We start from the raw sequence: 142,016 nt of genomic DNA, 5'->3' as shown, positions 1-142,016 counted from the left end.
TTTTTTGAATTTTTTCTCTTTTAACTTTCTACTTTGCCTTTGATTTCTCGAATTGTTTTTTTTTAATTCCACCACCACAAATCATAGTGACAACATTTCATCATTGCACTACTTAATCACTACTAAATCATGACAAATAATCAAAATATGAAAATTAGAAGTTCTATCAAACTAAAATTTTAAATCATCATCTTCATCTTAAATCTTCTTTATCTATTAGCATCATCATTTTCGATCTTTAAGTTTTAGGAAAGAGAAACTACTTCGTTAAGTTTAAAAAAGAAGAAGATAGAATCTAATAATATCACATTTTAAAATACAAAATCTGAGCAAGAATGGTGATTTTTAATTTGTGGCCTGTTGAAAAAGCTTCTTAAAAGGCTAGATGGAAAGATGAGTCTAATTTATTAATTAAAAAAAATCAAATTAAAAATGCTACATGGTATTTTAACACTGGTTTGGGGCAGTAATATACAACTCCTTACGCGCCCAGTTTTCGTGAGAACACAATTACAGTAAAAATGGCTAAAAAGGATGTATTTATCGCGAATATAAATAATTTCGTAAGGTAATAGGACCCCGCAAACTTTAGATGTCTACTTCAAAAAATGATATAAATTTAATGAGGTAATTAATTATGTATTTTCTCTAATTTAAACTCTAAGTTCGGATAATTTACATGCCCATGCATGTAGCGATTCAACACAACCCAATAGACTTGGTTTAAATATTGTATTTGTGTTTAAAACGTCACAAAATTACATAATATTGTTAGATAATTTATCTATAACAAACTATTTTCTTAAAGTTCAGAAGTCATAAACTAAAAATCTTAACTTTTGCCCTCTCATTAGACTCATATTTTATATAGGGTTTAAGTTTTGTCGCATTAACCTAGAAAATATGAACACATCAGAAACGATAATTTACTTGGTACCTTGAAAATATTTACATAATTAGTGTATGTTTTATATATATATATATATATATATATATATATATATAAAGAAGCTTCTTACTGTTAAAGATAGACTTGTTTAAATTTTGAAATTTGAAAAATGCCACGTAAAATAGGACGGAGGAAGTATAATCTTTTTTCATGCATGTCTCCTGTAAGGCTATAACTGTCATTTTAATCTGTAGCCACATCATTCAATGCTCATCGTGTCTCATCCTTTATAACTTTTACGTAGATTTGATTATTATTATTTTTGGTAGAAAAAGGAGGTAATATATTATATATTAATATGCATCATTACAGGTCAGTGGCAGCATGCTGCTATTGTTACTCCTACTAGGAGAAGGGGTGGAACTATATAGTAAGTACTATAATAATCCGATTTATTTGATTGATTATTCAAACAATAGCCACTGACATATTTACTAAAAAAAATATATAATATGGAAACTATAATGTATAATTAAACATTAGCTAGGAAATGTATCATTGGTTGTACAAATCATTATTATAATTAAAAATATAGACTTTTGTCACATTGTTATCCATAATTTCTAGCTAGGCGCGCAACAGATAGTAAAGTTTCAAGAACCAATTAATGGATCATACTTGGTTAGATAATTATCGTATTATTAAATTGATCACCTAACAATGCTAAGATTATAAAGATGTGATGGACGAAAATGTCAAGGATTTAAAATGTGTTATATAGTATTATCTTCCAGCAAAAAATTAAAGAAGTTTCGATGAGTCCACTTTCACCTTATAGGCGAATTCATAATTTAAACTTATGATAATTAACCTTAAAATTTTTTAGCATTGAATCTGTTATATATTCTAAAGTTGTATGTTCATATATATCTATGAAAACTCAGACCTAACAATTTAACATGAGGCCTTAGCATATATTATATTGAACAAACTAAATATAAAAATTATTTTGACTATGATATAATGTTAACTAGAAAATCTAACTCTAACTCAGATGAGTATCGTCGAAAAATGGAAATAAGATAAAAACAAATTTTCTCGACCAATGTGGAATTAGTGACCCCTCTAAAGAGAAGTTTCAAAGTTAGAGACGAAAACTTTTGAGAAGGAAGTGACTCAATTGAATCTTTTTAAAATACTATAGTATTTCTAGGGAGAGGACAGGATAACGACTCAAAAAGCTAGGGTGAAATTATCCAAAAAAGAAAAATGAAAAAGGACCTTTACAACATGTTAATGAAGGTTGCTGGTAATTGAAAGAAGTATCCATCATAAAACGTCGATCGTGGTGGAATGATTGAGTTTGAGTTCCTGAGAAGTTTTGAGTTCGAGTTCTTGAGAACGGAAAAAAATCTACTTAGAAGTGTCATGCACCCTCAAAAATTTTAAAATGCGTGAATTCAGATTTATCAAATCTCAATATAAGTAGAAATATCGTGAAAAGAAAAAAAGTATCCACCAAAAAGAGTCATGCCCATTTTGGTATATCTGAGATATGCATGGTGACCCATGATGCTTTGTTAATAACACGCTAAAAGTAGTTAGTGCTTATTTTTAACGAACATTATCTTGTTTGGTGGTGAGCTAAGGAAGACTGATTGTGACCATTTTTGCCTTTTGAATTTATGTTGTTTAATAATAATTTGTAATAATCAAATAGCCATCAATGAGTTTAACTAATTTTCACGTCCATTTCTCTCCCCACCCCTTACCCTTATAAAGGCCGATGAAAGAAACATTATATGTTACTTCCCTCAGTCCCTATTTACTTGTCTATTTTTTAGTTAACACACTTATTAAGAAAATAATTAATGACATAATGAGTTTACCATTTTATCCCTGTTAATTATGGAGTGGATGAAAAGTTCGACATTTTTCAAAGTAATTAGTCATTTAATTGAGGGTATAATAGGTAAAAAAAAATTGTCCTTTCTTGATTTGTTAAAATGGACAAGTAATTAGGGACAATTATAAAAGAAAAAGTGGACAAGTAATTAGGGACAAGAGGAAATAATATTTTTTTATAGGAAATTACCAGCAAAAGAAATGATATAGTTGGTAAGTGACATTTAAATGATTAACTTATCTATATAATAATTATTTGAGAACATGCATATATAAAAATTAAAACTTGAATCGAAAGTGTTTAATTTATCGACAATGTATCTATGTATGTTTTTTTGTTGCAAAATTATCGTGGCACACTTATCCACCCTTTCGAGTTCTTCCATTCAAATTTCAATTAATACTAAAGATAGTAAAGCAAAAGCATTATTAATTTACTAATTATTTATTAAAGAAAAGAGACGGCAGGTGATTAGTCAATTGCATTAGGTTAAAAAGGCAAAACTGGTCCTAATTGCAATTGTATTCCTAGTGACAAAGGATATACTTCAATTTTTCGGCTTTTATAAATAGTGACGCATAATGAATTTCAATACTATTTGGTTTGCTTACATGTACGTAGTTGTTAATGTTAATGAGTATAAATTACATACATCGTCAGTTTAAAGAATTTAATTACGCATAATTGCAACTTTCAAGTGGCTCAAGTGATATATACTAAGTATTTTTTAAAAACAATAAATATAATTAATTGTATATCGATGAAAATATGATATATATATATTACTTGCTAGGCTACTACAAACGTAAATATAATAATGATATAAAACTTTCTTATATTGACGATAGATATAATTTATACTCATTCTTGTAAATTAACTATAGTTTACACTATAACTTTATCGAGAGTCTAATATAATTCTTCATAATGTTTCACAATGAAAAAATTGAAAGTCACTTGACGGTAAGGAGAGGAGGTCACATATAAAGTTTTTTCTTAATTCATTTGTTTCGAACTTCGTGTTCAAGAACTCCCTTCCATCTATCTCCTTCGTTATGAACAAAAAAAATGGAATGAAATTTCAGTTATATACTATTCTTACTACGAATCCTTGTTGATGATTTCGAACTTCGTTCACGAAGGAACTAGACTTTTGATAGGCTAGACCTTTTTTATGAGTCATTTTATCTTGAAAGAAAAATGAATTTTGCTCCCCTGAGCGCTATCATGGTTCAATATAAGGAAAAAGGATATTGCATCTGACACGAGATGATAAAGAGAGGCTTCATATGTAGATGAACAATAAATTAACAAAGCTTTGTATTTTATAATGTAGATATAACTTCTTGGATCAATGAGAGAAATATATAGTCAAACGTTCCACGCTCTTGAAATGCGCTTCTACATTGATCGATGAACTTGACAATGTAACTTAATTTCATTTTCTTATGTGGTTTTTACTCTATGAATAATGGTTACGACCATCATAAATTAGTTACCTCCCCCCCCCCCCACCCCCCCACCCCACTCCGTCCCTATTTTTGAAGTATGGTCATGACTAAATAGATGTGCCTTTGCTTTATTTAAAGGAATAGAGATCTCTTGAGAGTATTTTATTTGAAAGAATATAGAGATATTGTGGTACATTAAGGGTCAATGCAAGCCAAAAAGAACAAGTGGACTACGTGGGAATACCTACTTTTCTCATCAGCACCACAGACTTTTGTTTTTTCTAGATTTTATTTTATCAAGGTCAAATTACTTTTCAGATTTTCTCCATGTGAAGTGTTTTCTATACCTCTCTACTTGTCATCTTTCAACTTCTTTTTCACAATCTTATCCTAGTTATAATCTAAATTCTACTTTTTCAATTAAAATTTATGATCATGTGCCCAATAATGATAAGGAGAAGGATTCATGATAAGTTATAGACGTCATAAGCTATATTCAGAATTTTGAATTTATGTGTTCTCAATGTTAGAAAAGATAATATATTGATTTCTAAATGACATTCATTCATAATTGAACAAAGCTACTGAGTTTCCATCAATATGTAGCTAGAACTCAAGATTCCGCAACTAACTTTGGTCTAAATAAGAAGCACTTAGACCTTAGTAATGTTTTTTGACTTAACTATATGGTATTTGGTATACTATACTCACTACTCACTAGCTCGATAAAATTGAACTTATACGCGAAAAAAAAAATTTAATCTTATTCACCAAAGTTACGAAAAAGTTTACATGATTAGTGTAACTTGTCATCCATATACTTAGTGAGGATACTGGATACTTATTAGTTATAATATCTACTATAAGCTTTTGTATTTTTTTTTTATATCGTCAATGAGTAAAACTTTAATCTAATTTTTTTAAAAAAATTTATGCACCGATATTGACTTTACACGAAATCATGAACAAGTATTAGGATTTTTATATGAACATGAACACGCAGACAACAAAAAACTTTGTTTTTCCTACATTAAGTTAAAATAATTAAAGTAGTCCTATTCTTATCGTAAAAACAAGTTGTAATTAATTTTGTGGTTGATGACTAACAAGATTGATCTAATTATAAAGTTACATTCACATGTAGATGTGTCCTTAATTAATTTCACCTTAATATCTTTTTTCTTTTCTTCTTTTTCCTAAAGAATTCTCCAGTCTCTAAATGACCAATTTGATCGTGTGGGTCATTCTTGTCAAAGTGCATTCCACAACAGCATTATACTAACGTGGACTTGCCGCCAACCGTCATGTTCCGGTTCAAAATATTTATCGTGATTTTTTCATGGTGTATGTGTGAAAAAATTTATTAATCGGAATTTTCTTCGAAGTTTAAGATAGATTAACTCATGTGCATGTGTTGTTCCCATCAGAAGCAAAATCAGAATTTGAGGTTTATGAATTTGAAATTTTAATTCTTCAACTTTACTAGATTCTAAATTAGTAATTCATATGTACAATGAATTTCTTCCTATAAATTCATAGTTTGAACCAAGGTTACTTGATTCAGTTGAATCCGTAACTAACACACTGGTTCACATATCTCATTTTCCGTATTAAAGATTGTAGATGAGATAATTATGCATTTTAACCTTTAAGTCCCTTAGAATAATAACTGATAAAAACTTATCCACACCCGGCGTGGCGTATAAATTAAACTAATGCAATTTTCATAATAACGTGATTTAATGAAGTAAACACACACTATATATGCAAATGTTGGTGTTTTTCTTTTTTCTAAATTTCTTTCTTTTTAGGTATTTAATTTATTTTACTTTAGATGTTTCCCTGAAATAACATGGATATATAGCGCAATATCTTTGTAATTAATATAACCTAAAGTAACATTTATTATTTTAAAAAGTTGCATATTTGACTTGACCTCTTAAGTAGAGATTGGTAAGGACCCAAAATGACATAAGTACTGACTGATGCATAAGCCCAATGGACATGTTGGACCCATTACTTTTCCTTTCTTCCCAAGGGCCCATTACTTTTCAAAGTATCAAATTAAGAAAATGAATTGTTCATCCTTTATTTATTTATCGGAAAATGGCCTAAAATACACTTGAAGTATTGGAATTGTTCCAAGGTTTAGTGCTTAGACTACTATGAATTAAAGAATTATGAAATATATTACTCAGTCATTCTAATTTATGTGATTTAGTTTGACTAGTCACAAAATTTGTAAAGAAAAAAAAAGAGTATTAAAATTTGAAGTCTAACTTGAGTTATAGATAATTTTTATATCGAGCTAGCTCATATTTAATTTAGTTATTATTAACTGATTAATTAAGGAGATATTCATTAAATTTGGAATTTTAATGTATCGTTTTCACTTAGGCTTTTCGATTAATTTTAAATCATTGGACACCATGGAAGCATGCATTTATTCATTGATTCTGATACGATGTATTATTAATTAAAATTTAATTGATTAATTAAAAACAATCAATTATCAGATCATTGAGAATCCAATTCCATTTGAAAAAAATATTTATAAAAAATTCTTCACCTTTTGTTAGGTGGAAATTGGAACATTAGACAGTATCCTCATTAGAGAGAGGAATCAAATTTAATTATAGTACTCATATAGAAAGTTTTAGTGTTACCAACGAAGTTTGTGGTGAATTCAAGTTGATATTTCTTTTGTTAATAAATTTTTTATCTTTATATGAAACCTTTTAGACGAATCCAAATGTAATCAAACATTAATACAAACTACGAAAATCAAACACTACCGATGGAATATTTTTTTAAAAAAAAAAAATAGATAAGGATTTAACAGGAATTGGTCTCTTGGTCTCCATATAATTGGCCAAACATGGAATCTTGAAATTAAATCTTTTTATTCAGAACTTGTAAAATTTTATAATTATGATTCCCATCTTGTGATGCACTTTTAAGATTTTGTTGTACGGACTCTGTAAATTCATATGATTTGAAGGGGCTGAGGTATATATATAATCTAACAAATATTCATAATTAAAAATCTGATTACGCCTTTGATTAATACAAATTTAATGCTCGAGTTAAAGTTATTAAATTCAGTAAAAACCTATAAGTTTATAGCACTTTTATTGTGGTTCTGCTCTTTGTAAAAGATAATATCACATTAAAGCAGAAATATATTATTTTTTTCACATCAACTTAATTAGTAAACTTTACCCTTCCTAGTTAAGCACATTATCACTACCCTTCTATTTAAGCACATTATCACTACCCTTCTATTTAAGCACAGTATCATTCCAAATCTAATATTTAATTTGTAAAGATCCTTGTACACTTGAATAAAATTTCTTCTATTTTTCCTATGAGTGTTCGATATCTTTTGAGACTTGATTAATCAAAATTTGCATCGATAAATCCAAATTAAGGGAAATGTGTTTCCTACTACGAGAAACTCCATACTCAAAGCTCGAACCTTTGATGATATATACATAAAAATCTCTTCTTTTTTTCCACTCGATGTTTCATGTCCATTTTTAGACCCAACTAACTCTAAATTTGCATAGATAAGTCCCACGTTAAGGGGAATGTATTTTCTACTTCAAGAAATCCATATCCAAAGCTCGAACCTTTAATGGTACATCAAAATCTCTCATGCATAAGAGCAACTAATTATTTTTTTCATCAAAGCCTTTTCAGGACCGTTTAGGTTAAAACAACAAAATCTTGAAAACTTTAGCTTATCTTTGTTTTTTTAAAACTAATAAAAGTTTTGGTTCACATAATGAAAACTTTATGTCAAATGTGATAATGATCTATAAAATTTTGGTTTGTAATTTTTTTTTGGTCTGCTGTCGTTACGTTGCTTTGGTTGCAAAAAGTGAGTAATTAACCAATGTGATTTAGCCTACTATAAAAGTTACAACAGATAACTTTACTTAAAGTTGGAACCATTTACACAAATATCTAATGGTACATTTTCATAAATTCTATAAAAAAAAATCATTGAAAATTATTTTAAAATGGAATAAGAAAGTATATATTATATATAGAGTAGAAGGGACTAGACCAAAAGTAGGCATATCCTTGATTTTTTTTCATTTACATTTCAAATATATAATATAGTCAGTATAGTTTTACCAGCGAGGTCTAATGTATGTTAGGTGATATTAGCATCACACATTTATATATATATATATATATATATATATATTCCATTCCCGTTTAAGTTACATATAAAGAACTTTTACACTACCGGCAGAGGCGGACCAACACCTTTAGGAGAGGGTGCATGTGCATCCACTAACTTCGGAAAATATCATATGTACATATGTATATTTATTTTGAGAAACTAGCAGAAATTAGGATATAGATAATAATGCACTCATGAAAAGTATAGGATTGTCGATTTGTTGATGGTAAAAGCTAGAGAAATCATCCTCAGAGTAGGGATCAAATCCAGATAAAACCCTTTTTCATTATTTTTGTTTTAAGTTTAGCTTAGAGCTCATATTTGAGCTAATTAAGGTAATATTGGTGCACGCGAAGTCTTCAAATCTTAAATTCGCCTCTGAGTCTACTGGGAAACTTTTAATTATTCTAGCAGATAACTTATTTTAATTTATTTTCATGATTATGAATTTTAAATTTTAAGAAAACTTTATAAATATTCTTTCAGTGATCTAAATTCTAAAATTCTAATAATATTCTACTTACTATGTAAATAACTTAAATCCATTCCAATATAATAATATTCCACATTTCCACTCTTTCAGTTCATAGCTTTCCACTCTTTCATTTTCCACTCTTTAACTGCTACAACTGTTTTCTTTCTCATTCTGATCATTCACCTAACCAAAAGCCCTTTACCGTCATGCAGTAGATTGAGTTATTCTTCTCTTAGTCAGAAGTTTTGGTTTTTCGAGTTTTTGATATGAATTTTTTTTGAGAAAGAGTGTTTCTTTCGAATAGATTCTATATGAATCTGAATTAATCGAGCTCCAATACGGATACCATACAAGGAGACAAAACAAAATAAACCAAAAGCCTTTTTCTTTTTCTTTTTCAAAACCCCCCAAAAGAAGCATACCATAGTTGATTACTTGTTTATTTTATGGGAAATTAATTAATATATTGTACTACTACAACTAACTATTAACACGCCCAGCACCAACACCAATCCCCATCACTCTTCTATTTATAGCATTTTATGATCATCTCATAAACTCCCTTTCTCCCTCTCCTTAATTCCTCTACACAAAATATATATATCCACTTAATTTGTTTCTCATCATTCAATATTTTTCTCCAAATATAATGTCCTCAAAATTATCATTTTCTTCTTCCTTCATTCTTTTCATCTTCATTTTCTTCTCCAACAACAACGGTACGTACTACTATACGTTTCATATAATCATCATATTATTGATGGTATCGAAAATAACCTCTCTACCTCTCAGGGTAGAGGTAAGGTTGATCTGCATACATATATTCTATACATCCTTCTTAGATCATCACACTTGTCAAATACACTGAATATGTTATTATTATCATATTTTTATTGACGGTACTAATCGGAATTTTTTTTTTTCCTCAGGAATTGATGGTACTACTTTTAATTTAATAAATAGATGTGACTACAACGTATGGCCCGGAATATTAGCCAATGCAGGTAGTGACAAACTGGATAGTACCGGGTTCATACTTGCCCCGCGTGATTCACGGGTATTCCAACCTCCACAACAATGGTCGGGTCGGATCTGGGGTCGAACCGGTTGTAATTTCGATCCCAACACCGGTCAAGGAAATTGTGCCACCGGCGATTGTAGATCAAACCAAATGGAATGCAATGGTGCCGGAGCAACTCCCCCAGCCACCCTTGCGGAATTCACTATTTTCTCAGGTACATTGAATTATATGATCATTTCATCTAACAACTCTCATGCAAGCACGTAAAAAAAATCATAATAAATGATAGTAAAATTTGAATTATATTTTCAACAGGTGTGCAGCAAGATTTCTACGATATTAGCTTAGTTGACGGATACAATTTACCAATGGCAATCCAAGCGGTTGGCGGGTCGGGTTCATGCGAGACGACGGGTTGTGTGAAGGATTTGAACCGAATGTGCCCAAATGAGTTACGGGTCGGGGACGGGCAAGCATGCAAAAGTGCATGTGAAGCATTTGGTACCCCTGAATATTGTTGCAGCGGCGCGTACGCTTCACCTTCCACCTGTAAGCCGTCTAGCTACTCGGCGATGTTTAAAAACGCGTGCCCAAAATCGTATAGCTACGCATACGATGATCCTACAAGTACTTTTACGTGTACCGGAGCTGATTATACGATAACATTCTGTCCTTCATTAACAAGGTAAAAATAATAATAAATTTTAAAAAAATATTATTTTTATCGTAATATTATTATTCAAATTTTATTCTGCTACTTTATTACTATCTTTTTATTTTTTTCGATCATTGTCGCTGTCCGTTGATTTATTCATAAAGTAATAAAAGTATGTAATAATGACGTGTTATTCTGAATCAAAATTGCTTTTTGTAATTGGAAATACCTTTTCTTTTTCCTAACTAGCTTTAATTAGCTCATTGTAGCACAAGGCTGAGTAGATATTACTGTACTACTTTGAGCATATATCAAGTTGTACTAGTGTAGGACAATATTGTCTTTTATTGTGTCGGAAAGATAATTTAAATCATAGTCAGTATCTATTCATCTTGATCGCTTAGTCAAAAATATTTACAACCTCTAACAAATATACATAATATATACATTTATTATACATCTGCTAACTTTGTTTTTTGAGGTGGACAACTATTTAAGATGGGTGATTAGTGACTTTCGTGGTTGTTAGATGAGTTGTTACTTTTTAATTAAGAAAATTAATAGAATATTAGTGAGAGTATTAAAGAATATAAGAGTAGTATTAGTTGGCAATTACTAATATAGAGAATCTTTTAGTGGCTTCATTTTGTTATCTTATCTTGAACATTTTTGTCTCTTTTTTTTCCCACCTTTTTCTTCCGTAGAACAAATGAAATACTATCTTCTTTTGATTTTATTTTTTTCACAAATGTCCATTTACACTTTATTCTTTTAACTGGATAAACTTGTTAGTATTACATCACATCAAACGACATAATTTTCTTGGAAAGCTCTTTTATAAAGCTTTCGATATCATATATGTATTAACTATCATATTGAGTCGCTAATCTATCGAAAAAAATGTTTTCATCCCCGTAACATACTCTACCTTATTCAGACCCATTTGTAAGATTACATTAACTATGTTATTATTGTTATTTAAGTATAAAAATGTCAAATTAATCTATTATTGCATGTTAACGACGTGAGTTTCATGCAATAAATTGGGATGACATAAATTATTATTATTTATTATACATGTCGTTTTATTTAAAGTAAGATTTAAATCTCATAAGACTTTATATTTGCTTGCAGTCAAAAATCATCGAGAGACTCTTCGCCGTTGAACGGCAACGGAAAAGGATTTTCAATCGGAAATGGCGGGTCCGGGTCGGGTTCTAGTCCGGCGGAGGATCCATTTCCATTTGGCAGTTCATGGTTACCGGATTTTATGACGGGGGACTCATCACGAACAAAATTTTCTTATTTTGACATAAAAATTGCATTTTTAATCTTTTCTTTTCTTCACTTTTTATTAATATTTTAATTTTTCCAATTTAATTTCTACATTTTGATGGTGACTTGAGATATTCACATTTGAAGGAGATCAAGAAAAAAAAAAGGCTGATGATTTTTTTCTTCTTCTTGTAAAGCACATTTTTTTAGGTTTCATATGTATAGAGATTTAATTTGCAATTTCTCAAAGTAGTACTTATTATTTCAGTGTTCACATTTGCTTTTGTACCACTTTTTTTTTTTAAGAGAACATCTAGGAACATTTGTAAGATTCAGAAAAGGATATATCTTTATTGAATTTTACATTCTTAGCTTTCCTAAATTCTTTAATTTGTACTCGCTCTGTTTCATAATAAATGATGTTTTTATTTTAAAATAAGTGGTGTTTCGTGTAATCAATAAGGTATTTTACTAAAAACCTATTAAGAATGACTTCTTTTTCAAAAATTTTATTAAGGATTTATTAGTAATTATATGTATTTTACTTTTTGAGGATGAACAATTACAAATTAAAAATAACACTTATTATGAAACGAGGAAAGTATCGTAAACATTGGGAATTGATTCAGAAAAATGAGAAAAAAGTACTTAGTATTTTGCTTTATTTGAGCATAATAGTTGGTACTTTGGTTGGTTTTTGGTTAAGCTGACCCCAACTACTTTACTGAAATTGTTAGCTTGGTAGTTGTAATGTAAGTGTTACAGTATTTTTTGGCTACAAATTAATATATATAAGATGGAATCTATCATTATAAATAAAATATGAAATTAGCTACAATTTTTTTTGTTAATTTGCCGTTAAAAAACTTTAAAAATCTTAGCTACTAATAGATTTTTCTTATACTCCATTGACCATTATTAATTCATTGTTAAATAAAATTATATATCATGAAATTTTTATTATTTAATTATGAAATTTTATCTTTAGCTAATATTTTATTTTCAAGTAATGCATGTAGGCCCCCAGCAGATATGTTTTTGTCCAATGTAGATCCAAAATGCTAAACAGAACAAATGATTCTTCATATCAAATCTTGAATTATTTACTTATCAAACAAACTATAAAACATTACTATTAATATATCCCTTTTTTTTTTTTTTTTTTTGTATAGCCATTAAGTATATATCGAGAATCAATTGATTTACTAATTTAAATTTGTGTCATGCTAGATATATTAAAAGGAAAAGTACTATGTACCTGGGATTCGTCGTGAATATTTCCATTTCAAAATTTGAATTTATATACAACACATAAAGAAAAAATATATATTGAATTAAGAAGCGATCCACACATGCTCTCACTACTTAGTATTATTTTCTTAATCTCACTCCCGAGCTATCCATTCTATTAATTACATATACATCCAGCTATCCCTTTGTTTGTCTATCTCAATACGAACTCATTGAAATCAAACAATAACTGATATAAAATAAGATAATATATGATTTGTGTTTTTTAATAATAATGAATCTATAGAATTTATACATATATATATATATATTTAAAATGTGATTAGTTGTGATTATGATTTTGTTATTCATGGAAGAAGATGCTATCTAATGACTAATTATAAGTTCCAGCTAACTACTAGTTGGTAATGTATACTAAATACACTTCTACCCATCATTTGAGAGCTTTGGTTTGATCTTGTATGCTTCTTGCTTTGATCATTGCTCATGAGAATACGAGTTATTCAATGTAAAATTAAACAAAACATAAATAAACCGACTTAAATAAATACAATGTTCTAAGAATTAAAGTCTTCAAGTCAACTCCACTTAAATTACTAAAAAGAAAGTTCAAAAAATAAAATAAAAATAAAAAGGTGACACACTAGAAAAATAATTGAATAAAAAGGCAAAGAAAATATAAAAAAGGAAGCAAAAAAAAAAGATCCAAGCGTCCAGCTCTAAATTGATGAGAGATGCACTAAAGAATTAGACTTTTTTCACTTTCGGTGTCATTTTCTTCTTAAATTTATAGCATCACCAATCAAACTTCTTCAATTCCCAGCATCTACTTAAAGCTTTATTACATATAGAAAGAATTATTGATTAAGCTTTAAAATTATTTTGTTAAAATATTAATTTTACCTAAGCAGAAAAAGCAAGATAAACTTTTGGACTAACAACATATGGCTCTTTCTTTTACTTTAACAAAGGGAATTTGTATTGTTTTAGTGTAATAATCCCTTTGTAATTTTACACGTATAATTTATATAACAAAAGAGGAACAATTTGCTAATTAATTAAGAGAGCAGCTTGACAATTTTTTAGACCATATAAGATCCATTTTGAGCAAAATTTATGAGAAAATGTCAAGTTAATACCAAATTAGATACCTCTGTCTAATATTTTATCTTGAGAATTGAACAATATATAATCGATTACAACACCAAAATCTCAATGGTATTGTATATTCAAGTCTTGTCAGAATGTCATTCAAAGAAATAAAGTTTGCAATGCCACACTCTCCATGAAAAACAAAGATATCTTGATTGTCAATCATAACACTCTAATGCACGTCGTTATGACGCTTTGGAACACTATCGATCGCCACCTCTTAAACCCGAATTTTATGGAGTTCGAAAGAATAATCTTCCAAGAGCTATATTTGTATAACATTTATAGTAGGAACAAAACAAAATAGTGGTATAAAAAAGAATATTTGTGTAAATCAGCCTCACAACAGTGGAGAATTCCCTAAGGCCCATTTTCCTTCCCACCACATATATCGGCCCAACCGTACCGTTCATGCCCAGAAGTAGGGTGTATAAAACCGAACTGAAAATCGAATCAAATTGTGAATCGAGTCAAATCAAAAAAAAAATCCGACTAATGATTTGGTTTGGCTTGATTTGGTATTGGAAAAAAAAAAACCCAACGATGCTTGGGTTGGTTTGATTTTAACTAAAAAAAGTCAATCCGAAATCAAACCAACCCGACATTATATATATTTTTTTTAAAATTTATTTTATACATAAAAGTATTTACTTTGATGTAATTTCTAAGCATTACTTATACGTTTTCATAACTTTTATCTTTTAACATATTTTTCAAGTTTTTTGAGACTTAGAATTTTGAATGGTCGAATAAAGGTTATAGTCCATAGATATTACTTATTAGTAACTCTAATAAAGCTCAATTCGAAATCAAATCAATACTTTGCTAACAAAATAAATTAACTCAATACTAAAAATGACAATAATGTTGAATATTTGTTATTTAGAAACATTGGTTTAGACATTTAAAATATATAATCTAATTTTATTTGTTCTTTAATGTTTAATCATATAACTAATACTTATTAGACTTATTTTAGCATGATTTAGTACTTTTGAATTATGATCATTTTCATTATGACTTTGCAATATTTATTTTATATGATGATTTCATTATTATTTTTTATTGAATATTTTAGTGTCATCACTCATCTCATAATTTATGTTATTTTATTAAGAAACATCTTAGATAGTTGTATTTTGATTGGACTAAAGAAATATTTGGAGCACAAGTTAATTATATGTTTGTATGCATACTTTATCAGAAAAATCCAAAAACCTGAAAAAAAATCGAGGTTTATTATTTGGTTTGATTTAAAAATTTGAAAATTCGACACAATGGATTGGTTTGGTATTTGAATAACCCGAACCAACCCGAGGTTGAAAAACCCAAAAAAATCTGAGTTTTATTAATTTGGTTTGGTATATAAATTTAAATTTTTTACTCAAATGGTTTGATTTGATATTTGAAAAACCCGAACCAACCCGGTCATGTACACCCCTACGCAGAAGCAATGAGCTAAACCTGACGCCTCGTCGAATGACAGGACCATCGCATATAAAGCATCGGAAAGTTATGAATATATATTGTTCGATCAACTAGTTTATTAATGTGATTAAAATATACATTGATTATGTATAGTATATGCTATATATTTAGTATAATTAATACTATACACAATTCATACATTTTGTACATATTATAATGTACATATTATAATTTCTGATTCATTTTAATCATAATTTAATTTTTGATTTGACAGTATCAAATAATGGTCAAGCACTAGTTATTTTCCAGTAAAATTTAGAAAGAAAAACAATTGTAATACGTTAAAAGTTGGTTTCCTTAGAAAACTAGAGCTTTTACCAGTTCCAATTAGGAAAAACAAGACCTTCCAGATTTGTTACACGGACCGACAAACTCATACACTAAAACAAGGATAATGCAAGACTGACAAAATTCTTTAAGTTTAAATTGTGAACTAAACTATTCCTACATTCTTCACGTGTTGAGAAACATAGCACAACAACGTGTTGTTTCCGGGAAAAGGGAACATTTCTTGGGATATCTATAGCTCATCCTTGAGTTCAGAGTCTTCGGATGCTGACTCCTCGTCGGCCTTGGTTTCAACCTCAGGTTCTTCAGCTTCGTCTTCTTCTTCCTCAACTGTTGCATCAGGGCTAATGTTTAGACTGCTCTTAACTGAGCTGTAGATGTGGGAGGCAAAATCCTTCGGATCACTAAGATCGAAGCCACTCTCCATTAAAGCTGTTTGGTATATAAGTTTTGCTGTCAGCTTCACACTCTCATCCTGTAAAGCAACAAAATAAATCAGTCAGATATAAACTCCATGAAACTCTTAAGTTAGAATTTGACAAAAGATAGAGCACGGCTGCACGACGTACCTCTGGGTCTGTTACTACTCTCTCCCGAAGTGCCTTGATAATTGGGTGCCTAGGATTGATTTCAAGCACCCTTTTACCACGCATGTATGCCTGCTTGCTTGCATCTGACAGGGTTTGTGAATGCATTATTTTCTCCATATATGCACTCCATCCGTATTTTGATGTTACCACTACACAAGGGGTGTCGGCCAAACGGTTGCTTATCTTGACATCTTCAACGTTGTCACTAGCAAGAGTAGTCTTCCACCACTTAGTTAGCCCCTTGAATGACTCCTTGAGCTCTTTGGTTTTCGAGTCCTTAAGCTTTAATCCCTCTTTAGACACATTCTGGAACTTTTTGTCCTCATAGTCCATAAGATATTGCATGAGGTATTCATCTACGGGATCGGTCAACAATATGACCTACAAAGTGAGAGAAGGCAATTTAGAGAACGAGTTTTTATGGCTAGACTTTATGAATGTATATAAATGAGAATTAAAACATTTATGAATAGTTCTCTAAAATTATGATATCACTAGTAATTTTGGAACACAGCATTGGCACAAAAACAAGGTTATCTCTTCAGCTATACTGAAACAGAATTCATTTTTGATCGTTGAAATTGAAATTGAAGTCATACCTCATAGTCTTTCTTATTAAGCCTTTCAAGGAAGGGAGATTTCTCCAACTGTTCTTTGCTGGCTCCAGTGATGTAGAAGATATCCTTTTGACTTGATTTCATTCTTGAGATGTATTGGTCTAGTGAAGTTAATTTACCATCTGATTTGGTGCTGTAATTGTGCACATTAAACCAACAAATCAATAACTGAAAACAAACCGATCAAGTATAGGACAAGGCAGGAAAAGAAGAGAGCATACGTCTCAAATCGGAGAAGTTTAGCTAAGCGGTTTCTGTTAGTTGCATCTTCTATAATACCAAGCTTTATCGACTTTCCAAATTCATTCCAGAATTTGGCATATTGACCTTTCTTCTCATTTTCCTCACTGGACTCTTCAACATCTGTAATGTCATACATACCCAAGAATGAGAATTTGATACTTCTAGTAAATAAGACAATTTCAAATTTAGGAATATGAATTAGACCTCTCTTCTCCTTGTCATTAGTTTCATCCGGATCCTCTTCGGCAAGTTTGCGGATCATGTCAAGGGCCTTACGGATGAGTTTTTTCTTAATTGTCTTCAAACTGCTGTGCTGCTGAAGCATTTCTCTTGAGACATTGAGGGGTAAGGTGTCAGAATCAACAAGACCCTGGCATAAATGTCACCACAATCAGTGTTAAAACTCAGACATAAGTTTTAATAGAATCAGATATGTAGTAGAAGATCGGGATGGTTTTGTTATAATGCCAGTGAAGTGTTAGATGAACTAAAATTACCATTAGGAAATTCAAGTACTTGGGCAACAATTCATTAAATTCATCTGAGATGAAAACCCGTCTGACATATAACTTCAAATTGGATTGCTTTGTGTTGTAGTAGCTCTCATACAAATCATGAGGGGCTTTAGGAGGGATGAATAGAACAGCCTTGAACTCTACATCACCTTCAGCATTGAAGTGACTCCACGCCATGGGTTTATCTTCACTGAAGTCCTGGTAAAATAACAAATAGATTTTCAGCGAATGGAAAACAATGGTTAAGAAACTTTTAAGTCCCGAACCACATTTGCATTAGAAGGAAATTTATGAACATTTACCTTTGCCAGAGAGTGATAGAACTTATTATATTCTTCATCTGTCACTTCCTTTGGGCTTCGAAGCCATATAGCTTTCATGTCATTTAAAAGCTCCCACTCATATGTGGTTTCCTTCACTGTCTTAGTTTTAGGCTTTTTCTCATCTTCGGCCTTCTCTGCATCTTCTTCTTCTCCCTCTTCCTCAGAAGAACTGCTTTCAGCTGTTCACAACATTGGCAGACATAAGACCACTGACTGAGAAGAAAAAGTGAAAAAGATGGGAAATGAGGGAGCAGATTTTTTTTTCCTCTTTTCCTACTCTTATTATGTTTACTTTGACAGTTTTCACCAGTCCTCACCCCTCTGTTCTTCATACATAAAGAAAAAGAAGGATGGAACAGCTCATTCAACAAGCATGCTGCATTCAGACTCGGATTAACACTGAAACAATCCTTCTTTTATAAATAACACAAACAGTACTTGGCAAGTTAAGATAGGAGAATCATACATGTTTCCTCTTCATCAATTGACTCGTCCTCATCGGCAGGAACTTCCTTCTCAACCTCTTTGCTTGCCCATAAATTTATAGGGAAGTTGATGAATTCAGAATATTTCTTGACCAATTCCTGAAATCATGGCACAATAGATTAAGCCACTTCAAGAGTCGAAACGGGAGTAACCTTAAAGCATAATATAGTATTTCATAAATATGATAAACCCGAAGCTAGCAATAACATAGACCAAATTTCACAGTAAGAAAGCTAAAGTTATTGCCAATTCATTTATAAATGAATCCAATAGAGGGTAATGGCAGCAGAAATCAGGGTTCTTTTTTCCCTGTCTAGAAGGGGCTAACTGTGTCATAACTCCAAGATACAACAGCACAAATAAAAAATTCAAAAACAGAAACATCCCAAAGTATCAGGGTACTTTTGTTCAATTCAAAAAATGAAAATTTACCATCAGCCATAAGTAAAACCATTTACTCATCATGACCCAAGACTTAAGGAGCATGATTGACCCCTTACTATATTGTTAGACTATGTACTTTTGCTAAACTTGACAAAAATGATAAGGTGTAAGTAGTAGCAAAATACAGTTTGGTTGAGTTGTTTAAGAAAAAAAGTTTTAAAACTGTGTGTTCAGATTTCAAAGGAGGACCAATAGAAGAGATGCATTTTAAGTCATGTCAAAGTCGAGATTATTTATTTCAAACTATTACAGCAGTATATAAACTCATGACCTACTATTCCTGATACAAGAGCCATCAGAAAAGATAATAAGGGGATTATTGATGAGTGATGACTCATAAAAGATGAAAACTGTGACATGTACCCATTAGTTAACAATATATGGAGAAATTTTCCTTCAGTATGCATCTCTGTCTACTCACCTTTAGTTTGAGCTCATCCAAATATTCACCTGCTTCATCTCTTAGATGCAGTCTAATTTCAGTTCCACGACCAAGAGGTTCATTCCATGTATCTTCAGAAATGGCAAATGCCCCATCAGCCTTTGATTCCCAGACATATCTGTACACAGATATTAACAGGCAAGTATTACATCACCAGTAACTTTCAATCATAAAGAAAACAAATGCATTCACTCCAAACATACTGTTTATCGTCATTGTGCTTGCTGATGACTTCAACATAGTCAGCCACAAGATACACAGAGTAAAACCCGACACCAAATTGTCCAATCAGGTTAAGGTCACCACTTGTCTGCATCTTCTCGACAAAAGCTGTATAGCAATAATAACTGTAAATAGAAGTCCACAATCTCAAGACAACTACGTGGACATGACGTCAAGAATAAGAAAGTACCTGAAGTTCCAGATTTAGCTATGGTTCCCAAATTCTTTCTTAGATCCTCCTTAGTCATTCCAACACCTCTGTCGCGAATGGAAAGAATTTTCTTTTCTTTATCGAGTTTAATCTGCAATCCATGAAATAGCCACAATTAAAGGAGCTCAAAAAGAAATTCTCAACGCGCAAGGAACAAAGATTGAGTAATTCAATATGATACGAATCACTAACCTGAATCTCAAGCTTAGTGTTATCACCTTCACCAAGAACCTCCTTGTCAGTGAGTGCAAGGAACCTAATCTTGTCCAGTGCCTGAATCATACAGCAAAAAAATTCAGAACAAAAGTTCTACAGATCATGTGGAACAGACAATAAAAACAGAATGCACACTTACATCAGAAGCATTTGAAATCAGCTCCCTCAAAAATATGTCCTTGTTACTGTAGAGAGAGTTGATAAGGATGTCCATAAGCCGAGAGACCTCAGCCTGGAACTCAAACTTCTCCGCACTAGCTCGGAGAGTTTTCCTTGACATAGACTCAGCTTCCCTAAATCACGTAATAACACAGTACTTAATATTGAATGAACAAATGAAACCACAGTAAACAGATGAAATGAATTAAAAGCCGTTCACTAACCTTTTAGCCACATCAGAATCAGTCGATAAACCATTAGGAACAGCACCAAACTTCTCCTCAACCTTTGGTGGATCTACTGGTGCATCAGAATCAGCTTCTGCATTTGCCTGTATCTTTCGACCTATCAAGTACAACCACACATTTCTATGTAAGCAAATCACATAACAAGTATCATGAACCAAATATCAAGCAACACCAGATCAATAAAAGCCTCACAAAATTGTTAAACTGAAACAGCTAAAACTAAGAAATCCAATACAATCTACTCACAGAGTGCTGGATCTAGCAGCATTCATCTAAGCATCTATAATATTCCTTAAGATCTCTACCCTATGTGACTATTCAACACACAAAATCTCAGCAGTTTGATAAAAAAATTCACATCATTCTTAAGGCAAGTCATAATATAAGCATTTTCACAAAAAATTGCAGTCATTTCAGTAGAGTTCTGTAAGATCTCAACGCGATATATCTACTCGCAACATAAAAATAAATCATCCGACACTGGCGAAATATCCGACTAATGGAAAAAGCCCTAATCTTCCAAAATGAAGTTCATACGAGCATAAAATACATCAGAAAGCTTAAATTAAGGAAGATATAAATCCTAACTCACCTTGATCTGGAACAAGAAAAATCAGGCACAACAGAAACAGGACGAACGGGATCGTCCACTTCCTCATTGTCTCCGTTACCGGAATTTCAACTTTAGAGCTCGCCGGCCGAAAATTTTACAAGCAGCGTTCAAAGTAGAGTGTTGATCTGGAGTTATGCTTCATATCCGGAGACTGTTTATATAGTGAGCTTCAGTAGGTGGGCCCCAGGAATGATGTGTCAAGTACCACCACGAGATCTTACGCTCTGATTGGACCAATGTTGCCAGCGTGGATGATCGGACGGGTATGGTGGAGTTTGTGATTACGTGGCGGATTTTAATTGGTTCTTCTTACTTCAGCGGACGTGGATAACTGGAAATTTCCAAAGCTTCAATCGAAGACTCGAACGACGACCCCAAATCTTACGTTTATTATTTTTCGCTTTCACATTGACCTATGTATTCCTAACTTTTATCAGTAAATTTAAATTTGTAGTAGTTTTCGTGGAGTTTGCGTAATGCGGTTTATATTTTTGATGTGATTTACAAGGTATAATACATTAAAAGATTTATCTAGTGTGTATAAAGTGTTCATTCCAAAGTGTTAATTCAAGGGCATAAATTGTTATAGATATTGTGTAGTGGTTATTGATTATCTTAGAGTTTCAAAAAATAAAATAAAATTGTAGCCTTATTGAATTGAATGACAAATGTATTCACTATTTTCATTGTTGACTATTTCAATTAAAGTAAATTCGAGAACGAATTATATAATTAAGAGTAATAAAGTCAGATATTTCACTTGTTAAAATATGTTAATTAATAATTTATTTCTTTGTAATTATACGGATAAATCTAAAAAAAATTTATCCCTATATCTATAAAAGTGGCAACAGATAAATTAAGATTTGCGTAAACAACACAAATCTCACTAGTTTAAGAGTTAATTACCTTCTTTCTCATGAGTTTGCACTACTACAAAGCCTATCATAATTCGCACTTCGAATACACGTATCTAACATGTCCAGATACATATTAATCACATACATATGATTAACTATATCTAAATAAGGAATATAACTAATACATGTGTCTCGAATATATGCTAATTAATCAGATACGTGTAATTAAGTGTATTCAAATAATGAATGTAACTGAAAAACATAAATTAATAAGGATATCACGCATATAACATCTTTGGAGTATATCTATGGCTCCTAAAATAAATATTCGGATAAGGGCCTAAAATACCCCTCAAGTATTTGAATTGGTACAAAATTACCCTTCATCCATTTTTCGGTCTTAAAATACCGTTGCCGTCCACCTTTTGGCTCAAAAATACCCTTATGTCTAATGGATCATGCTCATAAGGTGGATGAAGGGCAATATTGTACCAAATCTCATTGTTTAAGGGCATTTTAGGCCATTTTCTATTAAAATAATTTGAAATTACTTAATATATAAACTCACATGATTGACTTTATTTTGAATTTCATAGTAGATTAAAACTAAAAAAGAGATTAGGCATCTACTCTCTACGCACCCGACACCACTTCTTATCTCTTTAATTTTTTTTCTATTTGGATCTTTTTCACCATTTTAAATTTTATTTTTTTCAATTTATGGCAAACAAGAGAGAAAAAGTAGGAAAATAACGACGCATTCATATAGAAATAATTAGTTCAATAAAAGATGATTTGATTAAGCAAATATGTATGAATATTGCATTTTTTCTTTTGTGTGTACCCAAAATTCAAATTAAAAGAACGGAAAAGGGTCAAAATTGCCCCCGAACTATATGAAATAAATCATTTATACCCTTCGTTACATTTTGGGATAAAAAATGCCCTGCTGTTATCCTAAGAGACCACAAATACTCTCAAGAGTTAAAACCCCAAATTTTTGTTGACGTGGCAAGCCAATTGGGACTAATCCTTCCACCTAAGCGTTGCCAACTAAGATTCACTACAAAAGAACTATACCTTTAGCGGCAACAACAGTCGCCACAAAAGCCCAGAAAATCGTCACTAAAAGTTTTTAACATTAAATTCTAATTTTGTGTTTTTTTCTTTATTGTTTTTTAAAAACCAAATATGATATCGATTAAGTAGGAGTTTGAAGACACTATATGTTATTTTTATGTCATATGTAAATGTATAAAATGTACAATGATGCATTATATATATATATAGTAGGAGATTTGAATCGAGAAGTAATTTTGATTATTTTTCGTAATAATAGTGGATGTTTTTAATATGGATATTGCAAGTTATTTATTTTAGAAAATTAGGTCGCAATCGAAAATTAATTATCATATTTTTTTGTTGAAAAAATAGGTTTTACTAGCGAATGGTTGTTTGAGCCTTAGTCGCCACTAAAAATCACTCATAACCTTTAGTGGCAATATTTTGGGATTTTGTGGCGACTTTGTCGCCACTAAAAGTCAAGTTTTTTTGTAGTGAATCGTAGTTGGCAATGCTCAGGTGGAGGGATTAGTTCCATGTGGCTTGCCACATCACTAAAAAATTGGGGTGTTAACTCTTGAGGATATTTGTGGTCTCCTGGGATAACTGCGGGGGTATTTTTGATCCCAAAATGTAATGGAGGGTATAAGTGGTCTATTTCGCATAGTTCAGGGGCAATTTTGACCCTTTTCCGTTAAAAGAATAAAAATAATTATTTCTCTTATCCCCAGCCTCATCCCACCATAGAAATAAAAAAAAAAGATCAAGACATTTGGATAATTGATAGAAAATTTTATATTAATATAATTTATTTATTTTTTAGATGGACAATCAGGCGGGGTGAGTATGAATTTTAGTTGGATCCTCATTTATGACTTGAGTTTCGTTATAATAAGTTGGGGATTGATTAGAAATAGGTCAATAGGAAGATATCATGAAATTACTTATTTTTTAAATATTATTTTCAAATGTATTAGGTCAAAATATGAATCATATGTGGCTTTATAAAAAAATAAAATTTTTAAAATATGATTTTTATTATCTATTTGAGAAGAGTTTAAATTTGGACCAATCACATTAAGCAAATTAATAGATAAATATTTAATAATTTTACTTTAAGGAAGCTATTAAATTTAAGGGCAAATATGAGCCAAAGGATTAAGATCAAGGGAGGTGGACGACAGGGGTATTTTAAGTCGAAAGGTGGATGGATTGTACTTTTGTACCAATTCAAATACTTAAGGGACATTTTAGACCCTTCTCCGAAAAATGTTTAAAAATTTGAATTTTTGTGTATCTGATCTGTTCATTATATGTATCTAGACTATTCTTTTATTTATATGATGCTTCTTCTATGTATCTGATATATACTTAATCATTAAATGTATTTGATTTGTTTATTATATGAGTGATTGATCTCAATGAATTTTACTCCAAATATGGTATTAATAAATCCTAATTTTAAGGGATGTGTTTATTTGATTGTATCTTTTAAAATACATGGTATAAAATATTAAGAGTGATAATACATGTAATTGCTTAAAAGTAGAGATAAAATTAATACATATTATAATGATGTATATCTAGTTAAATAGTTTTCCTTAAAGTTTTCTTGAACATGAATAACTCTCTTTGGTATTTTACTTGCACTCTTACAGCCAGTCATGCAAGCTAGCAAAGCCAGCACAGAAGCAGCCCCCGGATCCACACAGGGTACTTCAAAGGAGGTTATCTTTAACTTACTGCTCAACAATTCCAAATCGAAATTGGAAATCTTTATTGGACCGTGATGGCCAGCTAAAACTTAACGGGGTTGAAGCATCTTCTAGGAATAGGCTTTTTAGAACTGTACCCCTAAAGCTGCGAATATAGGTCAGTGCTTTCCTTTCTTTTCCCTTCCCCGTTGTCCTTATTGTATTGCCATATTTCTAGTGGGATGAAAACAGCGCTTTCGTAATTCGTACATCACTAGTCCCAATACCGCGTCTTATCTGCTTTTCCCTAGAACTAATGAACCAAACACGCGTATGCAAACTAATTTTCGATAATCACCAAGACATAAGAGAAACGACTACACTTAATTGACATAGCACTAAGGTTTCTTAATAGTTTTATGAAATTTGCATCTAATGAGTTTGATCTTTAAGAAGATTAAAAAAAATCAAATTTAAGTTATTCTCCATAGTATATATGTGCATCAAACAAACAAAATCAAGTTATGTGACCATTTTATTTTAGTAGAGAACTCTTACCATTTAATAGATTATTTGTGTCATGGATTTATATTAGTGAAGACAATAGATAATTACACATAAAAGGTCATTGACTAAGCTTATAAGTTAGTCGAACTCATTTATAACCATTTTTTTGATCTATTTTGATGTTTGTTAACAACCAAATATGCTTATAAATAAAGTCTTTATAAGTCAAAATTAGCCAAAATCATTATCCCTAATATATTTTTTAAATCTCCATAATACTTTTTCTAAAACTTTTTTAATTATAAGGTTAGGGAGTGTCGTATTCAAAAGTTAGAGAGGCTATTCCATGATTCAACAAACTATAAGGGGGAGTTTCGACGTTTAATAAAATTAATAATATATCGATGTCTAGGTTATACGAATTTGTAAAACCCTGCAACTCAAAACACAAATTCTTAAACCCTCACAAAATCAACAATCAGCAGTCATTCTGGTATCAATGGCTACCGATTTCTCGTTTGAACAACCCAGCGATGAAGAAGTTGAATATGAGGAGAATGATGACAGTGAAGAAGAAGAACATGAAGTGGATGAAGATAATGAAGATGCCGACCCCAAACCTCGAACGAATAAGAAGCCGCAATCTCCATGGGACTTCTCTTCTTACTCTGAATCCGTCGCTGATGAACACAGCCACCGTAGAACAACTTCAATTGATTTCAAAATATCAAAAGCTCGTCAACAACTCTCTGCTCCTATAGCTAAACCAATCGAGGAAGATTCCGATTCCGACGATTCAGAACCTCACCGCCAGGTAAAACTGCTTACAGTTGCTCTAATATAAAATTTAGGCTTTTTACTGAATATCAGTGATAGAGAGCTTTAATTTGTTCGAAAAGTTAGAATTTTTATTGTTGAACTTTAATTTGTTCTGATTATGTTATTGGCAATATTAGAAGCTTAGTTGGTTAATTCCTTGGATAATTTCAGGAAGAGTACAGACCCGATGATGAGGATGGTGATGATGATGTAGATACTCATGTTGCTGAAAAGAAGCCATTTTTTGCCTCATCAGAAGGAGTTACATTTCATGCAAATTCGTTTATTGAGCTCCATATCTCAAGGCCGTTGCTTCGGGCTTGTGAAGCATTGGGTTACAGTAAGCCTACCCCAATTCAGGTGTCTCTCCTTGGCAGACTTTGAATGTAATTTATTACCATGAACATTGTCTGCATCTCTACTCTTGTATTAATGTGTAGTACTTCTATGTAGGCGGCCTGCATTCCATTGGCTTTAACCGGTCGAGATATATGTGGTAGTGCTATAACAGGATCTGGAAAGGTACAATCTTGTGATGTTAGATCCAATGTACTTATATTTAGCTAGTTGTCTTAGTTGGTTATGTTTTGATTTATGCTCCTTTTATCCATTTGTCTCTTCAGACAGCTGCTTTTGCCTTACCAACACTGGAGAGACTGTTGTACCGTCCAAAAAATAGGCCTGCAATTAGAGTTCTTATTCTAACTCCAACAAGAGAGTTGGCTGTTCAGTAAGTTTCCTTTTCTCTTCTAAAAAATGTGTGCGAGAGTCATGAATGCTGCTTTTTCTCAACCTTGTTCTGTTCTCATTCATTATATTTTCTGGTGTTTCCACTACCTGTGTGCCAAAGCAGGTCCCTTTTTTGGTGCAACTGAAACTATTAAGATTTTGCACCTGATGCCTGAACTGATTGAATAAGAACTTATTTGGGTTCCAGATTGCGGATACATTTTCTGACAAAATGAAATTCCATCCAGGAATACAGTTAACATTGATTTCTTCAATGATTATATAAGCTTTCTATGTCCAAACTTGTAATTTTATTAGTACAAATTTAGAGATGGATTTGTTTGCCCCTTGAATGAAAATTATATTCTATCCTTGCCTCTAATTTATATACAAGCTACTACCTTTTCTTTTGTATTGTATGTCATTGATTCTTCTCAAACCCTAATAGTTATTGACTTTGCTGTCTTAATTGTGCTATCCAGGGTTCATAGTATGATAGGTAAACTTGCCCAATTTATGCCAGATGTCAGATGTTGTCTGGTTGTTGGTGGTCTGTCAACCAAGGTATGCTTAGCTCTTTCCTGATCCTTCCTAGGGAAAGCTTGAAGGTTGGGTTGAGTTTGTATCTCGGCTACTGCTTCCAACAATTATGGGAATGTCGTGCTCTATTTCAGGTGCAAGAGGCAGCCTTGAGAACAATGCCTGATATTGTCGTGGCCACTCCAGGACGTATGATAGATCATCTACGAAACTCCATGTCAGTTGATTTGGATGATCTTGCAGTATTGATTCTTGATGAGGCCGATCGTCTACTGGAGCTGGGTTTCAGTGCTGAAATTCGTGAGCTGGTATGTCTTCAACATTGTGGTTTCATTTTCTATAGAACAAAGGTAGCTGTGTGACAAGTTTGTGTTGTGTATGCTTATGAAATCATAACTATCTTAATAAATAACATAATTGTACTTGTTTCAAATTTCAATAAACTTCGACTCTAATGCTAAGCTATACCTTCTATTCTGCAAGGAATTTTTTAAGTAGTTTCATTTACTATAAAAACCTTCAAGGTATAGAATATTACCTCATTGACTGTTTAATATATATAGAAAAGGATGTCCAGAAGTTCCTTTCACTTCTGCCAATAATTGTTTTTGTTCTGGTGGGGGGTTTGTAAATAATATGTCTGGGGTTATATACAGGTTAGATTGTGTCCAAAGCGGAGACAGACCATGCTGTTTTCTGCGACAATGACTGAGGAAGTTGATGAGCTCATCAATCTCTCACTGAATAAACCCTTGCGCCTGTCAGCTGATCCATCTACGAAACGGCCTGCAACACTGACTGAAGAGTAAGGCATCAGCAAGTTCTACTTTACAATTAATATTTGTTTCCATTTTTTCTTAAATGTAATCTCAATTGTTAAGTTCTTAAGTATGATAGCTGATGAAACATTGTCTACAGGGTAGTTAGAATACGGCGCATGCGTGAAGGAAATCATGAAGCTGTTCTCCTTGCATTGTGCACCAAGACCTTCACTTCCAAAGTGATTGTTTTCAGGTTTTCAGCTAGCTGTATCTAAAATAGCATTTTCTATTGTGGTATAGTATATCGTGTTGTCCATTTCATGCCCTATAACATAGATTATCTTTCAGGGTATGCCTCTTGATAATTGTAGGACACTGCAACATAATTTCTCTTCTTTGATTGTATCTTCTAGACTTCCACTTGCCTTATCTTTTTGTCCAGAAGGCTAAATTCTGTGGTTATCTTGACAGTGGTACAAAGCTAGCAGCTCATCGGTTGAAAATTATATTTGGTTTACTTGGTTTCAAAGCAGCTGAGCTACATGGAAATCTTACGCAAGCGCAGCGTCTAGATGTATGTTCCATCAAGTGTGTTTTCTGGAATCATAAGAATAATTCTGTGGAGAAGTTTTCTACTAATTTTTATATTTGTAGGCTTTGGAACTTTTCAGAAGACAGGAAGTGGATTTTTTGATTGCAACCGATGTTGCAGCTCGTGTAAGATGATTCTATCCAATTGGTTTTGTATGATTATTCTAAGCATGAAGTTGTATAAAGTATGTACTACGTAGTGCTCCCCTTTTATGTCCTGCTGACATCTGTTTTTTTGCTGTTATTGTCGGAGCAGAAATATAATTGGCTTCTCTTATTTTACTTGACTCTTTTTTTCTTCCTTTTTCAGGGACTTGACATTATTGGTGTTCAAACTGTTATAAATTTTGCGTGCCCACGTGATCTTACTAGGTAAAGTTGGAACTCTTCTTGCAAATGCTGTTTTTACTGACACTTAATGGCTGTGCTTATAATGTTTTGTTTGCCTTATCTTTTGCTGGCTTCATGATTTTTATTTTTATTTTGTTTTTACTGCTTACATGCTTATATTCTTTTTCTTCTTTTGTTTATACTTCTACAAATGTATTCTGATAGTTTGTACAAGTAAACTCTTCACGTACTTCATGCAGTCCTGATTTCCTTTTCCCTTGCAGTTACGTTCATCGAGTGGGTCGGACAGCTAGAGCTGGTAGAGAAGGTTATGCCGTTACCTTTGTCACAGATAATGATAGGTCTCTTCTAAAAGCCATTGTGAGTGTCCGTCTACTCTGTTCAAACATCTTTTAGCTGTGCCTGTTCAATCACTTGATCTGTCCTAGTCTACGAGTCATTTCATTCCGACTGGTGGGGAATTGTATGTTCAAAATCATTGACCAATTAGATGCTTGGTGCGTTTAGTATCTCATATCTGTTTAGTTCTGTCTAAAGCAGCAATGCACTCTTTCTATTTTACTTTTTTGGGAGATAAGTCCATGTTGATCTTTCACTTAATCTCAAGCATGTTAGTTAGGTACTCCTTTATTTGATAAAAAACGATGTACTTTTTCAGTTTAAAATTAAAATAGTTGCATCTCTGACTATACAGTACCTGCATAACCATCTGTATTTTTTTCTATGGAAATGTATTTTAGATCAGTTAAGATAAAACTGCATCTTTGGCACTATTTTACCTATCAATAAGAAATTGTGTTTTTTGAACCATTGGTTGGTTAGATGTATTCATTATGTTTGTTCTATTATCCTTTTCTTTTAGTCTCTGGTTAAAGCAACGTAGTAAGTGTTTAGTTTTATTTTAAGAGTATGTGCTTATTGATCATTCACTTAATCTCAATTGTTTTGGTTATCAGTCAGGCTGGTCTAAAAATAAAATAATCATTTTTCTGTCTATGCAATATCTGGTAGAAGAACCAACTAGATGCACAACCTCCAGATTTTTCTATTGGCTGCTTGATATAAAAAGATGTGCTTCGAGACTTATCCCCCCATCCTCCAAAAAATTAATGTTACAGGTTAAACGAGCTGGTTCAAGGCTAAAGAGTCGAATTGTAGCAGAACAATCTATAACTAAGTGGGCACAAGTGATTGAACAGCTTGAGGATCAAGTGTCTGCAGTTATGCAAGAAGAGAGGTGTTATTTCATCACCTTAACTTTGTACTGAATTTGATAACTGAAATTTATTTACTAACCAACTCAAATTTTGGTTACTTAGGGAAGAGATGGCACTAAGAAAAGCTGAAATGGAAGCAAATAAGGTAATGTATTATAGTAAAGGTTGGGGAACCCAACGATCAACAATTGCTTCATGTTGTAGAAGTCTGAAGATACCCTCCCTCTAAAAGATGAATTCACCCTTTGGGGTGGCCCAATGGTTTGGGCTTGGAACTTCCATGTTGGAGGTCTCAAGTTCGAAAGCTCTTGCCAGTGAAAGCAAGGGGTTTGCCTTCTAGGTCGAGCTCGTCGCACCGGGCTTGCCTAGTGCGGGTTACCTCTCCTATGTGGCTTGCAAGCTATTGCATGGGTTTTACCCTGTGCGCACCCAAAGGGTAGCGGCTGTGGGTTTCCCTTGTCATAAAAAGAAGAAGATGAAATTCATTAAATAAATGTTGCATGGCTTAGTATGACGATGACGTGGTGTTTTGACTTTGCAGGCAGAGAATATGATTGCCCACAGGGATGAGATTTATTCACGTCCTAAAAGAACATGGTTTGTCACAGAAAAGGAGAAAAAGCTAGTTCAAAAGGCAGCAAAGGTGATTTTTCACTTTGTTGGACATCTGGGCTGCATTGACGTTTTATATAATTGCATGAAATCCTGTTCTGTTACTTATGATGCTTGTTCGTTTTGTTAGTCTTGTAGTCTCTTTTTGGTTTTGTCAAAGAACAACTCTTGAGTTAAAATATTTTTGAATTATAATATTTTGAATAAAACTTGTGCTGTAATGCTTGATTAAAATATTAGCTGACATGCAAATGCCATTCCAGGAGAACGCAGCAGCCAAAGAAAATGGTTCTGAGAGCAAGGTAATGAGTGCCGAGCATGCAGAAGACCTGAAGATGAAGGAAAAGAGGAAGCGAGAACGAGAGGTGCTAGTGATCCTGTGTACTTTTTGTAATTTGAATACAGAAATTCCGTTTGATTTTCTATTTATCATTCTCATTGTTGAGCTGATTATTATAGAAAAATCTGCCGAGGAAGAAAAGAAGGAAGTTGGAGGCTGCTCGAGAGCAATTAGAAGATGAAGATGACTTAGATGATGTAAGCATCTCCTCTTCTTCACTTATTTTCAACCTTGTTACATATTTTCTGTTATCTCAAATAAGAGACTATCAGGTCATCATCGTATATAGCAATCTATATTTGATACTTTTCCATTCTGTATATTGCATCCTTTTGTTTGGTTCAACTGATTCTAACAGCAACAATAACAACAGGGCAAAGACAAAACAAAGAAAGAGAAATCTGGAATTTCCCTAGTTGATCTTGCTTATCGTCGTGCAAAAGCAGTCAAGGCTGTGAACAAGGCAGTTGATGCTGGCAAGATTGTTAGGAAGGCTGGAAATAAACCAAAACCGAAAAGCAGAGCATCTGAATCCAAGACAGAGGAAATGCAGGATCTTTTTCAAAATGATATGAGTGAGAGAAAACAAAGAAAATCACTTCATGCCGGTGGAAAGAAAAAGTCCTCATTCAAGAGCAAGTCACGGTACGACTCAAATTTAAAAACTTCTCCCATATCATTGTTTATTAGAAGATAAACTAGTCCTCTATTAGCTTTCGAAAAGTAGTTTAATCTACGTCTGAAGGCAACAATGATGTAGACTCCAGCTCTCTAATCATATATCTGTATCGGGATATTCTTACATCATTTGAATGTGCAGGTACAAGAGGAGGTGAACACTTGCAATACACCATGACAATGAACTGGAAATCAAGTTACTGAAACAAGGTAGACTCATCAAACATGACTACCCCTTCATAACAAAGGTGGATTATGTAAACACTTACTCGAGATCTCACTTGTCAAATTCCCTTGTGGAAGACACAATTTAGTGTGAAGAATTCGCCCCCGACTTGAACTAGGACAAGTAGCTTCTTAGAGTGTTGCTGATATTGAGCTTGTAGCTTTATTTTATGAGTAGGTCCCAGTTCTTAGTTTCAGTTTTGCGGAGTGTATTTATCTCATTTGTAGTTGTTTTGTTTGGACTACTCCATGTATCTGTACATGTATTCGATTTTGACAAATATTTACGATATTGTTGCTAATATCTTCACCAAAATGAATTCTAATTTTCTCCAATTTTGTCGTTTTTCATTAAAAAGATAAGTTTTGAATTAGTGTATTTGCTTGTGAATATTCTTTTGTTCTTTTAACAGACTGTTTTATTAGCACTTCTAATCAGGATTCTGCAATCAGTCAAGTGATTAATGTTTAGAGATTTTGTATTAAACAAGTACTTTGTGTTGTCACCCGTTCTTAAATAAAAACAAAATTTAAACTGCATTGTAATTCAAAAATCATTTTTTGTAATTTCATAGTCATTTAATTCTCGTGATATAATCTCCACATTTCTATAATCCTAATGTTAATATAACTTGTTCGGGATCCTAACGTTGTTTGCGACTTGAAAAGAAAAACCAGCTGGTGTTCAGAATCAACATTGAAGTGTGATTAAATTTGAATCACGCACTACAAAGCCCATTCGACTATGGTGCTGTCAACAAGATTTTCTCCTGGGCCCATTTGGGTGTGGCCCTCCCAACCAGACCTCTATAAATTCATGAATACATTACATCTCTACTATTTACTCATACCTCTTTACTATTTATTCATTAACCCTCTACAAAGGGTTCTGCTTCAGGTACTGACTTTTATTTAATCTATTGATTTAGAATACTATAATTTCCTGAATTTGCAAGTGGAAGACGAAACTAGGGTAGTTTGGAATTGTTTGACTACCTGATTCCTAAGCAAAGGCGGAGCTAGGGTTTTCATCTTAACATCGAAAATATATTTTATGTTTGGTTTGTTCGAGTCATTACTTATTTATATTTTGATTCGTCTTAGTGAAAACCCTAGCTCCACCATTGATTATTGGGGAATTTTTGAATGTGATTGTGTACGTAAATTTGACCTCTGTGTTTATTCTGTATTGAATTGAGAGTTATGATTTCCTCCGAGTCTCGTATTTTAGTTAAATAACTTGTTTCATAATTCAGTATTTTGCTTGAATTGACAGATAAAGTTGAAACTTTTGAGCTTAACAATTAAAATGCTTGTTTTCAGACGATTGCTGGTATGAAACGTCTATGCAAATCGTCAAATAAAAGCGTAGTTGAGTTGTCTGAGGACATCATAATTGAAATATTACATCGTTTGCCTTCAAAATCTCTGGCAAGGTTTATACGTGTGAGTAAGCATTGGCAGAAGTGTATTGCTGATCCATCTTTGGCTTATAGTTGTCGTTCTCAACGATGGAGTCCTCACCCTTACATGATAGGTTTCTTTTGTCAAAGTAGAGTCATCGGCTCTGAAATTCGTTTTTTAGACTTGTCGAGGAAAACATCATCAGAAGTGATTGATGGTAGTTTAGATGAGTTAGTCAATTTCCTTGGCAGGAGATTGTATATTATTGCATCCTCTAATGGTTTCCTTCTTATCGCTGAGAAAAGATCAAATCAGAGGGTTTATTATGTTTATAATCCTGCAACGAGGCAGCATTTTTCCGTCCCTGTAACTGAAACATCCTGTATGAAAGTAGCAGCCATCGGATTTGATTGTAAAGTAGATGACCCTGAAAAAGATGTGATCTCCTTTACTATAGTTCGTTATGAAATATGGTATTTTCTTCGTTCGAGTGTAACAATTGAAAGCTTCTCTTCTGAGACTAATGTGTGGACTACCATCTATCTCACGCTAGATGTACCTATCAAAGTCTGTCTTTCATGTTATAGGAAATTAGCATCAGCTGGGGTAATCGATGGAGTATTCTGTTGGATTGACCACGGAGCACAGATCCTTTTTTATGATAGTGTCAATAGGCACTTCTGGGCTTTGCGAGTGAATGCCTTGGAACCTTGGTATCTTGGAGTATCGGGTGGAGTTCTCTGTTATGCATCGTTGTACGAGGGAAAGATTACTATGTGGTGCCTTGAGAACAATATTCGTAGTCCAGATGCAGTATGGGTCAGGAAATATGATGCAAATTTAATCGATGCATTAAGAAATAATCCTCCATTGGGTTTAGAAGCCGCGGTCATGTGTGTGGATATTCATCCTGCTAATCCACACATCGTTTATCTGAAAATAAATGGCACCATTGTTTCATATGACTTGGAAAAGAATATTATGGAATTTTTGTATGAAATCGGAGATGGAAACTACTTATTCTTTACTTACGAGTGGCATCAATGGCCTCGTCTTCTCTAAGAACTATCAACAACATAGTTTTGCAGGATATTCCAAAAAGTGGAAGTCTGATAGTTTTGCAGCATTTCAATGATTTATTACTTAATTTAACAAGAACTCATACTCTTTCTTATGGAATTGTTAAATAATATTTCCTCCGTTTCAATTTATGTAACATTATTTGACCATCAAGAAGACTGTACAAGTTGCTCTGCCCCAAAAACAGAGCAATTGCATGCAATTTCAGGCACCACGGAGTTGAAGAAAAGATGGAAGACTGATTTAGTTAAACAATTGGAGAGGAGACATTCAACAAACATAGGTACCCAAAGTAGCAATAAAAGGAAGAGGCCAGCCTCCAAAGTGCAGCAGCAGAAGAGCACAACAAATGAGTACAAGAATCCACCAAGTCTGCAAAGATATAATTTTGACTTTGACGACGATATGATCAATCGTGGCTGCTCCAAAGAAAACCTAACCAAGCGCGAGTCGAGGAAGAAAATGTAGGAAGCAACAATGACACAATTAGTGGAAGCAACTCTGCATTGTGTCCGCCAATGGCGCAATACCTTGCTGATGTTGATTTGTATGTATTTCCTTTAACAGTTCCGTTTTGAATCACATTCCAACTCTGTGTATAGTTAATATTTTAGCTGGATATATACTACTAAAATTCACTTGTATTGGTTAAATATGAATTCAAGTTAAGTGATTGATGCTCTATATTGGTTCGCAACAAGTTATGTTAAACAAGTATTTTGTGTTTGTCACCCGTTCTTAAATTTAAAATTCCAAATCGGATTTGTTTGATATATTAATTTATTTATTTTTTTTTAAAAGTCTCATCATTATTTAATTCTCGTGATATAATCTCCATATAATTATAATCCTATTATTAATATAACTTGTTCACGAATCAAAGGACTTAAAAAGAAAAATATCCTTGTCCTTGCTTTGGTTAGTTGATGGACATAAATATTAAACATAAAACAAGCTCTATAATTTTTTTTTTTGATTTCCACAACTGGTGTAAAGAGCCCGCAGTGAAAGGCCAACCGAATTTTCTCCATACCCAACCTCTATAAATTCATTACCTCTTTGCTATTTTATTCAGTTTTTTAGATTGTTAACTTTGACCAGCAATTAACTACAATATGTACATTTCCTGTGTATAGTACTATAAGTTCAATTTTTATCTTCATTCTTGACTACATTAGATATGTTGTTATCGTTGTATTCATGATTGGTTCTGCAACTAGATTTCTACTAGAAGGCTCTTATATAGTAAGATTCACATTATAAAACAAATTTTAACTTCGCAAACTCTTAAAAACATTACATAGGCCATGTTATTAAAAGCAAATACTGACTAATTGCCATCTTGAAATTTATTTCCTAAGGCCACATAACTATACACAATACCCATAATAAGTAATTAAAGGAGTTTTTTAGTTTCTTTTTTTCATGCCCCTTTTTATACAACTTGCCTACAACAACTTCAAAAATATAAAAACAAGCAATACATTTCAAATACATATCTCTACTTGCACAATTTTTTTGTTCCCCATACCCGAATAGACTCATGAGACTTGTGTTCCCAGCATCAAACTCCGCGAGTTTTCAACCAGACACTTGATATCCGCGCAATTTCAAAGGGCAAGGAGAGTAGGAGTAGTAGTAGTAGACTGAGGAAGATTTGTAAGCATGTGAACAACTTCCCTCATAGTAGGCCTAGCACAACTCTCTTCTTCAACACACATTATAGCAATCTTGAACAAATTGATAACACTTGCAAGAGGGTAACTATGTAGCCTCGAGTCAACAACTGCTAAAACTGAGGCTGCATCAGACGGCTGAGATAATTCGGACATTGTTTTATTTACCCATCTGACTATATCTACACCGTCTCCGAATTCACCAACTGGCTTGTGACCTGTGATAAGTTCCAACAGTACAACTCCAAAACTGTATACATCACTCTTTTGGTCAACTTTCAATGTGTATGCATACTCTGTTTCATATCCAAACAAAAATGCACCTCAGAAAAACATTAATTGCACATTCAATGTTTTGGACAAAAGTTTTAAATAGATTTTGTCCTGGAGCATAGCTTTTAAATACCTACTATTTTTAACCCCAGTTCAGTAAATTCTAAAAGTTCATAGGTCTTGGTAATTGGTACTAAAAGTTAGTGAAGTGTATCTTTCATGAAATAGGAAAATATTGACCAATAACACAGGTATATAAAAGGACTTAAGGGTCTATTTTACTCGAATTCTTCAAAAATGATGTTGCACCCGCGTCGAATCCTCCAAAAATGCATTACTTTTTGAGGATCTGACATGTACCCCACTGACATTTTTCAAGAGTTTGAGCAACATAGCTTAAGATTAATTAGTATCATCGTAATTTAATCTATTAGAGCAAGTTAATTAGTATCACATTTTAAGATTATCATTAAATTTTACCAGTAACTACATTATATGCCACCTAATTGTATAAATATGATGACCATATGAGCCAGCAATAAAAGAATACTAATACGGAAATTCATAATTGTATAAATATGATAAATATTGTAACTGTATTAGTTTACCTGGAGCAATGTAACCATATGAGCCAGCAATAGAGGACATGCACTCTGATGCACCAGCATCCTGCAAGAATTTGGCTAGGCCAAAATCAGCAACATGAGCCTCGTAATCAGAATCCAGCAGAATATTATTGGACTTGACATCTCTATGAATAATCGAAGGCGAACAATCATGGTGCAAATAACACAATCCCTTTGCAGCTTCCACAGCAATACGGTACCTCGTCTCCCATTTCAAATGTGCTCCTTTGGCACCATGTAACATTTCACCTAAGCTCCCATTCGACATGTATTCGTACAACAACAAGTTTGTGTCTTTGTTTGAGACATATCCTAGTAATCGAACGATGTTTCTGTGCCTGATCCTTCCTAGTGTTTGGATTTCAGCTGAGAATCCGTGATCATGGTGTCCGGTTCCTCGGCCTACAAGTTTCTTAATTGCAACGTCGATGCCATTTGACATAGACCCTCGGTACACAACGCCAGCTCCACCTTTCCCAATTATGTTCTCCTCTTTTAAACACTCCAAAACATCCTCAGCTCTGAAATCAAGTTTCTGGAATGCTGTTAACTTCCAAAGTTTCGAATTCTTGAACTTTTCCTTCTTGATGAACAACACGGTAACTGCCAACAGCAATGCAACAGTGACTAAGATGATTATTGTAATCACCAATTGGGTAGTTGTGAACTTCCCAGCATGGATTTTGAGCGCGTTTTGTGGTGAATTGGAAGCTGACGGGCAAAAAGTAGCATGAGGCGAACAGAGTTTTGGATTTCCTACAAAATAAGTGTCATTGAAGAACTTTAGTTGTCCGTTGGTCGGTCTCCTTCCAGAAAGATCATTGTAAGAAAGATCCAAAACTGTCAAGCCATTCATCACTCCGACTTCTCCAGGAATGGCGCCACTCAGTTGGTTTCTTGACAAGTTCAGCGCGTTCAAGCTATTTAACTTGGTGATTTCTTTTGGCACTTCACCAACCAGTTGATTTCTGCTCAAGTCAACCAATGTTAGCTCTGAACAAAGCGCAATTGAACTCGGGATTTCACCTGTTAAATTGTTGCCTCTCAAGTTGATGGTCACGAGTTTATTCAAACTCGCAATTTCTTGAGGAATTTCACCGGACAATCTGTTCATATCAAGTGATAGAGTGACTAGATTCTTCAAGTTCCCTAATGACGGAGGAATGTTCCCCGTGATCCAGTTGTTGGAAAGTACAAGTTTAGTGAGATTATTCGCGTTTATCTCCGTTGGCAGCTCACCAGTGAAATAGTTGTTGTCAAGTTCAAGCATATCCAATGCAGGTAACTTGAAAAAACCAGCTGGAATAGTACCATTTAAATAATTCTTCCTAACGCGAATTCGAGTAAGCGATTTGCACTCACCAAGTTGTTCAGGAATTGGACCAAAGAAGTAATTCTCCATTAGAATCAGTGTCTTCAACTTCCCTCCTTTACACAAATCAGGTGGTATCCTTCCAGTAAAATGATTAACAGAAATATCAAGAAACAAAAACCTCCCGTTACGCCCAAGATTTTCGGGTAATTCGAGAGTAAAATTGTTTCCCCAAATTTGCAACACTTCAAGATTTGGAAGGTCACCAATAAACGGGGGAATTGGACCATGCAAGTTGTTTTTAAACAAGTTAATCAATGTCAAATTCTGCAACTTCACAAAACTCTCTGGTATTTCTCCGGTCAGTTGGTTAAAAGACAAATCAAATGACATCAAACTCTCTAAACCAGATAGTTCAGAAGGTATGCGACCTGTAAATCATAAACGAATCCAAGATTTAAATTTTACGAATTCAAGATTCAAAATTTATCAGAATTATGACTTCAAAACTTTATATGCATAATATTTTGCACATATACATATATGTTACACAAGAACCTCTCTATTAACACTCAATACTCTACATCATTTCACTATAAACACAGTTTTTCTCTCTAGACTTTGCACGTCACTCAAGAAACAACTATTACTATTGAGTATTTTAAAACAATTTGATGTTCAGTCTTACGTCTTGGAAAATGATTTGTAACAAATATGTTTCCTATAACAATATTTAACCATGTCAACTAATACATATTCAGACAAACGACGTTATTAGAGAGAGATTTGATTGTATAACTAAACAAATAGTGAGTTCATGAATACCTGTAAGTCTGTTCACTTGTAGAAACAAACTATGCAACTTCTTCAAATTTCCAAGACTTGGAGGAACTTCACCATCAAGATTACAATTTCCAAGATCAAGAAGTTTAAGTGTACTAATATTACCAAACTCAGATGGAATACCCCCTTCATAACTATTATAATAACCCAATCTAAGTTCTTCAAGATTTGGTAACAAAGCCAAACTCTTTGGTATTTTCCCAGTAAGTGAATTTCCCTCTAAACGCAACCACTTTAAACTTACAATATGAGAATAAACTTCTGGTATTTCACCATGAAAATAGTTTCCACCAAGATGTAAAGTTTCCAACTTTTTCAACTTTACAAACTCAATAGGAAGTTCACCAGTGAAATTGTTGTTATAAATGTCAAAAGATTCAAGCTTTATTAACCCCAACAAGATTTCTCTAGGAAAAGGACCAGAAAAATTGTTGTAAGAAAGATTAACATGTTTAATAGAAGAAAGTTGTGACATTTCTAAAGGGAGTGTACCAGTAATATTATCACCAAAAATAATAAGATTTTCAAGATTTTGTAAAAGACCAATTTCAGGTGGAATAGTACCAAATAGAGGAACATTAGTGATGTTTATAGATATAACATGAGAGTTATTGTTACATGTAACACCAGAAAAAGAACAATGGGAAAAAGGGTAATTTGTGTTGTTGTTCCAATCAAGAAGTGCAGAAGTTCCAGGAGCAACCATGGATTCTTTGAGCTTCAAAAGGGTTTCAAGATCAGAGTTTGCATTAATAGTGAAAACCAAAAAGATGAAAATTTGGAGGAAAAGGGATATTTTTTTGGGGAGTGACATTGTTACACTGTTAGTTCAGTCTGGTTTGTACAAATTTTAGGATAGGTTTACGGGTATTTGAAGTGTTGAGTATTTAGTACTGTTGCATTTGGCCAAAGTGGAAGGAGAATCAAAATTAACTTTTTGGCTTTGAATATTTGTGTGTTAGGAAACAAAGTGAAGATACCACAGGGCGTGGTAAATACTCCATCTCTACCAAATAATAATAAGGTAACACTTTTTGTTCCTCCATTTTAATCAGAGCTTTCAAATTTAAATACGATACGGAATCACTTTTATTAGAGAATTTTGTACAATTACTATAACACTTCTCAGCGCTAATTTAGAATTAATCGAGTTTAAATATGGATATTAGATATTAAAAGACCCAAAAAAATATACAATTTTCTTTTATTTTATTAAAAATTATCATTTTTATAATATTTTAAAAGAGTAACTTCAAAAACTCTTTACTAATCAAATGATTTATAATCACCAAAATGAGGAGTTAGATCATAAATTTACAAAATTTTCCTTTCTATCTTATTTAAAATCTATATTAGGTCAAACAGTGTTACATAAATTGAGATTGAAAGAGTATATTTTAATGAACGAATCAACCTTTTCTAGTTTGAGATCAAAACATTATTTATCAAAAGTAACTTCATCCAGAATTCAAATTTAAATTCAAAATCTCTTGTTAAGACTAAAAAGTATTGACTACTTCATCATAATTTTCGATAATTCCATCTCATATTTAATTAGCTTTAAATCATGATATAATTTTATATTTAATTACTATATTACGTGAAGATTCAATCGAACTCAATAACTTACGCTTAAATCTCATATTTATTGGTAAAAAAAGTCATGGTGATATGTATAGATGTAAGTAAAATGATTGTAGCAGCTGACTTTAGAAGCAATGGTTAGATGAGAAACAGAGTAAATTACTGACGGCTTTTGTGAACTTCTTTTGATGATTGACGCTTCTGAGTCTGTCAGCTAAGATTTATACTAGAAAATAACAAAAATAATATCTTTATCTTTGGGTTATTTCAAACTAGTTTATTAAGTATAAATCCTTGTCACTTTGGTCCTCTAAATTTATTAAAATGAGCACTTCCAATAGTAAATTTGAGTAATTTGTGATTTGCATCCTAATGCATGCATGTTTTGGTGACTTACATCTTATCTTCGTTTTTAATGATTTGCACCCTAATTCCTTACATAACCATAAAAAAGAAATGGTCGTAACTCATATTTAGAGTGTGATATTTGTTGTTTATGCAAAAAAAAAATAAATTAATCTATTTATTGTGTCAGTGTAGAATTTTATATGATTTAAAGGAGCTATTTTGTTACAGTATTTTACTTATTATAATTTTATAGCTATGATAATTAGTGTATATCTATTGATTGATGCAACGATTGATGTGCTGATACATTTAGTCATTTTTTATTTTATCTAGTATATAATTTCACTCATGATTATTTTAACAACTGAATTTCTGCACACTATCTTGTGTGTATTATTAGACTCATTTTTGCTTTCAAACCTCCTGTTATGAATTATTAGAGTTTAACGCTCTAACATTCATTATCATATAACATTATCGATTTTATAATTATTTCGTAATTTTTTTCTTTTTTTACTTTGGTATGGTAGGGAGGCCCATTTGTTTTTTTTGGGGGGGTGGGGTAAGGGGGTGGGGGTAATGGGTGGTTCTGGGGGCCATTGGCAAAGTCTGTGTGTGTCCTTGGGTAAGAGACACTCTGTGATTTTGGCATTGCGTAAAAAGTCCACTCTTTTTGTTCTCTTCCTCCGATCCAACCAATCTCAACATCTTTTTCATAACTGTCCCACCATTTTCTGAAATTCAGCATGGTCATTTTAATTGTTTTTGGATTCTCAGTATAAAAAAAAAAAATTGATAGGGAGCGTTATTCATCGAATAAGCTTTTATTTAATCTGAATTTAGATTGATCGTGTTTCAATATGAATATCAATCAATATGTTATTTTTCTTTTTATTAGAACACCAACAATATATTGTTTCATTTGTTCACTTTTATTGTCTCAAATTTTATTTTGATACTCAATTTAAGAAAGTAAATGAGATATTTGCATCTTTTGCTCTTAAATGAAAGATATGTTAAATGTATCAAACTATTATTTAATCTGATGATCTTAAACATGTCACGTAAAAAATTAAAATTAAAAAGTTGCTAAAGAAAACGAGACATTCTCTTCTAAACAGACTAACAAGAAAAATAAGGCAAACAATTTTTTTTAAAAAAAGTAATAAATAGAATGATAATTAAATATATCACCTTTAAATTTTATTAATGTTTTGAAAAATATATTTGAAAATGACTATGGTAAAAAATATAGACAATACTATTAGTTGACTCAAATTGATTAAATGTTATTGTATCTAATTGTGATTGACGGAATAAGAATCATCCAAAAAGAAATTAAAAGGTTGTACGCACTTTGTCTCTCCTTCCTTTCTTAATTTATTTAAATTTAAAGTACAACTTTTTTCTTATCCTTGTCTTTACATTATGAAAATCAAGCTTGAGACCTTGCATCGTACAAATATTTTTTGGAGATTGCACATTTGCACTCATATATCTTTCTTTTTTTTAAATGCAGATATAGAATATTAGGCGGAATCAAAAAAACAAAGCTAATTGTAGTTTACGCTAAAACTAGCACTGACAAGTCATTTCGTATTTAGTTATTTCAGAATTGCTATTCTATCCTTTATATATAATAAAAATAATAAAGTTATGGGATAAATTATTTCGTGATTTTACTTATATCAAATATGAAATAAATTCATTTTTAAATTAATTATGTAATTAGTTATTTCTTATTTCTCGTACCATACCAGTCCTTCCTGATGTTCTTCTCAAACAAAGGTTATCCAAACTTATATCTTTTTCCATTAAATTATTTTTGACAACACTGTTTTCTAGAACTATCAAATCCCAATCCAAATGTTGAAAAGAATTTACTTGCTGGATGACACTCTCACTTATAATATTTTTTTATTTATATTTAAAAAGAGGTTAATTTTGAGTCGTCCTTGTTGCACGAGGCAATATTAATGGGCAGCCAATATTTTTTTATTTTTTTGTTAATGTATATATGCTACAGAATAAAGTTTGTGTTACTACTTTAATACTTTATACTTGATAAAAAAGAAGAAAAAATAAAAATATCAAACAACTCCTAAGTATATTACTATTATATATTAAAGAGAATTTATATGCGGCAGAAATTGTGTCCAAAAAAAAAGTAGAATATATTCCCTATTTTATTTTTTTTATCCGTTGAACGATTTAATCCACTATGAAAGCTAAGGTAGAATAGATTCTNCATTGTTGCCTTAATCTGTGTGCCATTTCTAAAATGGACAACTAAAAAGGGACGGAGGGAGTATTAAAGAGAATTTATATGCGGCAGAAATTGTGTCGAAAAAAAAAAGTAGAATATATTCCCTATTTTATTTTTTATCCCTTGAACGATTTAATCCACTATGAAAGCTAAGGTAGAATAGATTCTTATTCTTTGTGCAAAAGTCTTTAGTGGGTAATTTTACATTTAGGTATTAGAATCTAAGAATAAAATAAATACTTCTTCCATTTTGCAAATCCAAATTGGGTGATGTTCCATTTCTTAGAGTTTAAAGAATATAAATTTACTTTATAATAATTATTTTAATTGGATATTTTATAGAGCTAGCTAATGACTTATCTATTTGGCAAGTATAGTTTTGTTAATTTATGTTGTTACAATGTTCATTAGAAGACACGTTACTGTTTGACCTAACAAATACAATCAAGTAGTGAATTAAATAATCATTTATATTGCGATTATAATATAAAGAATATATAAAGTCAACAAATAAATGTAGGAAAAACGAATATACATAAGGGAAAAAAGAAAGTGAGAGCAAGAGAATACTGTATTAAAAAATGAGCAAAATATAAATAAATCACAATTCACGTACACTTTTATATACCTTTTACCTTTTTGTAATGTATTCTAAATAACTTCTTCAGAAATTAGAAGTAATAGTACTAAATAATATTTTTTATATAGAGCACCAAATAATCATTAAACAACCTATTATTGATTTGATTTTGTAAATTGTTAGATAATCAATTTCATTGGTGAGAAAAAGAGTGTGCGAAAGTTATAAGTGTGTTTTGATTTAACAGTTGCAAATTATGATACCTATGAGTTAGGCATACAATACACGTTCGAACATTGTTGCCACACACAAAAATCTACTCCCTCCGTCCTATTTTATGTGGCACTTTTCGAATTTCGAGATTCAAACAAGTCTATCTTTGACCGTAAATTGTTCATAGATCTTTCAAACATTTTGAATTATTAATTATTTTGACTTATAGTACTTTTTTATGTAGTTTACAGATATATAAATTTCATTTCAAAAAAATTGAAAATTAGATGCGCAAATTCCTAGTCAAACTTAAATTGTTTTACTCTCATAAAATGATAATTGCCACATAAATTGAGACAGAGAAAATAGTATTTAAGTATTGGATAAGAATTAAAAAATGAGTTCATTATTAGTCGAGTTTTAGATTGCACACAACTAACCCTCAAAATTTATAATTATGAGAAAAAGAAGAAAATGGTTTTCAAACGAACTATCATGCAACATCAAGAATAGTTTGACTAGCCATAGCACATGCACTTATTACGAAGATTCTTTGCTAGATTTGTGTTGTGTGGCATGGTTTAGCCAACTACCTATAATAGCTAAAATCGATTTTGGTCATGTACTTAATTATCTCAATTTGAGACTTGAATAAATATTCTTCCCTGCAACAAGTTTCACTTCGATTTGCAATTTGGTTCGGAACGAAATAGTCGATAATGACTAATATGGTCAAGCTAAAAAACTTAGAAAATTATATTTGAACACTGTTAATGAAATTTCTAACATCAACATCGATGACTCTAACTTCAACCAAATAATTGTAGGGAATAGGAATCAAATGGGTCGTGGCATCTGGTTCATATACAACATATTCACTTCATGAACTAATGGCTATAAATTCGTTTTGTCTGTAAGAACAATAAGTACGAATCAAACTTTATCAAATTCAATGTCTCATTCTGATGGCTAATTTTTTATAAATTAAATCGAATCAAAATAGATCGAACAAATTAAAGTAGGTCAGTTTTAAAGGATTTATTGGACTCTGGGAATGAAGATACACTACACATGATGGACTTGACAACTGGGCCTGCACGCATTCCAATGAATGATGAGTAATCCATTAAGCCCATTCGTAGCTGAACTTCAATGCAGTTTTTATTTTTATTTTTTTGGTGTTTGATATAAATATTTTTATATTAAGATATAATTAAATTTAAATTCGTTTATCCTACGAATCTATTTTTTAAAGGTAATATAGTAAAATCATTTTTTTAAAAAAATAATTAAAAAATAAAGAACTTATTCGCCGTATCTGTGTAATAATAGTAGTAAAATCAAAATAATATCCTGTCATGACACCAAACTGTCACGTCTATCTATTTTATTTATATTATTAAATTAGGTGCACTGCCTATCTATATTGTTATTGGCTCTTTACAATTCTACCTACTCTACTTTATTTTATTTTTATTTAGTATAGTTACGAAAATTCGTAATGTGTGCAAGTTTAGTATTTATTTTTTAAGTAATGTTAGTTAAATGATTATTAAATAAATACTTGATAAAAATAAATTATTTCCATCAAGTTTTAAATTATTCGCGACTAACCCTTGAAAATACTTTTAGTGGCCCATGGGCTAGAAGTGAAAAATCCTATTAGCATATGTACTTATTCATGAAATTGTTTACTAAATTTGTGTTGTGTGGTTGAGCCAATTACATAAAATGGCTAAGATTGATTTGGTCACGTATTTAATTATCTCAATTTGAGTGATCAATTGAATAATCTTCATAATATGTATACATCAAATACTAGAGTATATGTATAATATTATATATGATTGTGGTGTTTTATCACGTTGGACCAGCATTGCCTAATACTATAAGAAGTAAAATTTAGTTCATTGGTAAGATATTTAAACTACGATGATTATGCATGCAATCATTTGTCATTGAATATACATCCATGATACAACATAAAGTCCAATAAGGCGATAATCCATAGCTATTTGTTCTCTCTCTCATACATGACATGACATGACATGCATCCGCTCCACATATCGTATCAAAGCACATACAGTCGCGTTGGATACACAGACATAATCGCACTGAAAGATACATACAATATAGTCTTGCCTATAATATATCATCAAAGAAGAAGACTGACTCAAAACTATGTTATTCTTTATACAAATTAAACCCTTCTTATTCAAAAGAAAAGTGAAAGTAGCAAACCTAGCACAACAATAAGACACTAATTAAGGACCAAATTATACCAAAAAGGGGAATCAGAACAGTAGTTTAAACATATTAAAAAGGACTCAAAACCTAAAATAACATCACAAAACTAAGCGTGCATAAATTTATTAGGATAACCATCTGGTCTCAATAATATTTGGGTCCAAAAATAACCTTAATGTTTGTGTTGTAGCTCAAATACATATATCGTTCAGATGTTGGAGGATTCATGGCAAAATTTTGGGACTTCAAATTGATTTTGATCAAGCCCACCCATTGGAGTTAATATCTCAAAAGCTCTAAATATCTAGTTGAGAGTCTTATTACTAATATTTAGAGATCAGATTTTCAAGTTAAATAAAGGTTATCATTCTGTTTTTTCTATAAATTGTGTACTGCTACTGTAATTATTGAGTTTAAAGCATATAATAAATGGGCTCAATCGTTGAGTAGGTGGTTTCTTTCTTTAAAACAATGAGCAAAATATAAATAAATCATAATTCACGTGCACTTCTATATACCTTTTTGTAATGTATTCTAAATAACTTCTCCAGAAACTAGAAGTAATATTACTAAATAATATTTTTTATATAGAGCACCAAATGAGTATTAAACAACTTATTATTGATTTGATTTCATAAATTGTTATTAATCAATTTCATTGGTGAGAGAAAGAGCGAAGGAAAACAAATATTTACTACAAATTTTTGATGAAGCGATGTCACGTGACGATTCTTAGGCCTTAATAGATCCGTCTTTGGTACAATGACTATGACTCAAATTAGATTAGTTGCTCCTTCATAAGGGTGGTAAGAATTTACGTAGCCTATAAGGTTGTCTCGAATGAGTATCTTACAACTCAATATAATCTCTTAACAATAGATTTGTAGATTAAGATCAAGATTCAAGAGGAAGAATTAAGAGGGTTTGTGTATGGCCTAATGGGGTGGCTTGACTACTGCAAGCGCTCCCAAGGAAATAAAAGAGATTAATGAGGATGTTACACATCATATAAAAATTGGGATTGATGAAATAAAGGTTCATATCTAGTGTATCGAAAGAATTAGAAGTAAGTATTAAAAAGATGGTCAGATCAGTTATGTTATATGGGGATGGGTAATCTCCACTCTTTCTACACTCCACTTTTGAGATTATACTGGTATGATATTAATGTTGATGTTGGTAAGTAAGCAAAAAAAGTATAAAGAGGATCTACATGCAACAAATTCTTACAACTTACAAGTGTGCTTAAGAGTTTTGATCTAACAGTCACAACTTACGATACGTATGAGTTAGGTATACATATTACACGTTCAAACATTGTCATTACACACAAAAATCTAGTATTTAAGTAATGGAAAAGAATTAAAAAAAAAAAAACGAGTACATTATTACTTGAGTTTTAAATCGCGCACAACCACCCGTTGAAAATTTCTCAATTATGGAAAAAGAAGACAATGATTTTCAAACGAGCTAGCATGCAACATCAAGAATAGTTTGACTAGCCATGTACCCCATGGGCTAGATGTGCAAAAGCCTATAGCACATGCACTTATTCAGAAGATTCTTTGCTAAATTTGTTTTGTGTGGCATGGTTGAGCCAACTACCTATAATAGCTATAATCGATTTGGTCATATAGTTAATTATCTCAATTTGAGACTTGAATAAATATTCTTCCTCTACAACAAATTTCACTTCGATTTGCAATTTGGGGCGGAACGATAGTCGACAATGACTATATGGTGAGGCTAAAAAACTTAGATAGAAAATTATATTTGAACACTGTTAATGAAATTTCTAACATCAACATCGACGACTCTAACTTCAACCAAATAATTGTAGGGAATAGCAATCAAATGGGTCGTGGCATCTGGTTCATATACAACGTATTCACTTCATGAACCAATGGCTATAAATTCGTTGTATGTAAGAACAATAAGTTCGAATCAAACTTTTCAACTTCAATGTCTCAATCTAATGGCTAAAATTTTATTTTTATTTTAATTATATCGAATCAAAATAGATCGAACAAATTAGAATACTTTCACATATAGCAAACATAGAAATCATATTTGTATGCTATAACTATAGTTTGCATAATTGCGTTCCATATCAAACTTGGCTATTGATATGTATATTTCGCTATACATATACAAAAGAAAACAATTGCATAATCTGTTTCGGTATACATATACAAAACAATCAATTGTATAATATGTGTTTGTATAAAGCGAGAAAGAAAGACAAAAGAAAATTGGGTAAGGGAAGATCGTATTTGTATAATCACAAGTGTATAGGACGAAAATATATGCATTTGTATTTGTATATACAATTTTCTCCCGCTTTATACAAACACAAATGCAATGTATACATTTGTGTTTGTATAAAGTGAGAGAGGCAAGTGAGAGTGGTGAGCAAGATCTGGGAGAGTGGCGAGCGAGATCTGGGAGAGGGGAACGAAAATATATGTATATATATAATTTTCTCTCGCTTTATACAAAGACAAACACATTTTATACATTTGTGTTTGTATAAAAGCGAGAGAGGCGAGGGAGACTGCCCAGCGAGAACGAGAGTGGCGAGCGAAATTCATCAGAGAGAGAGGCGAAATAGCAACAGTTTGCTATGAGGTATAATTAAATCAAACTATGAATTAATAATTTATTATTATATATAATCTTCCCAACAAACTAAGTAGCAGGCCAGCTTTAGAGGATTTATTGGACTCTGGGAGTGGATACACTACACATGATGGACTTGACACCTGGGCCCGCACGTATTCCAATGAATGATGAGTAATCCATTAAGCCCATTCATAGCTGAACTTTCCCGTTCATCTGTCAAAAAAAAAATAATGGACTACTTTTCCAATGCATTAGTTGAGTTTTTATTTTTTTGGTGTTCAATATAAATATCTTTGTTTTAAGATATGATTAAATTTAAATTCATTTGCTCTAAGAATATACTTTTTAAGGTTATATAGTTAAAAGTTTTTTTTTAAAAAATAATTAAAAACTTCTGATTAAGAATAAAAGAATTTCAATTTATTCGCCATATCATTATACTAGTAAAATCAAAATAATATCGTGTCATGACACCAAACTGTTACGTCTATCTATTTATATTTATGTATTATTAAATTAGGTGCACAGCCTATCTATATTGTTATTGGCTCTTTACAATTCTACCTACTCTACTTTATTTTATTTTTATTTAGCATACTTACGGAAATTCGTAAATGTGTACAAGTTTAGTATTTATTTTTTAAGTGATGTTAGTTAAATGATTTTAAATTGTTTAATTAAGTATTAATAAATAGTTGATAAAAATAAATTATTATCCATCAAGTTTTAAATTACTCGCAACTAACCGTCGAAATTTTTTCAAGAGCTATCATATGCAACCAAGAATAATTTTAGTAGCCATGTAGCCCATGGCTTAGAAGTGCAAAAGTCTATTAGCATATGTACTTATTCATGAGATTCTTTACAAGCTAATCACTTAAAATGGCGAAGATCGATTTGGAAACGTAGTTAATTATCTCAATTTGGGATAACAATAAATATTCTTACTCTACGACAATAGTCCTAGTTCTACCCAACGTTGAGTGATCAATTGAACAATCTTTGTAAAACGATTATAATATGTATATATCAAATACTAAGTCTATGTATAATATTATACATGATTGTGGTGCCTAATACTATAAGAAGTAAAATTTAGTTCATTGGTAAAAAAATTATACTACATATTATAATATTCGCAGGATGGTTATGCATACATACAACGTACAATCGTCTGTCATTGAATATACATACATGATACAACATAAAATCGAATAAGACGATGATCCAGAGCTATTTATTCTCTCTTTCAAAGATGGTATGCATGCGCTCCACATATTGTATCTACTAATAACCTTGTTGGTATTGTTACTTTCTTGTAGCTACTACACATATTTATTGTTGGGCTTTCTTGATTGTTATCTTCTTCTTTTACTTGAATTCGATGCAATTGAGTAAAAGATCTTTCTGAAGCAATCTCTCTATCTCCACTAGATAGTGGTAAGGTCTACGTATATATCCTACCCAAAACCCATTTAGCGAAATTTCACTGGTGGTAGCAATTTCAAAAGATAATAAAGTGCTTAGGCAAATTCCCATTATTCTATCCATTGCCTCCCTTGTCAATAACTCTAAGTGACAAATCATTAGGATCGCACATATCAATTGGGCCTGACAATTTAGTTAGAGTTAGAGAATGTAACATTTTGGTTGGGCCACCATCTCCCCCATTAATCCCATCTTCAAAAGTAGCCAAGCCCTTATAATATTAATTAATAGTTACAAAATCAAATTATTTTGATTCCGCTATTTCTCCTGCACCTGTGTGAGTAATATCATCATATACCAGTTTGTTTGCTCATCATCAGGCCTGCTGCCTAGGGCTTGCTTCTTTAATTTCAACAAGATTGTATTGTTGTCCGCTAATGGCTTTCCTATTCGGAAGGTGAGTTGGTTGCAGCCTAATTTTTTGATTTTATAACTTTTGATTTATCCTCAACTTTTTTTTCCCCACAAATTGCTGGTAGGGCTTTGCTGGGAGCATCAACAACACAAATCAGGTATGTTAGCGTCTTGCAAAATTTCATCTTGCGAAGAATTTATTTTGATTTTTGTATTTTTGATTTTTGATTGTGCAGGGGATACTGCCAGAAAGTTTCATCCACTGCCGAACTCGATCGCTCATTTCGTCGTACTTGTAATTTAATCACCCTCTAATTGTTTAATTTCTCTTTTTTGTATTAATTCATTAATAATAACTCAAACTTTGATCTCCCTCCCTTGCAGGTATTATGTTTGGTGCTGGGGCCGTAACGGCTTGTAATATCCTCTATTGCACGTATGTATTTTTCTGAAAATTCAGAAAGATCAATATATTCAGAGTTGGATCTGATTTTGTTTCTTGGCCTGGCAGGTTTCACACTAAACTGAATGAAGTCCGGGAACAGTAAGTTTGCACTACTTTACATCATTGTGTTATTTACTCCATTAACATTTAACACATTTTTTTTCTGCACTTTCTGTTTAAGTCAAAACAGAACCTTTGCTCCCCAACTTTTCCACAAGTTTTACATGGCCGTAATTGTTCCAATGATGACTTTGTTCTTCACAACACACCCCTGTTTCCACATTATTACATGTCTAAAAATAGTTCAAGAATCAATTAGCTGCAGGAGATCTCAAAATTTTTCCACCTTTTAATCATTAAGATTTTGTTTTACAATGTCAATGGATTTAATATCCTATAATCAACACGGTCTCCAGGTACTGTCTTAATGAGGCAAAACAAGAATGACAATGTACCATGGTTTGAGAGCTTAACATATAATCAATGATACCTTCAGTAGCATTCTTTTGATTAAAGGAATACATGTAAGGCCTTAAATTGAAAGGTTGATCACCTGAAAGTAAAGTAATGGTTTGACAGAAGGTCTGTTAGGAGGTAAGTCCTTTGGTTCATCAAAGACTTTCTGAAAGGACTGTAACAAGACTGTTTTCTTCTTAAGAATTTTCTGATGATCCCTATCTTTATACTGGGTACTCATGGCACAAGCAACAGTTATCCCACTAAACTGATGTTTATTAAACAATTTAAGTAGCTTTTCACCTTCAGTAGGGAAAAGTCTGTTCTCCCAAACATGGTGATCGATCAACCTTTCTTCCCTTACGAATGACAGACTGTGTGGTGTAGTAGTCAAGAGTGTGCTCCTCCTGGTGACCAAACAAGGCGATCAACCTTTCTTCCAGATAGATTGTGTGGTCTGATACTCAGTTTTAACTAGAGAAAACACATCTATCTAGTACATACCCAGCACCAAATCGCAACCTCCAACTTGGAACACTCTATTGTCAAAAACAAAATAGCTCCTCTTGCATTTGCTACAGAAAATTTGGACAATAATGTGTACATGATCTGCTCATTAGCAACTGTTACCTTCATCCTAGTATAATAAGGAACTATAGACAGTCTTAGAGCCTTGATCACCTGAGGACTCACAAAGCTGTGAGTTGAACCACTATCAATCAAAGGGCGTCTTCTTTGCATAACCCAGGATAGTGTTACTAACGCTCCCATTCATGACAGAATTTCGTGCTCAGATGAGAGGATCCCGTAACCACATAGATGCATGGGTTCATTAATGTACTGTGGAGTTTCAGAACTTCACCAAACTGATCCACTTCGAATCCCATATTTTTCAAGACCTCGTCAGGATCCTTCTTTTTTTTCTTCAGAAAAAGAAACAGAGACAAAAACACCCTAGATTACTGTTAAAAGGAACATCAAAGACATTTTTTTCTGTCTTAAATCCACATTCATAGCCATAGGGTTCTTTGCTGAGCATGTGTCTATTGAATTGATGGACAATGAAAATTTAGAATGACAACTTTTAGGAGGATTATTTGATGGAGATTTTCTCAAGGGTTCAGTGGGTCCTAAATTTCCTTTGCAAATCTGGTGAGATTTGTGTTGAAAGAACAAGAAAGAATTGTATCTTTCAAAGTGGAGGAGAGAACTGGTGAAATTGTCAGGGTGCGTTTGGTCATGACAATTGTGAAACTTGAAAAAGTAGTTTTTGTTTTCAAAGTGAGAAATGGTATTTGAAAATTGGATTTGGGCCATGAATACAAATTGAAGTTGTTTCTGAATTTTGTGAGTGATTTGAAGTGAAAACAACTTTTTTGTGTTTTCCAAATTCTGGAATTTTATGGCCTAGTATAGTTTCCTATATTCAACTCCGGAAAAAAAGAAAAAAACATTCATGACCAAATGGTTTAGATTCAGTGTAAAGGGACTTGTAGAGAATCTTGTTGTAGTGCGAGGAGTTGTTGGTTTCATTCTCTATGTTAATATGTTATAGTGCCTGGAGTTCTTTGTTGCATATTGACTTATTTTTTGCAGCTTGTTATTGACCAAGGAATCTTTGCAATTATTTTTTTGATGTGCTCAAGAAATGCATTTCAATAGATGTTATGATTTCTTACAAATAGATACTTTTGCCTAGTCCTCCGCTTCAGAGCATATTAAACTTTGATGAAATTACTCTAGTTTCAAGAATTTTAATTCACTCTGCCATTTGTCTCATCAGGGAGCGTGAGCGTGATAAGCAATGGAAGTGGGACACTCGTTATTGAATTGTTTTTAGTAAGTATGTGTGTATTTATCAGTAGCCTTTTGGTTAAGATCCAACTGTAATGTGTACTTATCTATCTATGAAGATGTTAAGTTGATGTTTCTACTTACAAATTTCCTGAAGTTTATTGGAATGTGGAAGGAACTGAATTTCGTTGTCATCACGATATGTTTTAGTCTTGTGGTCATCAGTGGTATTCCTTTTTAAAAATTTATGTTTGAATAAGCATGGCAATATTACTCAGAGGACCATTAATCTCAACTTCTAGACTTATATTTGTTGGAGCAACTATTTCAGCTTTCTGCCCAGTTCCTCTTAGTTCAGCTTCAGTGTCTTGCAGTTTGTGCATCTTGATGTCAATCTTAATATTAACTCCTCTGGATTGTTGGAAATGTTGTGTTTCGTAGGGACGGTGGTGGCACTTATTTTAGAGGGAGGGGGAAGTGCTACCCATAGGCCATAGAGTTAAGTGTTTGGAAACACTTTGAATGAACCTATTTTATGGAGTGAACTCTTGAAGTTATTTTCTTGGGATATTTTTGAAATTTTTAATTAGAGTTTCGTCTTTAATTTTGTATACTCTTTATTTGTGTATAAATATTCGACTAAAAGTATATATTCATATTACATTATTGTCTCATATTTTATGCATAATTTTGTTCTTACATTATTATCTTGGGTGTTTTGAGTTTATAATGAGTTTTATGTTTGTAGAAAATGTGTTGGATGGAATGTGATTCAAAAAGAAGATGATATTTATCCATACTTTAATGATTGGCTCGTGATTAGTGCATACAAACATACACTTTACCTACATACAAATACAATATACACCTATATTTTTCGTTATATACATCATGTATGTATCAGAAACGGATTTATGGTGCATGTATGCACGCTCTGGAATATATACATTCTTTTGTTTTGCCTATATTTCAGTGATGTGGCACTGTTGGTTATTGATGATATGGTTGAACTTGTATTATGTTTTTTAATATACACAATCGCGCTGGATAAGCAAATATTGTAGGATGATTATGCATACATACAACATACAATCATCCGTCATTGAATATACATACATGATTCAACATAAACTCGAATAAGACAACGATCCAGAGCTATTTATTCTCTCTCTCTCTCTCAAAGATGGTATGCATGCACTCCACATATTGTATCAACGGATAAAGTCGCATTGGATACGCATACATAACCCCACTGAAAGATACATACAATATTGGCTTGCCTACAATATACCATCAAAGAAGATGACGACAAATCCAGATCTATGGTATTCTTTATACGTACAATACATAAACCTTCTTATTCCGGTAATAATTAACCCAAGAGAACTAAGGTCCAATAAATGACCCAAAAATATTAAGAAAATTGTGAAATATATCACTCCATGTTGGATAAATCGTGTGTTATTCATTCAAACAAGAAAAGCACGCTGAATAGAATAAAGGACTTGGACTATGAAGTATAATTTGAACCAACAAGACAATAAGTTGCAAAGTACAAGTACATTGCACTTACAAATGGCATCATTAGAGGAAGCTGATAATTCAAGAAACGCACTCAGAGCCTAGAAGAGAAGCAAGATTAAAGGAGAATCGCCTCAAAAGAAAAGTGAAAGTAGCAAACCTAACACAACAATAAGGCACTAACGACCAAATTATACTAAAAAAGGGAATCAGAACAGTATTTTAAACATATTGCAGTCACCAATTCGTTCACTGATACTTGTCCAAAGTTTAAGGTCAGATGTCAAAGCATCAAATGAAGATCACAGAACCACAATGATGAATTTGATATGATGGCACAAGAAATGACAACGACCCCAAGAGAGTTACATAAGCATAAAAAAGACTCAACTTAAAATAACATCACAAAACTAAGCGTGCACAAGTACAACTAGGAAATAACAAATATCAACATTCCTAGGCCATAATCATTTATTCCTCCATGTTGTCCTTTCCGGCATAAGGGCAGCTTTAAGACGCTACTTCCTAGACCTAGAGACAAATATCAAAGTGAATTGAAGTGTCAATACAGGTAATATATACTAAAGTTATATTAAAACAATACAATATCATAGCGCATCATCCAACAACCTTTTGAGGTTTAAGTCAGCACTAGAACTAGATTTAAAAAGATTATCTACTGCCGTTGTTCTTCCCATTAAGAATCCTCCATATTTCTGCTACGCTACTACTATCATTCTGGGCTTTAATAATGTTGCTAACAAAACAGCTCACAAGAAAGAATATTGAAGAAAAAATGGTGTATATGGCATTGCATTATATATACTTACTATATAATTAACTAGCACTCATGTGCTACAACTTCTCCTAATTAGTTCTCTCATTTATAAGTTGGAGACAAGAATCAAGAATATGGGTTTGATGGACAAATTATAAAATGTTAATATTGAAAATTTGCAGCTACATGGGAACTTAAAAATGGGACATTCTTTTTTTGAAACTTCTGAAAATTTTATTTAGACTACTGCAAAAGAAAAAAATAAGAAAAAGCATAGATGGGGTGGGGAGGGGTGGGGTATGGCAGGGCAATTATTAGAGAAATGCTAAATACGGCAGGGTAGGGCGGGTCGAAATCTTAGCAAGTCATGCCTTGCGCCGCCCTAACCCACCCTAGTGCCATCCCTCTATCAGCATTCACTATGTGTTGAGCACTGAATAATATGTATTACCTTCTCAAAAAAAAAAAGATATAACTTACTCTTTAATTTTAAAAGCTTCGTTGCGTAACCTGCAAAATAAATTTAAAAATAAGTTTTACACAAGAGAAATGTCTGGAAAACAATTAGCCTAGTAGGAAAGATGATAGTAAACAAAACAGAAAAATCTTCAAGTTTGAGAATCACCTATACCTATTATTTGCAACACACTCCTTCCAATTTTGAGTATCACTTACCCCGTTTTATATACATTTTTGTGTACATAGTTTCTTCTTAACCTAAATTTTTACAATTTTTGGGCTTTTGAAACAAAATTTATCCGAGGTTGAGTATGCACCAAATCGAAGGAATGGAGAGCAGCCACAATGAGATGGATTACTTCATTTCCCTAGTAAGGAAAACAGAAATAACAGGCTACAAATGGTTCTAATACCCCCTCCCAATTGGGAATTACCCAGGTTTGATGGTCAGGACTCAAGAGCCTAAGGTACGGATTCAAAAATGTGAGAGGTATTTCAATTTATATAAAATTCTTGAGCAACAAAAGGTAGAAACAACAGCTCTCTATTTGAATGGTGTATTAGAGGTTTGGTGTCATTCCTTGATACCGAGTACGGGAGTTGTAGGATGCCTGAATTTAAGAAGGAACTATGCAGTAGATTCAGTGTAGAACCACTAGGGGATGTGGTGGAAGAATTCAATAAACTTTCTCAAACTGGTACTGTGGATTAATTGTTGCGGGAGTTTGAAGACTTAAATTCTCAGATGTTGGTAAGAAATCCAATTCTGAATGAATCACATTTCTTGTCCAGCTTTTGTAGAAGCACTGAAGGAAGAAATCAAGTATGGGGTCAAACTGCTTAAACCTTCTAGCATACAGTTTGTCTCTTGAGGATCATATTCATCAGCTTATTGTTCTGTTTACTACTCTTAGAGGATACTTGGGGCTAACAGATTACCACAAAAAATATGTAGCAAGATATGGTACCATATGCAAACCCTTGGCAAACTTATTGAAGAAGGATTCCTTTAAGTGGAATGAAGAAGCTAATGCAGCCTTTGTTGCTCTCAAAACTGCTATGACCACCATTCCTGTTGAGAGTTGTGATGTATGCCACAAGAACAAGGATGAGAATGTAGCCTAACTAGGGCTACTGCAACCTCTACCAATCCCTAATCAAAATTGGAGTCACATAAGCATGGACTTTACCGAAGGATTGCCAAAATCCAGGTCCAAAGATATGATACTAGTAGTAGTGGACATGCAACTAAAGTATGCTCATTTTGTTGTCCACTCCCACCCTTTTAATGCAGCCACTGTAGATCACAAGTTTTGGAAGAAGATGCATTGCTTACATGCCACTCCTAAGTCAATTGTATTTGATAGAGACAAAAAATTCTTAGCAATTTTTGGCAGTCCTTGTTCAAACTATTGGGTACTCAACTACACTTTAGCACAACCTATTACCCTCAAATTGATGGCCAGGCTGAGAGAGTGAATAGGTGCATTGAGAACTACTTGAGATGCATGACCTCTAACATGCCTACTCATCGGAGACAGTGGCTTCATTGATGGAATATAGAAAATTGTGATAATTGAATTTAGTTGATTTTAATTCCAAAATTGAGGTACGCACCAGTACAAGTAGAAGCACGCAGATACGAGTCCGCCCCCAATGAAAGCTCTAACTGCAAAGACCAGAGAAATAAAATGAGAGAGATAAATTTGAAGCGAGAAATAGAAAAGTAGGTTGATAATTTTACCATCATGACCAACTCTACTAGAGGTTTTTGTGGGAGAGATTTTCTGGCAGTATCCCCTGATACAGAATCAACAATTACATACCTGGAGAAGAAGAAGAAGAAGAAAAATTCAACATACCTTAATTGTGTTGGTGCTCCAAGCAAAGCCCTACCAGCCACTTGTCTTCTACAAAAATCAAACAAGCTTAAGCAAAAATCATACAGTATTATTAATGAAATTATGCTGAAACCAACCAACCAACCAACCCACCGTACGAAACAGAATGCCATTAACTCAACGATCTTCGTCCAAACAAAACAACGAAAACCTAGCATGCAAATCCCTCTCCCAGCCAAATACCAAAAAAGCAGAGTAATACACAACAAATTTTAACCGACCCGATTCCAGGCCTACAAGTTAGTTGGGTTTTGTATACTTGGAAATTTCAAATTAATTTGTTACTTTTTTGTACCAAATCAAAAAAAAATCAAATAACGCCACTTTTAGAGGATTTATTGGACTCTACTATATATATTTAATATATCGGCTATAAAATAAAATAATATTACTTCTATGATATGGTTATATTTAGATAGGTAGCACGCAGTCACAGGAATTTGTTATTTTGTGTTGTGTGGCGTGGCTGAGCCAACGACCTATAACGGGTAATTAAAATCGGTTTCGTCATGTAGTTAATTGCCCAATTCGGACTCCGATAAATATTCTTCCCCTACCATAATTTACCCTTCAATCTAGGGACAGGTAATCAGCTGATTTTTTTTTTGTTAATTTGATGAAGCTGTGGGAGTTTTTATGTATAGTAAGTAGATGTCAAAAAAGTTTTATCAATTTGGCTAATTCATATTTTAACTTGTTGAGGCTCGATTTTGTCAGTGGCGGAGTCAAAATTTTCATTAAGAATTGTCGGTGTTTGTTGTAAAAAATAATTATGAGGTTAGTTGGGCTTGAGAACTCGCGACCTCAAGGAATTTCCACGACCCCTTAACTACTAGAGTAAACCTTCAACTTGTTCTAATAGGTGTCAATACTTGTATATATATTTATTAAATTAAAAATTTAGCTCTATATACGATGTAATTTTTAAGCGAAGGGATGTCGCTTGACACCCCCGGGCAAGGGTGGCTCCCCCCTGGATCTTGTATCCAACCCATATATTTTTTTAAAAATTACTTAAATACACAATTTATTTATCATATTTTATAAAATTTTCTTCCATTTAAAAAATTTATAAAAATTCTTATTTTCTCATTTTCTCGAATACATCACTCTTACGCGATGCATCATAACGAAATGTATCAAGATAGGTATGTTTTGTATCAATAAAGATAATATATTGAGACATAATGATGTATCGAAACGTGGAACGATGTTTTGGTCGGAATTTTTAATGTTATGGAATGATTAGATAAACACAACTTGCTAAATAAAGTAAATAGATTAAAAAATTGGCGGTATAAAATAGAGCAAACACAATTATTTTAAGGAGCCGACCTTTTCTTCATTATTGGTTTATAGTAATTGGATTCATCACCTTTTGAAACCCATAAAAGTATTATAGAACCGACCATTTTCTTGCTTGCCTAATTTTGTTTAATTAACTGTCACATGACCATATATCATTGTGCTTTCTCCCTTTATTTTAAGCTTATAAAATAAAATTGCACATGTGAGCATGATTATAAAATAAACAAGATACTAATCTTTAAAGATTATTAATAATAATAACATATTTAATATAATCACACAAGTTGAATCTGTAAAAGTAAAATATACATAAACTTTTCTCTTATGAAATAAAAAGCTGTTTTCGATACTATCAATATAACAATGCATTGCCACAACATGCTAAAAAGAAAAAATAACAATATCCTTGAAGATCACCTAGGAGAATAAACAAAAGATCAAGATGAAGAAATACGGGGGAAAAGAAAGAAAGATAATAATAATAATAATAATAATAATAATAATAATAATAATAAAAATTTGATAAGGATTATAATAAGGTTTTCCATGTATTGATATGTTATATTCACATTATCTCCATCTATGCTCGCAATTTTTGAAAATATTATCGCATCTATGATAAATATTCTAAAAATACACTATTTTCAAACATTTAACACATATCCATTAATAAATTTTAAGAGTTCAAACAATATAAATTGTCATTACGGTACTACATATATAGCGCGCATGCTACTTATGTGTATGGTGAGAAATTGGACTTTAAGAAAAATAAATAAATTGGAACGATATTAATTTGGGACGGCTTTAATTTGAAAAGTAAACTATGGACATAAAATTAATCGATACCATAAATCAAATGGTCGGTGCCAAATTATAAGGTAGTTAGAACAACTATCATCTCATGTCATAACCCTACTTTCTCATAATTATAAAACTTAAGTTCCCAAAAAAATGATATCCTTTTTAGTTAAAGAAACAAGTTGCTAAAAAATGTAGCAAAAAAAGAAGAAGAAGAAGAAGCTCTAGATTAATTAGTGATAAGAGCTAGCATTTGAAATTTTATAAGTTTTGAACAATTTTTTCTAATAACTTCATACTTATTAAATTCACAATCAATAATTTTTTTTATATAAATATAAGATCTAAATAAAAATTATTGAATATATCTGTATCCCTATTCCCTACTTAATATTATAGCATCATGCTCTAAAGATACTTATGTTTAAAGTTGTTTCATGATCCCTCATGATATATATATATATATATATATATATATATTAGGTGCTTTCTAAGTTTCAACCTTTCTCTTGATCTTCTAAAGATATTTTATATAATATATTATGATATTTTCTTTCATTTTCTTCTTAGGGAGGTAAACTTGGATCACCAATATCATCATGAACCCAAAACACCAATAGTTTATTTATATATGAAAAAGGACAATACAATAAAATAGTGATTATGGAGGAAATAAGCTATTTTAAATAAAACACATAAGCATGAACGTAGTAGAGAGTCAGATACACGGAGTTAGAATTTAAAATTTAAAGATTCGAAATCCAATTTTCTATAAACAATTAGAAGATATTAATGAATAAAATATTAGGGTTTGAGTAAGAATGAATCTTTGGTGATTAAGAGAAAAGATATGGAGGGAACATGGGGGGCGGTGGTTTACTCAGTCTCTACGTCAACATAATATATAGAAAATTGGACCGACCTAAACATTTTAATTAACAATCTACACAGACACTTATTTAATTTCCACAAAAAATAAAAGGACAAAACATTTTAGAAACTGCAACAAGATATGATGATACATACATTAATATAAGCAGAAACTCCCTAACCAACATGGTGTGATGCACTGGTGAAAGTGTTTCACCCTTAATCACAGGTCTAGAGTTCGAGCCCTGGGTATGGAGAAAATCCTGTTGGGAGCGCCACCCTCGAATGGCCCTGGAGAGCGTGATCCGAATTTAGTCGGAGCTCCAATGTAAGCTCCGGACACCGGATGGGAAACCAAAAAAAAAAAGATACTCCCTATAAGCTGTTGACCAATAACATGACAAAATAAAAATAAAAGGCGAATTCATAATTTAAACTCTAACATCAATAGCGTATGAGTTTATACTATTATTAGTATGTTGAGAGTTTAATATTAGTTGTAAATTTATTCAAATAATGAATATAGAATTTTTTTTAAAAAAGAAAGTGTTTTACCTAATTCATAAATATAAATTTTCTTTGTCTGAATCGAACTGTAATAGAATATTTATATTACTATTGAACACCAAATGAAAAAGGTCTAGATATTTGAGAAGTAGCCATTGGTCGTATTTTATTTTTGGCTGCCGTAGGTGGTGGGCAAGAAATCCTACTTTCGGTTCTCATTTTTATTTTGATGGCAACGTACTGTTATCACACTCTAACGTCATATTCCTACGGCTGAGATAGAAGATATTTAAAGCAAGAGTCGGAATTTATGTAAAGATTTAAGTGAACTTAAAATATAAAAAAGTAAATATATAATTACATGCATTTACATGAGCATACAAGAAGCTATGAATTCAGCTGATTTTAATAATTTTGGTTCAAATTTATATTTTTTTCATTTGTGTCTATTTATGTATATGCTTGATTTACACATCTTTTAAAAAATAATAAATAAAACAATAACTTCACAATATGATCAACTCTAATTATTATAAGTCATTTCATTCACCGAAAAATAAATTGAAAGTAATTAGTACAATACTTAAAAATAAGAGTAAACTAGATAAAATATGTACAAAATGAACTACTAAATATGTACAAAAGCTTCAGATAGCAATGAAAGCGGGCAAATAAAGTGATTTAGATACCAACAAAGGTTGTGATCACAAAGATTTCAAGTTTAAGCTGTAAATATAGAATTACTTCTTTTAAGGGAATACTTTATCTTAATATAAAATTTTCGAGTACAAATAATTAAATATTAATCAAATTTTAATATGAGTATCGAATCGTAGGTGATGGACACGAAACACTACTTTCGGTTCTCATATTCATTATATGACGCATTCTTTCTTAATATGTTTAAGGTCTCTTTCTTGTTTCCACAAATAAAACAATTATAAATAGGTCCTTATAATATCATAATGTAAGCTTAGTTATTAAAATGTTAGATAATTGCATTAAATATAAAATATTAAGAGTAATCTAAAACACAAAATAATTGAATTATTGACTATTAAAAAAAAGAGTGTAGTATATGAGGTGAGTGTCAGCGGTCTCTCCTAAGCTAGTTTTCTGAGATTGAATTAGATTCAATATCGATACTTTTGACATCATATCAGAATCAGACTCTTTCTTGTACATTAATATTAAGTCTTTATATAATCATATTAAATTGTTTATGCTTCAGATATCATCGGACAAGGGCTCCTCCTATATGGGAACTCAGAAAGTATTTCATGATTAGATGAGAAAAAAAAGTACAATAAATTTTTTAATTATTATTAACTGAAAAAAAATAATTCTATTGGCTAGCACATTTTCCCTGCACATGAAGTCATGAAGAAAGAGTTCAATAAAAGGACCATTGAAAACTCGTTTATGGACTGTGTTTAACGGCGTCGTTTTCCGAATGGGCCCAATTTTTAAGGAACCCAATGACAAGATCGACGGTCACAATCGGCCCAATCCAACGGTCTTCATCCAATCGGCGGTTGCCGCCCAATATTATCCCAACTATAACGTTTTTCTTTATTTATTAAAGTAAGTATATTATATTATTTTTTTATTAAAATTATTTGTCTTTTTAATAAAATCTAAAAATAGAGACACGGGGACTCCTATTCTACAAGTAGCCAACCACATCTCTTGTCGGCATTTTAGGATGAAAAATATTTTCCCTTAATTTCATATTAAGAGTTTATACTATATAGTTTATAGTATTACTATATAATCTCAATATAAGTCACTTTTAAATGTTAATTCTTCCTATTTATTCGTACATTTTATATTATATGCCACGTTTAATCAAAGGCGAAAGAGTCAAAATTTAAAATTGATATGAATTTACCATTATCGTCCTAATTAAAGCACATCCTAATTACTGATTAAATATTTATAGATATTTAATAAGATAAATAAATTATCTTATATAAATATATGGTCTAAGTAAAAGTTAGTTATCCATTGAAAACACAACTTTTGTAAGTAATTTAAGAAATTGACATTCTAAATAAATGTTAAAATATTTGTTGCTATAAATCATCTTAGTTTTCAAAAGCAAAATAGACGTAAGAAAAAGAAAAAAATGAACCAATTAATGAACACAAAAGATCACTTAGTCATTCCTAATATCAAATAAAACAATTTAAAAATAAATTATTTAATACTTATTGTTGTTGTATTTATATACCGGTGTTATTCTTTTGGTTACTGATTAAAAAGAAAAATATCACGTAAATCAGAATAGAAGAAGAAGCATATTCCGACAAATTTCGTATTTAAATAATTAATATCAGACCACCTTTATTGGTACTTAAAAAAAGAAAAGAAAATAAAATAAAATAGCCGTTGTTGGTTTTCTTTTCTCCCTTATTTAAGGCCCCCTTTGGTGTTAGAAAAGAACGTTACCTTTCTCCATTTTGGGTTTTCTATAGATCCTTTAATTTCTCTTAGCAATTAAGCTTTTATATACTATATCATATACTTATATATATGTTCTTCTTTTCTTAGCATATATTAGTTTATATAAATTCTTGTTAAATCTCTCTTATTTTTGTCTAAGTATTGTTGATCCTTGTTTATTTGAGATCAATCAATCCTTGCCACCTTATTTTTTTTTAATTTTTGTTTACACTAAAGTTTTTTTTTCTTCTTTCAATGGAATCAACTCCATCAATTAGCAAAAACTATGGTAGAGGTTTGAAGAAAAGTATTAATAGGACATTTTCATCAACCCCTTGTGAAAATCTTGCACCAATTAATTATCAAAATGGTATTTTACAAACTCCTCCTATTTTATATCAATCATTTCCTCCATTTTTAGTTCATCAAAAACAACCCCCTCTTCTTCCTCTTCCAATTTCCAAATCTAATGTTCATCAACACTACAATAATTATGTCAATACTTTGTCCCAAAATAGGGCATTTTCTCTCCCTCCTACCAATAGAAAATTCAACAAGTCAAAGAAATCAAGTCCTAAGCCAAAATCATCAAAAGTTGTTCCTTTGGATAGGACCGATAAAATTGAAACGATACAGAAAAAATCTGTTATGGTTTCATCTACTAACCCTTTGGGTCCGGATCCGAAGGATCTACCCAAAGATGTTGCTATGGTTTTTCCTATGTCAGGTGGAAAAGAGCATTCAATCGTTGCACTAAGTTCGAATTATGTGCAGAATTCGATAAAATATGATGCTAATAGAAACCAATTAAGCATATTGCACATGACAAGTGAAAAGGTACAATCTGTCTGTGGTGCACTAAGCTCTGGCTTTGCGCAGAATCCAATAAAGAATGATGCTAATAGTTCCATGGTGTTTAATACTACTATTTCTCCTCCACCAAGCAGCTTGCCTTTGCCCACTTTTTCATTGAGGCCAAAGCAGCTTAGTTGCAACGCCGAGGCGGCTACCGGAGTTGATACCGGAGCTACTGACAATCTCCGGCGACTACTTAGACTTAGATGAAGTGTTAAATGTTAAATTGCGCATTAATTAGATAAATGTTTTTAAAGAAAAGAATTTATCTTAAAGGCATCACCTTTTATATGGTGTTTTTTTTTTTACCTTCATAGATGGTGATGACCAATGAATTTGAAAATATGTTAAGTAATTTATTTGAATTTTCTTGTTATTTTTTTAAAAAATGTAAAAAATCAAAGCTTTAATTTGTGATCTCTACCTATTGTTTTATGTTGAAGGTATGAGAGGGTGTGTAATACACGTTTAGAGCAAATGTCTTTTTTTTCTATTTCATTAAAGTATTAATATATTTTAGTGTTGTGTAACTTTGTTTCTTGTTTATTCTTCATAAATATCATTGTTACATTACCAATAATTAGGATGAATCTTAATATTGACCAGCCACTAGACGGACAAGAGAAATGAGATCTATTATTTTCTTTCAACTCGAATTGAAGTAAATAATTTTTTTAGGTCTGTTATGGGTATTAATCAATATCTTTTATTTTTTTTAAATAAAATAAAACTAAAAAAGTTTTCTAATAGTCGTGAACAGCTCTAAAATTAGAGGTCGAAAACTTAAGGATAATGCAAATTGGAGCTACTTAAAATCATTGACCACCTCAAAAATGAATTTGTTTTCGATAATTTTATGAAATTGTACTTCAGAACATCTATATTGTTATGTAGACTCTTCAAATATATTGTTAGAATTGTGTTTGATTATTTAGGAGGAACAAGATACTGATCACGGTGGATTGGTGCTGTGTTTGCCTAAATCTTGACCTATTAGGACATTAGCCCAACCCAATTAATTATTATTTTAAATAAATATTAGTCACTTGACAAAATCTTATTCAAAATTTAGTGATAGCTAATTTTGAGAAAGATAGTTATTTTCATAATAAGATATTTAACCTTTTGATCTATAAACATTCTATGAACAAAATAAGATTTAATTTTATAATGACTTTCATACCTTATAACAAATTTAGTAATAAGCAAAATCAGAAAACATTTTTTTATTTTTTAAAAAAGAAAATTAGCCCAACACGAGAAGAAATTGGAAGGGCTCATCATTAAGGGTTTGGGTTGGACTACTCGTACAAAAAGAAATTCCTGTAAAGGCAAGTATGTACCATTACTGCATTCACAACCATATATTTCGAATCAGGTTATGAGAATGCCTTGTTTTTGTTTTGTAGGATAAGAATGTGCAACGGATGGCTATAGCCTTGTATGATATATCTTTGATTGAAAGTGGGTTGTTGTTGGAGATTTCGAATTTCGATTCGTTTAAATTTCTATGTGTCACAATGTGGTACGATTTCACCATAAAAATCAAACTTCAGAGGATATAGTCATTTCTCTTAGCCAAAATAGTGGGAGTGGAGTATCGATAAAACTGCTATACATTCAAATTGAATAGAATTTTCAAGAATGAATTTAACACTATCAACTTATGCGAAAATACATTTATATGTAAATCTTTTTAAAATGCGCTGTAATTTAAAAAAATTAAATATATATTACTTTTGAAAATATTTGGAATATATTTTAAAATGGAATATATTATCAGCTCATTGGGTATATAAGTAACAAAAAAAAAATTATCGATTGTTATCTGCTAACGGGTATATTATAAGTAATAATTCAAAAAATCAAAAAAATTAATGATTGTTATGAGGTGATTTCAATGTTTCTTCCCCTACATACCACTATCACATTTTGTTCTTCTTCCCTTCCCAAACTCAAAAAGAACTGAAAAGCAAACATAAACATTTTGTTCCAGGAGAATAGACCCAAACATTTTGTCATTCTTTTCCAACACAAAACAAATCCCAAACTTAAAAATATCGTCGGTGTTTATGGTTAATGTAAAAAGAATGAAAGAATGATTTAAATCTGAAATGGATAATATTTACATAGACCCTATCAAGTTTGAGTTATTTTTGTTTAATTTAGTTTTAGGTGTTGGTACATTTGATCGTCAAGTCTCTGATATTATTTTCAAAGAAAACATTGACGCTACCGTGCATATTAAGAAATCGTCAACACTACACTTGGGTTGGACTATTCATAATTTTTTTTCTTCTTATAACTTTATAAAACTAATCATGCTTATGCATATTAAGAAAAGTTTCAAAATGTTTCATCTCTTTCGAAAATTTATTTCAATCTTTTGTGTATCATATCATGTATGTACACTTTAAAATTTTCAAATCGTTAGAAGTTCTAACCTCTCCATATAATAATAAAGAAGTATGTACACTTTAAAATTTTCAAATCGTTAGATGTTCAAACCTCTCCATATAATAATAAAGAATAAAGTTAACCAAATAAGGCTTAACCTTAGGGGATCTGATTGGGCCTTAACCTTGGGATCGAATTAGACGTAGCTTGTCCTTCTTAATAGATTTAATATATTCACAAATTTTTTGATTGCTATTGTTAGAACATAAAAATCAACTATTTGCTTCTTAATAGCTGATAACCTTGACGGATATTTGTCGAGAATAAAATCTAGTCAAGTCAAAATCTTTTGTATCATAGTGAACAAAAAAAAAATAGTTAGAGAAGTATCCCTTCGTTTAGATAAAAAAAGACTTTGAGGTATATATTTTCCAAATTACAATATATCAAAATTCAAAGGCGAGCTAATAATTCTTGACGAATATTTGTCATAAATGAAATCTAATCAAGACAAGAATTTTTACATTAAAGTGAACAAGAAATAATTGGAGAAATCTTTTTTCTTGTTTCTAGGTGATAGTCTTCACAGATGATATAGATATATATGTGGTGCAACATCTATTGGCATACAAGGGGAAGATGTTTCATGATATATCTCAAGATGAATTCAAATTTTACTAGGAGACCTTGAGAAGTCATTTGAAAAGCTTGCTCGATGGTGGACAAAGCTTCTTGATGATAAAAATCAACCATTTGCTTTCTGACACTCCTTGTGTTGTGGTGAAGTCAAGCTACGGGTTGACTTCATTTTTGGAGAGATTACCACATTCGGAGCCACATATGTGTGCTAGAAGAGTGCTGGAAATCAAACTAAGTATCGATGATTAAGAATCTTTGTCAGCATGACCCAAAGGTATAGCCTTGTATGGTATAGCTTTGATCGAGTGTGGGTTATTGCTCACAGAGTCAGAGACTTTGACTTTTCATCCATTTAAATTTGCTCAAAGCAGTCTAAACAATATCGGAGTGAAAGGTGTGAAGAAGGAAGAACCTGAGATTGAAGGACAATAAATTGAGAATTTTCTTGAAAAATATTCCCATAATCTGGAGCCGTTCGAGCACAACACCTTAGGTGGTAGTAAATTGTAGGTTGACGTGTGTAAACATTATGATTAGTTTTGAACATTTGTATTGATGGTTCTATTTTAATGCTTTCTAATTATAGTGTTAGAACTTGTAGTGTTTTGAATGGAAAAAAAATATTTGTTCTGGTTTTCATGTGTAGTAAGTTGGTTTTGTTTTATTATATAAACTCCTATTATGAAACCTACTTGTATATAGTGGCGTAGCTATAAAATTGAAAATTTATGAAGGGTGTCCAAGAATCGAATAGATAAATAGCTAAAATTTTGCAAATCAAATTACGTAACATTAATGTTTAATTTTCTAATTAAAAAGTATACCAAAAAATTTAAAATCAACTACATAATATTTAATTTTAATATTCATGTTTATTTAATAGGATGTGAATGGACAAAGAAAAAAACCAAGAAAATTTAATCAAGTATAAGAATACTTACCTCTCAAATCAGAGAAAGTTAGCAAATTCATTCCTATAAGCTTCAGACTTTATGATTGCAGTCTTTATCACATCGCCAAATTCATTCCACATTTTTGGATACAAACACAAATCCTTTGCAATCCAAAGCTTTATCATCCGGATAAAACCTGTAATAAGATGACTGAAGCATTAGGAGATCGCTACGTAAATTCATTAGCTAACGTCTAATTTAAGTATATAGAATACCTTTCTTGTTGTAATTAATAAATTCATCCGGATCCTCCTCAATTAATTTGTGAACGACCTTAAGATATTTTCGGATAAGCTCATCGTCATCCTTACTTGCCCATAAAGAAATCTTGAGAAATCCAACAAGATATTATTGAACTAGAGTTTTATGTGAATTAGAAGAATGTAAAAACACTAATTTGTCAATTTCAATGCTAACTAGCTATTGTTTATAAAGTAGTCATTCTACCGCCACAACAATAAACAAATTCGATTTGTTGAGCCTCATATTCAAAATTAAAAATCCATCCAAGAAGATTTCATGAAATAACGTACCGATTCAGGCAATATTTCTTTCCCTTGAGAATTTGCATACTCCATAAATCAGTAAACAAAAATCTGCAGCTACAGGGTGGGGCGGGGTGGAGTAGGGCAGGACAAGTATTTGAAAATGCTAAATACAATAGGGTAGTGCGGGTCAAAAACTTAGAAGGTTATACCTTGCCCTGCCCTAACCCACCCTAGTGTCATTCCCTTCAAGATTTAATATGTATTGATCACTGAATAATACTAATACCTTCCAAAAAAATTAAACAGATTTAACTTACTCTTCAATTTTAAGAGCTTCCTTGTGTAACTTGCAAAATAAATTTAGAAGTAAGTTTTACACGAGAGAAATGTCTCTGGAAAAAATTAGCCTAATAGGAAATCGGGGTCGGTTTGGGCCTAACCTTAGGGCTCAAATATCCCAATTGAGAATGGGAAAATTACGTAGCTAAGCAAACTTATACTACTTAATTGTGTATCATAGCTAATGTTTGTTTATATTACCATTCGCAGCCATTTAATCTCGGTAATTACGTTTTTCAGTTCTTCTTAAATGTATAATCGTGTACAACACTCTTTTCCTTATATAAAATGGATCCATTCTCTCTCTTCAATCACTTTCCCTTATTTTCTCCTTTATTCTCTCAATTAAAATTGATTTCAAATTTGAAATTTTCATTCATTCCCTACCAATCGTGATTCCTAATTTATAGGTAATTGATTTACAGTTAATTACTCTTGACATTTTTTTTTTTGCAATTTCATCTTTTTTCGATTCGTATTCGTATATCACTAAGATTTCTTTTGATTTTTCAGATTTGTATATCTAAAGATGAAGATGGTGTAACAGTTGAGGTAATTTGTATAAACTTTTGAAGTTTGGATCTACAATTTATTGTATATTTTCATACAAATCCATATTTTGTTTAACCGAATTCAATTGTATATTTATGAGGTAAAACAAAATCTCATTTTAGTTTTTCAAATAAATTACATTTTACTGTATTTCATTGTATTTGGGTTTGGTTTGGGTCAAATCTGTACCCATAGTTGTATAATAATTGTATACTTGTTATTCAAATTGTATAATATTATTTGTATAAACTCTTCAAGTTCGGATCCACTGTTGTATATTTGTTGTTTTCATATGTACTCTTGAGGTTTGTTGTTTGTATAAATTCATATATTCGTAAACGCATTTTCCCTAAAAATTACCCCCTCGATAACATAGTCAATGTAACAGTTTGCATCATCCCATTTTTCAGAATATATTACCAAAATGTTGATGAAAGACATTCATGTACAGATAGAAATAACTCATGTATACATATACAAATAGGAATTCAAAAATATACAAACACACATTCAACATACAACTTTTCCACAAAATAAATAATGTAAAATTATACATATACAAATATACAAGTCAACAATCAAATTATACAAGTCCTCAAATCAAATTTATGTCAATTATACAACTACAAACACAATTAGTTAACTTATACATACAACTTTTCCACATAATTTCCACCCAACAATCAATTATACACATACAAATACTAATTTCATCAACTGTAATTATACATATACAAACACTAAGTTATACGATTCTACAAATAATATAAAATTATACATATACAAAACATACAAGTCTATAAACAATCATTGATGATTATACAATTACGAACGTATACAATTTGACATAAACTATAGTAGATTATACAATTGATTTCTATTTTTATACATTTACGTACTCAAATTGCAAATATCAAGTTGTATGTCTCGATCAATTCAAATACAATTGAAAACAGATTCTTCACCCAAAACTCCAATTATCAATGGAGTAATTATACAATTACAGATAAATTTAGTTAATTCTCGGTTTATTAAAATACAATTGTAAACAACTGTTAGAATGAAACTCCAATTATTAATGGAGAATTTATACAATTACATATACAAATCAGTTCAATTGCACTATTTTTTCAAGTTCTTCATCTACATAAATGCAAATAAAAAACACGAATCAATGCAAATCAAATATGTGTTTCTAGCCGAGAAAATTGAGTTGCCGCCGAGATTCGATTGGATGTACCAGGATGAAATCAATTGGGTTGTACGAAGAAGATATAACTGGTAGGAAAGTCTAACGAGATAATATTCCGTGAATTAAGGAATTTTATACCTTTTCCTAGCCGAGATCACCGCCATAGCTTTCAAAAATTTGAATTCAATTTTGTAAAAACTTTGAAGAAAACAGAATTGCACAGCCGATCACCACTGTAGCAACTTAAAAATATATCTACTATTAGTAATTATGAAAACTTTAGCTAATGAGAGTAATTAATTTAATTATGATAGCTATATGCGAAAGTTTCCCATTTAGAATTACCCAGCTTTGATGGTCAGGACTTAGGAGCCTAAGGTACGAATTAAAAAATGTGAGAGGAATTTCAATTTACATTAACTCTTGAGCAACAAAAGGTAGAAATAACAACTCCTAATTTGAATGTGTATTAGAGGTTTGGCGTCATTCACTGATTCTGAGTACGGGAGTTGTAAGATGACTAAATTCAAGAAGGAACTATACAACAAATTCAGTGTAGAACCACTAGGAGGTATGGTGGAAGAATTCAACAAACTTTCTCAAACTAGAACTGTGGATGAATTATTGCAGGAGTTGCAAGACTTAAAGTCTCAGATGTTGGTAAGAAATTCAATTCTAAATGAATCACATTTCTTGTCCAGCTTTTGTAGGAGCATTGAACGAAAAGATCAAGTATGGGATCAAACTATTTAAACCTACTACACTTAAGCTTGCAGTAGAGCAGAATATGCTTCAAGAGAAGGCTATTGAGGTTGTCCATTAGAAGAACAAGGGATCCTATAAGCCTTTTGCTCCAATGAGAAGTTTCCAACAAATGCTCACACCTTTAAGGTTGCTGTTAATCCACCCACCTGGTAAACCCAGTGCATTCAGGTTAACTCCTAAAGTCTATTGAATATAGAAAGAATAATCACCTGTATTTTAGGTGTGGAGAGAAGTTTGCGTCAGACCACATCTCTAAGAAGATGACAACTAACTGCTTAGTGGGGGAGTTGAAGTTGTGATGGAAATTAATAAGGAACCTTTTGAGTTAATAATAATAGGAGGAGAAATTGAGCAGGATAAAAATCTAAGTGCTTAAATGCCCTGTCAGGAGGTGACAAAGGAGTGAATTACTTATTAGTAAAAGGAACTATGTATATCTAGGTATTGATTTAAGGAAATTTAAGAAACTATTTATTAACGATTTCTCGGTGAAATCTTTAAGTATAAATGTGATTTCATTCTAAATCGAATTTTCTTTTTCTTTTTTCTCTTTTTTTTTTGTCCGGTCACTTCCTATTAAATAAACATGAACATCCAAACTATATATTATGTAGTTTGATTTTAAAAATTTTGGTATATTTTTTATTAAAAATAATAATTATTTATGTTACATAGTTTGATTTACAAAATTTTAGAACACCCATTCATTTTTTTACTTATGCAATTCTTGAACACCCTTTATGAAATATTTGGCTCCACCACTGTTTACTTGTATCGACACTTCAATTTACTTTGATATTTGTGTCTACTTTCAGTGCTACCTAGATGATGAGATAACATCTGCACTACTTTCTCTCTTTTTTTAAAACAGAGCGTACACCCTTAAATTTTATTTTCTAGTAAATTTTTTTAAAAGAATAAAAATATCAATAACCAATTAGATTTTCATCGGATGTGTCCTTTTGTCTTTCTTTTAATTTACATAAAATTTGTAAGGAAAACTTACAAAAAAATATTACAACTCAACAAAGCAAAAAATGCTCCACTAAGTTTAAAAAAATATATAATTTTGTTTGATTTGGCTCTACCTTCTTTGTGTCTCATTGTTATTATCGTCATCGTTGAAAGGTTAAAGCCTAAAGGTGGTTTATTCTTGGCTAAACTCTCTTCCAGTGGTTTATTCTCGATTAAACTCTCTTCCCTCTCTCTTTTTTTTGTGTCTTCCGTTTGCTTCACATTAAATTAAATATGAACTCATTAGAGCTAAACATTATTCATTTTGATTTTAAAAATTTGGGTATACTCATTTGTCACCAAAAAAGAATAATTACTTACTCAATGCTTGGACACCTTTCATGAAATTTTTGATTACGCTACTGGTGTCATACAATATTGTGAATCCCATAAGTGAGGTCTGCGGATGATAGAGTGTATGCCTTTACCTCATTAAAGTAGAAAGGTTGTCTATGAAAATATTTCATCCTACCCTATTAAAATTTCAACTGGTCTAGCGATATGTCAACACTCATTTTCGTCATCAACAATAATATTGTAATTATCTTCAACTTTCTTTTATATCTTTATTTGGTAATGAAGGTACAATCAAAAGGTAAAATGGAAATCCCAAAGCAAAGGAAATGCATAGAATTAATATCTCACACAACATAAAAAACGTAAAACTAAATCTTATAACAGGAATACATTAAAAGTAGTTGCAAAAGTAGAAATATTGCACTAAATAAAAATTTACTCTTCTTCCAGTTGATGAGTCCTGAGAAGACGCGGCCATTGATGCCACTCATATGAAAAGAATAAGTAGTCCTGATTTGCTGTCCACACTGACACTCCAATTTCGTACAAAAATTCTACAGTATTCTTTTCCGAGTCATATGAAATAACCTTATCGCCTGCAAGTAAGTAAAAGATGTGTGGATTAACTGAATGAATGTCTATGTTGAACATCTTGATACGAATAGATCCAATAGCCTTAGATCCAATAGCCTCTGGACAATTAAGAAGCGCGTTACTGATATTTACAACATACTTGGTAACCCATACTGCATCATTAGTACTACGAATATTGCTCTCGAGGTACCACAGAGTAATCTCTCCCCTGTTACACAATGCATAATAGAGAACCCCATCCGATACTCCAACAGCACTACCGCTCCAGTCATCCATCTCATCAGTCAATTTCAAATCCCAGAAACGCCTGTAGACACTATCATAAAGAATGATATGTGAGTCTGGGTCAAACTTCCAAACAAACACTCCATCGATTACCCCAACTGATCCTGATCTCGTCCATCTACGAAGGGGGGCTCTGATAGGCGCAGCTTGCCTGAGATCGATGCTAGTCCACATGTTAGTCTCAGAAGAGAAGCTTTCGATTGTTGAACCACCACTAGGACCAGTCCATGCTTCATAACGAACTATAGTAAATGAGATCACATCTTTTTCAGGGTCATCTACTTTACAATCAAATCCAATGATTGCAAGGCTTACATAAGACGTTAGAGTTACAGGGACGACAAAATGTTGCCTCGTTGCAGGATTATAAACATAGTAAACATTTTGATTATATAAATCCTCAGTAACAAGAAGGAAACCGTTAGAGGAGGCCATAATATGCACTCCCCTACCAAGAAAATTAACTGACTCATCTAAACTACCATCAATCATTTGTGATGATTTCTTCGATGAGAAGAAAAAACGATTTTGTTCATCAACTTCGTCTCTACCTTGACAAAAGAAACCCATCATGTAAGGTTGAGGACTCCATCGTTGAGAACGACAACTATAAGCAATAGATGGATCATCAATACACTTCCCCCAATGCTTACACACAGATTCAAACCTTGACAGAGATTTTGAAGGCAAACGATGTAATATTTCGATTAAGTTGTCTTCACACAACTCAAGTACGGGTTCAGAAGACGATTGTTCCATACTAGTAGTCATGTGATCGATCTCACACATCTAAAAATAATAACCAGTAGCATCCCTATTTATAATAAATAATACGAAACCTATTTCAAATCAAAACAGGAAAACCTATTACTATACTACAATTTATGAATATAAATCCTATTTATAGAAAAATACTAAACCTGCTCCAAACCAAAATAGGAAAACATATTCCTATAAACTTATGACTATAAATGCTATTTATAAAAATACTAAATCTGCTCCAAATCAAAATAGGAAAACCTTTTCCTATACAATTTGACTATGAATCCTATTTTTAGACATGAATTGAAATATCAAATCCGGACCAATTTTGATTTGTACATCTTTGAATTGTATTTTCCAAAAATGAATTAAATTACTATTTTACTAAATGTGAAATTTTGTTTTAAAAGATTAAAAAAAAAGTTTAGTGAATTTGAGAAAGACTTGTAATGTACAATACTACTCATTATGTCTCAACTTACGTGACACTCTTTCCTTTTTAATCAGTTACCCAAAAAAGTCATATTTGAAAACTATTTACTAACACCATCCCTATTTTACCCTTATTGAGTCATTCGTAGCACTTTATTATTATGAAGAAAAATTAACCTAAATGTAAGCTATGAAGTGACTTTAATATGAACAGTTTGATAAACGTATCAAAGTCTTCCTTATTTCTTAAATTTCGTATCCAGTAAAACAATGTCATATAAATTAAAAGGAAGGGAATATTATTTAACAATTCCATAAGAAAGGAATTTTTTGTTAAACGTACAATTCTCGTCATTCATCTCGTTTTGATTCTTCAATGTATAATTAATTAGATATCAGACTTCCACTTGTTGGTAGTTCTTAGAGAAGCTCCATTGATTTGAACTCAAAGGCTGAGTAATACATCAGTAGGATCATCTATTTATAGTTCTCAATCACACACTTTGTAACTAACTTTCTGATAGTTTGTTATAACAGACTAGTTACAATGACAATACTGCCCTTAACTATTTTTAACTAACTAACTCTCCTACACTCTACTACAACTGATCATATCTCATTACTCCCCTTCAAGCTGGGAGGAGCAAAAATATTTATCACTCCAAGCTTGGACAACAAATATTCATGTTGTAGTTTACACAGCCCCTTTGTTAAGACATCTGCAGGTTGTTCTTGTGTAGGAATATATATAGTTGATTAGGATCATGCCTTGTTGTAGTTTTGCCCTTATAAAGTGGCAGTCAATTTCTATATGTTTAGTCCTTTCATGATACACTGGATTTGCAGCAATCTGTATAGCAACCTTGCTATCACTATATATACTTGCACTGGCAGTTGAACTTCAGAGCTCCTACCTCTTTTAACATTCCAAGTAACCACATTAATTCTGAGACAGTGGAGGCTAGGCTTCTGTATTCATATTCAACAGACACTGTGGTTTGCTTTTTTGCTTTCCATGACACAAGGGACTCACCTATCTTAACTACATATCCTGTAACAGATCTTCTGGTAAGTGGACAAGAGGCCTAATCAGCATCACAAAAAATGGAGTGATCAAATCAGATGAACTCCTAAACAACAAGCCTTGTCCAGCTGGTTGCCCTTTCAGATATCTGACTACTCTTAATGCAACATCCATATGTAAAAATTGACTCAAAGTCTGAGTACTAAAAGATATGTCAGGCCTTGTCATGTTTAGATACAGAAGTTTTCCAACTAGCTTCTGATACATTATCTGATCCACTCAAGGTTCCTCAGAATCCTTTTGCTTTCCACCTGCTCATCATATTGTCTTGATGTAAGTTTCACATTCACATCAATGGGAGTTCCGGCAGGCTTGGCTGCTGACAGGACATTCCCCATATCTGTTAGAGTAGTGCTAAATGGCAAGACACTTTTTTGGCATGAATTGGCAAGACACGGCGAAATGACCAAATAGCCCTTAGGTGACAAAACTACTTGTGGTTTTCCCTCCAAAATAGAAAACCACTCTTTGACTTGTTCTTTCTTATTTTTTCTCTCTCTTACTTTACTCTTTTTTTTTTCTTTACTTCACTCATTAGTTTTANCTTAGTATTGAGAACGACAACTACAAATCGAAGATGGATCAGCAATACACTTCTGCCAATGCTTACACACACATTCAAACCTTGCAAGAGATTTTGAAGGCAAGCGATGCAATATTTTGATTATGATATCCTTAGACAACTCAACTACACTTTTATCAGACGATTTGCATAGACGTTTCATACTGACACTCGTGAAGAAAAAAAAAAGTTATAATTCTATTCATAAAACTCAAGTAACATCCTTATTTATATTAGTAGGAGACCTTCTTTGACTATAAACTGGAAAACCTTTTACTATGCAAAAGTTTGAACACAAATCCTATTTAGACATAATTATAAAACCAAATCCTAACCAATATTGGTTTCGTACAACTTTAAATTATTTTTTTCTGATTGCAGAATCCTGATTAGAAGATACACCAATTTTGGATCACTAATTCATAGTTAATTATATGATTGGATCGGATTAATACATATGAACTGAATAATTTAATTCACTCATTGAATTAACATCTAAATGAATACAAGTGATTTTTTACGGATATTTCACCTTTTTAGACAATGTAAATTCTGATAATACTACTTATTAGCAACAAAACATCAGATTAGCAACAGAAACAACACAACGTAAGACTAAAATCAAATATAAGTTACACAAAAACAGAGGAGGGCTACAAACTTATAACCTTTCACTCTATAAGCAAAATACAAGTTTGAACTAACAAAAAAAATTTACATTTGTCGTATTTTCTTCTTATGCAAGGTAGTTGCCATATATCTAGTTGAAAGGATATGAGAAATAGAAGGTACTATTTCCACTCGAAGAAGCTAATTTGGCTAGGAAGTCAGCCACTCAAACTTAAAGTAATAAGAATAGTAGAATCCTTGAAATTGAAATTAAAGTTCACACAATTATCATCCATTTGGTCATATCTCAAAGAAATTGAAGTATTTGTAAAACTATTCCATGCAGCCTGCACTAAATCCTTGAAATACAGTTCTTCATCATCTCTTTTCGATTAGATATCATACTTGATAGTTTTGAGAGAAGACGCGGCCATCGATGCCACTCATAAGTAAACAATAAGTAGTCTCCTACTCCCATATCATACAGAAGCTCTGCAATATTCTTTTCCAAGTCATATGAAACAATGTTACCATTTATTTCCAGATAAACGATGTGTGGATTAGCAGGATGAATATCCACACACATCACCTCGGCTTGAAAAAGCCCTGGACAATAATTTACAAGTGCATTGGTTAAATTTGCAGTATATTTCCTGACCCATACTGCATCTTGACTACGAATATTGCTCTCGAGGTACCACAGTGTTAGGTCTGCCTCGTTATACGATGCATAATAGAGATCCCCACCCGATACTCCAAGACACCTAGAGTACAAGACATACATCTCTTGATTCAATTGCAAAGCCCAGAAACGCGTATTGACACTATCATAGAAAATTATCTGTGATTGTATATCAATCCAACAGAACACACCATCGATTACCCCAGCTGATGCTAATTTCATCCATCTATTAAGGAAGACTCTGACAGGTACATCTAGCGTGATATCAATGTTAGACCACATGTTAGTCTCGGAAGAGAAACTTTCAATTGTTACACTCGAACCAAGATCATGCCAGGTTTTATAACGAACTATTGTACAGGGGATCACATCCTTTTCAGGGTCATCGACTTTACAATGAAATCCAATAGCTGGCAGGGTTATGGAGGACCTTTGAATTTTAGGCACAGAAAAATGCTGCCTCGTTGCTGGATTATAAACATAGTAAACCTCCTGACGTAATAAATTCTCACAAGTAAGAATGAAACCGTTAGAAGATGCAATAATACACAATCTCCTGCCAAGAAAATTGACTGACTCATCTAAACTACCATCAATCACTTGTGATGATTTAGTAGACAAAAAGAAAAAATGACTTTCTTGAAATTCTTGAACGAAAACTCTACTTTGATAAAAGAAACCTATCATGTAGGGGTGAGGAGTCCATCGTTGAGAACGACAACTATAAACCAAAGATGGATCAGCAATACATCTCTGCCAATGCTTACACACACATTCAAACCTTGCAAGAGATTTTGAAGGCAAACGATGTAATATATCGATTATGATATCCTCAGACAACTCAACTACACTTTTATCAGACAATTTGCATACAAGTTTCATACTGATACTTGTGAAAGAAAAAAAAAATTCTATTAACAGCCCTATATATAATAGTTGGAGACCTTGTTTGACTATAAACTGGAAAACCTTTTCCTATGCAAAAAATTGAATACAAATCCTATTTATACATGAATTAAAACACCAAATCCTAACCAATATTGGTTTCGTTCAACTTTAAATTATTTTTAGTATTGGAATCTAACTGATTGCAGAATTAATCCTGATTAGAAGATTCAACAATATTGGATCGCGGAATTCATAGTGAATTATATGATTGGATCGGATTAATACATATGAACTGAGCAATTTAATTCACACAGTGAATTAATATGAGACTTTCACTCGTTGATAGTATTTGGAGAAGACGCGGCCATTGATGCCACTCATAAGCAAACAATAAGTGGTCTCTCTGTCCGAAATCATACAGAAGTTCCGCAATATTCTTTTCCGAGTCAAATGAAATAATCCTACCATTTATATTGAGATAAAAGATGTGCAGATTAGCAGGATGAAAATCCAGAGACTCCACATCAGCTTCAAGAGCCCATGGACAATAATTTACAAGAGCATCGGTTAAATTTGCAGTACATTTCCTGACCCATACTGCATCTTGACCATGAATATTGCTCTCGAGGTACCACAATGTAATGTCTGCCTCATTACACGATGCATAATAGAGATCCCCACCCAATACTCCAAGACACTGACCGTCAAAGGCATACATCTCTGGATTCAATTGCAAAGCCCATAAACGCGTATTGACACTATCATAAAAAATGAACTGTGATAGTGCGTCAAACCAACAGAACACTCCATCGATTACCCCATATGACACTGATTTCGTCCATCTATGAAGGATAACACTGATAGGTACATCTAGTGCGATATCGATGGTAGACCACATGTTAGTCTCGGAAGAGAAACTTTCAATTGTTACACTCGAAACAAGATCATACAAGTTTTCAAAATGAACTATTGTAAAGGAGATGACATCTTTTTCAGGGTCATCATGAAATCCAATACCTGCTGCAAAGGTTACACAGGACGTTGGAGTTACAGGGACGGAAAGATGCTGCCTCGTGCAGGATTATAAACATAGTAAGCCCTCTGATATCTTAAATCCTCAGCCATAAGAAGGAAACCATTAGAGGATGCAATAATAATAATATACAATCCTCAGCCCATGATGATGATGTAGTAGATGAGGAAAAACAATGAACTTCTGGAATTTCTTTAACGAAATCTCTAACTTGACAAAAGAAACCTATCATGTAGGGTTGTGGACTCCATCGTTGAGAACGACAACCATAAACCAAAGATGGATCAGCAATACACTTCCCCCAATGCTTACACACACATACAAACCTTGCTAGAGATTTTGAAGGCAAACGATGTAATATTTCGATTATGACATCCTCACACGCTTTTATCAGACAATTTCATAATGAAGAAAAAAATTCTAATTCTATTCGTAAACTCAAGTAATACCCATATTATAATAGTAGGAGACCTTCTATGACTATAAACTGGAAACCTTTTCCTATAAAATCCTATTTAGACCTGAATTAGAACACCAAATCATAATCAGTTTTGGTTTCGTACAACTTTTGAATTATTGATCTCAGACAAAACAAGTCCTTCAGAAGTATCTCAGATAAAATACTGAATTCTCAAGCAAGTTTAAGGAAATCACAACTCTCAATTCAATCGAATCTTGGATTTTCCTCCAATGAATTGGAATTTATAAACTAATAAATTTTTATCTAGTCAACTACTCCATCCGTTTAAAAAAAAAGTCCTAGTTTGACTTAGAATGAAGTTTAAAAAAAGAAAAAAGACTTTTATATCTTGCGGTTTTAAATTAAAGTTATGTCAAATGTACCAAAATGTCCTTTTAATCTTGTGGAAAGTTAAAGTGTTGCTAAAAAATAAATTTTAGTATTTTGTTTTTCTGCCAAGTTCCAACTCATGTTAGTATTGGAGTCTCAACTGATTGCAGAATCCTAATATGATTGGATCGGTAAATAGTCTAGCCAAATTTAATAATTTGGGGATAGAGTTGACTCGTAGTTTAATTATCGGTAATTGTTTCTATCACACACTCTTGATTAAGAAATGCAAAAGCTAAATGTTCACATCAATAATATGATCTCAGATGCAAAGTGAACAAAATGAGAGCAGATTAAAAACAGAAACTATCCTGTAATTAACGGAAGTGTGCTAAGTTCAATAAAAGAGGATTTGAGAAAGAAAAATCTCCAATACTATATTGATCATTTTGATTGATGTAGAACAATGGATTTCTGAAGATACCAACTGGCAGCTAAAAAAATAAAAAATAATATTTTCGTCATCGCGCCAAAATCCAGTTTAAAACTACATCAGTTTCCAGAGAAGAGCTACAAAATTCCCTGGGCAGTATATATCCAGCTAAAACATTTTCTATACACAGTTGTTATGTGATTCAAAACGGAACTGTGTAGGGTAATGCATACAAGTCAACTTCAGGAAGGTATTGTGCCCGTGGCTGCCACAATGAAGAGCAGCTTCCACAAGTTTTGTCATTGCTGCTGCCTATATTTTTTTCCTCAACTCGAGCTTGCTTAGGTTTTCTTTGGAACAGCCATGATTGATCATCCTCCAAATCTAGATTATCACTTGGCAGACTTGGTGGAAGCCAGTTCTCAATCAAATTCTTGTACTGAAATTCTATGCTGTTCTCGTGCACTTTGGAACATGATGGAGTTGCATTGTCTACAGCCACACGGTCAACCCACCCACAATTGGATGTACTAGGCTCTGAAACTACTACAGGTGGAAGACAACTTCGTTTGTTTGTAGTTTTCAACAAAGGGTTGGCTCTTTCAGCAGATGCCCTGAGAGTAACTTCCGCAACTTGTTGAGCAGGTTTTGGCAAGTGCTTCTCTTTGGAAGAAGCTGATATTTCACCTTGCACACCCTTTTTAGACAATCTAATTCTGATAATGCTACCTATTGTCAAGTAAGAAAACTTCAGATTAGCAACAGATACAACACAACACAAGACCAACATAGTAAATATGATATACCAAGGGAAGATAACTACCATGCGCCTGTATGCCACCACGTGAAGGTGAGGCAGGCCTCTTCCTTTTATTACTATTCTGAGTGCTGTCGGATGAGCAGCTGGAATTCTGTGAACACACAGCAGGCCCATGTTCCTCAGTGAGATTGCTCCTCTCCAACTGCTCAGCTTCATCTTCTAGACATTTAAACAAGTACTTCACTTTGGACTCATGAGTGGCCTTGTCAAATCCAAGATTACTCTTCTCCTTTTTTGCCTTCTTCTCTTCTCTTTTCTTTTCTTTCTTTTCCTTCTTTTCCCTCTTCCTGTCCTTCTTTTCTGCTTTAGCTACCTCCCTCTCCTTTTGGAGCTTTAGAGCACCAGGATAACAAGTTCAGAATAGAGGGAGATAGAAGACTAATACAGCATGACCAGAAGGATAATGAACAATTAAGATCCCCTCTGAGGATCATTCACTGAACTTTTATCACATCAAACAGACATGGATGTAGGCACCAAACATGTGTTGGGTTCACAACATATACTTCTATCATTATGACAGAATACAGAATCTAAGTCACCTAGTTCTATTTATCACAACAACCTGGCCCCAGGTCTTACATGAAGTTGCATAACAAGTGGTAACCAAGAACAATCATGAAAGACTCCCAACAAAGGGACAGTGATGCAAACACCCAATCAATTAAGCAGGTAGAAAAGAATAACTATATTACAGAACACTTCACATTGTGGACTATTCAGAATAGTCACTTTCTATTTGGTAGTTGTGACAGGGTAGGGGAATCGTAAGAACAACTAATTTCACTGACAGGAACCTCATTAAAACCTTTTACACGGAAACAAACAGAAAGACAGCAAGAAAGAAGCATGGCATGGACCCATGTTCAGCAGGGTACATTCATATTCACAAGGCTACAGCTTCAATTGGTAGTTTTAGCTGCAATTAGTAGTTTGAAATACAGTTTTTAGAAAGGCCTTTCAAATATGCATAATGGTAAGTTTATGTATGAGCAATATGCCAAAATATATGACTTTTGAAGAGTACCTCAAATTTAGTTTTACCCAAAAATCTTTTCTAAAACATCTTTGATATATCGTGATTACAATTTTAAAAACAGTGGATTACAAGTTAGAAAATCTACTACTCACGCACAGTGCCTATTCTTTCTAGTATACCTCTTCCTCAAACAAAACATTAAAGCCTCAATGATTGCCTACACTTCCAACTTCTCATTACGATTAACACATTGAAAGCCTAAAAGTTGCCTAAACTTACCACTTCTCCATCTTTACCATAGGTTAGAAAGAAATCAAATTGCTCAGATTTCCTATAACCTATCTCGTAGAATTCATCAATTTCTGTTAAATCCACAAGGTGAGCACAAAAAAGTATAAACTAATCCTCATTTCTAACCAGGTACAATTAATAAATCCACACAAATCGTCCTACAAACAGAGTCAATTTATCCCAGCGCAAATCAAATCCACTCTGTACATTATATACAAACCCTAAATCCAAGTTCACAACTAATGCACAACCCACGAAAACCACAAAATTTCCTTGAACAGATTTACATAGTATAGATCCCTGCTAGATTATATCAAGCAACAAGAGCGTAAACACATAAATTCAAGTGCTCTTTGTTTCAACAAACCTTAATCGATTCGATCAAGGCTTCATTGCTGGCTCTATTCAGCGAATAGCCAGGTGGTGGGTATGGGAAGCACCGAGACATCCTCAATACACAGACAAATCCCTTTTCGGTTTCAGATCTGAGACTTCCCTCCCTTTCTTTACCAAAAATCAAAAACAAATCGAAAAAAATACAACAGTTTGGTTCAGATTTCAAATCGATTTGGCACGATACAAATGATTACTTGTGATTGAATCACAAAATCAAAAATTTCTGGAAACCCTAGAATTAGGTTACGGCGTCTCTCTCAGAATATTGAAAGAGGCGGTGATGAATATGAGGTCAGAAGGCACCACATAATGATGTACTTATAGGCGGATGGGTGGCCGACTTTGAACGCGTTGTTATTTTTACCTTATTACCCTTTTATTTTCCTTATAATTATGGTAATGTCCCTTTCCTTAGCAAACACGGGTAGTATCGCCGAAGGCCCATTACCAATTACAATTAGAAATATTTTATAATTTAAAGATATTACTTGGCTAGTTGATTTGAATTTATATTTGCAATTTTGAGATTAAGAGAATTAGAAGTTTATTGCATTTTGTAAAACATTACATACATATAACCTAGGGAATATATTAAAATGTAAAAAATTATAATTATTGTGGTTCTTCTTCTTTTCTATTCCAGTTTTGTTGGACGTAGTAATCTAATATTTATTGCAAGTGGGGAGGTGGAACGTAAAATTAATTAAGGTGTGCGAAAGTTGATTCAGACATATAATTATGAAAAAGAACTATAATTATTGTAAGCTTAATCGATTTAATTTGATTTAGCTAAAAAAAAACAGCTCAATATATTAAAATGTGTAACATATGTTTGGTATACAATCGATACATTGGTATATGCAACGAATTCAATAAACATTAAAAATTATATCAATATGAATTATGATTAGATGATTGAAATTCTTTTATCCTTAATAAAAGTAAATTTTGCTATGTGTGAATCTGAATTAATTATATTTTAACGTGACAATTGAATAATAGTAGTAATAAAATATATAAAAAAAACCTCCTTCCCGGTTCCCTCCTTTTCCTTTCATTTTTCCCTCCTTTTTTTTCATGGGATGATTAGTTGTCCAGCAAGTTGGGCCGAGATTTTTCCCGAACCGACGGCTATGGGGCCCAATTTAAACTGCTGACGTGGCAAACTTTGAAACCCTCACTAAACCCAAAATTGAGTTGTTTACAAATCGCCACAAAGGCCCATAGAATAAAAGTTTGCATTTTCCAGAGGTTTTCGGAAGAGGAAAGTGGATCGCCGGAATGAGGAGAGTCAGTAGAATCGCCGCCTTATACCGGGCAGTGGACAGTGCAGCCGCCGTGGAGGTGCCGCAGCATAGGATGTCTACGGTGGCTCAGTTTAGCACGAGCAGCAACAAGTCATCTGCCAGGTCTAACTGGTTATTCAACAATTTGCTCACGGATCTATCTGCTAGAACCGCAGCTCATGCTGTTGCTGGAACAATGCTTTTCTCGGTGGCGGCTACCACGTTGACCGAGGAAGTCCACGCTAAAGAAGCAGTGCCACCGGAATTACGCCCAAAAGATCTTGTCCTTTATCAGTATGAAGCCTGTCCTTTCTGTAACAAGGTTAAAGGTATTCACTTTTTAGCTATTTCTTTCTTGTCCGTTTGGTTTATTTTGTACTTACTTATTTGTGCTGATGTGCGTGCTTTAGAAATGTCTTAGCTCAACAGTATAACGATAGCTAATTATTTTTGTCCTGGTAGCCTATAGATTTATTAGCACGCAGCTGGAAGGATTGGGGTAATAACGGAGAAAAAATTCAAGATGAAAAAGAGAGCAAGTGACTGGGAAATTTCTTTGGAACCTCATAGGATTTGTATTTTAACTACTCTGCAAAACAAGAGCTTTACTTCCTTTTTTCTCTTATAGTTTTGGCTAAAAGAGAATCTAGTTTTGGCTTAAGAACTTCTTTTTTTCAAATGGAGAATTGAATTTAGAACTATTCCTCTTGTACTTGATCCCGTATTCACCCTAGTGCACATAGCTTATTGAATTCATTTGTGATCTGTCAATAGTTGGAGATGGTTCATTGACATTATGATTAAGAATAGACTTTGGACCTAAAACAACCTCAAAAGCTAGATCATGATGGGAGACCAAGTGATCATATCCCCACCAATGTGGGATACTCAACACGCTGCACACCTACACCTAGGACTGGACATTTGGAGCATGGCCAATATAGGACGGAGGGCTGAACATTGGAAACAATAAATTGGGATAGTCCTGCTTTGATAACATGATAAAGAAATGGACCCTTACCCTAACTCAATCCCAAACTAGCTCATGAGCGGAGGATTGTCCATAAGTAGACCAAGTGATCCTATCCCCACCTATGTACGATACTTGACACAATAAGATAGTAATTCTATGGTAACAAGATTCCTAGAATCTTCCTAAACAATATATCTAGCATCTTTAATTCCCACTAACAAGTTACTCTCTCTCTCTCTCTACAGTATGCTTCATCTCAGTAAACTATTTAGTGTATACTCATATTCTTGGTCGGAATTTACAGTTGCCTAACTACTTTTGATTTCTTGATACAGAATGTTTTCTGAAGGTGTATTGACTTTTTTTGACAATTTTATCTCTGAGTAGTCATATTGCCTGCTTGTTAACGTTTATGATTCCAAAACTGTGATCCCTTCTTTTTTCCTGCCCCTTATTAATTATTATTAGCTGGTATGCACCATAGTCCTTCACTCTGGAACTTCTTCTTTTCAGCATTCCTCGACTACTATGACTTACCATACAAGATCATTGAGGTCAATCCCATCAGCAAAAAAGAACTCAAGTGGTCTGATTATAAGAAAGTGCCTGTTGTGTTGGTTGATGGTGAACAGATGGTGAACTCATCAGGTACTTGCTATATATTTTCCGATTTCCTGGAATGCTTCAATTTTTTGAGTAAATTTGCTGTTGATTGCATTGTCACTGTATGATAGCTGTAAACGTATTGATGATAAGTATGCTATACTTTAGTTTTTTTACACAACTAATTACAAGATGCATCTTGACTGTTGGTAAAATTAATTGAAATCCTATTCATTTGGAGTGTTAGTAAAATAAGATAACTATATCTGCATTTAAGATGGATAGAATGGATTATATAACATCTTACTTCTAAATACTTTTCTTTTGCACTTTTCTGTGGATTATAGATATTATTGATAAATTATACGAGAAGGTTCGTTCTGGTGATTCTACCTTTGATGCCGATGAAGAGAGCAAATGGCGCAAGTATGCACTTCTTCTTCCATTTATGATTGTTTTATGACTTTGCCATAGCGTTTTCCTCTTGAGATAAATGATATTTGTGAATTAAGTAATCAAGTCAGTAACTGACGTAGGAAATTAGCCTTTCTTCAAATGAAACTTTTTGCTCTTTGTTAGGTACTTGGGTCTTATCTAAAGATCGTGATTCTTGCAAATGCAGGTGGGTGGATGATCACTTGGTGCACATGTTATCACCTAACATATACCGAAATACCTCAGAAGCTCTTGAATCGTTCGATTACATCACTAGTCATGGTAAGGTTTGATTGTAGTGACCTCTTGTCAATATTCTGGGAAGATAATTTAATATGGTGCTTTTCTTCTTTCATACTAATGGCATTGAATCAAAATGTCTAGCTTTCTTTAATCCTACCTTTTGCAGTAAAGTTTTGATGCATGTGAGTCTTTAATTAGTCCAGAAAAAATGTTGTCTCTTTTCGGTGTTTTATCCATCTTATAAGTATTCAGTTAATTAAGTTGGGGTAAACAAGTGTAGTTGATGTAGGTGATACTTTGCTGCTTCTTTGCTAGACTTGATGTTGTCCGATAGTAACTATGCTTCTGTTACAACTTGAACAGTGTGATTACATCCATTGTCTTACATTTTGCATTTTAAATTTGGTCTGAAGAATTCAAGATGAAAACATGTGAAATAGAATGCTACTGTATCATGATTTGTATCCAAGGTTATGTCCTCTATAAATTTGACCAAAAACAAATGCTACTTGCTCAGTGTGTTACTAGTTGTGGCTGTTCTGTTTAGTTGAATTTGTCTTGTTCATTGTTTTCTTCCTTGCTCCCTGTGTTTTTCTTATGTATTATTTAAGTTAGGCTTGATAAAGTATAGTACCTAAATTGTAGTGGATACAAGAAAGCGTGGAACTTATTCTCAGTCCTTCTACAGATAGTTTAGAGAGTTCTTTACTTGATTGCCTAGAATTCTCATATTTATTTTTTCAGTGTCTACATACTAGCAGCTAATAAATGGTAGAGTTTTTGTCGGCTTCCTTTTGATCTCTATTCAACATAGCCTGATTGCAAGTCTTGTTCTGTTTTGTCTACCTTCATATTAGTTAAAGCCTGGGTGCCTTTTAGAGCAATGTTTTCCTTAATTTACCTCTAGCTCAAGTCTGATCTTATTTTATACTAAGGACAGGTAATTTCAGCTTTACGGAGAGAATAACTGCCAAATATGCTGGAGCTGCAGCCATGTATTTTGTTTCGAAGAAATTGAAGAAGAAATATAATATTACAGATGAGCGTGCAGCCCTGTATGAAGCTGCAGAAACATGGGTTGATGCTCTCAAGGGCCGAGACTTTCTTGGTCTGTTCTAACTTCTCTGTCTCAAAATCGATTTAATTGATAGTTTTTGCATCAAATCTTTGTCATATGTGTGACCCTTGATTCATTTTCAATCTTAACAGGTGGTTCTAAACCAAACTTAGCAGATCTTGCTGTATATGGCGTTTTGAGACCCATTCGCTATCTGAAATCTGGTAGAGACATGGTGGAGAACACACGTATTGGTGATTGGTACTCTCGGATGGAAAGTGAAGTAGGCGTGTCTGCTAGAATTCAAGCTTAAGTGACATCTATTGGTCAATGGGCAAATCACATTCAGGATCAGTTTTTGACACTAGTTGATTACAGTTCTGAGAAAGAATATTACTTCCAATCCAGTGACAAATTATTAATATATAAAGGAGTGCACTTTCACAAAGTTTTGGTAGTTAGATACAAAATAAATTTGGATGTGGGCTTGTTTCCATTCTACATTGACTTATTCTTTTGGATGTAAGTTGTATTTGAGGTGTGCTGAGACAACTTGCAGTTTACACCATTTTTTCGCCAATGGTGTAAACTCGTCACTTTCATGTGCTAATTTTACTACTTATTTGTCCTTCCACAACATGTGGACCTTTCTTTTCCTAACGATCATATTAATTTCTATGGTTTCGTTACTGGGATTTGATATTCGTCCGTTCTACTTCTATACTTTTCCTCTCATATGCAGAAGTTAAGCTATAATTAAGAATATTTCGATAGTTTTGTTTACCCAAAACATTTAAGATGTGCCTGATAGACTTGTGTCCTCTTCTATGATTTAAGCTTTGATCGGTAGAGTTAGTTTGTACTTGTGCAGTTGTTCTGGTAGAAAGTAACATGAACTTGAAGGAATTTAACTGCTCTCCTCTTGGATACATCTCTATATCCTTTTGGATATTTCCTCTCATTAAGTAATACTATCATTGGCAATGTGTGAGCTGTATTCGAGATCCTATAATTTTAAGAGATTTTTTGCAATTTGGAAAAGAATAGGATTACTATATAGTAAATAGTTCTTAATATGATTGATGTAATTTTAGTAATATTTGAGGAAAATAAAAGCCCAAAAAAAGTCCGGCCCAAAAAATACCCGTCAAGCACAACTGCTTTTCTGTCTTCTCTTCAATCATACGAAGCAAAGATCACCGATCAGAAGAGAGAAAAGCAAAAACTCAAGGCTCTCTGTATTTCCCGAATCAAAAAATGCAACAAGGCGATTACACAACCTCCAATCCCTACTACAATTACCCTAATTCCGGCCAAATCTCGCCGGCTCCGATCCCAAACCCCACCCCTTCACCACCGGCATACGCTTCTGCTCCGCCGTTCGCCGCCACTTACACTCCGCCTTCAGATTACTCATCTTATCCCTCTTCTTACCCCAATCATTATACCCAAAATCCCGATTTACCCTCCACTGCTCCAGCACCTCCGTTACAGACCTATAATCCTCCACCACCAGCGCAGGTTCCGGTTCCGGCGTTGCAACAGCCTCAGCACTCCTCTCCGTTTCCCTCGTTTGAATCCCACGGAGCTTATCAAAACCCAGTTCATTCTCAGCCTCAACAATCTTATTATCCTCCTTACGATCATCCCCAGGCTGCTCCTAGTTATAATCACAGTCCCACTCCGAATTCTTCGTATCCTCCAGTTTATTCAACTCCGAATTATGATAATACTGGGAAGTTTGATCAAAGTGGGCAGTATTTTGATGAACCTGTGGATAAATATGGAAATTATGGTTCGCGGAGAGGTGAATTTGGGCAAGATACTTATGGGAAACGAGCTGAAAGTGGATATGGTAATGATGGTTATGGTGATGGAGTGTTTGCTTATCAGGGTAGTAAAGTAGAGCCTTATGGGGCACGAGGGACTGGTTCAAAGTCTTCGACTTGGTCGTCTAGTTTTGATGATTTTGGGAGGCCAATTGGGTATAATTCTCCGAAAGAACGTTCATCAGCTCCAACTGCGAAGATCGTCAAGGCAATTCCCAAGGTTGATACGCAGCAGGATGCGAGAAGTGGTGTGCAGAAGTTTAGGGTGAAGTTACTAGCTGAAAGTGGTGGACAGAGTACCCAAGATGTTCTTTGCCAGGTGGGTCTCTTAGTACTGACTGTGGATGTCATTGATGATTGCCATTACTTTTGCGGAAGTTTTTGGTTAGTTACATTCATGAAGCATCTTAATATAGAACTGGAAACTTAATAGTAGTTGCAGTTGATAAATTTCAACTCAGGGGGTTTTGGTATGAAGAAGTATGCTTTTCTAGGATATGTTTTCCTAAAAGAAATCATTTTTCAGTGTGTTTGATTTCTTAGGATTATGGACAATTGGAAATTACATTTAACCTATCAAAAAGAAAATGAAAAACATGTTCCACCATACAGGCAAACAACTTCCATAGCTTATGGGCAGAAGTCAGTTTCCTTTACAAGTTTCTTGAACTTGGACTCCATATCACTTATTTCAATCAACATTTAGATGTTCTTGAAAACCTTTATGAACAAAAACTTTATAATACCACTCCAATGTCTTTTCCCACTAATTTGGTATCCAACCAAAATGATCCTGAACGTGGTTTTCTCATATAAAACATATTCTACAGGAAATGTTCCCTGGAAAACATTCTTCCCCATTCAAAAGGCATCTGCATATTCCAGTTTCATACTTTCATGCCTTACCTGATGCTCCTCTGTTTATTTTGATGATTTCTGTCTTGACCAATTTCAGTTCATGATTTGGTATTATGGTACTTAGCATCTTGCTAAGAAATTTCCAAATTAGCATGTGCTTTGTTATATCTGAGATTGTAGCACCGTTACATTGGATCATACCATGATCTAACATTTTTGTGTCTCAATTCTTGATTCTCGATGTGGCATCTTCATTGAAAACCCTGCCATGATCTGTAAGTGGTACAGACTTCTCATCAGGATGCAGTGTCCACTTAGCCTAATGAAGTTTTTATATGCTGTGTGTATTTTTGAGCCATTAAGATAAACAGTATTATATAATATCCTTTTGGTAAAATCTTCTAGTTATGTTTTGTGCTTCAACAAGATGGATGCTTCCCTTTTTGGTATGTACCTGTGTTGTGCTGTTAATAGGCTTCATGTCTTGGTGTATTATGCATCACTATCTCTTCATTGATCAAGCATATAGCAGCATTTTAACTTTGAGTCCTGCTTGTGGTGCATTCCAGATTGGCTTGGATGGAATCCGCATGTTGGACCCAAGCACTAGCCGGATGTTAAGAATTTATCCTCTTGACACGGTAACTAGACTTGAGGTAAGTGTTTGTTCTTTCTCTCCACGTCCAACCATGTATGATGATAACACAATTTTATTATTTTACCTTCCTGATATGACTATGAAAGAGTTTACTCTTTTTATGATATAATTTTAATGGGCTGAAACTTGAAGGTTGACATTGTTGGCTTTGCAACATTGTTTACTGGTAATGCTAGGATGAGGGCATAAATTGCTACATGCTCAATGTGCAGTTAGAATCTTGTTTTAGAAGTATTTTTGGGGTTTTCAGCTTCGACTGTCTTTTAACAGAATGCATGACAGCTGCATGATAGTTTTGTCCATACCAACAGGGGTCGTATATTTGAGCCTCAATAGCAGGATTTTAATTCAAGATTCTGGCGGTACATTGAGAACCTGAATAATATATGCCCTCAACTTCATTAATGCACATTGGATTTTGTCCTTTCCTTGCCCCCAAGATCTGGATTTTCTCCAGCTCTTCGAACTTTTGCAGAGCATCAATGAACTGGTCCTATTTGTCTTGTTTAGGCGGCGGATTCATCTACCTTTGCCTTCTGGTCAAAAAGTGCAGTGGATATAGAACCAAGGCGTATCAGACTGCAGTCAAACAGTTACACAACCAGTTCCCTATTAGATACAGTCACGGCTGCAGTTGTACAGGTCAAATTTGTCTTTCATTTTTTTGCATTTGGGATCTAAATTTGTTTTATCTTCAATAATTTAGTAATTGATGTTTACAACAACCACCCCTCAGTCCCAAGCAAGTTAGGATCAATTGCATGAACTCTCACTGCATGTAGCCATTTAAGCTCATCTTAGTCCGACATTATATTACATAAAAATAAGAAGCTCTAGAAGTTCTCTACTGATGTATAAATCTCTAACATGACTAATAGACTCCTAGGAAATATTGAACCTAAAGTAAACATGGTAATATGACAAAAATTTAATAAACTTACTGGTGTTGCATGTATTTATCTTTTCTTCCATTATGTCTCATTTCTTGCTAGGTCTGCATGGATTCCAAGTTATTGCAAGTCATTAGAGAGAATTTCCTTCCATGTGATTTTAGATCTACCCTGTAGCCTTTCAACATTTTCATCATGATTTCACACCTACAGACCAGTGCGTTTGGAGGTCTATGTAGGACATGACCAAGCCATCTCAAGAGACTTTCTCATTTAATATGTGTGCTACTTGCACCTTTTTTCAAATGTGATCATTTGTTATCTTGTTTAATCTTGTATGACTGCACATCCATCTTGACATCCACATCTCTGTGACCCTCATCTATCTGGGGATATCTTGGTTTGTTTTTTTAAGAAGGTAATAGTTGTATTTTGGAGGTCCAACATTCAATATGATATACCATTGCTGGTCTGATAATTGTTTGTAGAATTTGTCCATTTAGGTAGGTATCCTTTTTTTTGAGAAAAGGGTAACTTTGTATTCATAGAAAAAATTCATTATCCAAGAAATGGTGAATTGGAAACTTACATCCCATAGTGTGATGGGCCCACCCCATACAGCTTATCAGATTACAAGTTTCCTAAGAACTCTACTACTTCTACCACCTCCCCCACCAAATCTTGTTTACACCAAAAAAATAGAAGACTAATACAGACTGTTTTAATCCTCTGACAAGTAGTTTTCTGTCCTTCAAAGCACCTAGTGTTTCTTTCCTTCCAGATGGACCACCAGATACATGATGGGATGAGCTTCCACCATTCTTCCTTTTTACCTCTGCTTCCAACTCCTAGCCAACTGTTCAGAAGCTCCAATGTAGTCTTTGGCATCACCCAACTAACCCCCAAAATGCATAAAAACATAATCCACAAACTGGTAGCTATTTGGCTGTGTATGAATAGATGGTTGTTCACTTCAGCTTCCTATTCACACATAAAGCACCTTGAGCAGATTTGCATGCCTCTTTCCTGTAGGACCTCATGAGTGAGACATGCCTTCTTGATTAGTAGCCAAACAAAACATGAAACTTTCAATGGACATTTCACCTTCCAAAGCAGTTTCCAGGGCCATCTTTCTAGCACATAAATCTCCAGTAGCACTTTTTTATTTTCCATCATGTATTAATTTTATGTGTAACATGACATCTTCATCTTTCATGCCATTCTCCCGCAGCCTAGTATTTTGCATGAAACCATCTATTTCGTCCTAGAAGCTTCTCTGAGTTAAAATCTATAGTTGCTTCAAAAGGTTCTCGTCAGTGTTTTGTGAACACGAGATCGGTTTTTTTCCTTTTCATATGCCGAATGTCTTCCATTGATGTCACACCAAGGTAGCATTACTATATAAGTTCCATCATGTCTTTAGGCATTTGTTAGGGCTTCCCAAAGATCTTGTCATCCATTTAATATAAAATGGTTTCTCTTTTCTACACCAAAAATACAAATATACAAGCTAGACTCTTGACTCAAGACAATGTTTTCTCTACTCATTCAAAAGTTATAATGTTCCTTTCTCATATTAACTGAAAAGGCTAAAAGGTACTGTATCTTTTGTTGCCACTTCCTTTCCACCATCCAAATTGCTTGTCTACCTGCTTGCCAGCGGCTTGTCAATGTTCCGTGCAGGAGCTACTTTATGTGAAAGTGAGTGTGTGCACACACATGAACACATACATATACTGCCTGAAGATAGAGAAGGATTTCACATCAAACAGTATATGCATTCAGGGGAGGAACTAGTAACAAGCAAGGGAGTTCAACCAGATCCCTTTTGTTGGAAATTATACTGTGCAAATAGGGAAAAAGATTTTTTTGTTGTAGTTATATATTAACTGTTGAATTCCTTTGACATAAGGTCTTAGTGGTAGAGGGGTTCAAAATTTGCTTTAGATCAGACATTTAGATCCCAAATAAGGCATGCTAGTAAATTTTTTAAATCCCCTTGTATAAGTTTCTGGTTCTGCTGGTGTATGCATTAGTACACAGAGAGAGACCAACACAATATATGTGAACTTCTTGAAAATAACTTTTCTTTTCCTTCAAGCAGTTCAAGGAGATGGGTGGAAGAATCGGATCTTCTGAATCTCCAAAGGTGGCTGAACAGCCTACTGAGAAGAAGAAAGGTCTTGCTGATTGGATTAATATAGTGAAGACCGTCAATGAGGAGAAAGATCACTGGGTAACATGTTTTGTTTTATTTGTTTTCACACGCCTCATTTTTACATGATATAATGATTAGCTACGACTATACTTTCTCGTTCAACAATTTTTTTTAAAAAAAGAGTGATTCTTTCTTGTCAATTTTATCTCATCTAATTTTGTTTCTATTCTCTCCGTATTTACTTACTTTCTCACTTAGACAGACTTTTGGCTGATCTTCGAGTCTCTTCATTTGGTTATGCTGATTGAGCTGTATTTCCTCTCCAATTTCTTCAATATTGCCGAGCGGACTTGATTTCATCTTATTCTTTAATTTTTATAAGCGTTCTTATTCGTTTTCCTCTGGTCACAAGTTTATCAATCTAAAACATCTTCAAATTGAATCACATATAGATGCAGCTTGAAGTGTATAGTGATTGGAACTCATGTCTGCTGCACTTCAAATTTGCCTGAAGTTTGTTTTTGGTAATTGTAATGTTCTTCTGTAATTCATATACTGCTAAAAGAAAATCTGTTAAATGATGTTCATAAGTTGCCAAAAGAAAAGGTTTTAGTCCTTGGTTTATTACTTGCCATAAATATTGGAGAGAAACAAAAGGATTGCGCCGTTCAGTTCATAATATTTTTTTATGCTAATTTCTGCTCCAGTATTTTTGTCACCAGCTGAATCGAGGTTTAATGAGTCATGTGCTGGCATGCATATGCCGCTTAGAGAAATAATCTACCTAAATGTTATTAAGGTGCTGGGAAGTTTTTCATGTTTTAGTAGAACCATTAATTTTCATTAACTCAGTACCATTTTGTCAGGTTCCTGATGAAGCAGTTTCCAAGTGCACAGCTTGTGGATCAGCCTTCAATGCCTTCGTGCGCAGGGTATGTCTTGTCCTTACATATATTAATTCTTCTTGCTTGCACTATGTTTCATTCAAAGTTGGAGGGGAGTAGACTTTTTAATTTACTTCCCTAATGAGAGTTATGTGTTATTACTTGTTTTCTAAAGATGAGAGAAGTAAAAGAAATACTCCATCCATTTCAATTTTTTGTTTGCTTTTGACTTGACACTGAGTTTAAAAAAGGTAAAAAAGACTTTTGAATCTTGTGGATTATACACTATCTTTTGGATTGGTTGTTATGTTTTATATATAGCTCTCCTGTCACTTAGATTTGATGTTCTTGAGCTGAGGGTCTCCCGGAAACAGCCTCTCTACCTCCACGAGGTAGTGGTAAGATCTGCGTACACTCTACCCTCCCCAGACCCCACCTAGTGGGATTTTCACTGGGTATGTTGTTGTTGTTGTTGTTGTTGAATCTTGTGGTCTTAGTAAGATATGTAGAGTGCACCAAAATGCCCTTTAATCATGTGGTCTTAAACATGCCACGTGGAATGTTAGGATTAAAGAGTTGCCAAAAAGGGAAAGAGACATTCTTTTTGAAACAGAGGGAGTACTTATTCTTGTTCAGAAATTATTTCCTACTTTCGACAACTTAACAAAGGTTGAAATTGCAGATGTGGAGGAGTGGCCCTTACCCCTCTTCCTTCGTTTTGTGATAAAACTATGTAATTAATATCTCCTTCCCTTTTGCTACTCTTTCCTCTTTTGACCGTTAGCAAATATAAGTTATCCTGATATTTGGTTGCTTAATCTCTCTCCCCAACTACTTGTCTGAAAAAGGAAAAAAGAACATGTTCCAAAATAGGAAAAGAAGAAACAAAATATGGAAAGAGAACTTGTTTATACTTGATGTTTAGTAATAGAAATTTGACTTTTCCAAAAAATTGTTTATGCATTTCTCGTTGTGCATTGCTTTATGTTTTGCAGTATTTTTTGAAGTTTAGGAAACTTAAAAAAGACTAGAGGAATGACATTTAGATTTTGTTCTCAGCATCACTGTCGGAATTGTGGAGATATTTTCTGTGACAAATGCACTCAGGGAAGAACTGCACTGACAGCTGATGAGAATGCACCAGTTGTTAGAGTTTGTGACCGATGTACGGTATGAATTAACTACCATCTGCACCTTCTATGACTGCTTTTTGTTTATCTCCTGATTCTCTTAAGGCCACAAATCACGAAAAGTTTTTTAGAAAGATTCTCCATTGGTAATTCAAAAATAGAAAGAATATAAATAAAGGTGTATACATGGGAAGGGGCCCAATTCTGTTTTTGACATTTTGTTCTGGCTCCCTTTTCTAAATAAGTTCTCTTTTGGGTTTAAAAAAGATTTCGTAAAACTTAGTTCCTACTTCCTTTTTGATATTTTTTAATAGTACTGACTTTTTCTCATGTGGTAATTCATGGTTATAGGTGCACTAAAATTGCTACTTTGCCAAATATATCGTGGTTTCATTTTGTTAATACATCTCATGGCTTTTCTCCAGGCTGAGGTTTCTCGTCGGCTAAGCAGCGCGAAGGAAACTGTCAATAGATCAACTGGATTGCAAAGTCATGAAGACCTTGCCAAGAAGCTTCAGGTGGTTTATTATTTGAATTTTCCATCACTTTCGTGCTTTTTTGAAAGCTGCAGAAGCAGACCCTGCCCACATATTCCACTCACTTTTGCACATATATGAGTGCTCTTTGTAATTTAGAAACCAAAAGGCAAAAAAAGAAGGAAAGGAAAGGAAAAACCAAAAACTAACTTTTTGTCAGTTTTGTTTTGCATAAAGAGGTTATATACTCCCTCCATCTCAATTCATTCGTCTTACTTTCCTTCTTAGTCCGTTTAAAAAAGAATGTCTTTTTCCTTTTTTAGAAACTCTTTAATTCTAACTTTCCACACGGCATGTTTAAGACCAAAAGATTAAAGTGCATTTTGATACATTGTACGTATCTTTAGTTTAAGAGTACAAGATTCGAAAGTCTTCTTTGTTTTCTTAAACTTCGTGCCAAGTCAAAACCAGACAAACAAATTGAAACGGAGCTAGTATTAATTACTCTGGCGACCTTTCAGATTTTTATTCATAAGCTTTAAAAACATATTAAGGGTTTCATCAACAGAAATCAAACAAAAATAAAGTATCACATCTAATTAAAAATTCCATCTGTATGATGGGCACTATGTTTTGGTAATGCTTTTTCGTGTATTATGTAGTTATACCATTCTAGTTTTGATTCTTGCATCTGCTAGTTCATTCTGGGTGGAAAGTGATTATAGTGTTCCTTTACAAAATGCTTTCATTGTTCTTATCGCATCGCTGAACTAAGTTGATGTTTAAATCTGCTTGTTATTCTCAGGAGGAGATGGAGAGAAACCGAAAAGGATCATCTGGTAAGTGTTTATCTGCTGAAATACATATATGCTTAGTATTTGATAATGAGCTAATTCATAACATAGTTTGTCTGCTAGTTCATGAAGTTTTTCCGGTTTCAGGCTCCAGACAAGATCGTTCGGGGAGGATGAAAGAGGTTGCTTGCCCTACTTGTACAGTACATTTGCAGGTTAATAATCTTAGCCTTCCTTGGCTATTTGAAATCTTGAAGAGCTTAAGACCACTATTCACATTTTATTAACTTCTTCTACAATACTTGAACTGCAGGTTCAAGTTCCGAGCTCAGGTTCCGAGACTATAGAATGTGGGGTTTGCCAGAATCCATTCCTCGTTAGTTCGCACTGAGTTTGATGTTTTCCGTCAATGGAAGGAAGGACTGTAAACTCTTTTCTGGTTTTGTGTGTTCTCATACATTTTTTTGTGCATCTGTTAATATTCGAACCGTTTGTGACGCGCCTTTGGTTGGTATCCGTTTGTTTCCTGGCAAGACAATTTGCTTATTTGATTTGTATTAGCAGGAAGAAATCTAACACTTTTTTTTCTTTACATGGAGAAAATTTAAGTGAATTTGATTCCATTAACTAAGTTTAAATTAATTTGATATCTTAAACCCTTGCCCTCTTCTCTTTCCCTTTTATTTTGAGGTTCCAGTGGAATTATAAGATGTGAAAAACAGAAGGATAAACAAGAAAGATGATAGGTACAAATCGCTGGTAGTATCAGGTCCTTTAGCTATTGTTCTAGAGCCTATTACTCGAAACGGGATTCTTATCTACTAAAAATTTAACTTCCCCGGGCGGGCGGGGAGAACAAGTCGGAGATTTTGAAATTGCAGAGACTTGATTTGATCAAAGTGTCGAGTATAGGAAGTTATAGTGTTTACTCAAGAATCAGTTTTCGTTTTATGAGGGTTAAAATCATGTATTTTGACTTCTTTACTTCATATAGTAGGGTAGATTCAAAAGACATGAAAGGTCTCCTTCCCAGTTCAAGTTATATATACGACTTTTATCAAATACGTCATTTGAGTATTCTAATTATTTCAAAAGTTAAAATAACTATAGATATTCTTATTTATTTCGTCCAGCGTACGAAACTTCATTCCCCTTTTTCCAAAGGACTAATAATTGGTTAGGAAATTGAAGGAAAATGAGTTGTGTACTTGGCATTATTGCATTGTCAAATCACATTTTAAACTTGAATATTAGACCTCTTTGGCTGGCCACATAAATGAAGATGCTTCAACAAATAGCTAATTCGATTAAGACATATTTTCTTAACAACATTTAATTTAACTATTTTGTCAAATGACAGCTATCACAAAAATGTGCACACATACATTACTGTTCATTATTGCAAGAAATATGGAAGACAATTTTAAAATATTGATAAAAATATAAAGACCTTTAATTTGAGTAGACTTATAAATATCTTATAAAATTACAAAGTGAAATTACACACACATTAAATAAAGTGGTCCATATATGACACAGACAAAACATATACTCATTTGAAATTTTCATTTACTTTATTTTGCTTGAATTGCTTAGATTATAGTATATTACTAGATAATTTTCATACAACAGTATCTGAATTGTTGCTTAAGTATTAATATTAATATTAATATTAATAGCATATTTCATGTAAATGTCACACTAACTAACTCTAGCTACCATTATTAATGTATGAATCAAATGGTAGGATGTCATAATTTGGAAGGATTTCTATCTTCGTATTAATAATTACTATTAAAAGATTATTTATTTATTTTACTAAGAGAAGAATTTAGTGTATGGATATAAATAAAATATGGTGATTTCGTAATTAATAATGTGTTGATAACAAAAACACTTTTGTTACAATCAATTCACAACAATTCTAGGCCCCTCTATAATTTTTTCTTTTTTTCTTAATCTTTCTTGTTCGAATGAACATCCTTATTTTAATTTTTTGCTTAAAATACTAAATAACAAGATCATATTTCTAATTAAAATGAAAAAATTAGATATTCAAGACGAACACGAGCTCAATGTGAAAATGGCAAGCGACTTGCTATATAGTCGATTAAAATGCAAAAACAATAATAAAATAAATATCTATATATTGTCAATATATATAATTTAAATTCAAAAAAATGTTGCTGATAGAAAGAAAATTTTCTCCTCAATAACACATGTACTAATTGCATTAACAAGTAGGTGCGCATTATTGGCTTATTTACGTGTTCACCGTTTGAGCTTCTGTTTGGTTATAGATTTTAAAGTTTGAAACTTGAAAATTTGAAATTTGAGTTTTTAAAATTGTGTTTGGATATGCATTTTACTTGGTATTTTTGTGAAATTTTGTAAGTAGAAGTCCCAAAAACTATTATAAGCAAGTTTATAAGAATTTGAAAATCTAATCAATACACATTTAAAGATAATTTTTTAAAATTTATGATTAAATGCAACAAAAAGTAAACTTTTTCTTGTTATAAGACTTTCCACCTGTCTAATCACGAATGTGACCTCCAGACTGGAAAATAAAAAATTGTTAGGGGTCCCAACAATAAGCCATTAACAAGGACACTAATGTATCTCTTGCAATATTTAATAATAATATCCTCTACCAAAAGCTAAAATCTTATCATTAACAATTAATCACCATTAGCTTACTCTAAATCTTCACAATGCATAAAATATTATCCAATATATTATGACAACTAATGTGTCTTATTTCGAGATTAAAAATTATATCTGTTAAATTTAAATTTTGAATTTACTTTAGTATATTTTGTGTGTATATATATATATCCTTTGTTTTATTTTACTTGGTCCGATCCCTATACTGAAAATATATGTTTCATTTCAGTTGTCCATTTTTTAGCAAATCAAGAAAGTTCTGGTTTATTTTTTTTATACTACCCTTAATTAAAGATTTCTTAAAAGATGTATCAGATCAATATGAGTCGAGTAATTTAAAACGAAAGAACACTACAATAAAAATAACTTTTAGCAGCAATAAATATTGACATTAATAAAGAGTGCTAAAGTCTTTACCGGCATTAGTTAAGTGTCATTAGAACCAATGTCGCTAAAGGCTTTAGGGACATATACAAAGAGTGCTAATTGCCGCTAAAAATACATAATTAGCGGCAATTAATTCTTAATTCCCGCTAATGATCATTTTTATTTTTGATGTAGTGGAAGTAGTATACTTTGTTAGCCTCTATAAATAAGAAAAAACGTAACCCAACTTAATCATACTCAAATCCAACATTTCAAAGCTTTTTCCAAAACCTCAAAAGTTCTCTTTGTCGTTATTCTTGAAAAAAGAAAGTGTCTGAATCAATTTCAGCAACACAATATAATATAATGTTTCATAATATCATGGTTATATTCTTCATTTCTTTTTTGTTATTTATAAATTATTGTGAAGGGAAAGTGCAATTACCAAAAAACATGGTAGTAAAAGCAGTATTTGCATTTGGAGATTCAATAGTTGATCAAGGAAGTAATAATCATGTAGCAACTATAGTAAAGTGTAATTTTCCACCTTATGGTAAAGACTTTAACGGTGGAATGCCCACCGGAAGATTCAGCAACGGCAAGACGCCGCCGGACTTCATAGGTAAACGTCTTGTTTTTACTGTTATATCGAGAGTTACTAGTCTTACATATATATGGTAGATAACCTAATTAACCTTGTACATGGTAGATAAAATTATATGTATTACTCTCTTGGTTCTATCTGTTTGTATTACGTTTCTTTTTATTATGTTTTAAGAAAATGTCTCTTTTCATTTTTCACAACTCGTTAATTTTCAATTTTCTTCGTGATATGTTTAAGATCACAAGATTAAAAGATATTTTGGTACATTTTACATATCTTTGATTTAAGATCATAGGTTTTCAAAGTCTTCTTTACTTTCTTGAAGTTTGTGTCAAATCAAAATCGGACAGACAAATTAAGACGAATGAAGTATTATTTAACGCTAATTAATAAAGTTGTTAAACTTAATAGGAATTTGCATGGCTCTTAATTAGCATCATGGCTTTAGTGACTTCTTTCCAGCCGGAGTTTATAGGGTAGGATAGGTAGAGTTATTATTATGTTCCCTTTCCGTCTCAATTATTGTATTATTTTATTGACTTCTTTGTTATTGTATATTGTAAATTTTATCGATTTTGATATGTTTTACTTAAGTCGAGAGTTTATCAAAAACATTTTTTCTATTTTCATAAGATAGGAGTAATGTTGTCTATCACTTGGGGGATTACATTGAATATGTTATTATTGTTATACCTTTTCAGAAGAGCCGGATCAGCCAAAAGTTTTAATTCTTCTAATTTTTTTCCTTGTTCGTACAATCATTTGGATTTTCATCAAGTAAATTCGTTGCATAAGATTTAAAAAAAGTTTTTTACATTATATAGTTAATTCTCAATATACTAACCGATCGAGGGACCAGGGATATAGAATATACAAAAATTGTACATATTAATACATAAAAGCATATCATTAATTAAAATTTCATTTTCTGAAAAATTACAAGAAAATCTTAACTCCGCCATTGAATTCAAAAATATTTCTATCATAGAATGAAAATTCTCGTGACCTTACTATTTATTAATATACACTATTCAACTGCATGCAACTAACTTGTTAGTTACAACTGTACTTAGTAGTTAGGTTTAAGCATTTATACCTCACAGAAATAAAATATATCTTTTTCTCTTCTACTTTGTTTTGGAAAATAGATGTGTTGGTTACATTGTGGCCATAAGTGAAAATGAGACAAATTAAAATCAAATTGTGACAAAACAATCTCAATATATTCTTTGATGTCACCTTGTCAAGTGAATGTAATTATTAATGCAAGGAAAATTCTTTATTATATTATAAAAAAAATTTTAAAATCAGGCTGTGATAAAAATAACACAAATTGCAAATTTAACCATTTCAGCTGAAGAATTGGGGATAAAAGATTTTGTGCCAGCTTACTTAGATCCAAATTTGAAAATTGAAGATCTCAAAACCGGAGTAAGCTTTGCATCTGGTGGTTGTGGATATGACCCTCTTACAGCTACCATCGTGGTAATTTTATGTGATTCCATTTGATTTACTCGAATTTTAATAAATTTATTTGAAGATTTTCAATATAACATAATATTTGTGTGACTATAAAGTTTAGAAAATAGCCATTTCTTGCAACATATTAAAAATATAGTCATGTTTACTACACTAACCATTTTTGTCACACAAAGAGAATTGAAAAATACACTAAGCTTTGTTCCTTTTTCATTTTTGTTTATGTTAATCAGTCAGCTATACCTCTATCAACACAATTAAATCAGTTCAAAGAATATATTGGGAAGCTAGAAGGGCTAGTTGGGGAAGAAGAAGCCAATGATATTTTTAAAAATAGCCTATTTTTGGTGGTTGCTGGTAGTGATGATCTTGCAAATACATATTTCACTGCTGGAGTTCGATTAAAGAAGGATGTTAACTCATATACTGATCTCATGGTGGCCAAAGCTTCTGAATTTGTCCAAGTTAGTATACCTTATACTTGCTATTTTTCTAAAATTTTGTTTTATTTTCAATTTGGTTAGAAGTCCCTCGGAAGTTGTCACGATTCATGTCCATTACACGTATTGTCTAATTTGTATGTGATGTTCATAATGGAGAGCGGGCTGATAATGAAGTCATAGAGAAGGACTGAAAGCTAGTTTCTAGACTGACAAACTTCTGAAGAAAGGTGCACATAATAGTTTAGGGGGAATTTCATATCGAAGTACGAGGAAAGTAAAGAGTTTTATAAGAAATAACAAATGTTCATAATAGTACCTAATATTTGAGCTCAATAATGGCGTAACAGATAAATATGTGAGGCATGTTGAATTAAAAAGCAAACAATACGTGTCATAGACTTGAATCTGTGAAAAAATCTCAATATATGAAGAGGAAACATATAGTTATTTATTTCCAATTTACATATTACTTTTTAGTTGATTAAGTTTTTTTGTTTTCTTGAAGGAATTGTACAATTTAGGAGCAAGAAAAATTGGGATATTTGGAGTTCCACCAATAGGATGTTTGCCAGCACAAAGAACGCTAGCTGGTGGGCCACATAGAGTGTGTTCAGAAGAATACAATGAAGCAGCCCAATTGGCCAACACAAAATTCTCTTCTGAAATTGATTCATTATCCAAAAAGTTGGCCCAGTCCAAGCTTGTGTTCTTAGATATCTATAATCCTCTTCTTGATCTCATTGTCAACCCTCAAAAATATGGTAATATACACTAATCCCTCATTTATTAATAACTCAATCTACTTTGATCTGCTCAAATCCAACCTAATTCACCTGTTTGACACCTCTACTTATATATTCTAGGGATGTCAGATAGGCAGATTGGGTTGAATTTGAACAGATCAAGATGATTTGAGTAAAAAGAAAAAGAGGGTGATTTATTGATCCGTCGAAAATTTATTTGGGTTAAAATGTGTTGGACCAGTATGACTAATAAACAATGGGTCATATTGAGTTATAATTTATTTGTTTGTTTTCTTATAATTTATTTATGAATATAGTTTTTTTTTTCTTTATGATGACTATATATAACATATCAAACAAAAGAAACATATTTTAAAATTTTGTAGTATAATTACAATTCAATTCCTTTGAATGATCTAATTAACAAAACAGTCAACAAATACATATTTTGTATATTTAAGTACAAATAAACATATACTATACAATATACAAAAAATATATTCATGTATACAGTGTATATGTTTTGTATATTTTGGTCATATTGGTAAATAAGTTTGTTCTAACTGTACATAATGATAGGTTCCCAAAATATTTTGACCAGATTTTTCGTAGGATAATTTTGGGTACCTAATAGGCCACCTTTTAAAGGAGAATGAGTTTGACAAGTCATATTTTCATGAGATAATTTGATTTTTGAGACTACTTGTGCTTCTCCTTTTTAATCTTTATTTCTTATTTGTTGTTTGATCAATTTTGTTATTATGATTTTGTTGTAGGATTTGAAGAAGTTGATAAAGGGTGTTGTGGCACAGGAAAAATAGAGGTGACAGTATTATGCAATAAATTTAGTGGAACATGTGAAGATGATACAAAATATTTGTTTTGGGATAGTTATCATCCAACTGAAAAAGGTTACAAAGTTCTTGTTGATCAGGTCCTCAATAAATATGTTAACAAATTCTTCTAGATGAAGAGTGATAAAAAAAAATTACTCCAATCAAGATGTATATTCACCTAGTTTGTTAAATTTGGGTAAAGAAGTCCAAAAAAAAGAGTGTTCAATTAATCCATCCTTCCTGTGCTTTCTTTTTAATCCAATATTTATAAAGTTTTACTTCATGTAATAAGACACTAAATTCAAGTTTATGTCATTGATAGTTCATTTATGTATATTCAAGTGTTTATGTTGGAAATTTATTATTTTAAAAATTGTTCATAGCAATGTCCTTAATTACTAATTTTACTTTTTCGGAGTTTATGTTAAATCTAATAGTTAGAGTTTGTTTGATGTAAACTAAAAGTGATAATTTTTTGGTAAATTTAACAAACGACAAAAATTATTCAAAAATATATTTAAGAGATCAAATATGTCATATACATAAAAGGACCATTTTTGTTATCCTCTCATTTTGTTAGAGGGGAAAGATAAACGATAGTTGGAAGGCGATTTTATTTAGCATTAGCAATTTATTACCTTCTCTATAACTGATAAAAAATGAATCAAGCATATCTCGTTCAACCTTAAAATGTTGAGTATGAACATCCACCTTATGTCAGGGACTTCATGGGTGGAACCCCTACTGGAAGGTTCAACAATGTCAAAACCCAACCGGACTTGTTAAGTAATATTTACCATTGATGAATTTTGATAGTCGTCAGAGAGTACACATTTTTAATTACTAAATTGTATTATATCTCCGCACGACCTTTCACGTGTGAGGCTTGCTTCATTTAAATGGGCCAAAATCTAGACATTTTTCTAAGATACAATTTGGGGAAAATTAGCAATTAAGTCATAATACCTAACATAATTAGTTAAAATAACAACACTTTAAAATATTTATTTAAAATGGCACAATGACAATATTTTTATAAAATAATATGTATTCAGATTTTAGTATTTAAAATTAATTTTATTTATGGAAAGTGTTCTATATTGGGCCAAATTATATACCAATAACCGTTTAAAAAGAAAAAAAAATTAAACCAATACCCATTAACCTTCTTCTTCACCATTCACGTTTCTTCCCCACCTTTCACGTTTCTTCCCCTCCTTCCACGTTTCAAGATTATCTTTCTTCAAGGTGCTCAATTATTGTTCATCAAGAAATTTTCTCTATTGTTAAACGACATCTCTTTATTAATTCAAGCAGATTTCTTGATTTGCAAGGTAATTTCCATTATCAATTTTGATTTATTTTGCTTTGATGTTTAAATCACCAATTCTATATATTACGAATTTACAATCGAATTTTCCAATTTTTATGTGATTTTGTTTAGATATTCATCAAATAGTTATGATATTCTACATATTACAGAGTTATTGCTCTGTGTATTTGTGGCTACTTGCTGCTAGTGACCCGTGAATATTTTACATGAGTTGACAGAGAACTTGAGGCATAAGTTCTTATAATATATATTTCACGTAGCTTTGGGCTTCCATAATAGTCTATATGGACCTAATATATTAGTTGGGTTGTAACAGTTTTTTGGATGAATTGTACATTTCATCAAACATGTTGAGATATAAGAGTGGGAATTACGGCAAGAGAATACATCATGACTCACAAAAAGTTTTATTTTATTCTTAAAAAAAAGAGTTTGAATTACAACTTGTGTTATGGAGAATATAGTTGAAAAAAATAGTTTAAATTAAGTAGTTTGTTGGGCTGACTATATTCATTCTATCTATATATCAAAAAGTTTCACATTTTTTGTTTTTACACTGTATTTCAATCTCAATTAGTATACCAACATGTTTGTATTTCCTTCTTAATTTGTATTCATTCTAACTGTATGCTCATAATTTTGTATTTTATTTGGGTATTCTTTCTGTATTTCAATCTCAATTTATATGTGAACAAGTTTGTATTTCTCTTTTGTTTTGTATTCAACCTAATTGTATACCAACAAGTTTTGTATTTTATGTGGCTACTTTACCTTTCAAAGTCACTTTGTATTTCAAATGAAGAGAGTATTTCTTTTGTATTCACAACTTTATATTCAATCTCACTTTGTATTTTTATCTCACTTTTGTATTCATATATTGTTGTATTCAACATATAGTTCATGATCGATTAGTTTGTATTTTACCTTTCAAAGTCACTTTGTATTTCAAATGAAGAAAGTATTTCTTTTGTATTCATAACTTTATATTCAATCTCACTTTGTATTTATAACTTTGTATTTTCATCTCACTTTTGTATTCATATATTGTTGTATTCAACATATAGTTCATGATCGATTAGTTACATTAACTTAATGGGATACAAATTATTGTATGCATTCAAACAGAAAAAAATAGCTACTAAACTAAAAAATAATAATTTCATTCGTTAGACATCATAATTTGGATACAAAATGTCCGAAAAAAATTATATATCCCAATACATACAAAGATTTCACTGATTCAATAAAAAAAAAATACTCTTGTACTCGACATATACGAATATACCTGATTGTTTTTCGATTGTTCGCTGGATGTGACAAATTTATAGTCATCAATTTTGAAAAATTCTATTTCAAAAATATGTCATATTCGACTTGAAGAAGCTTTGAAAGTTATCAGATGAATGATTCGGAAGACAAACTAAATTATTTTAATTTATTTTTTTTGATCTTCTTAAGAAGAAAGCAAAAAAATGCTCGACAAAAAGATGACTATTTATGCTCTTTTCAAAACGTATCTAATTTGTATTTAAAATCATTTTAACCTTTTTTGAAATTTTTTGTTCCATGATTTTCTTTATTCTGTTATAAATTATTTGTATTCTTTCAAATTAATCAAAATAAAATAAATACATAACTAATCCCTTAACAAACTAAAATAATGACATTTTTAATAAATAATGAAAATATTGCTAAGAAGTCCCACTTATAGCTAAAATATTGTTGTTTTGAAAATTTTCCCAACAATGAGTAATCTGACCACGTAGTGCATTTATTTGGGCTTTTTATACATTTGGGCACATGCACAAATCAGAATCAAGAAGCCCAAAACAAAACAAAAGACTAAATTTTTAAATGCAAATCTTAGATTAATCGAACTTGAAAAACAAAAAGAAGTAGACTATTGTTCTCATACCATTGTTGTCAAATCACATATTCAATGTTGAACCTCTTTGATTTAGCCTAATCAATGTAGATGGTTCAACAATGAACAAACAGCTAACTCGATTAAGACATTTTTTCTTAAAGATAAGTATTTAATAAGCTTAAATTGACTATTATTTCCAAAAGACAACTTTCACAAAATGTGATGTGACATGTATATTATTGTTTCATTATTACAATAATGTTAATAAGAAAATAAAGACCTTTAGACCAAACATATACACATCTTAAATTAAAAGAGAGAAAAAATTACACACACGTCAAAAGTTTATATTAAATAGCCTATTTCATGTAAATATCACACCAACTAACTCCAAACTACCATTATTAACGTATAAATCGAATTGTTGGATGTCATAATTTGGAAGGATTTATTCCATCTTAACACTATTATTATTTTTTCCCTTAATTAAGAGAAAGAAAGAGAAGAATTAATAAAGGGATATAAATAATATGTTGTTCCAATCAATTCGTAGATTGCTATATATACCATAGTTACAACAGAGACATTTATTTAGCAGTGACTGAACTAATGTCATTTATGCAGAGTCGCTAAAATATTTAGCGGCATTATATAAAGTACTAGTTATAAATATTCATTTTTACTGTTTCTAAATATAATATATCGATAATTGTATTATTGCCACTAGATAATCACCGCTAAATCCTGAATTATTGTGGTGTATACTCGTATTAATTCTCACAACAGTTTTAGGCCTCCATGTTTTGAGAAATCTACCAAATATATATCACGCGTAAGACAATTTGATAGTGATGTTTTTTTAAATTTAATTTGCGCTGTATATCATTTTTTATAAATGAAAACATTGCGTTGTATATTTTCAATACTTTATAGTTTATAATTTTATATCATTAGTCTCTCTCTCTTATTATTTTTTTTTAATAAAAAAACTTCACTAGAGATTAGAGAATGCTTTAATAACACGTTTGGTTGCATCTTTTAATGCAACAATGAAATTACTAAGAATAGTATATTTCCGAATTGAATATCATACTGCATTATTGAATTAAATTATTGTAGTTACTATAGGTTATGGATTGAATATTTTATTGAATATTCTATTTCTAAATTGGATACTATAGTGTTGGATCAGATATTGTGTTTTTGTATTGAATATTGTAGCTACATTAATTTCGAATTGAATATTTGTGTTTTGTATGAATATATTAGGTATTGAAGTTCAAATTGAATATTGTAATTTTGAATTGAAAACTCTGTTTTTAGATGTAACTTGTATATCTCGTGTATTTTTGAAGAATGATCGAAGGATTTTCTAAAAAATCGGTGTATGTTAAAGTGGTGTATTCATAAATATGATTAATGCCAAAGTTTAGGGATATTTACCCATAGAGTTAACACGTTGTCGCAATTTTTTTATTCTTACTATACTTGTTATAATTTATAAACATTTATAGAATGATATATTGTGAAAAGAGGATTAGCAGGGCTTTAAGTTGAGTCTATTTTCCAAAAAGTTAAAAAAAAAAAAAAAAAAAAAAAGTAATATAATGCATCATGCATTGAAATATCATACTTTACCTCAATCAACGAAAACAATTACTACTTCCCTAATAATAAATGAGTACTCTTTCTGTCCATCTTTATATGTTCATGTTTAACTTGACATTAATGAAGAAGTCAGAATCTTGATGAAAGAAATGTAAATTTTTTTTCTTATTTGTGTGAAAGATGTATAAAATTAAATATATACTCATAATAGCTAACATTTAATATTTGTTTAACACACAATTTTGCAGCAAAAAATGTGCATCGAACCACCCTTCCCGTAAGGTGACTCTGCCCATTACTTAACACACCCTTCAAAGAACAATAAATAAAATAATTACACTAGTAATGAACGAGTAAAAATAGGCGATGAAACTTCTAATAAAAATGTGAAAGGTATAACACCTGTACACCTATAATTAACAAGTCAGTGTGCATTATTGGTTTATTTACGTGTCTATAATTAGTTTGAAACATTCAACATACAGATGAAGTAACTAAATAACAAAAGGAAACTCTTTTCAATTTTCTTGTCTGTGTCTCATGAACACATGTTCAATTATAAATTTCCGACGTAGACATCTAATGTTGACATGAGATAAATTTTAGAGGGTGTAAATAATTATTTCATAACAAATTAGAATATTCAACTAATACGATGAAAACAAGTTGAAGTGTTTAGAGAATTATTTTGTTAGTGGGCATTTATAAAGTTAAAATATTTAATTGTCAATTAAGATCAAATTAAGCCAATGACAAAGACATTATCTCTTTGCATTTATTTGATAATATTGTCTACCAAAAGTTGAATTTAACAATCACCATTTGCTTACTCCGAATCTCCTCAATGTTAATATATGTCATCATTCTAAACTACATGTAGATATTTTGAGTGACATAGTACAATTTTTGTAATAAAAAATTACACTGATTAGATGATGCATATAACTTAAACTCCTATATATTCTTAACTGCCTCTACAGTCAACTCCAACATTTCAAACCTTTTACAAAACCTCAAATGTTCTCTGTTTGTCCCTATTTATGCAACAAAAAATAATAATGGTGCATAAGATCATGGTTATATTAAACTACTTTATTTGTTTTGTGTTAATGTTAACTATAAGGCCATGTGAAGGGAAAGTGCAGTTACCAAATAACGTTGTTGTAAAAGCAGTATTTGCATTTGGAGATTCAATTGTTGATCAAGGAAATAATAATTATATTCCAACTATAGCAAAGTGTAATTTTCCACCTTATGGTAAAGATTTCAATGGTGGAATTCCAACCGGAAGATTCTGCAACGGCAAGACACCACCGGACTTGATAGGTACGTAATTAAACACACACATGTAATTTTTTCGAAAAAGGATCATATTTGCCCTTACAGTTGCCCCTTGTATACTCCTAACGGAGATAAGAGCAAATACAGAGTGTAGGGTAAATTTGACCATTTGAGGAGGGATAGTAAAATATTTCAGGGTTTAATGTTGGAGTAAAGTTTTAGCTACTATTAGAAGGATTAATATCGTAACATGGTATATATCAAATAATTTTTTTAAATACAAATGTAAAATTTAAATTATTGAACTTTACTGAATCTGTAACTTACGATAAGGCAAATAAAACACTTTGCTATAAAATATGTATCCAGGATGATATTGAAAAATGACAAATAAAAATAACACAAATTGCAAATTTGACCATTTTCAGTTGAAGAATTGGGGATAAAAGAGTATGTACCAGCTTACCTAGATTCAAATTTGAGAAGTGAAGATCTCAAGACTGGAGTAAGCTTTGCATCTGGTGGTAGTGGATATGATCCTCTAACATCTACCCTAGCGGTAACTTTAAAACTTGTGATTTTAAATATGACGCACGTTTCTTTGTGTGGCTATATAAAATCTGAAATATCTCAAAGTTGAGAAAATAGTCATTTGCAACATATTAAAAATATAGCCAGGTTTAACAACACTAGCCATTTTATCACACAAGAAAAAATAAAAAGGAAACAATAATCTTTGCTCCTATTTTTTCGTTTTGTTTATGTTTATCAGCCAGCTATACCTTTATCAACACAATTAAATCAATTCAAAGAGTATATTGGGAAGCTAGAAGGATTAGTTGGAGGAGAAGAAGCCAACTATATTTTAAAAAATAGCCTATTTTTGGTGGTTGTTGGAAGTGATGATCTTGCAAATACATATTTCACTCTTGGAGTTCGATTAAAGCAGGATATTGACTCATATACTGATCTCATGGTGGCCAAAGCTACTGAATTTCTCCAAGTAAGTAAACCTTTATAGTCGAATTTTAAAGCATCAAACATGAATCAGAGGGATCAATAAGTTTCAGATATCAAATGATTAAACCGATAGTTCTTTATAACTAATTATTATAAATATTAATTTGCACTAAACTTTGTATTGACTCAAGTTCTTTTCTTATTTTTTGGAAGGAATTATACAACTTGGGAGCAAGAAAAATTGGGATATTTGGAATTCCTCCAATAGGATGTTTGCCATCACAGAGAACATTTGCTGGTGGGCCAAATAGAGGATGTGTTAAGGAATACAATGAAGCAGCCCAATTGGCTAACACAAAATTCTCAATTGGCATTGATTCACTATCCAAAAAATTGGCCCAATCCAAACTTGTGTTGATAGATATCTATAATCCTTTTCTTGATATCATTGTCAACCCTCAAAAATATGGTACTATATACTAATCCTTCTATAAATTCATGAATAATATTAGGGACGCCAAACAAGTAGGTTGGGTTGAATTTGAACAGATCAAGATGAGTGTGTTAACTGTTAGGATGATATGATATAAATTAATTGTAGATGTTTTTAGAGTGATCTGATAACAAAATTTCTTCACACTATCAGTATACTAGACAACTTGTTCTTCTTCATTTTGTCTTTATTTTCTTGTATTCTTATTTTATCAATTTTGTTATTGTGGATTTTTTTGTAGGATTAGAAGAAGTAGAGAAAGGGTGTTGTGGCACAGGAAATATAGAGGTGACAATATTATGCAATAAATTCAGTGGAACATGTGAAGATGATACAAAATATTTATTTTGGGATAGTTATCATCCAACTGAGAAAGGTTACAGGATTCTTGTTGATCAAATCTTGAAAAAATATGTCAACAGATTTTTGTAGATGATGAGCTCAAATCAAGATCAAGATTATGTATCACCAAATCTGTATAATTTGGATCAAACTTTTTTCTGTTCAATTAATAGTTCATTTATGCATATCCAAGTGTTTAGGTTAGAATTTAATAAAAAAATATTGTTCATGACAAATGGTTGGTATTAAGTGGTACTTGCTTAGCTAGTAACTTACTAATTAATTTTGTATTGTCCTTACTAATTTTGACTTTTCCAAGTTTGTTAAAAAATTGACATTAACCAAAATTGATCATTTTTGGTAAACTTAATAAAGGACAAAATTGACCCATGCGTCTATCTGAAATAGTTTTTTTTTATCCTACAAAAGTAGGGCACTAGGTGTAAGGTCTACATACACTTCATTTTCCCTACACATCACACGACACCAAAAAAGATCTTTATCGTCAATTAATTAACGATAATAACTTAATTTTCGCTAGATACATTTTTTAGAGTCAATTACTACTGATATATTACATTTTAACACTTGTTGTAAATATCGCTAAAGCCTATAACAACATTAGATCTGATGACAATTAACTAATGCCGCTAAATGTTTTAGCTTTCTCTATTAATATGTATATTTATTGTCACTAAAAGTTGTTTTTGTTGTAGTGTCATTTATAGATACACAATGAGTGTGTTATTGTTGTTGTGGTGGTGGTATTTTAATAAAGGACTGAAATTGTTCAAGAATATATATTTAAGTGATCATTTTGAACATGCCAAAAAACATAAAAGGACCATTTTTGTTATTCGAAGAAATAATGAAATGACGTGCAAGATTTTGCATATTTGAGAAATTCACCACAAAAGTCAAGCTATTCGATGTAATCCTTATCACTAACATATATAAGTGTATAACTTAAATTCCCTATATAATATGTACCTTCTTAGCCTCTATGATATGTACTTTCAATAGCCTTCCATTTTCTTTAAAAAAATGTTGAGTGTCACCTAAATTGAGATACGTATCTCGTAAAAAAATCTACATATCCTTTGTGGTGGGTTGGTGGCCCAGCGATTTGGGCTTGAAATTTTCATGTTGGAAGTCTCAAGTTCGAAATCTCTTGCCAGCAAATGTAAGAGAATTGTCTTTTGGGTCGAGCTCGTCGTACCGAGATTGCCTAGTGCCGATTACCTCTCGTGTGATTTGCAAGCTATTGTATAGGAATTGGGATTTTTCTTGCACACCCAAATAGTAGCGCGACTGCATATAAAAATACTTTCTTAGCCTCTATAAAAATAAACAAAAACCCGTTTAAAAACTATACTCAAAAGTTCTCCAAGAAAATAATAATGGTGCATAAGATCATGGTTATGTTATACTACTTTGTTTATTTTGTGTTGATGTTTACTATAAGGTCATGTAAAGGGAAAGTGCAATTACCAAAACACTTTGTTGTAAAAGCAATATTTGCATTTGGAGATTCAATTGTTGATCAAGGAAATAATAACTATATATCAACTATGGCAGAGTGTAATTTTCTACCTTATGGTAAAGACTTTAACGGTGGAATTCCAACCGGAAGATTCACCAACGGCAAGACGCCACCGGACTTGCTAGGTAAAAACACACATATATATTCTCTCGGAAAAAGAGTCATATTTGTTCTTCTACTTTTCGAAAATTGTCCATATCTTGATGAAAAATAACAATAAATTTGACATATTTGTCCGTTTCCAGTTGAAGAATTGGGGATAAAAGAGCTTCTGCCAGCTTATTTAGATTCAAATTTAAAAAGTGAAGATTTTAAAACTGGAGTAAGCTTTGCATCTGGAGGTTGTGGATTTGATCCTCTAACATCTATCATCGCGGTAACTTTGAAACTTATGATTTTAAATACAAAGTACAATATATATTTGTATGGCTACATAAAAAATTGTCATTAATACTATATAAAATCTGAAGTTTGATTTTAAATTATTTCAAAAGTTTAGAAAATGGTCATTTGTAACATATTTAAAATATAGCCATCTTAACAACACTAACCATTCTATTGTCTCACACACACAAAAAAAAAGAGACCTCTAATCTTTTCTCTTGTTTTTTTTTTTTTCCGGTTTATGTTAATTAGTCAGCTTTATCTTTATCAACACAATTAAATCAGTTCAAAGAATATATTGGGAAGCTAGAAGGGCTAGTTGGAGAAGAAGAAGCCAACTATATTTTAAAAAATAGCCTATTTTTGGTGGTTGCTGGAAGTGATGATCTTGCAAATACATATTTCACTCTTGGAGGTCGATTGAAGCATGATATTAACTCATATACTGATCTTATGGTGGTCAAAGCTACTGAATTTCTCCAAGTTAGTATATACCTTTATGCCTATTATATTTTTATTTAATCAGATATTAAATGATTAAACCGATAATATATACAACTTTGTATTGCTATACAATGTTGGGATATCAATTTTGTATTGATTCAATTTTTTTTTTAAAAGGAATTATATAACTTGGGGGCAAGAAAAATTGGGATATTTGGAATTCCTCCAATAGGATGTTTGCCATCACAAAGAACATTAGCTGGTGGGCTACATAGAGTGTGTTCTGAAGAATACAATGAAGCAGCCCAAATGGCCAACACAAAATTCTCTACTGAAATTGATTCATTATCCAAGAAGTTGGTCCAGTCCAAGCTTGTGTTCATTGATATCTATAATACTTTTCTTGATCTTATTGTCAACCCTAAAAAACATGGTACTATATACTTATCCTTCTATTATTTTATGACTTCTATTAGGGACACCAAACATGTAGGTTGATTCAAATTTAGACAGATCAAGATGAACTGAGTTAAGAACTGGATAGGTTATTGAGTTATCTAATGGTTGGCTAAATTTAGACGGAGTTTTATTTAACCAAAGTTGCTTAGACTGAAATGAGTTGATTTAAATTAAATGGGTTAAACAATCGATCAAAACCCTATTATCCTTACAATTATTAATAAATTTTAATTCTTTATTTGTTTTCTTATAATTTGCTTAACCTAATAAACCATTTTTCTTCTTTCGTTGTTATAGCCATATATAACATATCAAATGAAAAAAGTACTTTGACATTATTTCTAGTTGTCAATTTGTGCGACTCATTTTTCCTTGTTGTAATAATTAATATGTCCTATTTTTAATATTATTAATTCCACCTCTAATGAAGACTAAGGATTTAAGGTGAGCTGATGACACAAAATTTCTTCACACGTTCGATATACTGTATGGTTTGTGCTTTTCCATTTTTGTCTCTATATTCTTGTTTGAGATCATCTATTTTGTTATTGTGGATTTGTTGTAGGATTTGAAGAAGTAGAGAAAGGGTGTTGTGGCACTGGAACAATAGAGGCGATAATATTATGCAATGAATTTAGTGGAATATGTGAAGATGATACAAAATATTTGTTTTGGGATAGTTATCATCCAACTGAAAAAGGTTATAAAATTCTTGTTGATGAGATCTTAAAAAAATATATCAACTATTTCTAGTAGATTATGAGGTCGATCAAGATTATGTATCATCAAAATTTTCTACTTTGGATCTAGGCTCCAAAAAATGTGTTCAATTAATTATGTGTATCCATAGTGTTTCATGTTGAAATCTAATAAAAAAAGAGCAACTTTCACATATAGCAAACACAAAATTCATATTTGTATGCTATAGCAAAATTTGCATAATTGCGCACCATAACAAACACAAATATGTATATTTCGCTATACATATACAAAAGAAATAAGTTGTATAATCTGCTTTGGTATACATATACAAAAAGATCAATTGTATAAAGTGAGAGAGGCGAGTGAGCAAGCGAGATCTGGGAGACTGGCGAGCGAGATCTGGGAGAGGGGAACGAAAATATATGTATATATACATTTTCACGCATTTTATACATTTGCATTTTTGTATAAAGTGAGAGAGGCAAGTGAGAGAGTGAGATCTGGGAGAGGGGAGAGAGGGGAACGAAAATATATGTATATATACAGTTTTCTCTCGCTTTATACAAACACAAACGCATTTTATACAATTTGTGTTTTTTGTATAAAGTGAGAGAGGCGAGTGAGAGAGCGAGATCTGGGAGAGGGGAACAAAAATATATGTATATATACAATTTTCTCTCGCTTTATACAAACACAAACACACTTTATACACTTGCATTTGTATAAAAAATGAGAAAGGCGAGGGATAGAACGAGAGTGGCGAGCGAGATTCACCAGGAGAGAGCTGAAATAACAACAGTTTGTTATGAGGTACAATTAAATCAAACTATATTTATAGCATTTAATTTGAACTAATAGTTTACTATTATATACAATTTTCCCATAAAAAAATGGATAATGCTTTAAAAAGTCTATAGTATCATTTTTATTTTAAAATAAAAAGATCTTTTTTTTCATTTTTTAATTAAAAGGTATTAAAGTTAAAAGGGTAAAAATGTTCAAAAAGGTAAAATAACATAATATGAAATATGTTATTTTACCATTCTGACCAAATTTACTGGCCAAAAGGATTTTTCCTAAAAAAATATTGTTCAATCAATGATGAATAGTTGGTATTTTATGGTACCTATTGCTAATTTTAATTTTTTTCTCTACGACATAAGAATAAAGTATTTATATAAATATATATATATATTTTATTTTTTCTAGAGCTTACTTATAAAATTATACTGAATATATTGTTATCGTATATTATATTGTTATTGTATATGCAACAACGCTTATATGGGATTTAATTGTGTGGGTTTGTTTAATTAAAGTCGTGTTGAAGAATATTATAGTAGTTAGCTAGTTAAATTACTTTTCTATATATAAAAAAGTAAACGTAGGAGTATTTGGTGGATAATTAATTAAGTAATCCAAATTCTTCTATCACACTTTTCTCGTTGATTAGCACGTTTTCCCTTCACGACTCTCTCTTGTTAACACAAGAATATTAGTTAACATGAACCATAATCCAAATAGAGTTTAAGTTCTATGCATTAATAAAGTTTAATATATTTACATAATTAGATATTTTAAAAATAATTGTGTGTAATTCTATTTAATAATATTAAAATGTAATCGAGAATAAACTATTAACATGAAGTATAATAGTAGATAAAACGAAAAAGAGTGATCATTTGTTACGAGACTCAGACCCACTACAAAAATTGACACGGGGAAAGCCAATACACATTTTAAATTTACTTCTATCTTTGTAAGATAGAGATATTATTTCCGAAAGAAAAGTATTCGAACACTAGATTATAAAAAATTTAACAGCAAAATAACAAGATACAAAATAAATACAACAACAGATATATACTAATTTTACACTATCAGTATCAGTGCATACAAATTAAAATCTTACGAAACGTCTTCCCCCATAATATGACGAAAGTTCTCAACGTCTTAACTTCCATCCTAACCCAAACGTAACAATTTATATATGACGTACGAATTCTTTTGTGTAGCCTATCTCTCTCTATATATAAATATTTATTTATTTTTTCAAAAACCTCAAATTTCTTTGATAAATTTTCTAAATTTTTTTAGTGCATAGAATAGTAATAATGGCTTTATTGTGTGCTGTTTTTATAATGTTATTTATTTCATGTGAAGCAAAGTTGCAATTACGTAAGGACATAAATATAACGGCTCTTTTTGCTTTTGGAGATTCAATTGTGGATCAAGGAAATAATAACAATTTAATTACTCATGCAAAGTGTAATTTTTTACCTTATGGAAAAGATTTCATGGGTGGTAATAAACCAACTGGAAGATTTAGCAATGCCAGGACACCAGCAGACATGTTAGGTATATCATTTATACACGCTATAAAACGTGATATTACTTATATAGAATTTAATATCAGCATAACTCGCTTAATTTTGAATGAATTTGATTAGTTGAGGAGTTTTACCATATGACCATTAATATTTGTTCTATTTCAGTTGAAGATTTTGGGATTAAGAAGCTAATGCCAGCTTATCTAGATTCAAATTTAAAAGTTGAAGATTTAAAAACTGGAGTAAGTTTTGCTTCAGGAGCTTCTGGATTTGACCTTTTAACTCCTATTGTCGCGGTAACTTCTTATTCTATCTAATTATTTACATGTAAAGTTGGTTTTTAATTCACTACTAAAAAACAGGAATTAGCGACAAATAAATTTAACAGCTGAACAATTAAACTTGTTCGCAACTAATTCCACTTTTTTTTAAGTGAATAATGATTACCTATATATTTTCTTATATATTATTTTTTATTTATGTAAATTAGTCAGCTTTACCCCTATCAGTACAATTAGCACTTTTTCAACAATATATTTGGAAGATGAATGGATTTATTGGTGAAGAAGCAACAAAGAATATTGTTAAAAAGAGTCTTTATATAGTAGTTGCTGGAAGTGATGACCTATGTAATACATATTTCATGCTCAAATTTCCAAGGAAGATACAATACAATGTTGACTCTTATACAAATGTTATGGTAGATGGAGCTTCCAATTTTATCAATGTAAGTATATATACCTATATTTCCCTTTTTTCACGTTTTCATTATATATTGAGTTTAAGTTCTGTATATTGACATTATATAATATTGTATGTCTAATAAGTTATGAGGTCGGATATATATACCTTACCTCAAGTGTCACCACCTGTTATTATTGTATATTGTTTATTTATTCAAATATGATTACAACTTATGAAAAGTCCTATGTATATATGTACAACTGACAATAATAATAATAATCAAGTTCGTATGTACAACAGACAATAATAAAAAGCAAGTTATGGTAAAGCATAAACTTATATAACAAGTCGATTTTATGATTATAAGTTTATTTATATATCATATATATTATGATTGTTACTTTTTTTTTTTTTAAAGGATTTGTACAATATGGGAGCAAGAAGAATTTGGATATTTGGGCTTCCACCAATAGGGTGTTTGCCATCACAGATACTGCGAGGTGGAGGTCCACCTAAAATTTGTGTCGATGAATACAATCAAGCTGCCCAAATAGCAAATACCAAATTATCAAATAAAATTTATTCATTAAACAAAAAATTGCCTCAAATCGAGCTTCTTTACATCAATATCTACGATCCTTTACTAGATATCATCGTCAACCACAACAAATATGGTACAATATTAAACACCAATCTTCTCCAACTTCATATTTGTAGATGAACTTTAGGTCAGTCATATTTTGATGAACTAATTTTTCTGTCACTCGTAAATTTTAGGTTTAGAAGATGCATTGAGTGCGTGCTGCCAAGGAGGGAATGTGTACTTATTATGTGACAATATCACAAAAATATGTGAAAATGACGCAAATTATTTATTTTGGGACAGTTATCATCTCACTGAGAGAGGTTATAGGGTTCTCCTTGATCAAATCTCCAACTAATAATCTTATCGTAAACATGAATTATATATCAAGATTTGATTATCCAGTTAATAAACATTCGATTAATTTAAGGCTGAAAATTATTGTGTTACATTTCAATATTCTACTGGAATTTGATTGTTGTTGTAGTATAACCTAATATGATATATCAGTGTAATTTAATCCGCTATAACTAGTTACTTACTATTTATCTAGATTACAATCAATATTATTAGCCAAATTATTTTCTAATTGACTTAATTATATAATATACAAAAATTACATCATTATCAATCCATATAACTCACGGACTTGCTATTTTTTTGTAGGAAAAATAGGAGCCTCCAAAATTTCGAACTACTTAAAATTTAGCATATCACGGGAATACTATTTATTTTAAATTATAACTTAATATTCGTATTAGATAATTTTACTATTTATTTTAAGTTATCAATTAATATTAATATTAAATAAAGTTATCTTTGTTATTACTTTTAAATAACTTGACTTTGTATAAATATTTCTTATATCAAATTATATAAAACATAAACTTACACATTTAAAGTGTGTGTGGTTGTTATATAGTTTTAAAGCTGGTATTATTTTTCCCTTAATCCATCTAAAATAATTACGTATCTTACTATTAATTAAGAGTTTTCTACCATATATTGAAAATGATATATTTCAATACATGTATTTTTGATACAAGATACACTAAAATAGGGAGGGAGGCCAGCGAGATATTCATGTATCTCAGATATATGCGAATCACACCCTAGTGTTATCCGCATGTATGTGGAATACTAGATACATAGGAGAGTGGCGAGCGAGATGGGAGGGAGGCAAGCGAGATTTGTTATGTATTTGAAATACATGTGAATCCACTCGAATACAATGTATGTAGAACAAATTAATTACACCTAATTTTGATCACATGTATCCCCGGATACATGTATTTGGACGCACTAATATGTCTTGATTTTCTACTAAATAGAGGCCACTCTTAAGTTGCATTTAGTGATGAAGAATGAAGTTGCACATGCTGTATCTTTAGTGCTTTTGCAGTTGTTTGTTGAGGGTAGGTATACTCACTTAATGCTTCTTATCTTTCAACCCATGTGCAAATTACTCTTGTCCGTGATACATGTTTTATAATTCATATTCTAGAAGGAAACTCTCATTTCATATTCCATCGTTATCGTTTTAATTTATGTGACATATAGTTTGACTTTTAAAAAAAGAAACTTTTGAAACCTATGATCTTAAATATTGTCATGTACGTATCTATGGAAGCTTCGTATTAAAGATGAAATAAGAAGTTCAGAGTTAGATGTTTTCCAAAAAGAAATGGAGTTAGGATTTTAAATTTATGAATTTTGAGATTTGATGTCTTTTTCTTAATGGATTCATGATAGGTTATTTATACATATTAAATGAATATTTTAACAGAAAAACAAGGTCTTGTCAAACAAGTATCTAGTGACAGAGTCAAGTTTTGTATGAAGGGGTTTTAGAATATGAAAAAGTAAATATATAAAGAAGTCAAAGGAGATTAAACATCTATTATATATACATAGAAAATAATTTAACTATGTATAAACATAGGTATTTTCTGCCGAAACGCTCAGCCTTAACTGACTCCGCCTTATTTCCAACTACAGAAAAGTGTCATTTTTTTTTAAACAGACAAATAAAGAAATAGTGTCACATAAACCGAAACGGATGTAGTAGTAAATTGATCTTGAAAGCAGCTCTTGCTGTCCTCCAGCAATCACAGTTGGCTAACTTGTCTAGAAGATACATTTTTATATAATGGGCATGTTGGTGGATGCTGACCTTTCTAATAAAGGAAGCATTTAAGTCTAAAGATTTCATAAAAATGTAATCTTTTTTTGTACACTAGTATAATTTAATAAAGCATTTACTCAGCATGATTGAGTTCTTGAAGTTAAATAGCATTAGTTCTTGTGTATTTTTTTCCACCAAAGCTACAAGTTTACAACTTTATCAATGAAGTTCTACTTTTACAAGATTTGTTCTTTTTTTGTGTTGTCCATAAGTGTTTGTTATGCAATAACTATACCTCCTAATAAGTCTATTCCAGCAGTGTTTGTTTTTGGAGACTCTATTGTTGATACTGGTAACAATAATGGCCTTAAAACTATAGCTAAGGTGAATTATCCTCCTTATGGTAAAGATTTCATGGGAGGAATACCAACTGGAAGGTTTTCTAATGGCAAAGTCCCCTCAGACTTCCTTGGTAAGAAATATTTGATATATTGTACAGCTATGTTGCTCGGACTCTTAAAAAATGTCGAGGGATGCGTGTTTGATCCTTCAAAAGTAGTACATTTTTGGAGGATGCTACACTGGTGTGGCAACATTTCTAGAGCAGCATAGCTGTAAAGCCCTACATTTCTATAGTATGAACAGAAAGGACTATAATGTATATCTACGTTGCTTGGACTCTTGAAACATGTCGACTGTTGCGTGTTGGATCCTCCAAAAGTAGTGTATATTTTGAGGATACAACACCGGTGCAACTACATTTATGGAGAGCCAGAGCAGCATAGTTGTATTGCCCTATCTATCTATCTATAGTTTGAATAGAGAGGACTATATTGTACATCTAGGTTGCTTGGACTCTTAAACATGTCGACTGGTGCGTGTTGGATCCTCTATAAGTAGAGTATTTTTTGGAGGATCCGACACTAGTGCAATTACATTTCTATAGAGTCTGAGCAACATAGTTGTAAAGTCCTATCTATCTATAGTTTGAATAGAGAGGACTATATTGTACATCTATGTTGCTCGAACTTTTAAAACATGTCGACTGGTGGATCCTCCAAAAGTAGTGCACTTTTTAGAGGATCCGACACGAGATTGTAGAATCAATTATGTTGCTTGGACTCTTGAAACATGTCGACAGGTACATGTTGGATTGTCCAAAAATAGTGTGTTTTTGGAGGATCCGACACGAGTGGAACAACATTTCAGGAGAGTCCGAGCAACATAGTTGCAAAGTCTATCTATCTATAGTTTGAATAGAGAAGAGTTTTCTTAGTCTCTCTGTCTTTATTTCAGTGGAAGAATTGGGAATAAAAGATCTTTTACCAGCATATCTTGATCCAACTTTACAAGCAGAAGACCTCATCACAGGAGTTAATTTTGCTTCAGGAGGTGCAGGATATGATCCTCTAACATCCGAAATCGCGGTACATAATTTTTGTTTTATTCATTGATCAGTGTGTTCTTTTACCAGCACTTTTCTTTTAGTTCTGAAACTTAATGTGTATATGCAGAAAGTCATCTCATTAGATGGCCAAGTGATATTATTCAAAGAGTACATTGTAAAGCTCACAGAGTTGGTTGGAGAAGATCGAAAGAATGAAATCTTGGCAAATAGCTTATTCATGTTGGTCACAGGAGCCAATGACATTACCAACACTTATTTCGGTATGCCTCTTCGAAAATCTTACTATGATGTTCCATCATACGCTGATCTATTGGTCAACTTTGCTTGCAGTTTTGTACAGGTAATATAACATTTCAACTCAATCTGAATTTATGCCAATGTTCAAGACTAAATAATGATATGATGTTCATAATTCTGAAGGATTTATATGGTCTAGGGGCACGTCGTATTGGTCTATTTGGCATACCACCAATCGGATGTTTGCCTTCGCAGAGAACACTGAAAGGAGGAGAAGCAAGACAATGTGTTGATAACTTGAACCAAGCAGCACAATTGTTCAACAGCAAGTTGGAAGCTTACTCAAGTTCTCAGGGAAACAAGTTACCTAATTCAAGATTGGTGTATATAGATACATATAATGTTCTGCTTGATGTCATTGACAACCCTCAACGATATGGTAACTGTTTTTTTTTTCTTTGAATAGTTAAATGTACAAGATTTCTCATATATTTATATGATTGTGTAGGATTCAAAATTTCAGAGAAGGGATGCTGCGGGACTGGGAAAATAGAAGTTGCAGAGTTATGCACATATACATGTTCCAGTGATTCTGATTATATTTTTTGGGATAGTTTTCATCTTACAGAGAAAGCATACAGACTTTTAACTCATCAGATTCTTGTCCAACATTTAAGTAGCTTCTTCTGATATATTCGATACATGATGTGTCATTTTTTATGTTTATTTCCTTTTTTATTGATTAAGCAAGTACATGATGTGGTAATAACATAGTTGTAATCACGTTCTATCAGACATTGTATAAGTCAGTGATTACAATGACAGGACTTCAGATTTTGAACTTACCATTTGTCAAGTTTTTTGATCCAAACAAGTCTTCCTTAAGTTTAGATGAAGCTGTAACAGACACTCATAGCTCAACTTGTTGCCCCTGAAGACCTATGCTCAATCTCATATGGTGTTGTACGTAAGGGATCAAGAATTTGTTGTGACTGGATCATTCAAATTGTTGTATGTTTATCTGTAGAAACAAAGCTCGATATGAGCCAGTATATAGAAAAGGCAGCTAGATATACTAAGCTCTCACTATGCATGGGGTCTGGAAAGGGCAGTACCACATTTCAGCTTGACATGAGTCAGTATTGTTGGATTATGAAGGGTGTGATTAGGGCGTCATGCGGAACCTTATAATTTGCAAATCATATAGTTGNTGAATTACATTTCTTATAGCTGAACTGATTGCTGAAGGGATCCAGGAAGGATTTTTCGCCTTGACAATCGCAGCAAAACCAAAAAGGCAGGGCAGGACATGGTAGGTCCCTGATAGTATATATGTTGAGGAATGGTTTGTTCCTGGCCAAAGACGGCCTCCTTTGTGTCGTTTCTAGGCCAAGCCACGAGAATGGTTACCTCTGGTGCTAGAATATCTGGCAGCAAGGACAATTCAAAATCCAATCAGACTACTTTTTGTTGTGTTTTATGCGTTAGACCATAACCAAAGAAGAATCTTTTGAACAAATGTGCATATTATGCAACAGATATAATAGTTCATTTCCTTGAGAAGACATAATTTTCTTCTGATTTGGCTAAGTTGCCGGCCACTACTCTAGAAAATTGACATGGGGTAGGTACAATCATTTAATGCAATGTTTGTTATCTGTTGTATTCGAATAACGGTCATGTGATGAGCCTTTCTACAATCAGCTTGTGACTCAAGTAAAAGTGGATGTTGTCCTATCAAATAAAGCTAACATTAAATCAACAAGAAATGCAAGCATTACTAACCATGATAGCCCTCAAGTTCCCTCTAGAAATTGACTTCTTGATTATTAAAGTTAAATACTAGTGTTAGTGTGTTTTTTCCTCCATGCTCCGAGAAATGTTTTCAGCTCTATCGATAAAGTTTTTCTCGTTTGAAAGACATACTTTTCTAGTGTTGTCAAGCATTTGTTATGCACTTCTACTGTGCAATGCCCAGGCTGACATGAGAGTACCGCGTAATAAGTCTATTCCAGCAGTGATAGTTTTTGGAAACTCCATTGTTGATACCGGTAACAATAATGGCCTCACAACCATAGGGAAGGTTAACTATCCTCCTTATGGGAAGGATTTCATGGGAGTAAAACCAACTGGAAGATTCTCTAATGGAAAAGTTCCTCCAGACTTGATTGGTAAGAAGACTGACATATAAATCATAATTTTAATTGTCTCATCTATAATTCACTATAGAGAATAGTTCATGTTTATCTTATTTCAGTGGAAGAATTGGGAATAAAAGAGCTTTTACCGGCGTATCTTGATCCAACTTTACAAGCAGAAGACCTCATCACAGGAGTTAATTTGGCTTCAGGAGGTGCAGGATATGATCCTCTAACATCTGAAATCGCGGTATATTTCTTTCCTTTATTCATTTATTTTATGTGTTATAAGTTTTTACCTTTCTTATATTTCTGAGAACTTTCATATGTAAATGCAGAATGTTATATCATTGTCCGGTCAGTTGGAAATGTTCAAAGAGTACATAGTAAAGCTCAGAGAGATAGTTGGAGAAGATAGAAAGAATGAAATCTTGGCAAATAGCTTATACATATTGGTCATATGTAGTAATGACATTACAAACACATACTTCAGTACGCCTCTTCGAAAATCCTACTATGATATTTCATCATATGCTGATTTTTTGCTCAACTATGGTTCTAGTTTTTTAAAGGTAATATAACATTTCAACTCAATCTGAACTTATGGAAATGTACACTACTAAATAATGAAATGTTGTTCATGATTCTGAAGTATTTATACAAGCTAGGGGCACGCCGGATTGGAGTTTTTGGCATACCACCAATCGGATGTTTGCCATCGCAAAGAACACTGAAAGGAGGAGAAGAAAGACAATGTGTTGATTATTTGAACCAAGCAGCACTATTGTTCAACAGCAAGTTGGCAGCTGACTTAAGTTCTCTGGGAAACAAGTTACCTAATTCAAGATTAGTATATGTTGATATATACAATCTTCCACTTGATGTCATCAACAACCCTCAAAAATATGGTACAGATATGTCTGTCTTCCTCCTGAATATCAACAAGATCTCCGTTTCTTATCTTTATATTGTGCAGGATTCAAGATTGCAGACAAAGGATGCTGCGGGACAGGGCAAATAGAAGTTGCAGAGTTATGCAGATTCGCATGTTCCAGTGATTCTGATTATGTCTTTTGGGCTAGTTTTCATCTGACAGAAAAAGCATACAGGCTTTTAGTTCATAAAATTCTTGTCCAACATTTAAGTAGCTTCTTCTGATAAATTTACACTCCAACATGGCGTGTTTAAGACCACAAGATTAAAGCACATTTTGGTACATCCAATGTATCTTTGTTTTAAAACCACAAGATTCATAAGTGTTTACTTTTTAAACTATGTGTCAAGTTAAAATCAGACTAACAAATTGAAACGGAGGTAGTATTATATTCTCACTCTGTGAACAAGTCTGTCATCTGATCTTTATTTCTCTTTTTTTTTTCAAGTAAGCATGTATATGATGTAGTAGTAACATAGGTGAGTTCATGGACTATTACAGTACATACAAACTTGCTAGACTAGTTTGATCGGCGATTTGCTGTTTGGGAGTGTTATCAGACACCTTGTGAATTAGTAGATACAACGAATGGACTTCGGACTTTGTATTTACCATTTGTCCATGTAATTGATCCAAACAAGTCTTCCTTTGGTTTAGATGAAGCTTTGAAAGACACTTCATAGCTCAACTTCTTGCTATTATTTGTAAATACCAATTTATTCGGGGTCACTTGGACTTCCAAACCAACTGGTGCTTTTATACTTGCTGTGTATGTTGCATCTTCTTGTTCTACGTTAGTTACAGTTCTTGTTACTTTCTTGATTTCATTTTCTTTGATATTTGAAACAGCAATGGAAGGGTAGTTCATTTGTGAGACGGATTCAGAACTTGAGTTGGTGGGACATGAAAAATCATTAGGAACAGTATTTGAGATGAGTTTTATCTTTGATTTATCGTAGCCAACTGAGCATAGGTACTGCAAGTAGTCTGCAGTGTTAGTCTCGTAGACCAATCCTGGATTAAGTGCCAATGAAGGGCTTGATTCTCCAGCTCCTATGTCGTATGGTGTTGCAACGGATCCAGAGACTGTTGTGATTGGAGCCTTCAAATTGTTAGTCTGTAAAGCTGTAAAAACAAAGATTGACATGAGTCGGTATAAAAGGCAGTCCGATGCTCTAAGCTCCTGCTATTGCCGGAGTAAAGGCTTACCACATTGTATATTATATACAGTCTTACCTTACATTTCTGCAAGAGGTTGTTTTCACGACATTGATATGAGTCTATATACCTAAAATAAACTGTAGTAGGTGAGTTACGACTTCTTACCTGAGGTCATGATAGCTGATTTGATTGCTGAAGGACTCCAAGAAGGATTTTGCGCCTTGACTAATGCGGCAATACCAGAAACATGAGGGCAGGACATGGAAGTCCCTGATATTATGTTGTAAAGTGGTGGCGCCTGGCCAGCGACAGCCTCGTTTGTGTCGTTTCCAGGCCAAGCCGCGAGAATTGCAACACCTGGTGCTGTAATATCTGGCTGCAAGGACAAATATCAAATTTGAGTCAGCCTATTTTTTGTTGTTTTTCTATCTTCATTAGAGCATAACCAAAGAAGATAAACAACATATTATAGAGTGTATGTAGACCTTACCCCTACCTCGTAGAGATGGAGAAGCTGCTTCCGATAGACTCGGTTTAAAGTAAGCATGACAATTAGTTTGCAAAAGGGGATACAGATATGGGAGCAATAACAACAACGGAATAATGCGAAGTGGAGATGCATTATACAATAGACAGAAGAAAGAACAGTAACTACCACAAAATAATGCAATAGTCGGAGAACAAAAAAACACCAGTGATAGCCGAAATCAAAGAACAAGAAACTACGAGAATAATTCTAATAGTACTAGCAAGAAAGAAGACAAAAATAGTATTTACTTTGAGGAGATTATGTGTGTTGTATGTAGGACCCCTTGATGAGAAGTAAGCCACAAGAGGAGCTGGTTTGTAGTTAGCTATGGTAACAGTTGGCAGAACTGATGCAACTGGTTTCCTTCACAAGTTTTGAAGAATATTATAAGCAAAAAATCATCAGTTAGCAACAAATGAAATTCAGAATGGCCAACTAATTACTTTGTTGAGTTGATGTAAGAAAGGATCTCATTGCTATCCTTTCCAGTTACAACAGCTGCTGGAAAGGATTTGAATTTAGGTGCCACAGTTCTTGCATTATCATCTACTACTATAAATCCAATGCCACCTTTGCTCTTCACTTCTGTTAGTTTCTCAGTAAGTGAATAGTATCCGTCGCGATTATCACAAAGAACAATTTTCCCCTTAACTTTGGTTCCATCTAATGAATTCGGATTACAATACCTGAAACACTTTGGTTAGTTATAGGTATGTACTATAGTCAAACCTCTCTATAACAGTATCTTATATCAGGAATCTTTTGGTTGCTAAAGAGAAATGCCGTTATAGAAATAATATAATATAACATAGCATGGAAAATTGGTTCCAAAAGAAACATGGTTGTTATAGAGAGGTCTGACTGTATGAGTAGACATCAAATGTTGTGTCCTAATATTCTCTATTCTTTAAATTACCTTGCATTTTTCTCCGAAACATCAGTATTGCCGGATTTGGCTAAATCGCCACTAATCAACGGGTATACTGGAGATTTTGTCAAATTACCAAAACTTATACCTCCACCCTGCAACTCAAACAAGGATACCAAGTATTATAGTAGATAGTTTTGACATTTCCTCTGGCTAAACAGAACACAAGATTGATCTGGTTTAGAAAAAGTATCTCTTCTTACCTTAATCAACTTGTTTCCACCTAAGACAATATCTGTCTCGAAGTCACGGTCAATTGTAGTAGCTGCAACTGTGAGAATCCAAGGTGCGACATTGACAACAGTTGCCGGACCAGGGCCATCATTTCCAGCAGAACAGGAAACAAGAATTCCCTTTTCAACAGCATGGAATGCTCCAATAGCTATAGGATCACTCGAAAACTCAACTTCAAGACCAGATGATGAACCAAGTGATAGCGATAAAACATCAACCCCATCTGCAATTGCATCATCAAATGCTTTCATTATAGCTGATCCGTGACATCCATCAGTCATGCAGACACGATACATGGCTATTCTTGAACCCGGGGATCCACCCTTCGCGGTCCCAGAAGCCAAACCATAATAAGATGCTCCTGAAATCGGACTCCCAGCTGCTGTAGATGCAACATGAGTTCCATGTCCATTCTCATCCCTAGCTGAACCAGAAGGTCTTACACCATCCTCATCAGAGTCTTCATAGAACCTTGCACCAACTAACTTCCTAATAAAACATCAAAAAATCGCGAACACTATAAGTTTCTAGTCATATATCTATGAGGGTTAATTCCACGTATGGTCACTATAATGAGTAAAGTTTAATGATTTTACTGTTAAGGTAGGCAAAGTTCAGTTACTTTAACGTGACTGAAAATAGTTTAGTGACTTTACTGTTACACGTACTATCAACTATGTAACGTTCAGTTACTATATGATGTGGTGGAAAACATGTGTGATCATACGCGAAATCAAATATAAGAAGCTAGAAAGTTACTTGTTGCATTTGAAAGAGGTGGAATCATGACTTTCCATACAAGTTCCTTTCCACTTAGATGGAACTTCACTCATATCATTATCACTAAAACTCTCTGATTCAGGCCATATTCCTGAAAAAAGAATGGTCAAAATTAAATTTTATCATACAAAATACAAAATATATAACTTGCTTGCACTTCATTTTATAAATGTTGCACCTGTATCCAAGATTCCAATTATAGTATCAACGCCTTTTGGTGACGCGTTATCAGAACCAGATATTGGACCAGAACTGCTTTCTACTTCAGTTTGATATTGCAAAAAGTCCCACGAACGCGTTGTGTGGAGTTGCAATATTGGATCAGGGAATACTGATATAACTCCAGGTTTTTGAGCAATGGATTTAGCCTCAGCTTCTGATAAACGCGCTGCGAATCCTGAGAAACCATTGTTGTAACTGTGTACAACTGCATCCTTTTTTCTAACATACATTAGAGATACATGTTAAAACCTCATTCTTGAAAATGAACTATAATGAAAATTCCATTAGTCGAACATTTTCTCATAAGATTCTTAGTTTCCTCAAAAAGGGACATTCAGACTGCGGTCTAAAAGGTCCATAAGTTGCAATAGAAATAAAAATAGGATCATTTACCACTTAACTGTCTCAAAAAGTAACAACCAGCCAAAATATTTGTTACAAATTCAGAGCCATGTGTAATACTCCCTCTGTTTCAATTTTATCTGACGGTGTTTGATTGGACATATAGTACGATCAAGAAAGAAAGACTTCCACTACATACCTCATAAACGTGTCATGACATTTTTATGACCATAACAAGACAACAGAAGAAAATAGTGTCATATAAAATGAAACGAAGAGAGTATACTAATATAAACTAACCTTTTTATCAAAGAGCTCATAAGCTCTGCTTGCTGATTTTTCGTGCTATCATTCGACGAATCAGCAGCACCCATGTAAACAATATATACACCATTGTTTTTTTCTTGAGAAACTGCATTAGTTTCTCTAAGAAAAGAGAGTAATAATAAAAAGAAGCAAAAAAACAGAACAATGTCTTTCATTTTTGTTACCAAATTAAATCTTTTAACAAAAATGAATGTCCTTTTTAAAGTTAAAAATGTTGATCACAAAATGCTTATTATATAGTAATCATTATTTGGTGCATTCATGCGTGTGCGCACTTTATAATTGCCCGTCAATCACCTGCCACGGCCTATAAATTTTAACCACCTATAGTGCGTTTAATGCTTATCCAAACACGCCACTACGACAGTGGAGTGGTGGTAGGCGGTGGCGATCGTCGTCCACGTGGCTATTGGTGCTTGGATTAGAGTGTTATAGTAATATAATATGTTAGGTATAAAGAAGTATATGTAACAGAAGAACAGAACTAGCCTACATGCCTATTAGATTGGAAGGTTGTCCTAATCATTCAAATTTCAGAGTGTGTTTTTAAATTATTATTATTATTGTTACTTTTTTATTTGTTCGTATTTATGATTTGAAGTTTATGGATTATAAAATTTATTATATAAGTATTTACTGAGTTGTTCAACAAATATAACTTCGTACTGACGAGTAGTTGAAGCAAAAGTTATATCTGACATCCAAGGGTGTGGTTTAATGTTTAATAGTAAAGTGAATGTTATGAAAATCGCACAAGAGCTTGTGGCTCAAATCATTTAAAGATTTTTTTTATATAAAAAAAAAGTTTAACATATAAATATGTTTTTAACTTGACCTTTACTAGTATTTGTATTTTTCAATTTTTGATGTGCACGAATAGGTAGTTAAACTATCGTAAAGTTGAACTAGTAGATACATGCGTCTTACATGGCAAATCGTGTGTGTCTACTTGTTTAACTTTAAATCAATTTAAGTACTTACTTGTGGACATCCAAAATTAAAAGGCATAAATCAGTTGAATCGTAATTAAAGAATACATTTATATATTATGCCTAAAAGAACGTTAGCTAAATTATTTTTTTTATCTATCTAAATCATGTAACAAAGTTATCTGGTACATATGATCAGGGAAGGTAATAGATACGTACTGAAATATAATGAACATTACCATTTTTAAAAGAAAAGTTTGTTTCTGATATGTCTTTTTAAAATATACAAATGTGATTATGAATTAGCAAGGATCGTATGGATCAAAATTAGTTATAGGCTTATAGCCCATAGGCAACAATAATTACTCCCTTACGTTCCTTTTTATTTATCAAATTTTTACTTTGACATATTTATTAAGAAAACAATGATTGATATAGTGAGTTTTCAATTTTACTCCTATGAATTGATAGAGTCAAAAACATATTTACTCATTATATTTTCTAAAGATATTAAGTCAATGTTAATAAATTGAGTATATAATAGGAAAAAAAAATTGTCAATAAGATATTAAATTAGAAAATATTTGACAAGTAAATAAAAACGAGAGTAATACATTAGAGTAATAAACGTACTTAAGTTTGGTGGTCAGTAACAAAATTTGAGTGTTTCAAGGCAACATTCACTTCAAGCAGTTGCGCATCAATTTTCTACTACTTAAATTATTCTCTGAAAAAATTCAAAATTTGAAGTTTATAAATAGTACTTTATTTATAGTCAAATATTTTATACATACTTAGGTCGTTTGGACTATTTTAAATCATGTTAATTTAAAGTTAAAAGTTGAAATTTTGTACAAATTTCATAAATAAACATTAATTTGAAATCATACTTCCAAAATTCTATAGACAAATGTTTACATAGTAGAATTTAAGCATAAATTACTGAATTCATGTAAACACGTATATTACATGTTAGCTAAGCCTCTCCCTAGTGTTGTAACGTCTTAAAAAAACATGTTGCAAGTAGTTCACACAATAATAGCATTTCCAATTTTCCATCATATTTGTTGAAGAGAAAGAAGTGTAGACACAAGTATTTGACATCCCAAAAGTTTAGGCAACAAAGAGTACATTTATTTGGGGGAAAATATTTTTTAAAGACATTCACACTTTTTAATCCCTTTTTCTTTTGATTGCTACAAATAATTCTAACTGCATGTGAATCATTATATTGCAACCCTAATAATCATCATTATTTTCCAGCATGATTATTGCATAAATTTAAAGTGGTATCCTAGACAGAAAGACGTTTATTCCTTAGATTTTTGACAATGACGTTACACATATACAATGATAACCCCACCAAGTGTTATTGTTTGTTATGTGGATTCGAGTTTTTTTTTCTAGGTCATGATTAGTCCTGCGTAAACAACAAAAAACTCAGTGTAATCTAATCCCATAAGTAGGGTTTAGAGAGGTTATAGTGTAGGTAGATCTTACCCCTATCTAAATGAGGTAGAGAAGTTGTTTCGAGGATCTATCCTTGACTCGAGTAATGAACATCAAAATGACTAAAAGAGTAATACTTATAGAAAACAAAAATTTCCGTTGCCGGGAATCGAACCCGGGTCTCCTGGTGAAAGCCAGATATCCTAACCGCTGGACGACAACGGATTTGGTAATCCAAATTTTATTGTAATTATCCTCTGTTAGATTAGTATTAATCATGAAGCTAAGCAGTGTTTGCTTGGTGAGGTAAGGGATAAATAGGTATTAATTAGTCCCCGGAACCATTTTGTACTAGAATGATAGGATTAGTTATCACATATATTCCGATAACCAAACGACTCCTTGGATGTTATTTGACATTTATCGATCATGCTTAAGTACTACCCTATTTCAATTGGTAATGTTTTAGATGTACGTACCATTTTTATGAAATGAAATTGTTATAAAAAAATATTTATACACTTATTATGAGAAGGGATAGAATTTCGAACCACTTTTTATACAAATTATTTAATTTTTCTTTTCAAAAAAAAGTATTATGCATAGAAATGCCAATGAAGGTCCTTAGATGCTTATAAACAACTTTTTGACAATATTCCTAAAGCAAAAACTGGTCCACAAATCCAGTGGTTCTTCAGAAAGTTAAATCATTCTTTCTCCCAACTCATTATCAACACAAATCTCTTGTTCTTAAAGCAAGACCCTTTATTCTTATTCTGAAAGATGACTACCATAAAGTAACTTGCCCTCAATGCTTAAGCCGACCCAATGAATATATGACATGTGTCTTCACACACACTCGCCATTAACGTCACTACTAGTCTACATGCTCACAACGAGTCATTGTAGACGAGGTTTGGTGAATACATGACACATGTCTTCACATACACTGGCCATGAACAATGTCACACTAGTGTACTACAAGCACACTATTGAGTCACTGCCTGCGTGGTTTGGCGAACACCAGCAATGAATACATCATACACTTGCCATGAGCAATGCCACCACTATCGTACTACTAGCAAAACAACGAGTTGTCACCTACATGGTTTGGCAAACACCAGCAATGAATACATGGCACATGTCTTCACAACTCACCATGAGCAATGCCACTACTATTGTAGTACTAGCAAACGAGTCATCACCGACATGGTTTGGCGAACACTGGCAATAGCACGGACGAGCAGTACACTACTATCAAAAAATCGTAGTTAATTAATACACATCTCACCTTAATCTATCACTTAAGCATGATAAATCGGTATAGATTAGTGTAAACACCACATTCAAATATTTGTTCCACAAGTCTCAAGGCCTCCTTGGGGTAGGCAGTAACTCATCATGTACCATAAACTGCTCTATCATATGTCGAAAGAGATGGAGAAGAAATCTCTAAAACATAACTATAATATAATGAGATGCAAGAAAGAAACAATAATTTAAAACAATCAATATGCCTAGATAAGTATAACAAAATCAGCAGAGCACAATCACTCTGGTTACCAGCCAAGCACTAAATCTACATTTTCAGAATGTTTCCTCTGAAATGGAGGTAAAATTTCAACCCAAAAACGTTAAACCTTAGGCTCAAAATCCAAATTCACGCCATTGTATCACAATGGAATACCAGCCTGCATATGCGATGCAAGTGAGCCAAACGACTCGAAAGTCTCAAGCCTCAACTGTATATCCTTTTAATCTCCACTATCGTTCCACTCTCTATACCAGATAACTTACACATTAGTTTAACTCTTCCACTCACCTCAAAAACTGCAAAAAATATGGCCTCCACCAAGGGCAGCAAATGATGTATGTATAACCTTCCAACTACACCTTCCTTTGAATCAGTATGCAAGACAGAGTTGCCACTCGTTGCAAAATTGACAGTATTGTTTCATGCATGGTTGGTAGAGATTTTTTCAGCACCAGCGCTGCCTTCTTCTTGAGCCGGGTTTGATTGATTAGCTGATTCGTCCGATAAGCCACCAGCAGCTACCTCCAGTTGAGCATCGGTCACTTCTGTAGCACTACTGATATTTGTAGCTGATTCATTCTCAGAGACATTCTGCAAGGAAGCTGTTGGACCACCATCTGTCGATGCAACAGGTGTGGACAAACCTGAATCAGCTGCAAGCTGGCCAGCAGTACGAGTCCATTTCCTCCAACCATCCCGTCTCCTTACCTTATCATCCTGGAAAAAATAACATCACTACCATCAAGATTACTTCAAGTAACAGATTAGAACACCATCAGTCGATACAGCAAGGGTGGAACAGTTGTGCAGAACCAAAAATCAATTTCAAGTATTTAGTTTATGTTGTACGAAATGCAGCACCCTTACAAGACAACCCAAAACAAATACGGTTATATTGGAGGCAAAGGACTTTAGGCTCCTCGAGTCTCACTTATCTTACCCTAGAAGGCTATAACTATGTGAGATGCCATAAGATATGGATTCTCTCAGTTCATGAAAAAAGCTTCCAAAAAAATGAAGAAAATATTTTATTCTCTTTGACTAATTACTAAAAACTTGTCAGCAGACAGTAATATGACAAGAACTCACACGGGCAGTTCAGTATAGAAATTACAACTTCAGGAACCTCAATGTGTACTTCATATCATGTGATCTAATAGTGGAAGAAAAGGATAAACAGCGAGACTATGCAGTACAAGATAAAATTTCTTAACTGATGATACACCATGTTCAAAATACAGAGGCAGTGTTATCTAATATTATCAAACATCTTCTTTTTTTTCAAACCCACTTTAAAAGCATTAGAATATAATATATCAAGGCAAGAGAAGTTTTAATTAATATATTACCTGCACTTCTACAAACGTTGAACCCCTCAAACAATACAAAATGAACTGGATAATATCAGACTGGACCTTCTCTGTCATTTTCTTAACCTGCAAAAACAGACCACAAGCAAAACCTTGATCCCCAAAAATGTACTACTATATTGTAAAAGCACGTCAAGAACAAACAATAGATATTACGAGGAAACAAGTATGGAAATTGCATACACGTATGGTTTCAATATGGGCATATTTAGCAGTGGCAAGTCTAAGTTGATGGAAATTGAATCCCCTTCATTTAAAAAGTACACTGTCTGATAGGGTAAAAGCAATTTTTTTAGTTATACATAAGTTGTTGGATGCCCTTGCTATAAGAAAAAGTTTAGTGAAGACTCAAAGGAGGTTAAGAAATTGCTTCAGATCACAGGTTTAAATCCCATATATAACATTCTACTGATTTTTAAAATCCCTTAGTATAGATTTATCGGTCCCCCACAGATATTTAGTACGGCTTTTTTGGGTGTATTTTGCAGATATGTATGTGTCAATCAAATGAATAGTCAAGTAACATAACTCAAAATATGATTGCAGATTACAGTAGATTAGTTATAATAAAGCCCTCTATAAAAGACAAAATTGCTAATCTCAAGGTAATAAAAAGTCATAGACATCTTATAGTATTGCCATAATCAATACTCAACATATAGAATTCCACCAAAGGGTTTAAATAATCTGGACAATAGGAATAACAGAAGTCCTAAAAGCATTGATGAGATCCAAAGCCTTATTTGTAATAAGTCCACTATTTAAAGATCCAATAAATAGTGCTAAAATCTACTTGGACATTGAACCAAATTCTTGACTTCGGTATGTAATCATTAGTCTATAACCATTGGATATAAAAAAATGTTTTGTGTAACGATTTCAAGCAGAAGAAATTGAAATGCTCTTGGTGAAAATGTTAGAATTCAGAAAACAGCTGCCAAACAATATAAATTTGGATACGGATTTTAAATTGAATAGAAAAGGAAATGGAAACCAATTCCAATTTTCTATCCTTGACTTCCTGTAAGGGCACCAACAAATTAAATAAAATAAACAAGAAAGCCCCAAATGGAACTCTGATCTCCAGATTTTCTCTTCAATGAAGGTTATTTCTGTCAACTGCAATTAACATCCATCAGCAAACAGAAACTATGCTGATAAACATCAAAAGTAAACCAACATGAAACAATGAATCACAGCAGAACATTACAGCTCAATCAAAATTCTTTCTACAATTGGTCTGCATTTAACAACCTCCAGAAGCTACAACAAACATATACGGAAGAGCAAATGTGAGACTGGCATAGATGTTTTGGGGAGATATCACTTCCTTTAGTAGAGAAAGAAACTTGTGTGTTTAGTCACCAATCAAAGGAACTATAAGTTTTTAAAAAGAGTTAGAGAAATTACGTGTCTAGTATTTTCAGTTTGTTTTATGAAGTACATTCAGATGGTTCAAGGAAAGATTAAGTCAGCTCTAACATAAAAGACATTAAGCTAGAACAAAGGATCTGAATATATCCAAATTTGGATAGGTAACTGGAATGAAACCAAAATAAAACTGACAAAGTACACTTCCAATCCTGAATTTAGTCTATTGTATAGATTTGGTACCCATTCTAGATAAGTTCAACAGTTATTGCATAAGCTGGTTTCTGAATAATTCAAAGAGAAACTCAATTTCAACAAGAGCATTTTGTTAGTCATGACCTAGTTTCATATGTTTATCTCCAAGCACCTGACAATTACTATATGCAATTCACTAGCTCAAATGATCTCAGCATATTCTGGAACTTGTGACATCTTTATGCTGAGATTCAATGATTTTAGCTAAGCAAGCTGAGCTAAATATCAAAGAGAATACAAGGATAATCACAGCCAGTTCATGATTATAAAGTCAATCCTCACACACATCATGTCTTTAAGCAAACGAAAAGTGTACCAATAATTTTTTAAAAAAACAAGACATACATGGTCCTAAGCATATCAACATAGAAGAGGAAAGACAATGATGTGTTATCAACTTATCATAGAGGCCGATTCTGCAATCAACCAATATGTACTACAGAAATAGGGATATCACTTACTCGAGGAAAGTTAGCAATCAGATGCATAGGAACCCAGCCTTCCTCATCCATCTGTACCCTCAAAAAGTCATCTTTAACAAGATTAGCATCACTGAACCACAAAAAAAAGGAACTTCGTTAGATAATTGTCACAAAAGATCATATAAATTGAAAGAAAGAAAGTTATTTAAAAGGGGGGAAAACAGGGAAGGGAAACGAAAAGAATTACATTCATAGCTTTGAAAATTACCTGAAGTAATACTCTATCTGAGTAACCAAGGAGGAAGGCAAATTTGGATCCACTAAAGGTAAATGTTGGGGTAATTGTGGAGCTTGGTTGATGATAGGCACAGCACTATAGGGCTCGGGACTCAAAGGAGGAACATAAAAGAATGGAGTCATATCTGAACCATCAAAAAATAAAGAAATGAGGCATATCAGAAAGGAACCAACAACAAAATCGGTAACATTTAGCAAACTAGATTATTAAAGAATAGAGCAGCGGACTTACCATATCCCATCTGATTAACAAAAGGTGGTCTCATAGGGGTTGGAAGAAATGGGCCAGAACCAGGGAGTGGAGCCCGCATAAACGCTGCATGAGGAGGAGCAAATGGAGGACCCATATGAACGTCTCTCCGATCTTGATCACGCCTTCCCCCATGATTGTTATGATATGACCCATCTCCACGAGGTCGGCCCCCAAAGTTACCTTTCCTGCCATGATTTCTATGGGAAGAATGATCATTTACTCCATGCGGCTGAGACGGAAATCCTCCAACAGGTCTTACACCTCTTACAGGAGGCTCAAGAACAGGTGGGAAGTGCATTACAGGAAATGGTGGAGGCAATGGAGGTGGAGGTGGAGGCGGAGTTCTAATAAATGCTCCAGCACCTGGACCACTACCACCACCACTGCTGCTACCTCTGTATTTCATTGATCTTTGTCTAACAGGGGTAGTAGGATTTGCATTTGAATTTGTGTTTGCATTAACATTAGCCTGTTTTTGAGGTGACTGAGAAATTATTGGACCCTATTCACAAAAAACATATACACACACCAATTAATCATTTATTCCCCTTTTGATTCCTTCATATCAACATAATAAATATAAATGCAGTAAACATTTTAGCCTTCAAAAGTACGCAAAACAAAATAAAAATCGAAACTTTGAGTATAAAAATCAACATTAGATAGTAAATAAACCTGAGAAACAGAAGCCGATCCATCTGGAATTGGTTTTGCTGAATCAGTAGCTGATTTTGGGCTAGGCCGAGTAGACTCAGAGAGAGCAGGCCAGGAAACAGCCCCACCCATAACAGAAACCGCCTCAACAACACCGTTTACAGGTTTATTCCAAGCAGGCTTCTTCGGCCGACCTACATTGCCATCATTACTATCAGAACTCTCCGTCAGAGCACCGGAAGTAGAAATCTCCGGCGAAATCTTCTGGGTCGAGCAATCATCCGACAACGAAATTTTCTCCGGCGAAACACCGGCAGCCGCTGCCAACGGTGACGGCGAGCGAGGACTTGACACTGATGCTGCTTCAACCTCTCCACCACGGACCACTTGAGCCCATGGTGCTTGCAAACTCCGGCGAGCTTGAGGACTGCTGACAGTAGCCCCGACGGCGACGGCGGCGGCGCCGGTGGATGTTACAACGGCGACACCATCAGTATTGGCCGCCGGTGAACTTGGGGTGTTGTTATTTGCAGAAGAATCCGGCGGCGTGGCCATTCAAAAACAAAAGAAAAAAAATCAAAAAAATTCAGAAAAAAAAAACCCAGAACCGATCAACAGAATCAAAGAGATTAAACAAAAATGTAGAGAAAAAAAAATGAAAATCAGGCACGAAATTCAAGGAAGAGTGATGAGAAGAAAATTGAGGTTTTTGGAAAGCATCAGGTGAGAGAGAAAGGCTGTAAATTTTAGGGTTTCAGTGATCACTATCTCCCTCTGTTTTGTGTCCTATTTTTATTTTTATTTATTTATTTATTTTTACTTTCCTCTTACTTATTTATTTCAATAATATAATGAAATTACCAAAAGATACTCTAGATTTCTTTGTAATGGTGTTTATGCCCTTACAATTAAAAAATTGAGAAACCCTAGTATGTACAAATTGAGTTTTATTAATCGACAACTCGATAAATGTATATAAGAATCTTTTAAAAAAATAGA

At 32.6% G+C, this 142,016-nt stretch overlaps 16 protein-coding genes, 1 long non-coding RNA gene and 1 pseudogene across 21 annotated transcripts; 11 read left to right on the top strand and 7 right to left on the bottom strand.

The window, feature by feature from the left end:
• Positions 1-9,469: 9,469 nt before the first annotated feature.
• LOC125854393 (thaumatin-like protein 1) lies at positions 9,470-12,193 on the top strand. 2 transcript variants are annotated; one of them, XM_049533926.1, is made up of 4 exons: positions 9,470-9,635; positions 9,846-10,151; positions 10,253-10,622; positions 11,727-12,193. In XM_049533926.1, exons 1-4 carry the CDS (start codon positions 9,566-9,568, stop codon positions 11,956-11,958), a joined length of 978 nt encoding a protein of 325 aa, XP_049389883.1. In that variant the 5' UTR covers positions 9,470-9,565; the 3' UTR covers positions 11,959-12,193. The 2 variants fall into 2 exon arrangements, with proteins under 2 accessions (XP_049389883.1, XP_049389884.1); XM_049533927.1 differs by lacking the exon at positions 11,727-12,193 and having other exon boundaries at positions 9,472-9,635; positions 10,253-10,626.
• Positions 12,194-16,026: 3,833 nt separating this feature from the next.
• On the bottom strand, positions 16,027-21,877 carry LOC125854370 (endoplasmin homolog). Its single transcript, XM_049533900.1, has 16 exons — positions 21,873-21,877; positions 21,355-21,464; positions 20,739-20,859; positions 20,495-20,648; positions 20,332-20,412; positions 20,119-20,230; positions 19,910-20,036; positions 19,686-19,824; positions 18,801-18,918; positions 18,314-18,513; positions 17,994-18,209; positions 17,701-17,866; positions 17,475-17,616; positions 17,236-17,386; positions 16,616-17,017; positions 16,027-16,521 (listed from the first exon to the last, which is right to left on the bottom strand). The coding sequence occupies exons 2-16, from the start codon at positions 21,419-21,421 to the stop codon at positions 16,279-16,281; spliced, it is 2,439 nt and encodes an 812-aa protein (XP_049389857.1). The 5' UTR covers positions 21,422-21,464; positions 21,873-21,877; the 3' UTR covers positions 16,027-16,278.
• A 4,052-nt stretch (positions 21,878-25,929) lies between these two features.
• Positions 25,930-32,740, top strand: LOC125854372 (DEAD-box ATP-dependent RNA helicase 28). The gene is made up of 19 exons (XM_049533902.1): positions 25,930-26,312; positions 26,489-26,677; positions 26,771-26,839; positions 26,941-27,047; positions 27,529-27,610; positions 27,721-27,894; positions 28,243-28,391; positions 28,505-28,600; positions 28,819-28,921; positions 29,002-29,064; positions 29,249-29,310; positions 29,553-29,649; positions 30,408-30,526; positions 30,609-30,651; positions 31,048-31,149; positions 31,382-31,483; positions 31,578-31,655; positions 31,832-32,103; positions 32,279-32,740. The coding sequence occupies exons 1-19, from the start codon at positions 25,998-26,000 to the stop codon at positions 32,292-32,294; spliced, it is 2,238 nt and encodes a 745-aa protein (XP_049389859.1). The 5' UTR covers positions 25,930-25,997; the 3' UTR covers positions 32,295-32,740.
• Positions 32,741-33,696: 956 nt separating this feature from the next.
• LOC125854621 (uncharacterized) lies at positions 33,697-34,827 on the top strand. Its single transcript, XM_049534206.1, has one exon. The coding sequence runs from the start codon at positions 33,697-33,699 to the stop codon at positions 34,825-34,827; it is 1,131 nt and encodes a 376-aa protein (XP_049390163.1).
• Positions 34,828-36,284: 1,457 nt separating this feature from the next.
• On the bottom strand, positions 36,285-40,430 carry LOC125854368 (receptor protein kinase CLAVATA1). Its single transcript, XM_049533898.1, has 3 exons — positions 39,558-40,430; positions 37,403-39,163; positions 36,285-36,817 (listed from the first exon to the last, which is right to left on the bottom strand). The coding sequence occupies exons 1-3, from the start codon at positions 40,387-40,389 to the stop codon at positions 36,456-36,458; spliced, it is 2,955 nt and encodes a 984-aa protein (XP_049389855.1). The 5' UTR covers positions 40,390-40,430; the 3' UTR covers positions 36,285-36,455.
• Positions 40,431-55,687: 15,257 nt separating this feature from the next.
• LOC125854413 (uncharacterized) lies at positions 55,688-58,664 on the bottom strand. Its single transcript, XR_007445400.1, has 5 exons — positions 58,593-58,664; positions 58,475-58,530; positions 58,348-58,399; positions 56,752-56,781; positions 55,688-56,024 (listed from the first exon to the last, which is right to left on the bottom strand). It is a non-coding gene; the product is annotated as an uncharacterized LOC125854413 (long non-coding RNA).
• Positions 58,665-64,569: 5,905 nt separating this feature from the next.
• LOC125854401 (uncharacterized) lies at positions 64,570-65,655 on the top strand. Its single transcript, XM_049533935.1, has one exon. The coding sequence runs from the start codon at positions 64,818-64,820 to the stop codon at positions 65,625-65,627; it is 810 nt and encodes a 269-aa protein (XP_049389892.1). The 5' UTR covers positions 64,570-64,817; the 3' UTR covers positions 65,628-65,655.
• A 196-nt stretch (positions 65,656-65,851) lies between these two features.
• LOC125854619 (endoplasmin homolog) lies at positions 65,852-68,946 on the top strand (annotated as a pseudogene).
• A 5,542-nt stretch (positions 68,947-74,488) lies between these two features.
• On the bottom strand, positions 74,489-75,703 carry LOC125854597 (F-box protein At5g49610-like). Its single transcript, XM_049534174.1, has one exon. It carries the CDS (start codon positions 75,701-75,703, stop codon positions 74,489-74,491), a length of 1,215 nt encoding a protein of 404 aa, XP_049390131.1.
• Positions 75,704-82,185: 6,482 nt separating this feature from the next.
• Positions 82,186-84,978, bottom strand: LOC125854397 (uncharacterized). The gene is made up of 3 exons (XM_049533930.1): positions 84,665-84,978; positions 83,031-83,358; positions 82,186-82,936 (listed from the first exon to the last, which is right to left on the bottom strand). The coding sequence occupies exons 1-3, from the start codon at positions 84,743-84,745 to the stop codon at positions 82,410-82,412; spliced, it is 936 nt and encodes a 311-aa protein (XP_049389887.1). The 5' UTR covers positions 84,746-84,978; the 3' UTR covers positions 82,186-82,409.
• Positions 84,979-85,774: 796 nt separating this feature from the next.
• On the top strand, positions 85,775-89,900 carry LOC125854394 (uncharacterized). The gene is made up of 6 exons (XM_049533928.1): positions 85,775-86,308; positions 87,466-87,600; positions 87,903-87,981; positions 88,178-88,272; positions 89,174-89,341; positions 89,443-89,900. The coding sequence occupies exons 1-6, from the start codon at positions 85,975-85,977 to the stop codon at positions 89,601-89,603; spliced, it is 972 nt and encodes a 323-aa protein (XP_049389885.1). The 5' UTR covers positions 85,775-85,974; the 3' UTR covers positions 89,604-89,900.
• Positions 89,901-90,443: 543 nt separating this feature from the next.
• Positions 90,444-99,594, top strand: LOC125854374 (protein FREE1). 2 transcript variants are annotated; one of them, XM_049533905.1, is made up of 10 exons: positions 90,444-91,438; positions 92,547-92,633; positions 93,146-93,277; positions 95,630-95,761; positions 96,550-96,615; positions 97,627-97,737; positions 98,123-98,215; positions 98,979-99,012; positions 99,115-99,182; positions 99,281-99,594. In XM_049533905.1, exons 1-10 carry the CDS (start codon positions 90,548-90,550, stop codon positions 99,356-99,358), a joined length of 1,692 nt encoding a protein of 563 aa, XP_049389862.1. In that variant the 5' UTR covers positions 90,444-90,547; the 3' UTR covers positions 99,359-99,594. The 2 variants fall into 2 exon arrangements, with proteins under 2 accessions (XP_049389862.1, XP_049389861.1); XM_049533904.1 differs by having other exon boundaries at positions 98,979-99,182.
• A 2,655-nt stretch (positions 99,595-102,249) lies between these two features.
• Positions 102,250-114,225, top strand: LOC125854389 (GDSL esterase/lipase EXL3-like). Of its 2 annotated transcripts, XM_049533922.1 has the most exons (6): positions 102,250-102,622; positions 103,959-104,089; positions 104,317-104,547; positions 105,032-105,287; positions 106,046-106,180; positions 114,024-114,225. In XM_049533922.1, exons 1-6 carry the CDS (start codon positions 102,367-102,369, stop codon positions 114,077-114,079), a joined length of 1,065 nt encoding a protein of 354 aa, XP_049389879.1. In that variant the 5' UTR covers positions 102,250-102,366; the 3' UTR covers positions 114,080-114,225. The 2 variants fall into 2 exon arrangements, with proteins under 2 accessions (XP_049389879.1, XP_049389878.1); XM_049533921.1 differs by lacking the exons at positions 102,250-102,622; positions 103,959-104,089; positions 104,317-104,547; positions 105,032-105,287; positions 106,046-106,180 and adding exons at positions 111,898-112,239; positions 112,623-112,753; positions 112,967-113,197; positions 113,368-113,623 and having other exon boundaries at positions 113,889-114,225.
• A 1,164-nt stretch (positions 114,226-115,389) lies between these two features.
• LOC125854595 (GDSL esterase/lipase EXL3-like) lies at positions 115,390-117,572 on the top strand. The gene is made up of 5 exons (XM_049534173.1): positions 115,390-115,657; positions 115,778-115,908; positions 116,169-116,399; positions 116,538-116,793; positions 117,385-117,572. Exons 1-5 carry the CDS (start codon positions 115,390-115,392, stop codon positions 117,570-117,572), a joined length of 1,074 nt encoding a protein of 357 aa, XP_049390130.1.
• A 2,063-nt stretch (positions 117,573-119,635) lies between these two features.
• LOC125854594 (GDSL esterase/lipase EXL3-like) lies at positions 119,636-120,168 on the top strand. Its single transcript, XM_049534172.1, has 2 exons — positions 119,636-119,879; positions 120,017-120,168. Exons 1-2 carry the CDS (start codon positions 119,636-119,638, stop codon positions 120,166-120,168), a joined length of 396 nt encoding a protein of 131 aa, XP_049390129.1.
• A 3,207-nt stretch (positions 120,169-123,375) lies between these two features.
• On the top strand, positions 123,376-128,285 carry LOC125854593 (uncharacterized). The gene is made up of 11 exons (XM_049534171.1): positions 123,376-123,715; positions 124,540-124,670; positions 124,758-124,991; positions 125,072-125,327; positions 125,397-125,577; positions 126,137-126,200; positions 126,741-127,059; positions 127,146-127,276; positions 127,365-127,598; positions 127,679-127,934; positions 128,003-128,285. The coding sequence occupies exons 1-11, from the start codon at positions 123,466-123,468 to the stop codon at positions 128,182-128,184; spliced, it is 2,238 nt and encodes a 745-aa protein (XP_049390128.1). The 5' UTR covers positions 123,376-123,465; the 3' UTR covers positions 128,185-128,285.
• A 46-nt stretch (positions 128,286-128,331) lies between these two features.
• Positions 128,332-132,651, bottom strand: LOC125854371 (CO(2)-response secreted protease-like). Its single transcript, XM_049533901.1, has 9 exons — positions 132,457-132,651; positions 131,771-132,033; positions 131,572-131,683; positions 130,782-131,301; positions 130,567-130,673; positions 130,094-130,336; positions 129,899-130,013; positions 129,287-129,497; positions 128,332-129,085 (listed from the first exon to the last, which is right to left on the bottom strand). The coding sequence occupies exons 1-9, from the start codon at positions 132,636-132,638 to the stop codon at positions 128,517-128,519; spliced, it is 2,322 nt and encodes a 773-aa protein (XP_049389858.1). The 5' UTR covers positions 132,639-132,651; the 3' UTR covers positions 128,332-128,516.
• Positions 132,652-136,314: 3,663 nt separating this feature from the next.
• On the bottom strand, positions 136,315-141,809 carry LOC125854375 (la-related protein 1C-like). Of its 2 annotated transcripts, XM_049533907.1 has the most exons (7): positions 141,039-141,809; positions 140,343-140,865; positions 140,082-140,235; positions 139,853-139,943; positions 137,745-137,831; positions 137,064-137,112; positions 136,315-137,033 (listed from the first exon to the last, which is right to left on the bottom strand). In XM_049533907.1, the coding sequence occupies exons 1-7, from the start codon at positions 141,570-141,572 to the stop codon at positions 136,816-136,818; spliced, it is 1,656 nt and encodes a 551-aa protein (XP_049389864.1). In that variant the 5' UTR covers positions 141,573-141,809; the 3' UTR covers positions 136,315-136,815. The 2 variants fall into 2 exon arrangements, with proteins under 2 accessions (XP_049389864.1, XP_049389863.1); XM_049533906.1 differs by having other exon boundaries at positions 136,315-137,112.
• Between the last annotated feature and the right edge of the window lie 207 nt (positions 141,810-142,016).

The sequence above is a fragment of the Solanum stenotomum genome, chromosome 2 (genome assembly GCF_019186545.1).
Source record: "Solanum stenotomum isolate F172 chromosome 2, ASM1918654v1, whole genome shotgun sequence".
Lineage (NCBI taxonomy): Eukaryota > Viridiplantae > Streptophyta > Magnoliopsida > Solanales > Solanaceae > Solanum > Solanum stenotomum.
Note: the sequence above shows the minus strand (reverse complement) of the source record. Positions and strands in the feature narration are given on the sequence as shown.

What these genes read in the sequence shown, in the direction of transcription:
- LOC125854393 (XM_049533926.1), top strand. Translation starts at nt 9,566, where the DNA reads ATGTCCTCAAAATTATCATTTTCTTCTTCCTTCATTCTTTTCATCTTC. An exon ending in GGAATTCACTATTTTCTCAG is followed by an intron (nt 10,152 to 10,252) that starts GTACATTGAATT and finishes TATTTTCAACAG; the next exon opens with GTGTGCAGCAAGATTTCTAC. An exon ending in TTCTGTCCTTCATTAACAAG is followed by an intron (nt 10,623 to 11,726) that starts GTAAAAATAATA and finishes ATTTGCTTGCAG; the next exon opens with TCAAAAATCATCGAGAGACT.
- LOC125854370 (XM_049533900.1), bottom strand. Translation starts at nt 21,421, where the DNA reads ATGAGGAAGTGGACGATCCCGTTCGTCCTGTTTCTGTTGTGCCTGATT. An exon ending in ACACTAAGCTTGAGATTCAG is followed by an intron (nt 20,231 to 20,331) that starts GTTAGTGATTCG and finishes CATGGATTGCAG; the next exon opens with ATTAAACTCGATAAAGAAAA. An exon ending in AGCTAAATCTGGAACTTCAG is followed by an intron (nt 20,037 to 20,118) that starts GTACTTTCTTAT and finishes ATTGCTATACAG; the next exon opens with CTTTTGTCGAGAAGATGCAG.
- LOC125854372 (XM_049533902.1), top strand. Translation starts at nt 25,998, where the DNA reads ATGGCTACCGATTTCTCGTTTGAACAACCCAGCGATGAAGAAGTTGAA. An exon ending in TTGGTGGTCTGTCAACCAAG is followed by an intron (nt 27,611 to 27,720) that starts GTATGCTTAGCT and finishes GCTCTATTTCAG; the next exon opens with GTGCAAGAGGCAGCCTTGAG. An exon ending in TCCAAAGTGATTGTTTTCAG is followed by an intron (nt 28,601 to 28,818) that starts GTTTTCAGCTAG and finishes TTATCTTGACAG; the next exon opens with TGGTACAAAGCTAGCAGCTC.
- LOC125854621 (XM_049534206.1), top strand. Translation starts at nt 33,697, where the DNA reads ATGAAACGTCTATGCAAATCGTCAAATAAAAGCGTAGTTGAGTTGTCT.
- LOC125854368 (XM_049533898.1), bottom strand. Translation starts at nt 40,389, where the DNA reads ATGTCACTCCCCAAAAAAATATCCCTTTTCCTCCAAATTTTCATCTTT. An exon ending in ACAAGTGAACAGACTTACAG is followed by an intron (nt 39,164 to 39,557) that starts GTATTCATGAAC and finishes TATGATTTACAG; the next exon opens with GTCGCATACCTTCTGAACTA. An exon ending in ATATGGTTACATTGCTCCAG is followed by an intron (nt 36,818 to 37,402) that starts GTAAACTAATAC and finishes GATATGAAACAG; the next exon opens with AGTATGCATACACATTGAAA.
- LOC125854401 (XM_049533935.1), top strand. Translation starts at nt 64,818, where the DNA reads ATGGAATCAACTCCATCAATTAGCAAAAACTATGGTAGAGGTTTGAAG.
- LOC125854597 (XM_049534174.1), bottom strand. Translation starts at nt 75,703, where the DNA reads ATGACTACTAGTATGGAACAATCGTCTTCTGAACCCGTACTTGAGTTG.
- LOC125854397 (XM_049533930.1), bottom strand. Translation starts at nt 84,745, where the DNA reads ATGTCTCGGTGCTTCCCATACCCACCACCTGGCTATTCGCTGAATAGA. An exon ending in CCTTGATCGAATCGATTAAG is followed by an intron (nt 83,359 to 84,664) that starts GTTTGTTGAAAC and finishes GGTGCTCTAAAG; the next exon opens with CTCCAAAAGGAGAGGGAGGT. An exon ending in TGGTGGCATACAGGCGCATG is followed by an intron (nt 82,937 to 83,030) that starts GTAGTTATCTTC and finishes ACTTGACAATAG; the next exon opens with GTAGCATTATCAGAATTAGA.
- LOC125854394 (XM_049533928.1), top strand. Translation starts at nt 85,975, where the DNA reads ATGAGGAGAGTCAGTAGAATCGCCGCCTTATACCGGGCAGTGGACAGT. An exon ending in GAAGAGAGCAAATGGCGCAA is followed by an intron (nt 87,982 to 88,177) that starts GTATGCACTTCT and finishes TTGCAAATGCAG; the next exon opens with GTGGGTGGATGATCACTTGG. An exon ending in CGATTACATCACTAGTCATG is followed by an intron (nt 88,273 to 89,173) that starts GTAAGGTTTGAT and finishes TACTAAGGACAG; the next exon opens with GTAATTTCAGCTTTACGGAG.
- LOC125854374 (XM_049533904.1), top strand. Translation starts at nt 90,548, where the DNA reads ATGCAACAAGGCGATTACACAACCTCCAATCCCTACTACAATTACCCT. An exon ending in TCAATGCCTTCGTGCGCAGG is followed by an intron (nt 96,616 to 97,626) that starts GTATGTCTTGTC and finishes TTTTGTTCTCAG; the next exon opens with CATCACTGTCGGAATTGTGG. An exon ending in ACCTTGCCAAGAAGCTTCAG is followed by an intron (nt 98,216 to 98,978) that starts GTGGTTTATTAT and finishes TGTTATTCTCAG; the next exon opens with GAGGAGATGGAGAGAAACCG.
- LOC125854389 (XM_049533921.1), top strand. Translation starts at nt 111,954, where the DNA reads ATGCAACAAAAAATAATAATGGTGCATAAGATCATGGTTATATTAAAC. An exon ending in GACACCACCGGACTTGATAG is followed by an intron (nt 112,240 to 112,622) that starts GTACGTAATTAA and finishes GACCATTTTCAG; the next exon opens with TTGAAGAATTGGGGATAAAA. An exon ending in TGTCAACCCTCAAAAATATG is followed by an intron (nt 113,624 to 113,888) that starts GTACTATATACT and finishes ATTTTTTTGTAG; the next exon opens with GATTAGAAGAAGTAGAGAAA.
- LOC125854595 (XM_049534173.1), top strand. Translation starts at nt 115,390, where the DNA reads ATGGTGCATAAGATCATGGTTATGTTATACTACTTTGTTTATTTTGTG. An exon ending in CTCTAACATCTATCATCGCG is followed by an intron (nt 115,909 to 116,168) that starts GTAACTTTGAAA and finishes TATGTTAATTAG; the next exon opens with TCAGCTTTATCTTTATCAAC. An exon ending in AAGCTACTGAATTTCTCCAA is followed by an intron (nt 116,400 to 116,537) that starts GTTAGTATATAC and finishes TTTTTTTAAAAG; the next exon opens with GAATTATATAACTTGGGGGC.
- LOC125854594 (XM_049534172.1), top strand. Translation starts at nt 119,636, where the DNA reads ATGGCTTTATTGTGTGCTGTTTTTATAATGTTATTTATTTCATGTGAA. An exon ending in GACACCAGCAGACATGTTAG is followed by an intron (nt 119,880 to 120,016) that starts GTATATCATTTA and finishes GTTCTATTTCAG; the next exon opens with TTGAAGATTTTGGGATTAAG.
- LOC125854593 (XM_049534171.1), top strand. Translation starts at nt 123,466, where the DNA reads ATGAAGTTCTACTTTTACAAGATTTGTTCTTTTTTTGTGTTGTCCATA. An exon ending in TTGCTTGCAGTTTTGTACAG is followed by an intron (nt 124,992 to 125,071) that starts GTAATATAACAT and finishes ATAATTCTGAAG; the next exon opens with GATTTATATGGTCTAGGGGC. An exon ending in CATTTAAGTAGCTTCTTCTG is followed by an intron (nt 125,578 to 126,136) that starts ATATATTCGATA and finishes TGATTGCTGAAG; the next exon opens with GGATCCAGGAAGGATTTTTC.
- LOC125854371 (XM_049533901.1), bottom strand. Translation starts at nt 132,638, where the DNA reads ATGAAAGACATTGTTCTGTTTTTTTGCTTCTTTTTATTATTACTCTCT. An exon ending in GTTTCGGAGAAAAATGCAAG is followed by an intron (nt 130,337 to 130,566) that starts GTAATTTAAAGA and finishes AAAGTGTTTCAG; the next exon opens with GTATTGTAATCCGAATTCAT. An exon ending in ATCAGCTATCATGACCTCAG is followed by an intron (nt 129,086 to 129,286) that starts GTAAGAAGTCGT and finishes TTGTTTTTACAG; the next exon opens with CTTTACAGACTAACAATTTG.
- LOC125854375 (XM_049533906.1), bottom strand. Translation starts at nt 141,572, where the DNA reads ATGGCCACGCCGCCGGATTCTTCTGCAAATAACAACACCCCAAGTTCA. An exon ending in GATCGGCTTCTGTTTCTCAG is followed by an intron (nt 140,866 to 141,038) that starts GTTTATTTACTA and finishes TTTTGTGAATAG; the next exon opens with GGTCCAATAATTTCTCAGTC. An exon ending in CAACGTTTGTAGAAGTGCAG is followed by an intron (nt 137,113 to 137,744) that starts GTAATATATTAA and finishes TATTTTTTCCAG; the next exon opens with GATGATAAGGTAAGGAGACG.